Below are 144,179 nucleotides of genomic sequence, written 5' to 3'. Positions count from 1 at the left end.
ACTAGTGAATCTGGTAGTACAACGGTGCTGCTGCTGCTGCTGCTGGAGCTGAAGTGGTGTACAGTGACGCGAAACATAATAATGTTACGCTTTCTAGTTCAGCGCATTTCATAACTGTATGGGCTTTGTTTATACACTAGTGAATCTGGTAGTACAACGGTGCTGCTGCTGCTGGAGCTGAAGTGATGTACAGTGACGCGAAACATAATAATGTTACGCTTTCTAGTTCAGCGCATTTCATAACTGTATGGGCTTTGTTTATACACTAGTGAATCTGGTAGTACAACGGTGCTGCTGCTGCTGGAGCTGAAGTGATGTACAGTGACGCGAAACATAATAATGTTACGCTTTCTAGTTCAGCGCATTTCATAACTGTATGGGCTTTGTTTATACACTAGTGAATCTGGTAGTACAACGGTGCTGCTGCTGCTGCTGCTGCTGGAGCTGAAGTGATGTACAGTGACGCGAAACATAATAATGTTACGCTTTCTAGTTCAGCGCATTTCATAACTGTATGGGCTTTGTTTATACAATAGTGAATCTGGTAGTACAACGGTGCTGCTGTTGCTGCTGCTGGAGCTGAAGTGGGCTTTGTTTATACACTAGTGAATCTGGTGTACAGTGACGCGAAACATAATAACGTTACGCTTTCTAGTTCAGCGCATTTCATAGCGCTCCACTGCTACCGCAGCTGAACACAAGTTGGTTGACACAAGTTGGTTGCCCGCGCTGCCGCTCGCTTGCGCTCCTTGGATTTCATTTGGGACGTGGGACGACTGCGCGTGGGGGCGGGGGGGCGCGGCCAATCAGAGAAAAGCCGAACACAAGTTGGTTGCCTTTAATATTCACGCATCCTGGACAGCAATCCAACTAATGTGATCTGCATCAGAAGAACTTCTGACACTCATCTTCAAACACCAGTTTTGTGGTTTTAATAGAGCCTTGCTCTCTATTCCTCTCTTCCAACAATAGTCGTCTCTCCTCCAACATGGCTGCCTGTAACCAGACACACATAGGGCCCAAGGGGTGCTTGAGCATCTGCCCTTTTCCCTCAGAGTCAGAAAATTCCCCTTTCTGCCTGGTGGTAATTGTATTGTATTTTTAGTTTATTTTCTATTGCAATTCTATCAAATGTGCTAAATATAAATGTAACAATGTATTTTAAAGTTTTGAAAGATTGCGTCCCTCCCAACTATTCTTAGACATCTGTAAGCTTTTCAATAGGACTCACTAGGAAATACTGCATGTGGTTTACGAGGTGTGGCTCCTAGGTAGAGCAGAGCAGGACGCAGAAAGAGACGATATCTCCTGTGTATGAAGATCATCATTTAAATATTTATTTTAAATATTTCTTGTTATACCTGACATCGCTGCAGATGAGCGCAATCTGAACCTTTTTCTAGTTAAAATAAAGGTGAAAATGAATTAGGATCAATGGTATTCAATACGGTGTGAAATAACAGTGCAAAAAACTGGATTTTACACAGTGAAAGTGTATATAAATAGTTTACAATCAATCCAAAACGTTTGTATTACTCATGAACTGTTAATTTATGTAAACGTGTTTGTATGACAAGCGTTTCTCATCCTCAGTCAGACATCTGAGCAAACTGGTCAGCATATTATCTTGACTTGATATTTGAAACTCCTGTTCCAACGCATTATTGAGCAAAAGCTGAACTATTTCACAAATGATGACCACTCATTAATAGTTTCATACAGGCTAAAACACTGAGAAGCACACATTTAATATAAATGTACGACTTTGCTGCAGTTTCGTTCTCGGCGCTCGCCTCCACACCGTTTGGAACATATTGGGCGCATCTTGCAAACTCACTCAAATCTTGATGAGACTAAAGCCATAAACTTTCATTTAACTATCGGCAACATTGTTGTGTTTGAACATGGTTAGTTAATCAATACGTCCACTCGCTCGCTGTGTGAATTCTGCCAACAATGATCTGCTTGTGTTCCGACATGGGCTCAGTTTGGCATTACGTGGTTTTATTACTTGGGTGCTGGGAGGGTAAACTCTGCGTTCGCACATACAGCCCCTCCGATTAATGTGCAGATTGTCAGGAGTCCAGTGCCGGTGTGAACGGGGCTTCAGTGTATTTTGGGGGGACAGGCATGCTGTTGATTATTTTCCCAATTTGCTGTGATGACGTTGATATAAATATTTATTTAAAATATTTCTTATTATACTCAACATCGTGTGAATGAGGGCAACCTTAACGTTTTCTATTTCAAATAAAGGTTTGAAATTAAATTAATTAGGATCAGTGGTATTAAATACTGAGTGAAATAAGATTTTACATCCAGCATGTGTAAAAGGGTCTTTAGTATGTTTACATTGCATACTGTATTTTGTCATAGCCTGCACCCTCGTACATTATAAGACCAGTGTTTGTGAAGTGTTGGTGTTGTGCGTAATTGATTGTTTTAAGCGATCAGAGAGAGAGAGAAGGGAGGCTTTGATGTGCCCTTTATTTTTGGTTGAGCACCAAGGTTGAGATGTGAAAACATTGGAAAAGCATATTACTGTTCCACTGGCTTTCCTGTTGATATAATTCTCAAAAAACTACACAAACATTCAGTGCAAGGCCTCTATTAAAACACACATTTTCAAATCTTCTTATGGCCACAAGGGGGAGGTGTTTCTAATTATCTTGAAGAACGAAACCCAAGTTCTATCTTCTTGAGAAATACGGATAAAAATGAAATTATGGATACTGTGAACAATTTTAAGAATAAAACAACAGATTGGAACGGCATTGACATGACCTTAATTAAGCATGTAATAATAGCCATAGCAGACCCTTTAGTGCATATTTGTAACCTCTCATTCAAACTGGGTGCCTTCCCAACCAAAATGAAAACTGCAAAAGTGATACCGATCTTCAAAGCCGGTGAGAAAAATCTATTCACCAACTATAGGCCGGTTTCTCTCCTTTCCCAGTTCTCAAAGATAATGGAAAAGGTATTTGCTGCACGATTGGACAGTTTCATTGATAAACACGCATTACTTATAGACAGTCAATATGGATTTAGATCGAATCATTCAACGTCATTGGCACTAATGGACCTAGTAGAAGAACTGACAAGCATAATTGATAATAAGAAGTTTGCAATAGGGGTCTTCATATATCTGAAGAAGGCGTTTGACACTATAAATCATGATATTCTGCTACTAAAATTGGAAAGGTATGGGATCAGAGGAGTAGGGCTCAAATGGTTAAAGAGTTACATAGAACAAAGACAACAGTTTGTGCAGTTGGGGGAGTACAGGTCCACTCAGTCAAACATAATCTGTGGTGTGCCGCAAGGGTCAATTCTGGGCCCGAAACTATTCATACTGTACATAAATGATATAGGCAATGTGTCTAAAATATTGAAAAATTTTATTTTTGCTGACTATACAAATGTCTTCTGTGAGGGAGAGAACCTCCAAATGCTTTTAAAGGAGCTAACCAAGCTGAAAGTGTGGTTTGATGTAAATAAATTATCATTAAATATTAAAAAAAAAAAAATGCATGATATTTGGTAAATGTGATATACAAGTAAATACACCGGTGGAACTAATGATTGATAGTATTAAACTGGAGAGGGTATTTGAGAATACATTTCTGGGTGTGATAATAGACCACAAAATCAACTGGAAACCTCATATCAAATATCTCAGGACTAAATTGGCACGGAGTGTTGGTGTTTTATGCAAGATAAGACACATTCTAAACCAAAAAACACTATACACTGTACTGTACACTCTTCCTACCATATATGAGCTACTGTGCGGAGGTGTGGGGTAATACCTACAAAAGCACTCTACAGCCAATATGCATCATGCAAATAAAGGAAAAAGGATAATCAACAATGTAGGATATTATGAACACACCAATAACTTATTTATAAAGCTACAAGCATTGAAATGTATGGACCTAGTGGATTACAAAATTGCCCTCATTGTATACAAAGCCAGATACAAGCTAATCCCAGGCAACATTCAAAAATGGTTCAGAGACAGGGAAGGTGAATATAATTTAAGAGGGAGAGGGAATCTCAAACAACCAATGGTACACACCACGCTGAAAAGCATGTCCATATCGGTGTGTGGAGTGAAGTTGTGGAATAATTTACCAGATTACATCAAACTGAGTAAACATGTGGCACAATTTAAAAAGCAGTTAAAAAAATACACATTAGAAAAATACAGAAATGAGTAGTGAGGATAAACAAAATTATGTTATATTGTGTATGTAGTGATGTACTATATTCACTGCTGTCAAGTGAATCATGTTTTTTATTGTAAACTTTTAACCCTTTCTCTGCCACGCTTATGTACATCCTTATACCATCCTCTGCCAGCTCTATTTGTCTATGGAGAAGTTCCCCTTCTTTGCAGGGCTATAACTTTTTAAATTGTATTGCTAAATTGACATTACTATGGCCCATTCAACGTCAATTATCTATCGTTTAGGACAGGGGTAGGCAACCCTAGGCACGCGTGCCTGCATAGGCACGCGGGGGCATTTGCATAGGCACAGGGGGCAGCATAAAAAAGAGAAAAAAAAATGAAAATTATATATATTTTTTTTTTTTTTTTTTTTGCTTTGAAATATTATAGTGAAATATTTTGCACTGTTGTCGCATTTATCTTGTTGAAATCCTCCCACAGGTTCTTTTTACTACCACATATTTAATTGAGACCCTTTATTTGTTTATTATTTCAATGTAGCTGGAAATACATTGCTACATCATTCAGTAACATTTGCAGAGCCTTATAACAAAAACATTATTACGGTCACCATTGTGACCAGTGGGATTAATCAACAAATTGCATTATTTATTTTTCTATTTCATTGAACATTGCACATGTGTTCTTAAAACAATGACAATAAACATAGTTTTATTAGGTTGAAATAATGTGGTTGTGTACTTATTTTTCTGTTAACTTATTATGGATTGAAAACTGAAAACCTTAATGCACAGTAACTGAACTCAATATTTTTAAGTTCTGGTAACTTATTATTATATATTTTTTTAGTGTAGTCTTGCGATCAATCAAAACTTATTTACACGATATACCTCACATTCACCCTCCATTCACATCCTGGTGTTCTCCATTAGGCCTGTAGGTGGAGCTATGACAGCACACGTACAGTACACACACCAATGGTGTGTGATGTGTCCAAAAATGAATGGGCAAATGTGAGTGAAATGGTCGCACTGTATGCAGCTGTTTGTCTGCATTGCACCCCCCCCCCCCAACTCAGATTTAGGGTTGATACAACCATCATAATAATATTGTTAATAATAACAATAACAATAATGATGTAATAATGTAAAAATTATCATTAAAAATACCTGATTATGAGAAAAAAAATTACGATGCATGGAATATTGTTGAGGCACACTAGTTACAACTATATTTCAAACAGGCACTCCATGTCAAAAAGGTTGCTGACCCCTGGTTTAGGATGTAGCAACGTTCTACTTTTTCATTCACATATTCATACTAAAATACGGTCTAAAGCAGGGGTTCTCAACCTTTCTGCTGCCAAGGCACCCCTGTGTCCAATAAAATATTCCAGGGCACCCCTACATACGTCTTTTTGTTTTTAATACAAATAGACCTCCTGTTCACTATAAAGTGCCACGTTTTGATATATTGAGCTTTAAACTTTAAATAAATATTTTGGAACACGCAACCTAAAACACCTTCCTCTCCCAAACCGTTCCTGCAATTGTTTTATGTTGCATGATGATCATGGATACATTTATTATGTATTGTATTTTTTATGTTTAAATATCAACATCATCTGTCTGTCCACCCTCAGTACATTTACTATCAATATAATATAGTCGTCTGACTTCATCATATCTTTTCAAACGCACACACACAGAGGGAGAATGCCCCCCTCCTTCCCAGTCTCTGTCACTCTGAACAGGGCTTTAGCTTGATTGATTGAAAACTTTATTAACAGATTGCAGAATGGGTACAGTACAGCTCAATACATACAATTGTTAAGGGGATGCAGACCAGAGAAAGACTTTCGTCTTGTTTACATCAGGGTCCCCCATTTTCAATTCATCGTAACATATATGACATACAGATAGACAGTACTGCTACATCTATACATTTATGACATACCAGATTTGCAAATACAGTACTGTTTGTGATACGAAAAGAGTCCAGAAAAAAAGTATATACATTTGACGTAGAAACTGTACATTGGAGGTGGGGGGGGGGGGGGGGTACTGTACATTGGAGGTGGGTGGGGGGGAGGTTGGGTAGGAGGGGTGGGTGGGGACACTGTACAACTGTACAAGCAAAACTGTACATTGGAATATTGACAAGACCATACAGTACTTGTAAAGTTAAAACACTAATTTGGCTGTGGGGGGCCAGAGGAACAGGAGTCAAACAAGGTAATTATTGTAGAAGCTAAACTTTTCTCCACATAATTACTCTTTATGGGACATTCAGCAGGAGGTGATTTGACTGTCAAATACCATTAGTTAAGTCATGCTCCCAGGTAGAAAATAAAACCGAAATGGCAGTACATTTAACTAGTCATTATAGGCATGGTTAGATTTGCTCAATAGCTCAAATTCCTGGTCAAGAGTGAGCCCCAACACTTTAGTGTAGGAGTAGACATTGCAGCATAGGATGCAGCCAAGAGCTTGTTGTTAGCTTATGCTAACGGGACATTAATTCCGTTCTTAAACACGACGTGGTCATAAAGGAATGGCAAGGATTGCAAAGCATGTTATATGCATTTGACCCGTTACGGAATAAAACAGCAGGGATTTGTTTTGGGTCGCGAAAACACTATCCTTGCTCTGTTTCAATGTGCGTGTTCACTGTTTCAGACGCTACTGCTCAGGCTGCTGAGCTGAGAGACGCTACTGCTCAGCCTGCTCTGTGTGGAGATGCATCCTTATTGGCTGTGTGCTGTAGAGCGGATATGAGTCACGACACCACGGATTTTCAAAATAAGAGTATCATAATGACCTGAATGTTGCTAGCTGTCGGAGCCTAGTTATTATAGCTGGAGCTGCGCGTGGGCAGAAATGAGACCCGCTATAGGATTTAATTTTATGTTGTTATGTTTATGTGTATGTTTAAAAAATAATAAAAGAGAAATATATAAAAAAAAAATATATATATATATATATGTTTTTATCGTTTTCTGCAGAACGTGATTTATAGCCCTAAATGCATTATATTGATGATCAAATACAGTTTGATAGCGATCGGCGCCAGATAAAAAATGTCAAATGTACGTGCTTCTAGAAGTTACTACTTATCATCTGATGTTGACCGGATGGGGGGGGGTCGTTTATAATTCCGTGGCCAACGTTAGATGATTCATGTAGTGTGGGTGATATGATCATCAGAGCAGTTTGTATCGAACACGGTAAAAATAAACGCTGAAACTTACCCCAGTCTCCTCGGGCTGTTGGGCGATGAGCGTGGAGCAAAAAGATTGCTATTATGGGATGTTGAAATATGCGATCCATCTCCAGGTTGTATAATAGTATATACGTCCAAATCATGTTGTTTATTGAGTTAGGGTGAGCGATCGATTATCCAGTGTGTCAAGATGGAGTCCCGGGAGCTATAGCGAGTGGTCGGACCGAATTTGGATGAGCACCAGTTTCCGGTTTGCTGTTTGGGCGATCCGCCGATCGGCCACCAGATGGTGCTCTTGAACCGTTGGAGAGTTGAGAGGAGATCAACAGTAGATCTCAAGTCTCCGCGGGAGAAATATGATTGCCATCACAGATTTTTTAAATATTGATCTCAATGACATGTTACGGCGTCATTGGCAGATTAAGCATGGGGAGCAATACAAATGTAAGGGGGTAGGGATCAATAAGCTAAGCTTCCCTCTACTCCTTTTTTTGGACATGTCTGCCAACCAAACACATTTCTCTTTTGTTTATAATTCCTGTTTTTTCTTTCTTCTTTTTTTTAAATGTTTTTCTTTCTTTAAGGATTTTTTTAATTTGTTATGATTGTTTTGTCTGACGGATCAAGACACTGTGAGTTGTTTGAAGAAATAAGAAGAATAACATGTCCAAGAAATAAACTATTCATTCATTCATTCATTCATTCATTCACCTGCTATCAGAAGGCCTCGTTGAGTCATGGTGTCCTACACAATCAACCCTGCACCACCAGCGGCCAGTCTGTTGTTCCTTCATCAATTATTTCCTTTGTTGAACCAGACCAGGGCCCTATTCCCCGTACCTGGCTAACTGAGTATTTATTTAAATTTTTATGTACATTTTCTTTTCCTCTTTTCAATTATTTATATTTGCGTACAAGCTATTCTAATGGAGGTACCAATGAATGTACATATTATTTCTGTATGAGAACAGTAAAAACAAAACCAAAGATGCTAAGAGAGAGAAAAGGGGAGGGGGGTATGTGGGTATATGTATAATCTTGTGGAGAAAAGGAATTAAGAATAACTGACTACAATGAAAACCTGAAATGTGTACTGTAAAACCCAATACAAATATTGTACTAGAAGAAAAAGGAGGTTTAAAGGAAATAGAAGGATACGGGAGGAAGGAGGTTCAAGGAGGGTCCCTGGACCCATGACGCGCATATTTACCTGAGTCAGAATTACATTTTTTTAGAGCAAGTATTATAATTTGATATGATGGTTTAAGGACGACATACACTAAGTATTAGTACCAAGTATCTGGGAAACCAACTGATGTGGGATTAATAACCAAGGATGATGGGGTATATATGTATGTAAAACAAAATGCAAGGTAAACTGAGTTTAAAACGTTTCTATATATCCCTGTTCAAGGAAGATATACATATCGTCATTGGATTTTGTACAGGCCAACGAATGTGCGATTACTATTCAAAGAATGACTTAGTTAATAATTGTATATATTCTTCTTTCTGCAAGAACGGTATTTTTGTATTTTTTTTTATTTTCTCTTTATGGTTTAGGCCTGTATAAGGGCGATGTACACTGTCTGTGTAATCACCTGAAAAGCCAAACGGTGGAAGATTGACAATCAAAGATGTTACTATTTGTATGTTTGTGAATATAAATGCAAATAAAAATTGAGTTAAAAAAAAAAAAAAAAATTAGTTAGCCGGATAATTTTCAGCATAGCTTGACTTAAGCCAGATCTTTCCGTTCCCCGACGCTCGATTGTCTAAATCACTATGACAACAGATCGAAAAGTTTGAACCTGCTCCGGAGCAGGGTTTAGTTCAGTTAGCTGGATGAACCAACCATGGCCACACCCTCGCAAAGAAATGCCAGCTTCCTTCCTGAAATAATTATCACAGTGTAGATCTGCATTATACCATTCTGAATTATGTTTTTGTGCTTCGTTTTCCTAGTGGGGGCTTTTGAAATGTAAAATAATAGACCTAAAATGCTGATACTAAATTTACTTTGTCCTAAATAATGCACGTTATATACGGCGCTCGGAGTCGCGATACACACTGCATGTGGATGTGGTTATTTTAATAACGGCACATTGCAAATGTGAATTTTTAATGAATGAAACCTATCGGGCGTTTGGCTTTGATTAGTTATATACTCGTACTGGCAATCGCGTCTCGCTCTTTGCCATATCGAGATATACCTCATCTCCAGTACCTACTGTACTACATGAACGAAAACAAAGCACCCTTGCACTTGACCAGGCCCCGCCCCAGTTTGATTGATTGATTGAAAACTTTATTAACAGATTGCAGAATGGGTACAATACAGTACAGCTCAATACACACAATTGTTAAGGGGATGCAGACCAGAGAAAGACTTTCGTCTTGTTTACACCAGGGTCCCCCATTTTCAATTCATCAGGACATATATGACATACATGACATACAGATAGTCAGTACTGCTACATCTATACCTTTATGACATACCAGATTTGCAAATACAGTACTGTTTGTGATACAGAAGGAGTCAAGAAAAGGGAGTATATACATTTGACGTAGAAACTGTACATTGGAGGAGGTTGGGTGGGGGGGGTTGGGTACACTGGGATATTGACAACCATACTGGGTAATTTACATTGGAGGTGGGTGGGGGGGGGGGGGGCACATTGTATAAACAAGCAAAACTGTACATTGAGGGGGGGGGGGGGGGGACTCTGTACAAACAAACAAAATTGTACATTGGACTATTGACAAGACCATACTAGGTAAATGACTGTACATTGGAGGGGGTTGGGTTAGGATATTTACAGGGGCCAGTGTTGCATTGCAGTCTCCCGTAGGTGTCTCTTGAGAGAGGTTTTGAAAGTGGGTAGTGATCCACATTCCTTTACAGCTTTGGGTAGGGCGTTCCACATTGATGTGGCATAATTGCGAAACGTGTTTAGTCCCTTATTTGAGCCGAATCTGGGTTTAACATGATTTGTGGAGCTCCCTCTGGTGTTGTGATCGTGGTATTCACTGACCTTTGGGAAGTATTTTGCCATGTACATGGGTACCTTGGTCGTGTAGTGTATCTTGTAGACCAGGCCCATTGCAAGTTGCTGTACTCTGTCTTCTACTCTAAGCCATCCTAGGTTGTCAAAGTGGGCAGGGGTGAGGTGGGTTCTAGGAGTAAGGTCAAGCAGTAGTCTGACCAGTTTGTTTTGAGATGTTTGTAATTTTGTTTTTAGCGCCTTTGAGGTGCTTTGGTACCATGAGGTGCAAGCATAGTCGTAGTACCCCTGAATGAGTGCTCCTGCCAGAGTCTTCAGGGTATTCTTGTTTACCAGAGAGGAGATCCGGTACAAGAATCGAGTTCGTTGGTTGACTTTTTTTATTACATTGGATGCCATTTTGTCACAGGAGAGATTAGCCTCTAGGATGGAACCCAGGTAGGTAATTTCATCTTTCCTTGTGACAATATTGTCACCCACTGTAACTGAGAAGCCGTCGGTCTTGCTGAGTTTGTTATTTGAACCGAAGAGAATGGACTCTGTTTTGCCCATGTGTAATGATAGTTTGTTATCAGCGAGCCATATGCAGATTCTGCCTAGTTCAGAGCTGAGGGTTTTTTCAACCTGTAACTTGTTCTTGTCAGAGACCAGCAGGGCTGAGTCGTCCGCAAACAGGAACAAGTTGCAGTCACAAGCTGACGACATGTCATTTGCATAAATTAGGAACAGTAGCGGTCCTAGTATGCTTCCTTGTGGAACACCACAGCTCACTGTGAGAGGGGGGGATAGGGTACCGTTTACCTCCACCATCTGTTCCCTGCCCTCAAGGTAGGATTGCATCCAGCTCACTGATAGACTATCAAAACCAATTGCTTTTAGCTTGTCAATCAGAATGGAGTGATTGACCGTGTCAAAGGCCTTTTGTAGGTCCAGCATGACCATGCCGCAGTATTTGCCTGCGTCCACCTCTTGTTTGATGTGGTCATTCAAATAGAGAAGGCATGTGTCAGTGGAGTGGGATGTTCTGAAGCCAGATTGGAATTCGTAGATTAGATTTTTTTCCGCTAGGTACTTTTCGACCTGTTCGTAGACTATTTTTTCCATGACTTTCGAGATGGAGGTGAGAATAGAAACAGGGCGGTAGTTGCCTGGGTCTAATTTGCTGCCCTTTTTGTGCAGAGGGGTCACCCTCGCAATTTTGAAGTCCTTGGGGTGACCTCCTATAAGTCACCAGGTGTGGTCATACTCGCCCTTCCTCTTTTTCGTTTTCCATCATGGACGTGCTTTGCATCCCATGTAACTAGCTGTGATGAAATACAGAGGGAAATTGAACAATGTTGGTTTTCGCCGGAGATTTGCCAGCCCCTGGAATCTTCTCAGCATGTTCCAACCGCGCCTCGTATGGGTTCTGCGGTTCTGCAGCTGGATGCATCTCGATGCATCTCCGCGTCGGGCCTGTCCTGGAGTTTCCTCGTCTTTTGACAGCAGATCGAGGGACGTCACGCGATGTTTAGCTATCGGGCTAACTTGCGTCCAGGTATGATCTGCGCCACTAGGCATAATAATGCTGGCGTTGGTGATGCTGCTGGAGTTGTCCCGGGAGACAACCGAGTTGTGTATTGGCGCAAGGGGCAGGATATCTGGGTAAACGTTGTTGTTTTCCCGGTTATCCTAGAGCGCGCGGCTAACGCTATGCTATATGCTGGATTACTGTTTTTGTTTTGATTCCCCGCTGAGGGATGTCTTTCTAAAAGGTCTTCCCTCCTCTTAACCATTCATACTGATGGTCAATCTGTGTCTACTGTTGGGAGTATTGCGGGGGCTTGTTTACCTTTTTCATGGGTGAATGGGCTGAGGTCTAGGGCTGGTGTGCTTTTTGTGAATATTATGAATGGTATGCAGGACTGGTTTTCTCTGGTCCGCATCTCCTTAACGTTGTGTGTATGGGCTAGCCCATTCTACAGTGTATTGGTGGTGTTTCTAGTTCATTTATTCATTAACCCCTTCATGGGTGCACACCACAATGGAGGTTGCTGGTTGCTACCACCACTGGTGCTCCGTGTTTATGAAGCAGGTGGCATCAGTCCTTTGCCTCTGGCATGTTGGAACAGTGCCCCGCCCGGCCGACGCCATGAGGTGAGACGGCCCGGCGGGTGGCTGGTGGGCTGTTACGCCTATACCGCCACGGTATAGAATTAGCAGCGATTAGTAACTTTGTTCGCATTGCTGTTTTTTTCTGTCAAAAATGGTGTCTGGTGGCGGGGCCATGAGGGCCAGCCGACGTCGAAACATTGCGCAATGTTGTTGACGTTATTAGCTTTGACCTAGCCACAAGCTATAACCGCAGGGAGGGCTAGGATGCTGTCAACGCTTGTTTACAGACATCTTGGTTGGATTAATCAATCAATGCCGTTAGAAAATCAGGATTTCTGCTATCGACACCTGCTGTCTTTTCAGGCGAGGCGGCCTTGCGCACTTATCCTGAGTATCAAGTCTGGTTTGAATTAACGAGACTGAATCAGCGTTCGAGGAACAGGGAAAGCGCGGATTCAAACATCGGGTTAATTGAATCTGGATAATGGGACTTTTGATCGACTTAGTTGAACCAGGTACGGGGAGGGCCCAGGCTTTAGCTCCACTATTTTCACCTTGGTTAACAACCGGGAAAGAGAACGTATTGTATTGTGGTTGAAATCTAGTAATCCATGCATGATTTATCTTTTATTTTCAGAGAATCTCTTAGTTACATCAAGATTGTGCCATGAAGGCAGTGTTATATTTATATGTGATGTTTTTACAATGATGTCTGCATATATAGATTGATAGTGCTGAGTGGAATATATTGGAGCACATAATCCTCTCAAACTAACTCTGAAGTTGTCATGGTCCCGGCCAGGGATCATGCTTGAACAATATGAACAGTCGTTTTCTGCCGCCCTCTGGTGGCCAAACACAGCAGCTCCAGTTACTGAACCTCCTAGGTTTGCTGAATAATATTAATACTGTGATTAATGCTGTGTTCCCTCTGTTCATGTTATGTGGTGCGTTTTAGCTTGTGTTCCTTTAAAAGGTTCATTCCCTTTACATATGTTTTTTGTAAGTGTTTAACTTTACATGTGTTCCTTTAAGGTTCACCCCTTTTCACATGTCTTTTAGTGTTAAACATCTTTACATATGTTTCCTTAAGGGTTGTTCTTTTTATATATGTTCCTTTAAAAGGTTCATTCCCTTTACATATGTTTTTTGTAAGTGTTTAACCTTACATGTGTTCCTTTAAGGTTCACCCCTTTTCACATGTCTTTTAGTGTTAAACATCTTTACATATGTGTTATGGTTTGTAACCGACCCCAATCGCACAACACAAGACAGGTATGAGAGTAAGCCAAAACAGGGCAAATATTTATTATAGAACCAAAAGCGGCACAGTCCCTTTAAGGGAAAACACAAAAACACTAGAGTCAAGGAATTATGGAAAATGCGGCACTGTGCCTTTAAGAGGCGAACAGGCTAAGGGACTAAGGCTAAGGGCCGGGGCTAAGGACCAGGGCTAAGTGTCAGGACCAGGGGCACTGGAGAGGGGGACAGGGACAGAGGCCCGGAGAGGCGGGCTGGAGACAGGGACAGAGAACAGGGTTAAGGCCTTGGACAGGGCGAGGGCCAGAGCTGCTTACAGGGATGAGGACAGGGTTCCGACGGCGGAGGCCTGGCACGGGAACAGGGGCCCGACGGGGGAGGCCTGGCACGGGGACAGGGGCCCGACGGCGGTGGCCGGGCACGGAGACAGGGGCCCGACAGCGGGGGCCGGGCACGGAGATCCTCCTCGGATGCTGCAGACGGGCAGCGCAGAACAAAGGGGGTCCCAGGGGACCGGGATGGGAACACGCCGTCCTCCCATGGAATAATAGGGAGCGACGACGAGCCTCACCCCAGGAACGAGGATCACGAAGAGACGCCTTCCTCCCGTGGAATCGGGAGCGATGGCGTGCCGCCTTGACGTCTGGAGTGGGAACACTAGAAAACTATCCCGTAGAGAATTAGAGAGCGAAGACGGTGTCCCACTCCAGGCAAACGGCGACAGGTGGTGATGGCTGGGCCGTCGTCTCACGCCGGAGACGCGGCAGGTGATGGTGACGTACAGGATGGTAACGTACAGAACTCCATGAACACAGAACTCCATGAACACAGAACTCCATGAACACAGACACAGAACGACCTGACCAGGACTGGAGGGGAGCCTGCAACCTAAGTACTCTCCCCTGCAGATTGCAAACTCCCAACAGGTGCGTGAAGGTAGAGGAACAAGAAAGTCCAAGGGTGGGGGCTGGTGAAGAGAGTAGGACACAGGGAGAAGTTCTCACAGGGGTGGGGGCTGGTGAGGTGAGGAGACAGGGAAAAAAGGTCCAGGGAACAGGCGAATCCTCACAGTACCTCCCCCTCCACGGGAGCCACCGGGCGACCAAAAAATCAGACCGCGGGGCAGGGGACAAGACAAAGCAACAAACAAAAAAAAACTGGGCCATGCTAGCAGGGGAAGCTACACCTAAAGCGGGGCTAGCAGAGGGACTGGGTAGCTGCCAGAGCATTGCTAGCTACAGGGCCTATGCTAGCTGTACTGCTACATTAGCATAGAGGCTGCGCTAGCTGCCGGAGCTAGGCTAGCAGACAGGGCTGGACTAGCAAAGGAGAACAAGCTAGCTGGAAGGACAGTCCTAGCTGTGGGGAACAGGGTAGCTAACAGGGGAGCTAACGAGGCTAACAGGGGAGCTAACAGGGGAGTCAACAGGGGAACTAAAGGGAGCTAGAGGGAGCTAGAGTGGGTTAGAGGGAACTAGAGGGAACTAACAGGGGCTAACTCACATACACTGTCTGTGCTGGCTGGGGTCGTCGACTGGTCGGGTCGTACTGTTATGGTTTGTAACCGACCCCAATCGCACAACACAAGACAGGTATGAGAGTAAGCCAAAACAGGGCAAATATTTATTATAGAACAAAAAGCGGCACAGTCCCTTTAAGGGAAAACACAAAAACACTAGAGTCAAGGAATTATGGAAAATGCGGCACTGTGCCTTTAAGAGGCGAACAGGCTAAGGGACTAAGGCTAAGGGCCAGGGCTAAGGACCAGGGCTAAGTGTCAGGATCAGGGGCACTGGAGAGGGGGACAGGGACAGAGGCCCGGAGAGGCGGGCTGGAGACAGGGACAGAGAACAGGGTTAAGGCCTTGGACAGGGCGAGGGCCAGAGCTGCTTACAGGGATGAGGACAGGGTTCCGACGGCGGAGGCCTGGCACAGGAACAGGGGCCCGACGGCGGAGGCCTGGCACGGGGACAGGGGCCCGACGGCGGAGGCCTGGCACGGGGACAGGGGCCCGACGGCGGGGGCCTGGCACGGGGACAAGGGCCCGACGGCGGAGGCCGGGCACGGAGACAGGGGCCCGACAGCGGGGGCCGGGCACGGAGATCCTCCTCGGATGCTGCAGACGGGCAGCGCAGAACAAAGGGGGTCCCAGGGGACCGGGATGGGAACACGCCGTCCTCCCGTGGAATACTAGGGAGCGACGACGAGCCTCACCCCAGGAACGAGGATCACGAAGAGACGCCTTCCTCCCGTGGAATCGGGAGCGATGGCGTGCCGCCTTGACGTCTGGAGTGGGAACACTAGAAAACCTCCCATAGAGAATTAGAGAGCGAAGACGGTGTCCCACTCCAGGCAAACGGCGACAGGTGGTGATGGCTGGGCCGTCGTCTCACGCCGGAGACGCGGCAGGTGATGGTGACGTACAGGATGGTAACGTACAGAACTCCATGAACACAGAACTCCATGAACACAGAACTCCAGGCATGAACACAGACACAGAACGACCCGACCAGGACTGGAAGGGAGCCTGCAACCTAAGTACTCTCCCCAGCAGATTGCAAACTCCCAACAGGTGCGTGAAGGTAGAGGAACAAGAAAGTCCAAGGGTGGGGGCTGGTGAAGAGAGTAGGACACAGGAAGAAGTTCTCACAAGGGTGGGGGCTGGTGAGGTGAGGAGACAGGGAAAAAAGGTCCAGGGAACAGGCGAATCCTCACAATATGTTTCCTTAAGGGTTGTTCTTTTTATATATATGTGTTCCTTTAAAGATATTCCTGTACACATGCTTTTAACAATGTTGTGAGTTTTCTTTTACTAATTCTGTGTTCACCTGCCTGGCCTATGCCAGCTGGCACTTGTTAGTAATCACAGTAGTATATAGTAGTATATAGCTGCCCGTGCCTCTCACTCATTGTCGCACTGTTGTGAAGGGCCAGATTAAACTGAATAGATATATGTATCGTTTGATATACTTTGTATATTATTTATATATATACACGGAATATCCCTTTACCTGCGTACAGACCAGAGTAATATTCGCTCTCCTATTGGACAGCGCCCCCAGGCGCCAACGCGCAAGCCCCCAACGGCAAGTTCAAAGACAACTGCAGGCATGTCAGAACATGCCCAGAGTCAGCGTAGTAATACGAGACAAGGACTGAGGTTGGGACTAGATATTCACTTAAGTATAAATACGGCGCAGGTGTAAACAGCAGTACCTTACCTAAACCTTACCCACCTTCACCACGAGTCAACGTGCAGTGAAGTGAGCAACCTTGCGTCTAAATAGAGCATTGAGAACCGCGTGCGAATAGAATGTTAAAGTGTCAGAGTTTAATGAAGTAACGTTGAGTTCGACTTAATCTAATGTGAAGTCAATAGTCGATCATTTATTGTATATCGTGCGGCCACAGTTCTTCCATGTGTAGCATTACCCATCGGTTCGTCGTGTCTTTAGCTAGTGCACTTATCCAGGCTGTGTGGCCTAAATACGTCGCCCACACCCGAGGAGTCCTAGGCGAGAACCGTTGGACATGTACACAGGAGAATCGGCGCCGGCGATTGCAGAACCATTCCTGGTTGGATTATATTGATTTGGGACGTGACTACCGGAGAAGAGCACCGTTGATTTCCACTATCGTTTGGGATTTAACCTCGTGAGGATTACCACTCGGGCCTGCCTCGTGGACGGGGCTGGCTAGCTGTCGTCAATGCTGTCGAGCATCTTGGATTACAACTATTGCGTTTGTCTGCTGATCAAGGGAGTACAAGCACCGACTCCTGTACCTGGAGTCTCTTTATTCCTCGTTGACTCAGACGGAGTACCCGAACATTCCTCTACCCTCCAGGCCTTACACCCCGGAGGGAACCCCTTGTCTCCAGTTGGTACCGGTGTTGCCTATATAATTGCTACTATACAACAGGTGGCGTCAGCTTAGACCCATCGTAGGATTCCTGCTATTCTTAGTGACTTATGCTCTTGACTGACTTTACGTATATTCTTCGCCATACAAGCGCAACCCTAATTCTCATTCTGTAACCTAACGTTGCCTAATAATAATAAATTACCCTCCAATAGTATTTCTGTGTCAATGCCGTGTTCTTGTGGGTGTTCACCATCTATATTTGATGTACTGTCTGGCCAGTAATTAAAGTACATAACTAGCAGTGGTTTAATCTATCACAATCTTTAATACAGTCAGGGTTTGTAACCCCTCAGTTACACGCACCATTGCCTTGTTTCAGTGTATTGTATCACAGTTGGTTTCGGTCACTTACTCACCTCTTGTCTCTTATATTCCCCGTGAGTCCGTTCCTATTTAGTTCTTATTTTTCCAGCATGCTGAGTGTTGTTTTCGGGTTTGCAGTTCGCTTTTGTTTAGTAACCTTTGATACCGTTTGTATTCATTGTTGCTTGCTGACTGCTTAGTAAAAGCCTGTTCATTTCAGTACGTCGTCTCAGTCTCTTCTCTCTCTGCTCGTGTTAACTGCATTTGGGGTCTCCTCTTCCATACCACACCGAAACCATCACAGAAGTAACATGTTCATACATTCAAGATATACCCTTTTTAATTTTTCACATTCTGTTCATAGGGAATAGACATTAAACAATAAATATACATTTGTATTCATTTTATTCTCGTCATTGTGCATTCGTAGGTAGTCTTGTAGTTCCACTTAGATGGAAAGACATGCAGGACACAACTGCTATAGAAAAGATTGTATTATGTGATTGAATGGAATAAACTTCTTGATTTAAAACAGAAAATGTTCAATCTTTAGGAATCAAATGTATTGCAATTCACAACGAGTCACCATCAATATTGTCTGCTCTGGGAGTGGAGACCACTAGTCACCACCACTAACTTGTGTTTCAGAAACATTGTTTAAATATGCTGATACTAACGCATATCCATGTGAAAAAGTAGAGCCAGGTACTAAAATCTAATTGTGTGCTCAGGTAAACGAGAAGCCATTCTTCCTGTTTTCAATTATCAATATTGAGATCTAAGATGGCCCAATGCCAGTGTGTTAGAATGGGTTTTAAGCAGAGCCCAATCGCTGAACACAGGAGAAGAGAGAATGGAGCATTTCAGGATGTTTAGTATTCCCAAGTAGGCAAGAGTTATATCCAGGAATGTACAACAGATATGAATTGGGAATGTTCTTGGGGTAATGGGAGCAGGTGCACTCCAGTGCTACTGCGGACGGAAGACACAGGTCCATGTCGAGAGAGTGAGCAGGAACTCCTTGGTAAGCTCCAGGGGGTCCAGACAGGGGCATGCTGGCACGGAGGTCCTGGGCACAAGAGAAGGAAAGTTAGAACAGGGAATAATCACACGGGGGTGTCTAGCAGGTCTTCGGACTGAGGCGTCGTACCTAGGTAATGATACTAACACCACGACGACTTCTGGTCAGCGTCGTCCGGTAGAAGTAGGGTCTTCATCAACAGGGGATGGGATACAGCTGTGAGGAGTGAGGTGCCTGGCATCGTGCGAATCAGGGGATGAGGTGCAGCTGAGTTGAGTGACAGGGGGTGAAGGGGTGCTGACCATATATGGGCGTGAGGCTTCCGTGGTGGATGGAAGGGAGGATGAAGAGGAGTGAGGAGGGCGTGTGGTGAATGTGAGGGGGGAATGAGGAGGAGTGAAGAACGCTCTTGCTGTGATTATGACAGTGATGTAATGAGATATCCAGGAGAGGTCATATTCCAGGTGGAGTGAACTACTATCGAGCGGAGCAAGTAACGCCTTACTTTTATAAATAATAAAGTACATTGGACCTAATGAGGAACTAAATGTTAACAACGTACTGTATATAGAACAAATATTATTCATCTGATCGTTTTTTAATTAGAGGTAAGCAGATGGATAGGTCTTTACTGAATGTGTCATTAGGAAGTGAAGTAGAAGCCATTCTGGAAGGATTTCAGGTCTGAGACTTGAGTAACGATAATCAATAGTTTAACATCAAATTCCTCAATAGGTGCTTAATCATGATTATACAACGGCATGCAAATTTCTCGATTCTGATTGGCTGAAACAGTCCATTTACACGTCTTTATTGGCAACAATCCACGGTCCTGGGCTCAGGACCCGCCCACAACCGAATCACATATCACTCCGCCGGCTCACTCCGGGAGAAAACAAGATTGCGGACAACAAATGGATATGTTGATAGCGCCATAACGACTAAATATGAAGCGATTCTGTCACTGTGAATGTGTTAGTCCTTTAAACAATGTTGGATGATGTAATTGATGGGTCTTGAATCATTCTAGAACAAAAGAAAAATCGTGATTTGATTGATTGATTAATTTGCATTTTTTTTTCAATTTCTTTTTCTTTCTCTCTGACTGTCAGTGCTAGCTCTAGTCTCCACCCACCGCCACCCCACCCCCCCCCCCCCCCCCCCCCCCCCCCCCACACACACACACACACACACACACACTCCTGTCTGCTAAGCGGGTCAGACTGAGAGAGAGCTGGGTGCTGCGCTGTTCTAAGTGAGCATGGCCTATTGAGTTGATTGATTGATTGATTGATTGCTAATTTTATTACTGTACGCTTGGTTTCTAAGTTTAGGCCCTCTACAGTAGGTTTAAAAAAATAAATAAAAAAATAGGGCGAAGAAAACGTTTTTTTCCTATATGGCAAAGAAAACTTTTTAATTTGTTTTACCTACTTTCTATAGAAGCATCTAAGAATGAAGTTCTATGGAAAGTAGGTCTGCATTCCCTTAACAATTGTGTGTATTGAGCCGTACTGTATTGTACCCATTCTGCATCTGGTAATAACATTTTCAATCAATCATTCCAATAATACACAGTTGGATGTGTTAGTTGGTTGGATGCACTTCAAGCTGCTTCCACATGAGGCAACTTCTCTCAATCATTCCAATAATACACAGTTGGATGTGTTAGTTGGTTGGATGCACTTCCGATCTGCTTCCACATGGAGGCAAATTGTCTTTTTTGTAGTTGTGGGAACTACTTTTTCTGGCGGATGGTTTTTTCAATAAATCTTCGATTAATGTGTGTTTATTGTATAGAAATAAGGTTGGATGAATGTGGCAGTTGTATAAAAGCTTTATACCACTTGCAGTCGTGATTTGTGAACAATAAACCATGCCTAGGGGGGTCTAACGACCCTCGGCTGCGCCTCGGGCCTAACGACCACCCCTAGGCATGGTTTATTGTTCACAAACCACTCCTGCGCGTGATGTAATGCTTAATTATTATGCCCTCTAAAGTAAATGTTACTGTATTTATAAAGGACCTTTCAATACAGTTAAGTAACAAAGAAACCCATATCAAAACAAAAACTGGATTTTACACGTTAAGAAAATGCCTGCGGGTTGTTTTTCAAATTAAATCTAACTTTATTTATATATCGCCTTTTGTGCAAGATTGAAATTCAAAGTGCTTAACGTAGAAATCGTATAAAGTCAATAAAATAAATGCAACACAATAATTGAAATAGGAATAAAACAACAATAAATGACAATAGTGGTAATGAAGTAATTAATTGGATAAGAGCTAATGCAATAAAATTACGATGGTGAGACAGAGACTAATGCAGCACGGTAAAAAGAGTCAAATTAAAACAGAATGGGTTAAACAACCATGTAAAATGAGCAACTGGTTATAGACAATAGATCACAGAAGTGTCTGGTTATTCCCCTGATCAGTTATATTTATGGCCTATGTATTGACAGCTATAGACCCTTTCAGTTCTGTCCTGGGGGATCCCCTCCGGGTGCCTATGCTGGTTACTGCACTACATTAACCATGCGGTCACCGTGAGGACACTAGAGAGCAACCACCGGTCTCCGATTTTTATTTCTTTTATCAGTCTTGCATATGTCAAAGATTAGACACAATATTGACTTTGATGCATTGTTCGTTTTTGTGTAGCAGATTTAAAATTCACAAGTAATTTGAGGACAGAAATGTCCCATTAACTCCCATTAAAACCACATGTTTTAATCTCATAGCCATTACAAACAATAATCATGCATTCTGTAATGTTAGGGTTTCATCTTTGAGAAAAATAGTAAAGTTAGTCATTTTTACTGTTTACTACTGAAGTGGATTCCCAAGCTTTTACGGTTCTGCTCTGTTTCAGAACCGGGTGCTTAGTACTCTGCGTTGTTTCAATAACTCTAAAGCTCTGGGAATTACTTATATCTTCTCAGCGGTGCAGGCAGAAGGAATTAGGAGGAAAAGGTTATATAACAGCTGTTTAATCAAAGTTAAGAGTGTATACAAATTACAATAAAGAATGCTATAATTGTGATCAAAGACACTATGCCGTAAATGAACACAACCAGACTAATATTACAGTAAAGAGAATGATAGTTGATGATGGCTTTGTTCCCTTGGCTTAGGGATCAAAGTATAGTTCTGTTTTTCCCTCCAAAAGCGATGTCCTTTGTTCTTCTGCCGCCTTGACTGTGGATGAGATGGTTCGAGGTCTTGTCCTGTCGGTTGGGTTTTCAGAGTGTCCTCTCCCCCTCACCACATCCCATTTTATCTCAAGGCCCAGCGGCTCATAGTGATGACATCATAAGCTGTGGTTTGTCCAATCATGCATGTCTCCTCTCTGTGTGTGTGTGTGTGTGTGTGTGTGTGTGTGTGTGTGTGTGTGAATGTGTGTGTGTGTGTGTGAATGGGTAACTAAGGCTTATCTGAACTTCTTCCTGTCCCCCACCCTGACGAACCCAGGTGGCTCTTTTGTTCTAGAACCCCCGAAGAGCTTATTCAAACAGTTATTTACAGTTTACAGCCGGCTGTTGAGTGGCCCGACACCCAACCTTTTGTGAGGGGTCTTGCGTTAGTAAATAACCCTATCTATTTTAGTGAGACAGGCAAAAGGGCAGAGTAATCTAATCACCAGAAGCATGTATTTGGTTGACTTGACTATTGCAGCTGTTTTCTCTAAATATAACACATTAGTTTGATTTAATGATGATCTATGTCTAAAATCTACCACATTTCCACACTCGGATAGTTTATCTATCCTTAACATGTCAAACATAGATATCATATTAGGATAAAATACATATGGGTTGCCACACTCAGATCCTAAAATTCAACCTAACATTCGTTTTCTATATCTCTTTCTTATGTATAATTATAAATTCAATATAACACCGTTATTAGCAGTTTCAGTTTTTGTGATCCCGTGTATAGTCTTTAACAACCTGTTTTCGTACCAAGATCAATTTCCATTGGTTTCAACTGTGAGTTGTCAAATTCTGACTTGGAGCAGTGAGGAGGGGGGTCAATGTTCTCTAGATTGGCCCGGCCTCCTCTTTATCGCTCAGAGCTGGTGCAGTTCCCAACTGCTGAATGGTGCGACCCCCCATTCTGGGAGGTGGAATTTAGAAAGCAAATTGCCTTTCTTATCACACCCCATCTTCTGTCGAGAACATCTTGACTCGTGTTGACCTCTATTAGGGGGTAGAACCCCCTGCTGTATTTTTCTATTGCTGTCACAGCGGTGGGGAGGTCGTCGCTGGCTGCTCGACCCCCGTTGACCCTTGGATTAGTGGAAGAGGTTCGCTTCTCTCCCCCTCCGCCTGGTCGTTGATAGGGACGATAGCAGCTCCACCCTTTCGCTTGTTGACCCCCTGGTCAATGGTTGAGGCCTTGCGTCTGTTGACAGCCGGAGTTGTTGCTGAGGCCTAGCCGCCTGTCTCCTCGTTGGTTGCCTGTTGTTTCCTTCTGAAGCCTCAAGACCCGGTCACTGCGTTGGCCGGAACTCTCCCGGCCTGAGAGGTAGGATTCTCCTGGTTCTCTTGGTACCCGCAGTGTTGTGGTTCCCCATGGAACCGCTGGGTAGACACTAGCCAGTGTCCTGGATCAACAGTACCGATGGAGTCCTTGGTCTTCCTTGTACCACACTCTGATGACTGCTGACTCCTCAATCTCCCATCCGTATCCTGCAGTGAATATAGATTTCGCTTCGGGACAGTGCAGGTCACTTCTACCACAACAATTGATTGAGAATCCATACTTTTCCTCCCTCAGACTCTCTTTACTGGTCTGAGCTTTGACAACTTTCTTTTCCAAATCATTTATCTATATATTTCATGGCTTCTAGATCATTAATTTTCAAAATTCTGAAATTATAATTAAAATTCTCATTATATTATGCTGTCAAAACAGTATACTCCCACCACCCTTCGATGTGGAATACACATTCAAACATCGTTACCTTCGTCCTTTGGACAGCTGCACCCCGGACCGGACGGTCAGCACTGACACATCCACTCTCCCAGTAATCCTGTGTGTATGGCAATAAATCACAGTCCGCCTTAAACACACATCTTCCACACTCTCCGCCAGCCTTCATCAAGCCCACGGAGTCCCCCACAAGCCAATCATCAATTGCACATGTTCACACCCTATACAAAGACTAACTTGGCCAATAGCGACCAAACCTATTGAGCCTTATTAATGTACAGAGAATCATGCTTCCCAACACTTTCACCAATCACGACACACCCCCAGCCCCTAAAACCGGGTATTCAATGGGCGGAGAACAAAAATCCATGAACTAGCTCATGTCCCTTCACTTTGTTCCCAGTCCATTTTACAGACATATACTACCCAGTCCTGATGTGTCGAGATCACTCCCAGCTTGCCAGGTACCCTAAGAAAAAATATATAGAAAGAAAGGAAACAGAAAACAAAACATACAAAGAAAAACCCATGCCAAACCAAATAAATGAAAAAATAATCCAAACTTGTGAGCTTTTTCTTTTCAACTAATTTTTTACCTATCATCTAGAGGCTTATGCACCCCTGTATTAACTAAGAAACAAAAAGGGAAATCAAATGAATAAACAAAATGAACGCTCCCGGCCTAAGTCAGGAATTGCTCGTAACACACTAGAAAAGAGAAGTAAAAATAAAAGTAAATAAACACCTATATCTATTGCTCATAACTGTTAATAATCTATCAATACTATAAACCACTATGGGTCTTTTTAATCTCCTAATCATGCACTCCACCCTTTGACCAATCTGAATATTGACCAAGCATGGATAATTTCATAATTAGATTTTCTTGTTAGTCTGATTAGTTCATGCATTTGTCAGTCACTCATACATCCGTTTTTAGTAACTTCCATTCATAATCTAATCACCTAACCCCTCTATTTATTTTTTATTCTATTTTTATTCTAACCCGGAGCATATATTTTTTATTCAACCTATTCCATCTGTACCCTAATCAGTTGTATATATTTTTATTCTGCCGGTGGCCTCTGCAGACATGACCTTTGAAAATGACCTTTCACTCCACAGATCCAACAACACTGGCTGTCTCCCCCGGGTTGTGCGACCCGGTGGGTCAGCCGCCTGTGACCGGATGACCCTGGGGTCATCGGGCCCAGAACATGTCCTGGCGGTATGCCATCATTGCCATGGTTCCCTGGAGCCTGTTCGGAGGAGAAAGCCACGTACCTATTTGGTTCAGTCACAGTTCCTTGAGCCCGTTGTTGAGAGGGGCCAGCTACCAGTTTTTGTACAAACGCTCCCTGTTGTCTATAGGGCGCCGCCTCTTCCCCCATCTCAGTGCTGGCGGCTTGACTTCCCATTGCTGGGCCCCGCCTCTCATCTTGGCTTTGGTGCTGCGGGGGTCCTGGACAGGGGGAGCTTGCGGGCTGTGGACACTGTACTTGATACCGACCTTGGTTTTGCCCACGCCCACCTCCTCTGTTCCCCCATCGAGGGCCTCCTGTTGTGGATAGATAGTCCCACTCACAGTCCCGAGAAAGGTGTCCGAGAGTCCCGCACTTCCAACACTCCATCCGCCGCACCGCGTAGCCATTCGGATTCCTGCCTCTGCCTCCACCTCTTCCTCGTGGTTGCCACTATCTCCCTCTTGGGGTTTGTGGTTTTTCCGGCGCCTGACCCCCTTGTGGCCCCAACTGGGCCCGTCTCTGGCCATCTGGTTCTCCATTGGAACCTGTCTCCCCTCCGGGCTGTGTGGACTGGATTAGGCCTTGGAGGTATTCCACTACCTGTCTAGCCTCGGCTAGCTGTTGTTCTAGAGGGAGGCACGTCTTTAACTGGCAGTTAAACTGCAACGGACACTTCAGCGTGGATCGACTCGGGTAATACAGTTGTCTCTGGGTCGCTCGCTGCAACGACTCCCTGTGGCGGAGTAAAAGACATTATTTCCAGTCCCTCCGTCACACTGGACACTAGAGGGGAGTCGATCACATTCCAGTCAATCAAGTTAACGTCACTGTCCAATTCGGTCAATGTAATGTCTGCAGAGGTTATCGGCATTACCCCACTACCGGCATTGGTACGCATTCTATACCGGCCCCCTTTTAATATCTTTGGCCATTTTTTCGTCACTTTTATTGTGACATCTCCAGTCGTTGAAATAGACAGATTGTCTACCCTTTCTATGGTTAGTGCATCTAACCCTCCAGTTGCTCCTATCTGTGTATTTTCCATTCTCACCTTTCTTCAAACACTCGTAATGTCACCGTTTGGAAAGCAAGTTCCTCTTCCAAATCATTTATCTATATATTTCATGGCTTCTAGATCATTAATTTTCAAAATTCTGAAATTATAATTAAAATTCTCATTATATTATGCTGTCAAAAGTAACAGAAGGGAATTTGGGTTTATAGCCGGCTAAAGTGAAACATTTCAATAGAACAATAGGTTACAGGAGGTGACACCCGAATGTTGAGTAGAAAACCCCCCAAGCTATTTTGGGCGCGCAAACACCTGGTCAGACCTGATTCCTGACAACAGGAGGCCACCATTTGGCCTATCTCCTTATTAATCCTATAAGGAGAGTTAGTCTCAACTCTTATAACATAGTGTATTATTTAAGATAAGACCAAACTAGACTCTTATAACATAGTGTATTATTTAAGATAAGACCAAACTAGACTCTTATCCACCTCTGCAAAGTATAATTAAGCCAGAAAAATAGGTTAAAATAAGAAGAGATGGTGGCAAGATATGTGTAAATACACTTAGAAAAGTAATCTAACTTCAAAGATAATGTTAAATACAACAGGTTGTCTTAAAACCAAGTAGACTAAAATAAGTAATCATTTGAAGATTCTATAAATCAGCATTATAGGTTCCTTTGTTCTTGTTAAAAACAATAAATAGGGCTAAATATAGTTCCTAAGTACCAATTAAAACCAGGAAAGAACTTACACTCATTATTAAAGTATAGTCATAATTAATTTCTAATCTATTAGTTGGTAAAATTAGATGTTGTATACTTTGAATGCAAAAACTCCAAGAGTATTATTAAGTCCTTAAAAATAGAGGACTGCCTCTTTTTGGCCAGATGGCCGCTGACTCTAAAATCTAAAATGGCCGCTATAAGCTTTAGCCAATCAGGACGTAGAAGAACCACCCTCTGACGTACTAGTCCAACGTTTTCTAGAGGAGGAGTTTAACTTTTAAAACAGACTGCAAAATAGACAGAAAGGAGAAGCTTCTGGAAACATTCTATGCACAAAGCTGGACGGAGGGAGGACTGCCTGGAGACGCTGCACGAGAATACTATCTCTTTGTCTCCTGGCAACAAAGAAAATCAACAATCAACGAGGCTCCACCACCGAAGCTCCATTGAAGAAGATCATTCTTTTAACTGCTTTTGATTAGTCTGATATCAGTGGTCGTGGCATAGTACCGGAGTACACTTATATCATTGCACATTCTATAACTGAACCAGACGATTCTTGTTCACTTTTGGACCTTGAATAAACCAGATCTGGGAAATAACCAAACTCTCATTTTGATTTCTTTCCTCCGCTGTGTAACAACAACAGTGACAACCGTAACAGACTTAGGGCTATAGAACACAACGCAGAATAGATTATATGATCAGGAGAAAGCTCTATTTCATATTACGATACGTTCTTTAACGTCACTGTACACCGGCATCCCTTACTGTCTATAAGGCGTACCTGTGTGTCTCCTCTCCCTTGCGCCAACCCGTAGGTGCGCTTCCCGTCTGCCAGCTCCATGCTGTGTCCCTCCGGCTCGAAGGATTTATCGAAGTTCTTGAAACTGTTCCTGTCGTTGATGATGTGGGACGACGCACCTGTGTCCACGATCAGTCCCCTCCTCGGGAACTGCCGGTGCTGCGTTGGCCGGGTGACGCCCGTAGTCCGCGCCCCCGAAAACGAAGTCCTCTCGTCCTGCCGCTCTCCGGGCGTCATCTCGACTCGTCTCACGATCTCCGTCGCCGCCATCTTGTCTGTAGTCGCCATCTCGTCCACAGTCGCCATCTTGGCCGCGGCCGCGATCTCGTCCATCGCCACCATCTTGTCCGTAGCCTCGGCCTCGTTCGTCGCCGCCATCTTGTCCATGGGCGCCGCCTCGTCTATGGCCGACATCTTGCCCATGTGCGTATCGGGCGCTCTGGTCTCGTTTCTTTCGGCACTCTTTGACTGTGTGCCCCGATGATCTGCAGAAGTTGCACCAGACCGTCTTGTTGCAGTTATCCCTCCGATGCCCATTCTCTCTGCATCGCCAACATGTCAGCTCCGTCGTGGGCCTGGCCTTCTCCCTCGGTGTCGCTCAGGCTTTCAGTGCTATCCCCCCGCTTCCGCGGCGTCTGGGTGGATATCCTCTGAGGCCTCAAAGTTCCGCAGCTTGGCTTTGAACTGCTCCAATGTCATGTCCGTTGAACCGTGGGTAACCAGTAGCGCGAACGGCCTGTACAACTCCGGTACTCCTCTCATCACCATCGCCATCATTAGCCCCTCACCTGGTGCCTCTCCTGCACTCTTGAGCGCCGTCATGATCTGCTCAGCTCGGATGATGTATTCTGTCATCGTCTCTGTGTGCCCCTTCTTCAGAGCCGTTAACGTTACGTAGAGGGACACTACTCGGGGCCTTCCCCATCCGATGTAATGCTCCCTCAACACTCCCAGGCTTTCTCGGCCTTTGTCCTTCGTGTCGCGGAATATTATCGTATATATTATCGTATCGTCGAGCAGCGGCGCCAACTCACAGTATGCGTCCGCATTAAGCTTGTCGTCTTGGGCTTGGTCCTCCGCCGTCAGTGGCCCCGCGGGGGCCGCCAAGATCACCGCCTTGAGTCCCGCGCCGTGCATGCAACATAGCATGCGCTCTTCCCAGAGCTCAAATCCCTCCGCTTTTCCATTAAATGAGGGCCATTTGCTCCTTCCCTTGGTCGCCATCCTCCTTCTTGGTGGTAGGTGTAGCTTAAGCTCCGTTGGCCTAGTATCTAGCCACGCGGTACTCCCGGTGCTACTCTGGCCTACACTTCAGCTAAGCTAGCTACCCTTATTTTTCGCCCCTGCGAGATCTGGGCCCATAACCTGTTAACAGAATTGGCTATGGGGCGACAATAATATGTACAAGAGGCATGGTTTCTATCTTTGGCCTTGCTCTGCTGGCAGCGGTTTATTCATTCACATTGATTCATAATACAGCAGCTCATGTGATCTCCTCTCCGGGAGAGGCAGTTGTGGGAAGAAGAAAGAGAAGGAGGGAACCAAGGCTTATATACTCCCAACCTGGCGTAGACAGTAGAAGCTCCGCCTATAGCGCCCTCCAGTGGACACAGATATATATGCAGTCATGGGAGCAGTAGAGGACATTTACAGTTAGTTACAACCATACATACAACCTCTAGATTCAACAACTACCACTGCCAATACTACTGATACATCCCTATTGGGAAACTTTATATAAAAAAATTTTAAATAAAAATAAGTAAATTTTTTAAAATGTTTTATATAAATCAAAATATTATATAAATATATATATAAAATTGACGGAAATCCGTCTCAAGACGGAACGCTTTAATGCCTGTATATATAATATACGAAAAGAAAACGTTAAACTCTGGTTACCTGATCAGCTTGTGATTTGTGTCTATGTGCACAAGGTACTTTGGACAGGGCACAGAGTATGTACGCCTGATGACGCATCCCAACTGAGTCATTCTGGACAAAACCCCAAGACTGTCCACACAGTGCGTGGATGCTCTGACTCTGTCCCATTGCAGACGGTGTCCCTGTGCCTGCAGACTCCCTTTCACAAGTCGATAGCCGACATGGGGCATCCTCATCTTAATTTCTGTGACCATTGCATCCAGCTCTTCATCGGTACAGGTGGTGTACAATGCCCTGACTGATATGTTGTTGTCTTGCATCCTTCTGTAGAGGGTGGCATATGACATCCCCAACAAATTGGCGATGCAAGCCACAGGTAGCCCTATCTCAAGGAGATTAACCAAGCGATCCATGTCGACTACTACCCTTGGGCGTCCAGGTCCTCTTTCCAGGTGTATCTCTGGAGGTGGCAGTTGGTCTCTGAATCATGTTGTGCAGCTCTGTCAAACATTCCATAAACCCCTCAGACATTTGAATGTGCTGTGATATGGCATCAATAAAAACCATTTCCTGACTGCACACAAACTAGTAGTTATTAATAATAATATTAATATGGCTCTCCAACAATAATTTACAATCTGATTAAGATAAGATAATCCTTTATTGATTCCCTTGGGGGAAATTCGGGTGTCAAAGCAGCATGGGGGGGGGGCATCCGGGGATGCATAGCTTCACAATACAAATACAATATAGTAATATAAAAAGTACAAACACAAGATAGTCCAGTGGTGAGAGTCCAGTGATATGAGTCTCTAGTGCAAAGAAACAAGATAGTCGGTACGGTGATGTGAGTCTCTAGTTCTCATACATATAAATAAAGTCATCCACCCCAAATATTTCCGTAAACGTGTATAAATTATTAATCTGAATCCATTTAGCCTTGTCGTTTTCTAATCCCATAGTTTATTTGTTCTATTTGTGTTGATTAAACATAAGTCAGTTACTGTACATGACACTGTACAGTAGCCTACATGTCAAATATGCTAAGGTAATTAGCTTTAACGTATTGCATACAGTTATCGTGGGCTACACCTGCATGCTATTGATTGATTGATTGAAAACTTTATTAACAGATTGCAGAATGGGTATACAGTACAGCTCAATACATACAATTGTTCAGGGGAGGCAGACCAGAGAAAGAATTTCGTCTTGTTTACATCAGGGTCCCCCATTTTCAATTCATCATAACATGTGACCAGCTAGCTACACAATTAGCTAGCTGAAGCTACCAATGTAGGTATTCATATACCCTGTTAAATACTTAGAAATAATTTCAGTTACTTTGCCCATCATATATTTACTGTACTTAACCATCCAGCTTGGCACCGTGCTCCATTACAGCATGGATTATCCATTCAGATCCATTACAGATAATGTGAGATTTTGGCCACTGGTAGCGCTCATGAGCCGAACACAACTCGGGCCGTGTTCGGTAGCGCCGAAGAAGAAGAAGCTTCACACACGAATCCCCACGGGGAAAACAGTGGAATATTTGTCTCAAAATTCTGTCCGTAACTCCAAGTAGATCAAGCGTGTCCTTAGAATTCCGTACGTAAATCTAAGCAGATCAAACTGTTTTTAGAATTCCGTACGTAAATCTAAGCAAATCAAGCGTGTTTTTATGATTTATGAAACACAAATTGAGAGGTGTGTGTGTGTGGATCGTTTTTACGATTGTGGATTTTACTTTTGCGTTTGTTTATTTTTGATAAAAAATCTACCCCCATATCGGGATGGTGACCTTTTACTATCGCTTCCTCCGCCACATCGCTCACATCCTGCGGCCTCTGTACGACGCCCAAAAGGGCAGGACGCTGAAGCAGCCGGTGGACTGGACGGCGGAGCGGGTCAAGGCTTTTCAGGACACCAAGGAGGCCCTGGCCCGCACGGCCATGTTGGTCCACCCCTCGCCCTCGGCGCCCACTGCTCTCACCACGGACGCCTCTGACTTTGCTGTGGGAGCGGTGTACGAGCAGTGGGTTGGGGACGCCTGGCAGCCGCTTGCCTTCTTCAGCCGCCAGCTGTCGCCCAGGGAACAGAGGTACAGCACGTTCGACAGGGAGCTCCTCGGGGTGTGGCTTGCTGTCAGGCACTTCCGTTTCTTGCTGGAGGGACGGAGTTTATGGTCAGCTGGGCTTGGACTACGTCAGCATGACTGCGCCTGGAGGAGGTGGTGTTCGGTGACGCGGGGGCCACGCTCCTTTGTGACGTCTCCATGGGTCAGCCGCGGCCGGTAGTCCCCGCCAACTGGAGACGCCCTGCCTTCGAGGCCATACACGGCTTGTCTCACCCTGGCAGGAAGCCGACCTCGCGACTGGTGTCGGAGAAGTTTGTGTGGCAGGGGCTCAAGAGGGATGTGAGAAACTGGGGGCGGCGGTGGCGGAGAGTCTGGGGGTCAAGCTCCACCGCACGACCGCCTACCATCCACAGGCAAATGGGCTCTGCAAGCGTTTTCACGGACGGCGACTGGCTTGACAAGCTCCCGTGGGTCATGCTGGGGCTCAGGACGGCACCAAAGGAGGACCTCCAGTCGTCGTCGGCCGAGCTGGTTTTTGTAACAGCCGCTACGGGTCCCCGGTGACTTCATTCCCAGGTCGACAGAGCCCTGGTCTGCTGTTGCTCATAAACTTCATGGTCGACGTGGGGGGTAGGCCTGAGTGTGTGTCCGTGGATCGCCTCAAGCCGGCCCACTTGGACCTTGAACTGCCCCTGGACTTGGCCCTGCCGCCGCAGAGAGGCCGGCCCCCGGTCCTACCTCCCCTGCCACGCCGTGGTCATTCCCCCCTGCGACCCCTCAGACCCCCCGCAGCTCGCGAGCGTCTGGTCACTGCCCCCCATCCTGCTCAGCAGGAGGATGTGACGGACGTTGTCACACCCCCTCCCGCACCTCCTGACTTTACCTACAGTCGTAGGGGCCGGGCCATACTCCCTCCTCACCGTGAGGATTTTGTATATTGATGTGAACACTGGGGGGGCTGGTGTAGTGACTATACATTATTGGTTCGTGTTCTCCTCTGACGGTGTTGTGTAGTGGGAGGGAACTACTGATCGGGCACCGCAGCCAGAGGGGTCTTCTATTGCGGTTGCACTCGCTGTTGTTATTCATTACTGTGCTAGCGATTACATGTACTCTTGTTATGTGTTGACTGACGTTGCTTTGTACATTAAACAAGCATTACGTTGCCTACATTTATTCCTTTTTCCTCCGGCACTACAATAGCACCTTTCACAGACCAGGGTCACAAAGTGCTTCACATATAAAAACATCAATAAAGTGCAAGGATAGCAGCATGTTAAAAAGAAAGTAATTAAAAACGTGAAAGAAAGAAAAAAACAAGATAAAAAGACATAAAAGATTTACACAGACATAGTTAGCCAAAAGCCTGTTTGAACAACACAGTCTTTAGCTGCTTTTTAAGAGTGTTTACCGAGACCACACCGATGTATCCTAGTTACCACTTCAATGGAATGCATTTAGAGAGAAGAAAGAATATTCTCCAAAATGTATTTTCGTTAGTTATAAATAGTGATTTTGTGTAAACCTCCCATTTATTTAGTGTACCTCCCGCAATTACAATGACTGCGCTTGCGGGTTAAGTGATCATTATATGATTTTCTGTACCCGCAAAAAGCTAAAACAGAAGGCCGGCTGTCACAAAACAGTCACATCTAGAGACCTCAAAACTTACTCTAGAGAGGCCTTTAACCTAGAACTGGGGAGCTTGGACTGGTCAGATGAGCTCAGTGGTACACAGGTTGAAGAAACATGGCTTGGATTCAAAACCAAATTCACAGCAATACTCAACAACATGGCACCGATAAGAACCACCAGGGTTAAAAATCGCGCTGAGGCATGGATGCACACTGAAATACTGGCCGCTATGAAAACCAGAGACAAAAAATGCTCTGAACTTCATAAAAGTCAGACAAAGCTTTCCAAAAGCTCAAACAGTGAACTCCAAGCCCACGTGGTTGAACTAAAAATCCAAAGAAACAGACTAAGAAATGACGTAAACACCATGATCAGAACCGCAAAAAGAAATTTCATCAACGACAAAACTGAGGAAAACAAAAACAAACCCCGCGAACTTTGGAAATTACTCAATAATCAACTAGGCTGCAGTAAAAAACTTAAAACCAGATTCTCAAACATAAACATAAAGACGGACAACACGCTCATCACAGACAAGCTGGATGTAGCCAATTACTTAAACATCTTCTTCACAAACATAGCCACAACACTGGTAAACAAACTACCCTCCCACTCAGGGCATTATGGGGTAGAACACATAGTAGCATACTACAAAAACCTAGGGGTCCACAAAGACGACTTCAAACTTGAAATGGTAACAACCGATGAGGTACTCAAAAAATTGAGCGCCCTCCAACCTAACAAGGCCACTGGCCATGACAACATCCCCTCCAAATTCCTCAGAGACGCAGCAGCCGCCATCACCCCAGTCATCACACACATAATAAACCTCTCTATAAAACAGGGGCACGTCCCCAAGGACTTCAAAATTGCGAGAGTGACCCCTCTACACAAAAAGGGCAGCAAATTAGACCCAGGCAACTACCGCCCTGTTTCTATTCTTACCTCCATCTCGAAAGTCATGGAGAAAATAGTCTACGAACAGGTCGAAAAGTACCTGGCGGAAAAAAACCTAATCTACGAATTCCAATCTGGCTTCAGAACGTCCCACTCCACTGACACATGCCTCCTCTATTTGAACGACCACATCAAACAAGAGGTGGACGCTGGCAAATACTGCGGCATGGTCATGCTGGACCTACAAAAGGCCTTCGACACTGTCAATCACTCCATTCTAATGGACAAGCTAAAAGCAATTGGTTTTGATAGCCTATCAGTGAGCTGGATGCAATCCTACCTGGAGGGGAGAGAACAGATGGTAGAGGTAAACGGTACTCTATCCCCCCCCCTCACAGTGAGCTGTGGTGTTCCACAAGGAAGCATACTAGGACCGCTACTCTTCCTAATTTATGCAAATGACATGTCGTCAGCCTGTGACTGCAACTTGTTCCTGTTTGCGGACGACTCAGCCCTGCTGGTCTCTGACAAGAACAAATTGCAGGTTGAAAAAACCCTCAGCACGGAACTAGGCAAAATCTGCATATGGCTCGCTGATAACAAACTATCATTACACATGGGCAAAACAGAGTCCATTCTCTTCGGTTCAAATAACAAACTCAGCAAGACCGACGGCTTCTCAGTTACAGTGGGTGACAATATTGTCACAAGGAAAGACGAAATTACCTACCTGGGTTCCATCCTAGAGGCAAATCTTTCCTGTGACAAAATGGCATCCAATGTAATAAAAAAAGTCAACCAACGAACTAGATTCTTGTACCGGATCTCCTCTCTGGTAAACAAGAATACCCTGAGGACTCTGGCAGGAGCACTCATTCAAGGGTACTATGACTATGCGTGCACCTCATGGTACCAAAGCACCTCAAAGGCGCTTAAAACAAAATTACAAACATCACAAAACAAACTGGTCAGACTACTACTTGACCTGAACCCCAGAACCCACCTCACCCCTGCCCACTTTGCCAACCTAGGATGGCTTAGAGTAGACGACAGAGTACAGCAACTTGCAATGGGCCTGGTCTACAAGATACACTATACGACCGGGGTGCCCATGTACATGTCAAAATACTTCCCAAAGGTCAGTGAATACCACAACCACTACACCAGAGGAAGCTCAACAAATCATGTTAAACCCAGATTCGGCTCAAACAAGGGACTAAACACGTTTCGCAATTATGCCACAACAATGTGGAACGCCCTACCCAAAGCTGTAAAGGAATGTGAATCCCTGCCCACATTCAAAACCGCCCTTAAAGAGCACCTACGGGAGGCTGCAATTCGAAACTGGCCACCGTAAATGCCCAAAACCCCCACCACCTCCTAATAGACAGTCTCCTCCCCACCGCATGTATATATTCCCTCCCCGCCGTATGTATATTCCCCTCCCACCCACCCACCCCCTCCTAATGTACAGTCCCCTCCCCATCATATGTATATACTCTGTCAGGATCTAGGGGTAACAGTACTGTATATTTGAATACCGCCTATGTCACAAATGTATCAGTACTAAATACCTATATGTCCCTATGCCATAAATGTCATGTATGTTATGTATGTCATAAATGTCTATATGAATTGAAAATGGGGGACCCTGATGGAAACAAGACAAACGTCTTTCTCAGGTCTGCATCCCCTTAACAATTGTATGTATTGAGCCGTACTGTATTGTACCCATTCTGCAATCTGTTAAATAAAGTTTTCATTCATTCATTCATTCATTCGAGCGCCCTCTACTGGCAAGAGTTGGACCACTACACTTCCGCGTTACATTGAAATCAAGGAGGAGATTGCGGGGGGGGGGGGTCAAATGAATGGATGTGGACGAGAGCCGTGATGGAAGTGGTTGCCGATACGGCTGTGGGGGTGCTAGAGACATGATCGAATAGACGTTTATGCGCCTCGCTCTCCTGAACACGGCGTGACCCATAACTAATCGATCAGAACTAAATCGGCAGAGAAAAAGCCCATTTTAAAGCACCTATTCCGCTTGGACATGCGCAGAGTGCCCATGGAGTCTGGACGACGCGAGATGACGCTCGAATGAATGTCGACCGTTCTATCAGAGGGGGGAGCTTCGGTGGCCAATGTCCTTTCAGCCGAACAGGATAATGAAAAAATGATCCCACTGTTATAAGATTATGGTCTGTTCCTTTAAGAGGGAGGCACCCACGCATACAGGTCAGCTACGCAAGGAGCGAATATGTGATGAGACAGTGTGTACACAGGAAGAACAACAGAAGCAGGTAGCTTGTTGTGAGATATGTAACGTTAGTCAACAGCATGATATGAAGAATACAATGGAAATAAATGCACAGTCCTGAAGATAGCGGTTTCCAGTGGTTTATTGTCACCACCACACATCAAGAGGGAATTACCCCGGAGTCCGGACAGTACGTTAATAATTACGTGACTGTACATGACCACTTCGGCCCTAGAGTGAAGATAACACTCTCCTGTACTCTTACTAAGGTTCGAGTTAACACAGAAAAAGGTAACATTGGGGGCTCGTCCGGGATATGAAAAATCCTGATTTCATCAATGAGTTGTAATGTAAACTATGGACACGTATAGTTAGCTCATGCTAAAGGACGCACAAGGCAATTTCGTCAGTCAATGAACTGAGTTGAGATGATGACGGCCCATGGAAGTAACGTTGACGGGGAAATGACCAACTATGAAGAGCAAGTGATCAACTACTCTAACCCATTCATGTTAACCCCCACAACTACAACCATGTACTCTCAGTCTGATGTCGCTAACCTGAGACGTGAAATGAAGTACCAGCATGGACAAAGCCTCAACCCGTTCATAACAGAGGATCAGCTGCCCCCTACTGGTGCAATGTCAAACCCATTTACTGCACATAATAAGCCATTGATAATGGCCAGTGACAATTACCCACATGCTCATCTGTCGTTGTCAAGCACAAACCCCTTTGCTCATATGAATGATCAAAGTATGAGAGACAGTGGCATTGAAATGCAGCAAAGTCATTATGGAGCTGAGCCTCCCCATATGAATATGTTGTATGGACAAATGCATTCAATGACCATAGGAGATGCAGCTACCCATAACATTAACCCCTGCATTGCTGCTAAACCAGCAGCCTTTATGGAGAGCACACGCTGCACACCTATGAACAATGTGACAGTCTATTCCCCACATATTGAACCTGCAACCCTGCTTTCCACCCCTGTGACACCGGGTGTGTGTTCCCGTCAGGTGCAGCCAGAGGGCGCTGTACACCACAGGCAGAGTACACCGGTCCATGGAGGTAATGAAGCTGTGACTTATGGCTATGATCAGTCCCATCGCAGGCGAGCAGGCTTCCATCCAAGTGGCCGGCTGCCCCGGCGTGTGCAGTACAACCTGTCTTCAGACAGCGAGGACGACAGTGTTCAGCGAGAGAGGATTCCTACACTACGACCGGGTCAGTATGATGGCACCACACCATGGAAGGACTTCTTGCAGCGCTTTGAGAGCTGTGCTGAGGCTAATCGCTGGTCAGAGAACACTATGGCTGTCCAGTTGAGGTTCTGTCTCATAGGTGCAGCAGGAGCAGTGGTCCACCGCAACCCAAGGTCAGCACGCTGGGACTACAGAGACATTGTTGAGGAGGTGGAGGTTGCTTATGGCCCATCATCAGAGTATGCAGTGGCTGTTGCCATCGAGTTAAGGCAACGAATCCGCCTGCCAGGTGAGGCACTACACATCTTGAGGGACGACATATATGAGAAAGTGTCTATTGCATACGCTGACCGTTCTGAAAAGGAGCAGGATGCAATCAGTGTTGAGGTGTTCACTAATGCTATGGGGGACGCCAACATTATTCAGAAGCTCCTAGAAGACCGACCTCGCACATTAGCCCAAGCTTACGACATTGCTCGTCGTTATGAAACTACCAGGAGAGCAGCTACCAGCGTTGCACAGCTCATGCAGACTGGAGCACGGAATGTAGCTGAGCGGAGAACCAGAATGGCTATGGTGCGCGATTATGCCCACTCTGATGAAGCTGAGGGAAATAATGGTGCAGCACCAGCACCCACAAAGCAGAACCAGAACCACCCCGCGCAATACAAACAAAGGAGACAAAAAGATACAAATTGGGATAGCATCCGCTGTCACAACTGCTCGGGTATTGGACACATGTGGCGTAATTGCCACTCTCTAACAAACCCAACTAAGCTGCAGGCGGACACAGTTTTGAATGTCTCCAAAAACCAAAATGCACGCAGAGGGTCCAGTGGTAAAGGTGAGAGCCCAGAAATGTGTATCCACCTGCTGATGTATGACATGGAGATTTGTGCCATCTTAGACTCTGGGGCAGGGAGAAATGTGCTGCCTTTGCGATACTATAATTCTATCCACCCGGAGGTCAGACCACCTATCCAGCCATCAACTGTACAGTCCCTGCATGGCATTGGTCCTGGGAATGTCCCTGCTTTGGGTGAAGTTCACTTACCTGTTCAGATTGGCAGCCAGACTGTGGGTGTAGATTTCATACTTGCCGACCTGCCAGGCAGTGCTGAGGCCATCCTGGGCCATCCATTCTTAGAGCAGTCAAGAGCACATCTGGACTTTGGCAACCGAAAGATTGTGTTGTTCGGTGAACAAATACAATACTTCCATCCGGACAACAGGCCGAGAGCACATGCAGTAAGAGTAGCTCGCACCACAGTTCTAGCACCAGGACGTGAGTACATTATACCGGGAAATGCTCATTTCCGGACCCCTGTGAAAGGAGAGGTGATGCTATGCCCTACAAAAGGCTTTGTTGAGAAGCACCGATTGCTGGTGGCCCGGGTCTTAGTAGGAGCCCAGCCCAGTAAGAGTATACCAATCAGAGTATTTAACCCAGGAACCACTGATGTTACCATCAAGAAAGGAGCTGTAGCAGGGTTTCTCCAGTCTGTTGAGATAATGGAGCCCCCTACCATCATCACTGAATCCCAACAGTCCGACCGTGCCTTCCCCACCGTGCCAGAACATCTCACCACTCTGTACGCCCAGAGTTCCATTGAGCTAACTACCGGGGAAAAGTGCAGTCTAGCGAAGCTCCTGCAAGACTACGGCGACATCTTCTCTACAGGACCCACTGACCTAGGCCGTACTAACCTAGTGCAACATGACATTCAAACCCTGCCAGGTGTCCCAGTGAAACAACACCCCCGCCGCATGGCCCAGGAAAAACAACTGAATGCTGACCAGCAGATACAGCAGAGCCTCGAGACTGGACTCGCCCGTAACAGCCACAGCAGTTGGGCCGCGCCCATTGTCATGGTACGCAAAAAGGACGATACTTATCGTCTCTGTGTGGACTACAGGGCTTTGAATGACTGTACCATTAAAGATGCGTACCCATTACCTCGTATTCAAGATACTCTGGACACCTTATCCAGCGCCAAATGGTTCAGCACTCTGGACCTTGCATCTGGCTATTGGCAGGTGGAACTAACCCCCAGAGCACGCAAGGCCTCAGCATTCTGCAGCAGGAAGGGGCTCTTTGAGTGGAATGTCATGCCGTTTGGGCTATGTAACGCCCCAGCAACGTTTCAACGTCTAATGGACCGCGTCCTTGCTGGCATGCAATGGGAGACCTGCTTAGTATACTTAGATGACATCATTACACTGGGAAAAGATGTACCAGAAATGCTGCAGCGGCTATCCCAGGTGTTTGACCGACTGCGCCAAGCCAAGTTGAAATTGAAACCAGCAAAGTGTTGCCTGTTCCAACGGCAAGTAGCCTACCTCGGGCACATCGTCTCCGAGCAGGGGGTCGCTACCGACTCACAGAAAGTCCAGAAAGTCAGAGAGTGGCCTACACCATCCGACGTCAGTGAGGTCCGCCAGTTTGTAGGCCTCGCGTCATACTACAGACGTTTTGTAAAAGACTTTGCTGCTGTCGCTCAACCTCTACATGCCCTGACCAAAAAGTATGCCCGTTTCCACTGGACACAGGAATGCCAGGAGGCATTTGATAAACTAAAACAACTACTTACCACTGCACCTGTCCTTGGCTACCCCCTTGATACCGGGGACCTCATTCTAGACACAGATGCTTGTGACACTGGAATCGGAGCTGTCCTTTCTCAGATGCAGGACGGTGAGGAGCGTGTGCTGGCATATGGCAGTAGAAGACTCTCCCAGACTGAACAAAACTACTGTACCACACGGAGGGAGTTGCTAGCCGTGGTGGAATTCACATCACACTTCCGCCAGTACCTGCTGGGAAGATCTTTCACCGTCCGCACGGATCATAGTAGCCTCCGCTGGCTAATACGGATGAAGGAGCCTGAGGGACAGTTAGCCAGATGGCTTGAGAAGCTTGGTGAATACAACTTCAAGGTGATCCATCGCCCAGGACGGCAGCACTGCAATGCCGATGTTCTGTCTAGAAGGCCTTGTCGTCAGTTCTGCCCTTGCAAAGTGCCAGACCCGTTGTTGAACATGGAAAAGTCAAGACATCAGGCTGTGCAGTGTGACCTGGGCGGTAGTGTGACAGCAGGAACTACTGAAGCTCATCCCATAGAGTTGAGCTTAGTGGGGGTAGTGGACTCCCCATCCCCTGGAATGGGAAGCACATGTGTGGAGGACTTAAGGTCTGATGGAAATTCACAAACTGAAGAAAGGATTCTTCTCACAGAGACTACAGAGGCGCAATTATTCCACGGTTGGACCGTTGAGCAGCTGAGGGAGGCTCAGATAGCTGACCCTGATATCACTCCCATCAGGAAAGCGCTGGAACAGGGAACAGAACGTCCCTCATGGGCGGAGATCTCACCTCATAGCCCGGCCACCAAAACATATTGGAGTCAGTGGAAAAGACTGTATTTCAAAGAAGGTATTCTGGTGCGACGCTTCTATTGTGCAGAGGAAACCATATTCTACCCTCAGATAATACTACCTCGTATGTACCAGTCAGATGTCCTGAAACAAATGCATGATGGTCCTGTGGGGGGTCACTTTGGAGTGGATCGGACTCTCACCCGTCTGCAGACAAGATACTACTGGTATCGTATGAGAGAAGATGTCACGCTGTGGTGCCGCACATGCGCTAGCTGTGCTGCCAGAGCCAGGCCCTCTAAGACACCCCAGGCCCCCATGGGCACTGTCCGCGTTGGAGCACCTATGGAGCGAGTGGCTCTGGATATAATGGGCCCCCTCAACGAGACTGATCGTCATAGTCGCTATGTGTTAGTAGTTCAAGACTACTTCAGCAAATGGGTGGAAGCCTATCCCCTACCAGATGAGCAGGCTGTAACTGTCGCTGAAGTATTCACCTCTGAATGGGTATGTCGTTTTGGAGCACCTCAGACTTTGCACAGTGACAAGGGCACCAATTTTGAATCACAAGTGTTTCAGAAAATGTGTGAACTACTTGGAATAGAGAAGACGCGCACCACTTCTTTCAGGCCACAGTCTGATGGGCAGGTTGAACGTTTCAATGCCACTCTGCAAAATATCTTAGCCACAACAGCTGAACGCTGCCACTGGGATTGGGATATCATGATTCCCTATGCTGTAATGGCCTATAGGGCAACAAAGCACAGCTCCACTGGGTTTACCCCCAACATGATGTTGTTTGGGCGGGAAGTGACTGAGCCAATTGACCTGGTGGCTGGTCTGCCACCCGGCCATGAAAGTGCCCAGACTCCTCCACAGTATGTCACTCAGCTCCGTGAAAGGCTGGAGCTTGCTCACCAGATCGCCAGAGATGCCCTAGGTCAGTCTGTGGAACGGGCCAAAAAGCAATATGACAAGAACGTTTGCCGCACTCTGTACCACACAGGTGATGCTGTCTGGCACCTAGTAAAAGGCACCAAGAGAGTAAGAGATAAGGTGAGGAAATTCTTGCCATCATACGAGGGGCCATACTTTGTCCTAGGCCAACTGGACGACTTGGTGTACCGCATCAAAAAGGGGCCTAAGGCAAAAGTCAAAGTAGTGCACCATGACAAACTCAAACCATACCACTCCCGTACCCTGTTGGATAATGTCTGGGTCATCGAACAAGCACAAGTCTGGAACCCTGCTGAGGTTCTACCACCCATTCCAGATACCAGCCTCATCGACTCTGATCTGTTCCTGGCTAATCTGTTTCCGGATACGGCGGCGGGGAGTGATAGTGGACAGGAAGCAGAGTCATCTACAGACATTCCCTTGAGCCCTGTTGCTTTCCCCTCTTCGCCACACACAGCCCAAGTCTCCTCGAGTACAGAGGAGGTTCATGCTAGTGGGGGTAGTGCAGTGCAACGTACTCAAAAAGCAACGGTTATGGACTCCACTCAGTGCCAAACATCCAGGGGCAGGTCTAGCAGGACCAGGAGACCTCCAGATAAATATGGAGAGTGGGTGACTTACTAAAAAAAAAAAAGGGTTATATTACTCCTGTTTAAAGAAAAAATAGTTGAAAGGAGTTTGTTGTTTGAAAGACTTTGTATTGTTTTGGTTAAAGAAAAACACTTGAGGCACTGTGGCATCATGAGTAAGTTTACTTTGGTGGTGATCTTGTTTACGGTGAGAAAAGTGAGACCATACAATTATTTTGGGGTGAACAGGTGAAGCAGGTGTTTTACTCAGTTAGAAGCTAGAGAGGATACTGGGAGGTTGCCTTTAATATTGAGTTAGAGCTGTGGTTATATTGGGGCTGTATTCGTTGCGTTGTAGGTGTGTTTCATGCTTCTTTTTCAGAGTGTGTTGGAACCTCAGAAGCACTGAAAGGAGGTGGACTGTTTAAATTCCTAACACTGCACTACCTTCCACAATTTCACCCTGTTCTCAAGGGAAACAACTATCTTAAGGATTATAATGGACTGTTTCCTATGGACTGTTTCTTATGGACTGTTACTCCGTCAAGGGGAGATGTTCTTGGGCATTGTGACCCTAAAGGACTCCAGAGACTCAAGGGGTGTTCAAAAAGAAAAAAAGTCTATGTAATCTGTTTAGGATATTTTGTGTGTAGTCATAGGGGTGCTGGAATGTTATTATATTTAATTGTTAATTGCCATCCAGAGTGGGGGTAGTGTTATAAGATTATGGTCTGTTCCTTTAAGAGGGAGGCACCCACGCATACAGGTCAGCTACGCAAGGAGCGAATATGTGATGAGACAGTGTGTACACAGGAAGAACAACAGAAGCAGGTAGCTTGTTGTGAGATATGTAACGTTAGTCAACAGCATGATATGAAGAATACAATGGAAATAAATGCACAGTCCTGAAGATAGCGGTTTCCAGTGGTTTATTGTCACCACCACACATCAAGAGGGAATTACCCCGGAGTCCGGACAGTACGTTAATAATTACGTGACTGTACATGACCACTTCGGCCCTAGAGTGAAGATAACACTCTCCTGTACTCTTACTAAGGTTCGAGTTAACACAGAAAAAGGTAACACCACTAAATGGCCAGACGTGTCTTATGGCGACATCTACAATTACCTCATTGAGTCTCCAGGTAGACTAATGTTTATATTTAAGTGCAGCGGTCTGTAGCCACTTACATGACCATCGAAGCTCCCCCCTCTGATGGAACAGTCCACATTCATTCGAGCGTCATCTCGCGTCGTCCAGACTCCATGGGCACTCTGCGCATGTCCAAGCGGAATAGGTGCTTTAATTAAAATGGGCTTTTTCTCTGCCGATTTAGTTCTGATCGATTAGTTATGGGTCACGCCGTGTTCAGGAGAGCGAGGCGCATAAACGTCTATTCGATCATGTCTCTAGCACCCCCACAGCCGTATCGGCAACCACTTACATCACGGCTCTCGTCCACATTCATTCATATGCACCCCCCGCAATCTCCTCCCTGGTTTCAGAATCCCGGAAGTGTTACGGTGGTCTATAGAGCTTTGCAATAGGGTCCAGCTGCAGACTCGGAGCCTCGAGGTCCAGATTGGTACTTCCGACCGCCACAGGACTTCCGACCGCCACAGGACTAATGCGGAAGTATCTCGAAGTACGTCTGACGCAGAGCCCTTTAATAAAGGGCTCTGGTCTGACGTATCTCGAATTACGTCTGACGTTTCTCTTCATAAAATAATATAAAATCAGCAGCATGGGGAGGGGAGGTACAGGTAGTAGAAGACATAGAGGTACAGGTCACATAATTATAGTACAGTGGAGAAGTAAAAATGGAATAAAAAGGCAGTGTAAACAATATACAATATTATTAACTCTAATAATAACACGCCTCGCGGGCTCATTATAATACGAGTCACGTAGTAAAAATGGAATAAAAAGGCAGTGTAAACAATATACAATATTATTAACTCTAATAATAACACGCCTCGCGGGCTCATTATAATACGAGAGCCGTGGGTCTGCATTGTATAGAGCGGATCCCCCGGCCGTATTCAAGCGCTGGAGCGCTTTGCGATGGATCAAACTGTATTAATATAGTAGTAATAATAGTAGTTGGCTAGTTGCGCGCTTCTGGCCACCTCCCGCAGTGCGCGCATACACACATACTGTCTGTAGCTATACAGTACGTGCAAAATTAATTGTCAAGAGCCTCATCTCATCTGGCTCTGCAAATAGATCTAGAGTCTGAATATCATAATAGCCTGCTGATGATCTCTCTCTCTCTCTCTCTCTCTCTCTCTCTCTCTCTCTCTCTCTCTCTCTCTCTCTCTCTCTCTCTCTCTCTCTCTCTCGAGTCAAATCCATTCTGAGAACGGAATGCAGTGCCCGCGACGAGGGTCTTGATTGATTGATTGATTGATTGATTGATTGATTGATTGATTGATTGAAAATTGTATTAACAGATCATGCTGGACCTACAAAAGGCCTTTGACACTGTCAATCACTCCATTCTTGATTGAACATTTTATTAACAGATTGCAGAATGGGTTACAGTACAGTACAGCTCAATACACACAATTGTTAAGGAGTGCAGACCAGAGAAAGACTTTCGCCTTGGGGGGGGGGGGGGGGGGGGGTAGGAGGGGTGGGGGACACTGTACAACTGTACAAGCAAAACTGTACATTGGAATATTGACAAAACCATACTTGGTCATTTACTGTACATTGGAGGGGTTGGGTTACAACACAGGAGCAGAGTATAAACAACAGTACAGGAATGAGAAACAGTACTGTACTGTTGTTTATACTCTGCTCCTGTGTTGTAACCCAACCCCCCCAATGTACAGTAAATGACCAAGTATGGTTGTCAATATTCCAATGTACAGTTTTGCTTGTACAGTTGTACAGTGTCCCCCCCCCCCCCCCCCCCCCCCCCCCCCCCCCCCCCCCAACCACCTCCAATGTACAGTCCCCCCCCCCACCTACCCAACCTTTCTACGTCAAATGTATATACTCTCTTTTCTGGACTCTTTTTGTATCACAAACAATACTGTATTTGCAAATCTGGTATGTCATATATGTCCTGATGAATTGAAAATGGGGGACCCTGATGTAAACAAGACGAAAGTCTTTCTCTGGTCTGCATCCCTTAACAATTGTGTGTATTGAGCTGTACTGTACTGTACCCATTCTGCAATCTGTTAATAAAATGTTCAATCAAGAATGGACGTGATTGACAGTGTCAAAGGCCTTTTGTAGGTCCAGCATGATCTGTTAATACAATTTTCAATCAATCAATCAATCATCAATCAATCAATGAATCAATCAATCAAGACCCTCGTCGCGGGCACTGCATTCCGTTCTCAGAATGGATTTGAGAGAGAGATCATCAGCAGGCTATTATATGATATTCAGACTCTTGCAGAGCCAGATGAGATGAGGCCAGTGGCGGACTGGGACACAAATTCAGCCCGGGACATTCAGACGCACCAGCCCACACACCGGCCCACGCACCGGCCCGAAACCGGCCCACACAACGGGCGTTATGAAACACTTGTCCAGTATTAAACAACCCAAGGCTGTGGCTAAGGAGTCAACATCAGGGAGACCAAATCTACACACCGCCCCTAGATGTGCACTCATGCACAGTGCACACACACTATTCAGTCATCATCTCACACAATACAATATACCCCATCATTTAACAATATTTGATTTTACAGTGACTGAAAAGGTACAGACTGAAGCATAATGCTTATATATGCCTGTCCTATATTCTTAACAAAAAAAAAAAAAAAATGGCGGCTACGTGGCGTAGTGGGCAAGGCGCTCGCCACAAATACTGGAGACGCTGGGCTCGCCTGTTCGAGCCCAGCGCTCCACATTGCTTTCAGTTTAGCTGGTCGTTCATACTAATACACATTGGCCGTATTAGGGGGTGGGAAACTGATGGGTGGGGATTGGGCGTTGTGGACAGCGACTCCTACAGGTCGGTTGGTGTGCCTGCGCAGTAGAATCAGGAAGTGTCGGGGGCAGCGTGAGCCTCCCACGCGTTACTCCTCGCCACTGAGAGATCGAGCTGCGCAGGTGAAAAGATGCGACTGCTGTTACCTCAAGTACCGGAGGGGACTTGTGCTATGTATGACATTGCAGCCGGCTTGTGGGAGGCAAGAAACAGCGTTCGTGACAGGGGAGGGTTGAATTGGATGATACGAAATTGGGATGGGAGAAAATGTAGAAAATGGGAGAAAAAGTGGATAAAAAAAAAAACATTTAAAAAATTAAGACTCCAAAACAGTATTCTAAAAGAAAATAGCAAAAGAAAACAGTATTATTCACCCCTGTAGTTTTCAAAAATAGCTTTACAAATTTTTCTTAAAAACCAAAAGCGAATTACTCATTCTTAACTGTATATCAGCATTGTTCCACAAAGCGCTTCACAGAAACCATCAAGCATTCACACTCACACAGTCATACGCTACTGGTGGTTGTGAGCAGCATCAGCAAACACAGCTGCCCTGTGGCAGACTGACGGAATCATGTCTGCTAATCAGCGCCAACCACCATCAACAACCTTCATAAATACATTCAACATTAATGGAATAGGCTAACTACCAACTTAGCTGTAGCAGTTAGCTGTTATATGCAATCACATATGTTTAACTACGGGGTAGTAGTTGACCTAGTTGTTAGCTTAAGCTAGTTAGCTGTGGTTATTTACAAACATGTAGATGAGACTAATCATATACAGATCGAGAACATGGCTAACAGTTGGGAATTCTAAGGTACATCTTATTTAAGCATGTAAAATGGCAACTAATCAATTCAATCAATTAGATTACCAATATTATATCAACATGAAAATTTGGAAGGGAACATATTAGTATTTTATTTTAGTATTTACTATTATAATATTAGTAGCCGATTAATTTGCAGCCCGTCCTAGGTTCTGATTGGCTCTCTAGGTTAGCACTTTAGCTTCTGATGCTGTGGTGGGCACTAGTCCTAACATTGCTAACTAAACTTTTAGTCAGAGAAAAAACGTCACGAGTCACAACCTTTTTAAGTCCACGTGCTGTAAGGAATCAGGAATACGGAAAGCACATTGTCTTGTAATAGAATGACTGAAATCACTGCAAGAGCTAGTATAGGCTAGCTAGCCCTCATGAACCGGCAGACACCAACAGTAGAATATGCACTAGGCTACTGCATGCACCTGTCATGTTACTGTTGGTTCCTTCCACTTGAACTTCATCATCATTAGCAGCAGCAGCGGGTAAACATGTCTGTAATTTTAGAACATTGTTCTGCGTCTTTTACTAGCAAATTTTTGTTTTTTAATTCTAGCTTTTTCAGCTCCACCCTTTCTTTTTTTGCATTCTCCATTTCTGCGCTTCTAGGCCTACTCGCGGTTGGGAGGAAACGTGAATCTCATTCACTGATGTCTCATGTCTCATTCAAGACTGGCTAACAAAAGCATGTCTTTCACTTAACACCAAGAAAACAGTGTGTATGATGTTCACAAAGTCACCAGTAGAGGTCACTCACTCTAATGTGTTTCTGGGAGAGGCAGAGCTGGACATTGTACATTAATTCAAGTATCTTGGGGTCACATTGGACTCTACATTGACCTTCAAAAAGTCATGTGAAGAAAGTGACAAACAGTCAAGTTTAACATCGAAAACTTCAGGCAGATCAGGCCCTGCCTGCCAGTTAATGCTGCAAGGATGTTTCTGCATTCAATGATTTTATCACACATCGAGTAGGCCTACTGTTTTATCAACTGGTCTCTTTTATATGTCACTACTCTTACACCAATATAATTACTTAGCCATAAAAGTATTTGATAGGAAACAAATTACATTTCATCACTTCCTGATGGCTTGTCGTACAGAACTTGTAAGTCGCTTTGGATAAAAGCGTCAGCTAAATGACTAAATGTAAATGTAAATGTAAATGTAATGTTTTAGAAAAACATAACATGCTAAGTTTCGAGAATTTCCAAGTTTTCAAATATACTTGCTTCATGTACAAGGTTCTGCATGGACTTGCCCCTCCCCCATTGAATGAGTTCATCCAACAGAAAGCAGACACTGGCATTACCACCAGGGCCATCAGTAGAGGGGACTGTAAGGTGCCTTTTCGGTATACTACCATTGCAAAAACTGTGTTCTCTGTTAAAAGTGGTAACTACTGGAATAGCCTGCCAGTTGTGATTAGAGAGTGCCCTACATACTCCATGTTCAAGACCCATCTTAAACTGCATCTTAAGGCAAACCAGAACTGTGATCATTTTTAATCTGATTTAGTTTATGCAACTTGTTTATTGTTTTATTGCCGGCCCACACACTGGCCCACACACCGGCCCACATAATGGCCCACACACCGGCCCACATATGGCCCATACACTGGCCCACACACTACACCGGCCCACACACCGGCCCACATTAGTGGCCCACACACTGGCCCACACACCGGCCCACACACTGGCCCACATACTGGCCCACACACCGGCCCACATACTGGCCCACACACCGGCCCACACACTGGCCCACATTAGTGGCCCACACACCGACTCACACACTGGCCCACACACCGGCCCACAGACTGGCCCACATACTGGCCCACACACCGGCCCACACACTGGCCCACATACTGGCCCACACACCGGCCCACACACTGGCCCACACACTGGCCCACATTAGTGGCCCACACACCGACTCACACACTGGCCCACACACCGGCCCACACACTGGCCCACATTAGTGGCCCACACACCGACTCACACACTGGCCCACACACTGGCCCACACATCGGCCCACATTAGTGGCCCACACACTGGCCCACACACTGGCCCAAAAAAAAAAAGTAAAAAAAAAAAAAAAAAAAAAAAAAAAAAAAAAAATTTTTTTTTTTTTTTTTTGGCCCAGCCCACTTTGGTCCCGGCCCATCGGGATTCGTCCCGAACGTCCCGATGGCCAGTCCGCCACTGGATGAGGCTATTGACAATTAATTTTGCACGTACTGTATAGCTACAGACAGTATGTGTGTATGCGCGCACTGCGGGAGGTGGCCAGAAGCGCGCAACTAGCCAACTACTATTATTACTACTATATTAATACAGTTTGATCCATCGCAAAGCGCTCCAGCGCTTGAATACGGCCGGGGGATCCGCTCTATACAATGCAGACCCACGGCTCTCGTATTATAATGAGCCCGCGAGGCGTGTTATTATTAGAGTTAATAATATTGTATATTGTTTACACTGCCTTTTTATTCCATTTTTACTTCTCCACTGTACTATAATTATGTGACTCGTATTATAATGAGCCCGCGAGGCGTGTTATTATTAGAGTTAATAATATTGTATATTGTTTACACTGCCTTTTTATTCCATTTTTACTTCTCCACTGTACTATAATTATGTGACCTGTACCTCTATGTCTTCTACTACCTGTACCTCCCCTCCCCCCGGCCCTCCCCATGCTGCTGATTTTATATTATTTTATGAAGAGATACGTCAGACGTACTTCGAGATACTTCCGCATTAGTCCTGTGGCGGTCGGAAGTCCTGTGGCGGTCGGAAGCATAGATATCTATATATATCTATGGTCGGAAGTACCAATCTGGACCTCGAGGCTCCGAGTCTGCAGCTCGACCCTACTCGAGCTTTGAGGCAGTCCCCGCCCAGCGGAAATGACGTCAGCACGCGCTCTCCGTGTACTGTAGCTTCACCTCGTTGTCTATGGCTAATAAGCTAATGCTAATCTAATTCTCTGATAATATCTAGAACTATGGCTAATAAGCTAATGCTAATATAATTCTCTGATAATATCTAGAACTATAATGCAGAGATCGTGTAATGAATGGACTAACTGCAGCTGCAGAAGATATATTTGAAGTATTTGAACGGACTAAGGTGGAGCACCGTGGAGGAGGATGAACTAGAGGAGAGACTGATCGCCAGATTCTTCACCGTGAAACTACTGAATGTTTTGATGCTGAAACTGAGATGAAGAAACACAAAGCAGGTTTGTTAAATCAGAAGGTCCTTTGAACTTTAATGTCACCCTCTTGATCAATAGGCTCCCATTTGAGATTACGACATTGCACAATGTAATGTTTTATTCTGCATATTACCAGCCGCTTGCAGTGGTTTCATAACCAGGCTGGGCCTTGTGTGCTGCAGACGCCATCATTGTACCTAATGCTGCTGCACTGTTTCTGTCTTTATTACCTAACAGGCTGAACATAAATACACCACTAGTTTCAGTTAAAGATTAACCCGAATCTCTTTGTCTGGAAAAACACAACAAAACAGAGTCGTAGCAACAAGGGTCTGCTGAGGAGTAGAACTAGTCCGGCTCCACGAGCAGAACAAGATAGATGTGACGCGCATCGTATAATAATTCAGTTCCACGTCCAGAATATGCTTTTAAACTACATTCTTTCACTTAAGCTTAGGCACTCTTTCGAAGTTGGTTAAGGTTAGAGTTTGTCTTAGAGCAGGGCGATAGAACACCAGCCCTGATTCCAAACTCTAACCTTAACCAACTTCGAAAGAGTCGACTAAGCTTAACCAGTGATAGATAGTGGTAGTTTGCAGGCTGTTCGAAGCGGAAATAGGTGCAGAAACAGGCGTCACACGATTGGCGCACATGTCACATGACCAGAAACGTCAGTGGCCAATCAGATCGCAGAACGCGAACGCGGAACTGGAAAAAGTATAGACGCACCCCCTCTCCTGAGCTCACCCCTCTCTCCTGAGCTCACCCCCTCTCTCCTGAGCTCACCCCCTCTCCTGAACTCACCCCTCTCTCCTGAGCTCACCCCCTCTCCTGAACTCACCCCTCTCTCCTGAGCTCACCCCTCTCTCCTGAACTCACTCCCCCTCTCCTGAACTCACCCCCCTTCTCCTGAACTCACCCCTCCTCTCCTGAGCTCACCCCTCTCTCCTGAACTCTCTCCTGAGCTCACCCCTCTCTCCTGAGCTCACCCCCTCTCTCCTGAGCTCACCCCTCTCTCCTGAGCTCACCCCTCTCTCCTGAGCTCACCCCCCCTCTCCTGAACTCACCCCCCCTCTCCTGAACTCACCCCCTCTCTCCTGAGCTCACCCCTCTCTCCTGAACTCACCCCCTCCTGAACTCACCCCCTCTCTCCTGGACTCACCCCCTCTCTCCTGAGCTCACCCCCTCTCTCCTGAGCTCACCCCTCTCTCCTGAACTCACCCCCTCTCTCCTGAACTCACCCCCTCTCTCCTGAGCTCACCCCCTCTCTCCTGAGCTCACCCCTCTCTCCTGAGCTCACCCCTCTCTCCTGAACTCACCCCCTCTCTCCTGAACTCACCCCCTCTCTCCTGAGCTCACCCCTCTCTCCTGAGCTCACCCCCTCTCTCCTGAACTCACCCCCTCTCTCAGCTCACCCCTCTCTCCTGAACTCACCCCCTCTCTCCTGAGCTCACCCCTCTCTCCTGAGCTCACCCCTCTCTCCTGAGCTCACCCCCTCTCTCCTGAACTCACCCCCTCTCTCCTGAACTCACCCCCTCTCTCCTGACCTCACCCCTCTCTCCTGAACTCACCCCCTCTCTCCTGACCTCACCCCTCCTGAACTCACCCCCTCTCTCCTGAGCTCACCCCCTCTCTCCTGAGCTCACCCCCTCTCTCCTGAACACGTTTATGCTTTTACCAAACGGTTCGTGTTTCCGCATTCCCGTTTTGCGCTCTGATTGGTCATGCACGTTTCTGGTCATGTGACATGTGCGAGCAGTGTCTTAGCCCATTTCCGCATCGAACAGCCTGCAAACGACCTAACGCCTAGTTTATCACTGGTTAAGCTTCGGCAACTCTTTTGCAGTTGGATAAGGTTAGAGTTTGGAATCAGGGCTGGCGTTTCTATCGCCATGCTCTAAGACAAACTCTAACCAACTTCGAAAGAGCGCAGGTTGCCGTCACACGATTGGGCGCACATGTCAACGGACCAGAAACGTCAGTGGCCAATCAGATTAGCAAAACGCACAAACCGTTTGGTAAAAGTAATGAGGCCTCCTGAACTCACCCCCTCTCTCCGTAAAATGTCAACACCAGTTAAAAGGAGAATGAAATCCCATATGAATACTACTATTGCAGCCAAACCCCAGTGAACACGCCCACCACCTAAAGTGACAGTACGACTAACAATACAACACCATAAAGTTCAGCTCAACCCCATGTATAAATCAACCATTATCAAAACTCATTCTTAGTTAATAAATAACAAAATGGACATTATGCAACAGCATATTATTTATTCAAAATGTCTAATTAATTCTTTCACAATAACATATTTCTCTCTCTCTCTACACAGACAACCGTTATGAAGTGATGCAAAGTACACATAGATTACTACAAAGTGTCCAGAGAGATAGAAAGAGATGAAGAGGAGGGAGGAGGTAACAGGATCACAAGACAGGCAGGACTTACGACCTTCACCTACAGACCAGGCTCACAAGACTCCAGCTAGCAGCAGCTACTGGGTAAACAAAAAAAGAGCAAACAATACAGACTGAGGCCCCTCCAGCACCAGTCTCTCAGTTAGTTACAGACTGAGGCCCCTCCAGCACCAGTCTCTCAGTTAGTTGGTACAGACTAAGGCTGAGCCCGAACGTTCGTTCGTTCGTTCGTTCGTTATGTTAACATTCGAATTCTAAATCAAAATTTTAATTTTTAATTTTTAATAAATATATATATATATATATATATATATATATATATTTTTTTTTTTATGTTTCTTTTATGTGTCTATTCATTCTGTTTGAACCAATGTGGTTTTTCTTCACAGTTGCAGATAAAGATTAGGCTACACTAATATTATAGTATTAAAAAAAACGTTATTTTCATTAAAGAAAGTTGATTTAATAAAAATGAGACTCATTTAATCAGATGAATCACTTTATTCAAATTGAGGATTTAGTTTGAGGATCAAAAAAAAAAAATAATTAAACTTTTTATATATATATATTTTTTTAATTTTTATTAAAAACGAAGGTTCGAACGTTCGTTTGTAAAACCCTGACGAAGTTCGAATCCCAAAAACAGGCTTCGGGGACAGCCTTAGTACAGACTGAGGCCCCTCCAGCACCAGTCTCTCAGTTAGTTACAGAATGAGGCCCCTCCAGCACCAGTCTCTCAGTTAGTTATAGACTGAGGCCCCTCCAGTCAGGGTTCGAAATTAACGGGGGCTTGGGGCAAAAATGCCCTCGAAAATTGACCAAATGCCCTCGAAAATCAGTTAAGGGGGGCAAGAAAAGCCCCAGACAGTTTACTAATTATATATATAATTATATGCTCTACAGTGCGAGCATTTCCCTCGTATTTGCCCCTAATATGTGTGTGTGCGAACCGGAAAAATCATTTACTTGCAGTGTGCGAGACGAGTGAAGATTACAAAACAGCTCCGCTGTTAATAGTTCAGAAACTGGAGTGAAATTCAGTTTTTGGGTGGAATGTTTATTGCAAGGAGGGAGGGAGGCGGGGCCTGCTGCGTGTTACAGGTACTTGAGAGGTGCGAACGCAGACGGAGCGCTCTGCTTTCATCAAGCATGCATAGTGTAACATTAAGTTACACTGCTATCTTAACGTTAGCAAGCTAAGCATCTGCATAGCGCGACCTGTGTAACGTTAAGTAACTTGTGTTCGGGAAAGACCGTTCCATTTGTAACACAACTTCAAAGAATAACATCCAAATCCGATCCCGATGCGCATTTCCTTCATTCCACAGCGCTGAGCGCGCAACGTATTTCATTGATAGATCTGGTCAGAGCCTATACTCGCAAACATTCCAGTGCTGTCTTCGGGATGATTTTAATCCAAACGTCCATTCAAAACTTGTATTATGAAATAATTCTGGGATGTCTGACTATTTCCCTATGCATTGGTGCGAGTTCAGCTGACAGTCCATAGAGTCCATGACATAAGTTCATGAGATGCTCTGTTCTTTTGTTGTGTTTGAGGTGGATGTTGTTGCGTGTGTGGGGTTTTTCATGTATCAATTTGAAACAAGCCTCTTGACTGTTGGAATTAGGGATGTTAAAAATAAAATAGCTAATAATATTATTCAATATTAGACATTCATTGATCCAGAGGCAACCGGCTATTCGTCTGCTATTTGTAGATATATCAAGACAACAACACAACTTGCCCTCAGGGACAATCATATTTAATCTATTTAGATAGAGTATGTATGTATTATTTACAGATAATTGAAGGTACCTCAAAACATGAAACCAAGCCATGTCACACATTGTGTGTGTTACTTGAACAATTGTCACTGTGCTCTGTGCTCCTAAATTTCTTTGTGTGCTCCTAAATTTGTATTTAGATTTTATTTATTAACATTTTATTTAGGAGCACATGTGCTCCTTGGGAAAAAGGTTAGCGTAGAGCCCTATATATGGAGACATTAACATTACGTTATCAAACATAGGGACGAAGACTGTAAAAAAAAAAGTGTCAACAATGTTTTATAATCTTTGTTAATTTTCATTATAAAAATGTTGTGCCCCCGAAATAAAAAAAGCCCCCGAAAATCAATTAAGGGGGGCAAAAAAAGCGTTTGAATTTTTTTTTTAATTTCTAACCCTGCCTCCAGCACCAGTCTCTCAGTTAGTTGGTACAGACTGAGGCCCCTCCAGCACCAGTCTCTCAGTTAGTTACAGACTGAGCCACTGAGGCCCCTCCAGCACCAGTCTCTCAGTTAGTTATAGACTGAGGCCCCTCCAGCACCAGTCTCTCAGTTAGTTGGTACTACAGACTGAGGCCCCTCCAGCACCAGTCTCTCAGTTAGTTGGTACAGACTGAGGCCCCTCCAGCACCAGTCTCTCAGTTAGTTGGTACAGACTGAGGCCCCTCCAGCACCAGTCTCAGTTAGTTACAGACTGAGGCCCCTCCAGCACCAGTCTCTCAGTTAGTTGGTACATACTGAGGCCCCTCCAGCACCAGTCTCTCAGTTGGTTACAGACTGAGGCTCCTCCAGGACCAGTCTCAGTTAGTTGGTACAGACTGAGGCCCCTCCAGCACCAGTCTCACAGTTAGTTGGTACAGACTGAGGCCCCTCCAGCACCAGTCTCTCAGTTAGTTACAGACTGAGGCCCCTCCAGCACCAGTCTCTCAGTTAGTTGGTACAGACTGAGGCCCCTCCAGCACCAGTCTCTCAGTTAGTTGGTACAGACTGAGGCCCCTCCAGCACCAGTCTCACAGTTAGTTGCTGTGCCTCAAGCAACAAGCCACCACTACCAAGCCAGCAACCATCAGAATCAGAAAGGTGTTATTGCCAAGTTTATGTTTATTAGGATTAGGGCTGGGCGATAAAACGATAACGATAAATATCGCGATAAATTATTTCCTCGAAATAAACATGAAACGTGGTCGCAAAGTTTCGATATATCGATTTTCCAAGTTTGGCTCCGTTCAGCCTCGGCTCAGCACACTCACTAACAACAACCAACGTTACGTGATGACGTCCTTACGCACCACAGCTCAGGACTCAAGGCTGCTAGGATACTTAGCTTGCACGGCGCTATTTAATATATTTACGTGCCGAGTATGTGTGTGGCGTGAATTCTGATGCCACGGTTATAGTAGTGTGTGGTATACGGTGGACGTCGTTGCAATGTATTGTGGCGGAACAGAGTATTTTAGGGATATTTACTAGTACATTGTCATGGAATACATCGCTTGTAAACGAAGCTGGCTAGGATAACTAGCTTGCACGGCGCTGTTTTTATATATTTACGTGCCGAGTATGTGTGTGGCGTGAATTCTGATGCCACGGTTATAGTAGTGTGTGGTATACGGTGGACGTCGTTGCAATGTATTGTGGCGGAACAGAGTATTTTAGGGATATTTACTAGTACATTGTCATGGGATACACAGTACTGCTCGCTCTGGCTAACTGCTAACGTGCGCGGACTGATGACGACATCAACTCGAGACATTCACAGCAGAAAAACAAGTCTATTAATAGCCCGTCCATCGGCGCCGGGCATAAAAAGTTAATTAAACTTGACAGACATTATATCGACGATAATTATCGATATCGAGTTATATGAAAATAATTTTATAATTTTATCGCGATAACGTTTTTGGTCATATCGCCCAGCCCTAATTAGGATCCCCATTCGTCATCACCAATGTGTTGACTATTCTTCCTGGGGTCTGCACAGATATACACATACAAATATGAAACATTCAGTATAAATCATATAGTCATATATCACATACATAATCAATAAAAAATAAAACAAAAGAAGGTCATGGGTGATCAATTTCACCATACCTTTAAAACAAAAACAAAGTACACAGAAGAAATTTGGATAACATGGCATGCACTGTGTAAACAAGCACACGCAAACGCGGGCTCTCGGAGCGATCTCTCCTCTCTCTCTGTCTCTGTCTCTGTATCTCTCTCTCCCTCTCCCTCGCAGAGTGCAGTCGCGGTGTCGGAGTACCTGCCTCGCTGTTGGAGGAAGTGATTTCCACTCGCTCTGCTATCGCTGTGTGGGCTGCCTAGGTTGTGGGTAGAGTTGTTCCGATACCGATACCAGTATCGGAAATGCATGACATATATTGATTTCCTTCCGGATTATGGCTCCTTTAAAGGTGACATGCATTATAAATGTATTTTTTCAGTGTCTAGCATTGTATTATAGTAATAGGAGTTAGTATCAAGTATGGCTGGGCGATATGGCCTAAATATGATATGACGATATTTTCTGACCTTTCGGCGATACACGATACGCATCACGATGTTTTTCTTTTTTTCCCCAAACAATTCATTATGAGGCTTACCAAGACAGTATTTGAGTTTGCAAGCTAACATTAAAGACAAAATAAAATACCCATGCATTTAGCATTTTTATATTATATATTAGATTTAGATTATTAGATTATATATTGCATATATTTAGCAATGAGATATTATATGATTTAGATATGAAATATGATGAATTGAAAATGGGGGACCCTGATGTAAACAAGACGAAAGTCTTTCTCTGGTCTGCATCCTCCAGTCCACTGTTGACTGTTGTTGTATTGAGCTGTACTGTATTGTACACCCATGCTGAAATCTGTTAATAACGTTTTCATTCATTCAGACGGCAAACAGAATAATTTTGATTGACAGTCGCGTCTGCCAATTACGTCACACCGATTGCACCCGCCCTGCTGTTCTTAGCACCAATCGGCAAGTGCGTATTCATTTTTTACTTCCGCCATTGGAGAGCTCATTGACAACAACAATGGCAGCGGTCGCGGCCGACGTTTAGATTTTAGCTCCGCAGAATGACTAAACGACTGGAGGCATAATGATTTTACTGCAACGAATGTTATAATAAAAGCCTTTTCATACATCTGTCTGATTGAAAACTTTATTAACAGACCGCAGAATGGGCACAACTGAGTCAGCACGGGCTGAGATATGAACGACTAATGCTTGCTATATCTAGGTCGACCTCGATCGTTGCTATGTAAATACGCTGATGTTATTGAAAGCGTAACTATATAACGTTAATGCCACAAAACGAATGCCTTTGTTATCATAAGTAGTAACTTTGATGCAGTAGTGTGTGTGTGGGGCGGCGCTGTTCAAAAGTGTCAACGTGTGGACCAGATTGACGCGACACAATCCTCTTGGGCAAAACATCACGATATCCACGATACGTTTAAAAAGTGTATCGTTAATGAACTGTACCCGATATTTATATAATATCGTCATATCGCCCAGCCCTAGTATCAATGTGTTTGTGTCTCTAAATACCATATTGGCGGATTGCCGTCATTCATTTCCTGGTCCATTTTAATCGGGTCATTCTGATTTGACTCGCATGGTGACGTCACGTGGCGCTGGGGAAGAGGATAGTGATCCGATTGGCTCTGTGGTTGGAGCCAATGCCCGCCCACAACTAGAGATGTTCCGATACCATTTTTTCCTTCCCGATCCGATTCCGATACGTAAACTTTGGGTATCGGCCGATACCGATACTGATCCGATACCAGTGCATACATTAAAAAATGTATATATATTATATAAATTATAAAACTTAAAAAAAAATAATTATACAGCTACTGTTTTATATATACTGTTTTTTAGTAATAACTATAAAGTAATGGTATTTATTCAACAACAGGTGATTGTATAGATTAGTATTAGTATCAGTAATTGAAAACTATCTCAATGAGTTCACCCACGGAAAGGTTGTTGGCACATTAGTTCCATACGGACATTATTCGTTGCTGCACTTGCTTCCACAAGCCTCCGTTTAAGTAGCAGAGGCTCTGTTGGGATTTTTGCACAATAAATATTCAACATTCTCTTTTGAGACTCCGCCTCAGACTCTTATCATTTGGCACTAAAAGCTAAACATTGTCACCGATATGGCTGTCCACAACATGTCATTAATTGTGTACGCGAGGTGGTCGATCAGTGATGACGTTAACGTGAGCTAGGTTAGCTAGCATGAGCTACCGGTAGATGGAAAGACTAACGTTAGTGGTGAAAATGTGATTTACGTTGGAATACTCCTTTGCCAACTTGCTGTACTTTGCTTGCAGGTCTGCAGCCATTATTGCTGGATTATGAATAGCACCAACTTTAGCCAAGGTAACGTTAAAGCTAAAACTTTAACGTTAGTTAACTCTAGCTTTCGGTTAGCTGTTCAATGCTAATAACACCACCAAGCGAACCCATCAGAGTTCCCTGTCAACAGCGCCTTGTCGGGACGATGTGGCATTTAAGAAAGTATCTGCTGTTAAAATAAAAAATGGTATTGACACTTTAATTCACCGTCGGTTAAAAACACGTTTGTTTTATAATGCTCATTGCTCACTCAGCAGACCGCAGTGTTGTTGATGAATTACGTCATATGGTATCGGAGCGCAGAATTAGAGGGTACTCGCCGATACCAGCATTTTAGGCAGTATCGGCGGCATTTCCGATACTGGTATGTAGGGCTGGGCGATATAACGATAACGATAAATATCGTGATATATTTTAATCGATATCGATATTTTTTTATTTATTTTTGACCTGCAACAGGGCAGTTTTAAAACCAGAGACAGTGGACAGACTTGTCTTTCTTGCCTGCAACTTAACCCATTCTCCGCCAGTGACGTGTTACCACGTCATTCTCCGCCATGTGTTGTCTACCAATGACGCCGTAAGGCGTCTATGAGATCAATATTTCATATTTTCGTCATGGTATTCATATGTCACCCACGGAGTCTTGGCTGGTGCTGTAGGACTCCGCTCAACTCTGCAACGCTTCAATACTGCCACCTGGTGGCCGATCGACGAGTTGCCAAACCGGAAGTGGCCGGAAGTGCTTGGTCCGTCCCCTATTTTCGTCCGGCCACTCGCTTATCGTCCCGGGGCTCAATACAGACACCGTGGATATTGATCTTTGCCATAACTCAATAATCAACATGATTTGGACGTGTATTAGTAATATACAACCCGGAAATGGATCGCATCGATCAACATCCCATAATAGCGATCTTTTTGCTCCACTCTCATCACCCAACGCTACGAGGAGACTGGGGTGAGTTTCAGCGTTTTTCTTTACCATTTTTGATACAAACTGCTCTGATCAATATATCACCCATACTACATGAATCATTTAACGCCGGCCATTGAATTATAAATGACCCCCACCGTCTGTACACAGTAGGCTATGTGTGCTAGCAGAGCTAGACTCCAGTTATAATCACATTTTTATGAGCTAACGAATTCCGTTATATTGGACATTTGTATTAATTATATCAAGCGAAGAACTGAGAAATTTGGCAGAGAGAGACTGCAACATTATCGTGGGTTTGCGTGACGACTCTCTCTCTCCACCTCCCAATGACTTATTTGTGAGAGTATGTCGATGCAGAGCAGCAGATTCAGCTGTTATTGGCTCTTTTCTGGGGACCGCACAGCAGCGCCCCCCACCCAACATTGAATTGCCAATGGCTGAATTGGAGTACTGCTGGAGTACTGCACTGTGCTGCTGCTGCTCCGGCTCTGCAGCTTCACAGAAATTCGCACACCCATCACTAAGCTCTCGCTGACAACGTCGTTGTCATTATTAGAAGCAACGATGAAACAAATGTAATGATTGTTTCGTTCATCGCATAGGCTATTTAATTTTAGCCTATTTTAATACAATTCAAATAATCAAATTGTGCTTAGACTCAGGGAATTATTTTCACCGGACATTAAGACCGGAGAGATTAAATATGTCGGACTTCAACAGATTTTGCCAGTCAAATACCGGTAATTACCGGCTAACGGAAACACTGGCCTCGGTCTATCTCTCTCTGTCTACCAGTCGCAGACTGGTAAATCATGTTAAACCCAGATTTGGCTCAAATAAGGGACTAAACACGTTTCGCAATTATGCCACATCAATGTGGAACGCCCTACCCAAAGCTGTAAAGGAATGTGGATCACTACCCACTTTCAAAACCTCTCAAGGGACACCTACGGGAGACTGCAATTCAAAACTGGCCCCTGTAAATATCCTAACCCAACCCCCTCCATCATTTACCTAGTATGGTTTTGTCAATAGTCCAATGTACAATTTTGTTTGTTTGTACAGTGTCTCCTCCCCCCCCCCCCCCCCCTCAATGTACAGTTTTGCTTGTTTATACAGTGTGTCTCCCCCCCCCCAACCACCTCCAATGTAAATTACCCAGTATGGTTGTCAATATCCCAATGCACCCAACCCCCCCCACCCAACCTCCTCCAATGTACAGTTTCTACGTCAAATGTATATACTCCCTTTTCTTGACTCCTTCTGTATCACAAACAGTACTGTATTTGCAAATCTGGTATGTCATAAATGTATAGATGTAGCAGTACTGTCTATCTGTATGTCATGTATGTCATATATGTCCTGATGAATTGAAAATGGGGGACCCTGATGTAAACAAGATGAAAGTCTTTCTCTGGTCTGCATCCCCTTAACAATTGTGTGTATTGAGCTGTACTGTATTGTACCCATTCTGCAATCTGTTAATAAAGTTTTCAATCAATCAATCAATCAGACTGTGGATGACTGCCACTCAAAGTGCTTATGGGCGGAGCCAGGCCATCACAGCCTGAAATACTGATGCTGTGAAATGAGGCTTTTGAGTACTTGATAAGAAATATACAACAATGCATTTTTTTTTTTTAAAACCTTACAGATGTCTTCAATAGACTCACAGGAATTGTGTAAAGTTGCCCAAATAGTGCTAGGAATAGCAATGCAGGTCCCCTTTAAGTTTATTTTTGAAACTGTCCTTGTTTTCCGTCCGTATGATATGTAATGGGATCCTATTCCAATATGTTATGGCTCTATACATTGCAGTTTTCTGAGCTTGTCATGCCTCAGAAAGGCAATCTCACCCCTCTCCCGGGCTTCCCTCAATTTAGGGAGTAGCTCTTTCCTTTTCATTCTGACTGTCAGTGTAATATTCATTAATGTAGATGTTCGTCCCTCTTAGATTTTTGTCTCTCCAAAACCGCTGATCTGTCCTTGAACCTCAAGAACTTCACCACTATGGGTCTGGGTCTGGTGTTGTGAGCGGCTGGCTTCCCAGTGAGCTCGCTCAATCTCAATGCCTTGTTGAAGCTTGAGCTTGTCCACAAGAACATCCTTCACCTTTTCCTCGGTTTGCTCCCAGGTCTCCCCAGGCTCCTCACCGATGCCCTCAAGAACCAAGTTGCTCCTTCTCGATTGTCCTTCTGCATATTCCATTTTGTCAATGACGGCTGACAGGCCAGACAATATACAGACTGTTTCACATTTTGAGTTTCAGTTCAGTTCAGGTCAGTTATTTTTTATTTCAGGCTTTGGACACATAACAACGGTCATTCCATAAATCGTCAAAGTTTTACCAGCTGCTATTGCAGCATTGTCCGAAAAGGGCTAGTGAGAAGCACTAGGCTTGTCGGGCCCTACCCCTGAAGACTTATGTTTATTTTCTTTTTGTTTTTTCATTTACATACATACATAGTACATACATATAGTACACATTACAGTACACACAATAAGTGTTCAATAAGTTTAAGCCGCTAATTTTGCTCTGCAAGAACAATAGAGCGGATATCAGTCCATCTTATGACAACCACGTCCGATGTGGAGAGATGATAAGAGACCATAGCCGATGAAATTAAGTCTGATCTGGCAGTGATGATTGACGGGGACACACAGCCATGCATTAGGTGAGTCGCCCACTATTAGGACGTTTTTCAATAATACTGTCTACTTAAATTTCCCTCCGGGGATCAATAAAGTATCAACCTATCTATCTAATAATGAGACAATATGCAAATAAGATAATACTAATAATTGTCACGGTTCCCCATATGAAAGTGGCTTGCAACTTACTGCTGGTAAAAGTAAAATCACTGTTTATTTCTCGTTTTGCATAGTATTACATTCCTCTTCTATAAAGTCCCACCGTAAGAGCTATGGCCTCATACAGGTCCATTAAACCTTTTTGATTAGAGTCTTTCCTTCGAGCTAAGTTGAACGGAACATTTCACTGTCAAAAGCGCAAACTTGAACAAGGTTGCGTCGCAACACGGTTTTCAAAATAAAGGTCACATATACAAATACCGTTGTAGGCCTCTCAATTCTTATAAAAAAGTCCCGGATATACATACACATTAATTGGTACCTCATCCCATTTCTGCTTTGCACTATATAGTATTGTATATTAGTACACTGCATAGTATTGTATATTATATGGTAACTCAGTTACGTCCATTCTGCATCGAACATTGTACATATGTCTATACTGAACACTGTGACCTCATTTTCTACTTCTAATTTACATGCTATACTATGTTATTTGATACTTATCTTGTCTAGCACAGTCTCTGGAGCGTAACAGTAAGAAGCATTTTGTATAAAAGTATTCTGTACTTCTGTATGACAACTATTAAAGAAACTTGAAACTTGGCATAGATCTCTATAAACGGCCCAACACATTGATCACTTTACGCACACCCTGAAACCAGTAACATCACAAATATGAAGTGGGTAATTACCCATAAAAATAATAAACCTTTCATGGGGTTATTTACAATAATAATAATTCATTTGATTTATAAAGCACTTTTCTTTGCGAAACAAAGGTATGCATAGTTTCTTGTCCTCCTGATTAATGCAATGGTGTGTGTGTGTTGTGGTGATCTCATTCAAGGAGCACTACAAACGCGCACACACACACAGTTTGTTGTTTTTGTTCTATTAGTGATTTACACACTTTCTCAGTTGGTTCATTATAAAAGATACAAACCTGAAAACAAACGCACTTAAATGTTAAATAAAAGGACCACTGTAATGAGGCAGGAGGAACATATTTGTTTGCACTATAATGGTAAAAGTGTTATTAAAAAATGTGCCCCTAAAAAATATTCTGTGCCCCTAAATCTCTCATTTAGGGGCAAGTGTGCCCCTAGTGAAAAAGCTTAGCGTACAGCCCTGATAGTACACATTACAGTATAGTATACCTGCAGTATATAATAGTATACGTAATAGCATATAGTACATAATAGTGTATACAGCACATATATAATGTGATGTGAGATATATAATACATAATATATACTGCACCTTCTGACTACCAATATGCCTTTTCCAGCCAAATTACAGCGCTGTGATAGGATATTAATATAGGAAAAAAAAGAAAAACTAACCAAAAACAGTGAACAGGAGGTCTATTTGTATTAAAAACAATAGATTGTTTTTCATTTAAATGTCTGGAAGAGATCAAAAATAAAAATGTCAAATGATATTTCCATTGCCTTTTTTTTGTTGATTTTAAATGTTACTGATTGTGTTAAATGGGCATATAATATCGTCTCATATCGATCGCAGGCACCTGAATCGTATCGTATCGTATCTTGGCAGACTTTGTGATATCGGAAAATATCGTATCGTTGTCCAAAGAATCGATATCGTATCGTGATGAAACTGGTGATTCCCACCCCTAATAGCAAGTAGGCTTGGGGCGGTATAATTTTTTTCATACCGTCATACCTTGCTGACATAATACCCCGGTATACGGTATATGGCGTATGACTTTCATTTTCATCAGCGGGGGGGGGGGGGGGGGGCAACCCGTGTTACCAAGTAAACAAATCACGGAACGATGGCCAGTTAGCCCGCAGCATCCTAGTACTAGTAACGTTAGCTCTCAGAGGGGGTGAGTTCTCTCTCTCTCTCTCTCTCTCTCTCTCTCTCTCTCTCTCTCACACACAGCAAGCAATTGTCCTTCATTCTCTCTCTCTCTCACACACACACACACACACACACACACTGCATGTTGTTGTCCATTGACAACTCACATAAGCAGGGCCGGACTGGGGAAATAATTCAGGCTGGGAAATATAGTGTGAAATATAGCCCCAGTCAGGCCACTTTCTAAGTGAGGGTCGCCCACCAGGAATTATTTTGTTACAAAGACTTAATTTCCTGCATTCTGGTGCAGGAATTTTAGAAATCTTACCCTTTAAATGCCAGTTTGTGTGATGGCATCACAAATTATTGTAAAAAAAAAAAAAAACACAAAGTAAAATATTTTCAATATATCAAATGCAAAGTAAATTTTTACAGATTATTACAGGCTAGGCATGTGTCAATGATTAGCAACAACACAGATTTTGATGGATTTTTTCTTTCAGAAAAGTGGGAGTATTTCATTTTTTATCTGACATTACAAAAAATCTAAAAATATGTTATGATCAGGGCTGAAGTTGAATAAAAGATTTATCACTGTTTAGACTGCATTACTCTCCTGGTTGTTCCCCACTTAGGTTCTCTAACTATTGCGCCGCCGCAACTAGAAACACTGGCCTGGCCTGCTTCTAAGTTCAGTGGCCTGACTGCAAAAAAAAAGAAAAATTATAATAATACATTTCTTTTCTGTGTGGATTTTTCAAGTACCACCAGCAGTACCACCAAGTACCACTAGTGGTACGCATACCACAGTTTGAGAACCACTGCTCTAGCCCATTCCACAGGGTGGCTCCGTAAGAGGAGATACACATTATTTTCAGGTTGGTTTTCATCACAGGTTTTTTTAAGTTCAATGGTCCTCTGAGGTTGTACCCCCCCTCTTTATCCAGAAATTAGCTTTTTGAGTTTCCATATCATCTACATCCTTTTGAGTACATTTAATACTAGACCTGATTTCCTGAACCTTCCTTGTAATGGCATCCACTCAACTTTCACAGAGTGGATGATTATGATTAGCCCCATAGCCGTAATAGTTGGGAGATACTGAGAAAAGCTGACTCTGGAGTGAGCAGTAGATTATATGCTACTGTATTGTGCTTGAGGCAGAAGATGCTTGAGGCGTGGGTTAGGGTTAGAGCACTTGTTGTGATGCACCCGGTGGTAGTAACAGCCCACTGAAGAGCAGTGAAGTTAATTGCAAGTGTGTTAAAGCCAAAGTAAAAATTATTTTGTTGAAACCAGAATAACGAGATAGATTAGCTGAGAGCCCAGCGTGAAAAGGAGGTGCGTAATGAGCACATGTGTCGCGGAGAGCGCGGGCCGCTTGAATCTGCAACTGCATTATGATTTATGAACGCGTATTATTGTTTATGCTCCGTGAAGCACTGTTGTGATGCTGCTCTGCTGCTTATCGCTATCGGTGGATCCATAGTAGAATGCAGCACGTTGGAATAACAGCGCTTCTTCTCAGGCAAGTCTCTGTTCTAAAAGAGTGAGTGATGAGGAATGAGGGCATCTCATCTGTGTGGGGTAGTTAGGGTCTCTGTTCTAAAAGAGTGAGTGATGAGGAATGAGGGCATCTCATCTGTGTGGGGTAGTTAGGGTCTCTGTTCTAAAAGAGTGAGTGATGAGGAATGAGGGCATGATGGGCATCTCATCTGTGTGGGGTAGTTAGGGTCTCTGTTCTAAAAGAGTGAGTGATGAGGAATGAGGGCATCTCATCTGGGTGGGGTAGTTAGGGTACACTGTGTAGGAGGTCATAGTGCAGGGACTCTGGGGACCATGAGGTCATGTGTGTTATTCAGACTATGTCATGGGAGGAGAAGCTATGGGTGTAGCCTGGCCCTCTCTCTCTCCACTGTGTTTATCAGGACTCCTTCATTCATCAGAGCTGTTGTTTTTACGCTGTATTATTAATCTACTATGCTTCCATTTAGGGCTGGGCGATATAACGATAATGATAAATATTGCGATATATTTTAATAATCGATATCGAATATCGAAATACAAAAAAAATCGTTTTTTTTTTTTTTTTTTTTTTTTTTTAACCTGCAACAGGGCAGTTTTAAAACCAGAGACAGTGGACAGACTTGTCTTTCTTGCCTGCAACTTAAAGTAATGGCTTTGCTTGTCCAAATGACAATACTGACCAAATTCAGATTTCTTTTTCTCTTGTCCATTTATTTTGTTTGCTTTCTAATTTAAAATACATTTTGAAACCGTCTGTACACAGTAGGCTATGTGTGCTAGCAGAACTAGACTCCAGTCACGAGTCACAGTGCACATGTGCGGTGGTTTGTCCACCAAAAAAGCGCCAAAAGATCGAAAATAAACTAGCAGAGCCAGAACTGTTCAACTCCTCTGGAGCCACAGCCAGCAGAGAAGCCGGTTTACTTTAGCTTTTAAACCAGCTGCAGCCTGAGAACTGGAGTGTGAGGGGATGTAACACTAAAGATGGCGGCAATGACAAAGAATTGCTGCAAAATAAACATACATCTGTTGTTAAAAAAAAAAAAAAAAATTATACTTATAACAATTCGATAATTATCGATATCGAGAAATAAAATAAAATTATCATATCGTTATCGCGATATGATTTTTTTCCATATCGCCCAGCCCTACTTCCATTAGTCCCCCACTATCCATGACTCTTGTGAGTTCTGATCAGATCAGAGTCGGGCTACTCCTGTCTTGATTTTGTTGTCTTTTCAAGTCGATGATTTGATAAATGATATTTTCAGCCTACAGCATACTATGATGAGTGTCTGTGTGTCAGTCACAGTCAGTGGAAGGGTCTGTGGGTGACCAGAGGTCTAATGTTGACTGAGAGACCGCTATTGTGCTCTTGATGTAATCACTCATTACCTTTTTAATGTGTGATTAATGTTTTTATTATGTTTTAAATGCAGCTAAACAAAATTAGTTTTTCTCTCATCTTCTGTCTAGGTAGCCTCTGGTTCTGAAACTGGGATCCTGAGGAGCAGTAGACGTTCTGTTCTGCGTGTTGCTGTAGTAGTACGTAGCGAGCTAGCTGTAGCAGGGACCATGGCACTGTCCTACAAGAAGGACCTGGACAAGTACAAGGAGATCGACGAGGATGAGATCCTTAACCAGTTGTCTTCTGAGGAGCTCAAACAGCTGGAGCCGGCCCTGGAGGAGATGGACCCTGAGGTAAAGGCTCAGTACAGCTGCCTGGCACGGGTCTTTTTTGGGTCTTGTGATTAGGGATGCACGATATTGATTTTTTTACACCGATAACTTTATGCTCCTCAAGCCGATAACCGATAACCGATATTTATTGTATTATAATTTTTTTTAATGTATATATATATATATATATTTTTTTATCAAATTTCTTTTTTTCAACATGAAACAAAACATATCACAATACAATAATAATACATAAAAAGACTTCCCAGGACAATAACTTAACACCAACTTAAATGTGACCTAACCAGACAACAGAAACAAAAGCCAAGACAACAGTTTTGACTGATAAAGTGACCATATTTATTTTTCCAAATGAAAATTCACAATCCGTCAACAACTTGTAATACATCCAACCTAAGACGCTCAAAGCTTTTTGTTCTTCTTTTTTCAAAGCGGAGCCTTGAAAAAAAGGCTTTGAGTGGACACATCACCACCACAACAAGTCACCTGCAGCATCACCACCGCTATGATGGCGTTAAAAGCCTACGACGCTAGAAGCTAGAAGCTAGAAGCTGCTGTGAATCCAAAGCCAGCTATTGACGAGTCGTTTGCTAAATTAAAGAAGTTTGACAGAAATGACCCAAGGGCTCAAGCCGCTAGCTTTTAAGCAGTCCTTGGTTGTGCAAATTAACCTGGCTACTACGGAGCAATAAGTGACTGCGTTCAACCGAGGGTTGCATCACAGCCATGGAAGGGGCTAGCTTTGCTTAGCTCCTCGCGTCGTCGTAGGCTTCTAAGTTAACACAATAACACACCGTCGTAGCGGTGGTGATGCCGCAGGTGACCCGTCAGGCTGGATGTATTACAAGTTGTTGCCCTTTTCCCTCCTTGTGGAACTTCTGCATTGCATTTATTACAAATAGCAAGCAAACTTTTTCCTCTGAAATTCCGAGTACCGACGCAGCCATCTTTGTTTTAACGTCCGCTCTGATTCAGAAACTTACGTGGCTACATCACAGCCAAGAAAGGGAGCGCTGGATTTGTGTAAAACGCCCTGTTCCTAAACCACACGCTGTCAGTCGTACCACAGTACTGGCAAAATGGGATGAGCCTACAGTCAAAACAAACTTTTCATTCCAATTCACCCACATGGCATTTATTTTTACCAAAAAATATATTATATTATCGGAGCTATTAATAACATTATCGGGATGACGTCATAATTGCTGATATCGGCCCGATAATTATCGTGCATCCCTACTTGTGATATGATTTCAACTTTTCAACTCATGACCGCAGAACTATAAATCGAAGCTTGCTAAATCCAACAGCTTGTCCGAGCAGAAAGACTCGCACAATATGAAGACTTTGTAACCCTAAGGTTTATAGCAGGCAGCTATCAGTGTTTCCCTAGATTTGTTTTCAGACAACCATCAGTGTCGCCACAGACTAGGGATGTCATGATTTGAGATTTTGATGGTACGATTATTGTCTGAGGAAATATCAGTCTCAGTTTTCACAATTTATTTTTAAAATACTATTTAGAAGATATAGAGATATACAAATATAAATATGTATATATATATATATTGTATATAGCCCATGATATAAATACAAATCTATCTTCCTTTTGAACAAAATAGATGGATCTCTGTTTCTGCATCAGGATTGTTGAAGATAATGTCAAAAAGAGTAGCCTATAACAGATTTACACCCCCCCCCCCCCCCCAATGTTTCCCCTATCATAGCCATTAGTGGGCGTCATTAGCCAAGGTGAGCAGGAGGCAGAAGGAGTTAGAAAGAGGGTTGAAGGTGAGCGAGAGGCAGAAGGAGTTAGAAAGAGGGTTGAAGGTGAGCGAGAGGCAGAAGGAGTTGGAAAGAGGATTGAAGGTTTGATTTTCTATTTGAAATCTTTATTTCGAACATGCAATGAATACAAACAAACAATAACAAAAAAGCAAAACAACTCAATCTGCATGTTCGAAAAGGAGTAGGAAGAAGTATACACTTATTTAATCCTACCCCTTTTCCACTACTCAAATGAGTGTACTATTTTAAACATAAAAAAGAAAAGAAAGAAAAGAAAAAAGAATATATATATATATATATATATATATATATATATATATATATATATATATACCGGTATGCAAAACAAAAAACAAAAACTATATATGTATAAAAGAAATAAAATAGAAAACAAAATAAAAATGTAAACACCCGTGAATATCAAGTTCCTTCCTCATCCCTGTACCTTGTGAACATAATTTCCTTATACATCAGTTTGAATTGTCTCATGTTTGGACATTGCTTTAGCACCACATTTAGACTGTTCCACAGTTTCACTCCACATATCGAGATGCAGTGTTTTCTCATGGTAGTGTGTACGTTTAGCACATTTAAATTGTGTTCTCCCCTCAGATTATAACCCCCCTCCCTATCAAAGAACAATTCTTGAATGTTTCTTGGAAGTGCATGACTTTTTGCTTTATACATTAATTGTGCCGTTTTAAATTCCACAAGATCATTTAACTTCAATGTCTTTGACTCCAAAAACAATATGTTAGTGTGATCACGATAACCTGCAATGTGAACTATCCGTATGGCCCTTTTTTGGAGTATAAAAAGTTGTTGTAGTGTAGACTTATAATTGTTTCCCCAGACTTCAGCACAGTAATTTAAATATGGTAAAACTAGTGAACAGTAGAGAATGTAGAGTGATTTTCTATCCAGAATGTGCTTTACTTTACTCATGACTGAAATGCTTTGTGAGAGTTTAGATTGGACATGTTTTATGTGAGGTTTCCAACAGGTGAGAGAGAGGCAGAAGGAGTTAGAAAGAGGGTTGAAGGTGGTAGTTATTTGGTGGTCATGTGGAGAGATAAAAGGCAGACTAATAAGACAGAAGGTATCATACTTGAGGAAAAACAGACAACATATTGGGCCTCATTCAACAATACTCTCTTATTATTTGTCTTATATTCTTGCTTACCTGTCTGTTAAGATAACAATAAGAAAAGCCACCGCCATATTCATCAAGCCGTTCTTAACGTCGAAATCGGTTCTTACCCAGGTGATTTGCATGATGAATCCCACTCATTCTTAAACTGAAATGTGCGTTCGCGTTGAATTCATTTGCAAATTTCATTACAGACACGCCCGCCATCTCCTTATAAGGCGAATGAGGCTTGTGTAAAGCAGCTGTGGTTCGGCATCTGATCCCTGTCTGATATATTCAACAGGAAGCGATTTGCGACTGATCTCAAAATGACACACACACACGTCTCACGACTTGCGTGCATTTGTGTGTGTGGGTGTTCCTGTGGGTCGCTCATCGCATGTGTGTGTGTGTGTTAATCTGATGACAAATAAAGACTTATACTTGTACTTATACGTATACGTACTGTATAGTGTGAAATAAACCGTTCCAGCAAAGTAGGCTTTGTCAATACTGAACGACTGGCTGCGCGCTTGTCAAGAACCAATCGTGCAGTATACTGATATGTATATGCCGCTGATCCTATGCTCTCTCCTTTCAGAGTTTGGAGTAAAACATTGTTGTTATTGCCCGAGTTATATCCGACGGTAGTATCAGTTTGTAGGTTGTTGCGCTACGCGCAGTCTTGGTTCATAGGGGCACATATCGTGAGGCTGAGCGCACACTACTTCGTGGTGTCGCCGGCCACACCTCTCGCATGAAACCTGCGCCTTACAAGTTCTGGCCATATGTCTTGTCCCAGAACACACAAAACAACGTCCTTGTTTTTTAAGGAATTCTCTTCTCTGTTCGACTGTATTTTCCGTGCAGTGTTTGGAGATATGGTCGGCTTTCTTGCAAAATATGCAGTTCTGTGGCGCTCCTGTATACAATGCAGCGGTAGACGCTCTATAGGCTGCGGTAGGCCTATGTCTTTGCTCATATTTCGGGTTGTAAATTTGTGGGTTCAGATCAATCAAGTTTGCGCTCTTTCTCGGCTTTCAACTTCTCTTTTCAAGAATTTCATTAAGTCCTCTACTTCCAACATGTCGTCTTCCTCTCTTTGATGGCTGAACGCAAGCGTTATGCTCTCTGGCACCATTTTCATTAGGATAGGGCAAAGTAGGCTACCATACATTTCAGAGACGACTTTAAGCGCTGACAGACTTCTGACTTGTATTTCGATCTCATCATATAGTTTTCGTAGGGCGACGGTGTCATTTGCACGTTTAACCGGAGTCAAGTTTAATAACGTTAGGTTATGACTATAACCAAGTTCTGTTAACACTTAGTGAACGCTCAGCGTTCATTGCATATATCTCACTTCAGCATATATACACTGAATAATTTCACAATGTACCTTTAAATGCCAGCATTCATCTGGCCACACCCCCATCCGCTTACCTATATAAGCAGGGATGGTGCCACACACTCATCTCCTTCCCAACAAATTTCATCACAATGAAAGATCAAGGGCCTGCAGCGTCGTCTAAACGCTGAGCGTTCACTAAGTGTTAACAGAACTTGGTTATAGTCATAACCTAACGTTCTGTATCACACTTAGCTCACGCTCAGCGTTCATTGCATAATAGGAGCTGAGCGGGAGCTAGAAGCTCGACAAATGTACCCTGCTGAGGCCCCCCACAACCATCAGACCAGGGAGGGCCGAGCCCCCCCGACCCACCCTAATGGAGGGCACCCCCCCTATTGGTGGCTTCACGGGAGGGCGACGGACCCGACCGTGCGAAGAGGCACTCAAGCAACTCAACGCACAGGGTGAGCAGACCGTGGCTTGACCCCACGACTACACACACGCACAACCCGCATGCCACCCGGGAACGAACGGAGGGATAAACCTCGTTACTGCCCCCAGAATCACGGGGTCAAGGGTAAACCCAACCCCGTGGCAAGGCCGTAGCAGCGGAGCGCGAAGGAAGACCCAGACCCACCAAAGGGACTGAACCCCCTGGAACGGGGGCCCGGAGAAGTCCATGATGCCAGCATCAAGACCCCACCAGGTGGGCACTTAGTGACCCCGCCCCCCACATCGCCAGCGTATTCGGACAAAGGCCCCTCAGCCGAGCGGGCCCTGTCCCCCCAATTGTACACCGCCTGGCACACTGACCCTTCAGAACAGGCAGTCAGCATGGCCGTAAGCACACAAAAAAGGTTAACCAACGGAAGCAGGCAGCGCACCGGGGAAAAACCAGGCAACAGGCTATTAACCCTAGCCTGGAGACTGCGGACGAGACAGGCGCCAGAGGGGACAGCTGAACACAGCCGCCCCGGCGGAAGGAGCGGAAGCTGGCGGTGTTGCATGACCAAGCCTCCATTTAAAAACCCCCACCCAGAGGGGTTGAGGCAGAGAAGGCTGACACGATTGGCAGACGTCATGAACGTGCAGGGGCACCCTCAAACGGTGAACCCGGGAGTTGACACTGCTCCAACACACCAGGGAATCAACCACCTTGGTGTTACCCAATGCGGTGGTCGTTCCTATAACCCCTCAAGGAAAAACTCCAAAACACACCTGCGGGTATACACCGGCTATACCGCAGTACAAGTGTTTCAGTTTCCAAAAAAGGGTTAACCCAGGCCTACGGGTCGACGAAACATTACCTCGGACCGGGCCTGGCGATACGGGAAGCACAGGGTCACCAGAGGAGGTCAAAGACCACCCCAACAGGCCCCTCTTCGCCATGCGTGAGAGAGGAGCGAAAAAGAATGGAGAACCAGCCCCTAAGCACACCGTACTTGGTATTCCCAGGCGGTCTCCCAACCAAGTACTAACCAGGACCAACCTGTGTAGCGGCCGAGATCCGACGAGATAGAGCGTGTACAGGTTGGCATGGCCGTAAGCCATTACGACAGTGCTGAGTAAAACGTACCCAACCAGGGTCTCCATAGCGCTTAACCCTGTGACACCCGGACCGACCTGGCATTTTTCCCCCTGAAAAAAGCCCAAGTCCCTCAGGGTACCAGAACAGCAGATCTGCATCCCCGGCGGACAACTGGTTCAACTGATCTGGACCAGCGTGACCAGAACCAGTCCCGTGCCCTAACCACGCCGACATGCCTACTCCAGGAGAAAGGGCAGTTATGCGTGTCGATCTTAACATGAAAAGAAGGCGCCACCCAGACGTTCGGGCGAACCGCGCCTGGTGGCCCACCCCAAGGGCGTGAGACCCCTCTACATATGTTCAGATCCATTCCGTCATCATCCCCCAGACATGAACGAGAATCCGTCGATAACCAACCCAGGTCGTGGGATGTGGTCGTCGGAAGAGGAAAAACCCCCATCTCAGTTGCTTTATAAAAACGCCGTTTTAACCACAAGCAACCAAGGCGTGCCAGTCAGTCGCCTGTTTACAGCGAGCTAGCACTATACGTGCGTCGGGACACACCCACATCAATGAACAGGCTATTTAGACCTGTCATTGAATCCCCAAGGCGCCCAGGGGAACGACACGAGGGGTGTGACACTTCCTAACTCCAACACTTTTTGAATAGAAAAGAAGGAAGCACCAACAGTATGTATCCCAGTCTACACAGCCGGGGGTAAACATTTTTCACATTTTTACATCCCACCACCGTCCCATAGGAAGGAGACGGGGATCCCCAGAGAGACTTCCCACGCGAGCTGTACAGATTGAAAAGAATATATTGCACCTTGAGCCATGTAAAAAATTGGTTTTAGGGCTCTCCGGGGAAGAGGCACTGAACCCATACACACTCAATAATCGAATTGAATCGAATACATGCACAATAGAATAGGACACCTTCTAGAGGGTCCACTCACTTTGACAATCTGAGGAGGAAGGCTCTGTACTCTGATGGAGGCTCCCTCACATGGAAGGAGGAGTCCGAACTCACAGAAGGCCCGAATAGGCGCTTGGTGAGGAGGAGCCCTGACCACCCCCCCGAAACAGATCCATCACATGGACCTGAACAGCACACGGAAGTCCTACCAACAGAGACGCGCACGGTGACATACTCTATGGCGGGGGAATTTCTGCGGTGCACACGCCCAATATTCCAGGCCGTGGGACCAGGAAACTCAGGAAAAAACACAGAATAGAGAGGGCTCTCTAAGAGCCCCGGTCCAACATACACATGTGCTTCTGTGGCCAGTCCAACCCAGTTGTAGGTCACATGACACACACAACCCATCATCACCTACAAAAAATGGCAAAAACACTCTACAGAGGAACGCCGTTTTTCATAATGAGAGAATACATAATTCTCGATTAGTATCGGCCACAGGCCTTGCTAAGCACACACGACAGCGACCAAACAATCTTTTCTTTTAGGAAAATAAAGTTTCTCCAGCTGTTTTAGCACAACCTCAGCAATCAAGCTAAGGGTTACATCGCATCCCTACCACACAAAAGACACAATGTAGTGCAACAACATGTCTGATAGGAGGATGAAAAAGTCCCCAGGGAACCGGGGGGAAACACAATCCTCTTATTTTACCCTTAATACGGCCAGTTAAAACAGGAAAACCTGTTAATATGTGAACACACTGTTCATTGTCATCACAGGCTGAGAAAAGAACATTCTTTTACTCACTTGTCACTAAGCATAGCTTCATAGGTTAGTTACCTTAGTTGTGAGTACACGGTACATATAAACACACATGATGTTTCTCACACAACAACCAGATCATTTTCACATCTGTAACAATCCGATTTGCACGGAGAAGCTAACTGCCAGTGACAAAGACAGTTCACACATAACTCGCGTCGTATCCTAAATGCATTGCAGCAACACACGCTTTGGGAAAACATCGTTATTCACAAAACATTTAGAAAGGTAAAACCAGAAGACGTGTTATAAGGTCTGGTCAAACCTTGTCCTACCCGGAACGTAGATCAGCGAAGTGCAGTCTCAAGACACCGTAGAAACACAGCCATCCTGTGTTGTTCGATCCGGGCAGTGTCGTCACTCTACCCGTCGCAACGGTCCCTTTGTTGACGCAATCCTTGCCGTCCTGGCTCAGGGCAGGGTCGACGAACATCCCCTGTCAAAGATGACGTTGTAGTCAAGAGTGTAAAACATGTTATAATCAAAGCACGTTCAACAGAGTAGCATTAAGCTAACGGCCGCTCCAACCGTCGGTCGCTATTACCCCTGCTCGCGAGACGCCGAGCGAACGGCGCACGCGACCAGAGGGGAGCTCACGGCGGCGCGCGAGTAGCCAAAGCTACCTCGCGCTGGCCTTGTCCGATAGCAGCAAGCTAACGTTTCCTAGTGATCACAACAGCTAGCGCCGCAGCTAACAGCTGACTGGCTAACAGTAGGCCCAACCTCTGTAGGCCACGCAGTGATCCCAGCAGGCTAACGCCGCAGCTAACAGCTGACTGGCTAACCGTAAGCTAAGCAGCTATCACCTGAACTTGTACACAATGATATAACACTCACCCAGACAGGCCGTCGTTCTGAAACCCTCCTCACTTTTTAAGAGAAAAGAGAAACAAGATGTCAACACAGCTTTACAACGGTGATTTTACCAACACCCGACGGAATCAGCACAATACCAAACTGGCCTGTGTAGCTGACTTGAACATGGATCTTCCGCTATCGAACATCCCTGCACATATCTCCTTGTGAAGGAATACTCTCATTTGGATATGAAAGAAGGGGCTACACGGTGACAGGGAGATACCCACTCGTCCAGAAAACACAGGAATCACCAGTGTTAATGGTCGCGGCCCACTAGTTAAAACTACAATGGTCTTCAGACCAAGGTCTTCTGTCGCCTAGGTGGCTGAACAAAGGACCCTAGCCTGGGGCCGGTTTTCATAAACATTGTCAAGTAGCCCCCATAGCACTAACAGACAAGTGAAGCCTGCCAGCAACAGTACTCACCCAACCTGAAACCCACCGCTTCTCACAACAGCGGCGCGTCCGACAGTTCAGCTGTGGCCTGAAAGGTTTCACCCCAACCAAACACAGCAAGGAACTGCAGTTGAGAAGCATGCAGCGGCGTGCTCCCAATACGAAAACCGGTGGAGGGTTTTAGAATGATCACCATCTTCCAGACACTCCAGTGACGAAGACAACATCGCCGTATTTTCTCAAAAATAGTGAGCGAAAATAAAGATATGATGTCAACGTATCTCCTTGTTCTTCTTCTCCTCATAAACATTGCTTTCCCAGCAATATCTTTCTCCACGTCAAGTGGGCATATAGCAACACGTTGCTTGTGATGAAATTTGAGAAGGAGATGAGTGTGTGGCACCATCCCTGCTTATATAGGTAAGCGGATGGGGGTGTGGCCAGATGAATGCTGGCATTTAAAGGTACATTGTGAAATTATTCAGTGTATATATGCTGAAGTGAGATATATGCAATGAACGCTGAGCGTGAGCTAAGTGTGATACAGAACTTATTCATATGGGCATTGATTAAAAGATCCTTTCGGCCAAATCTGTTATCCAACATTTTAATCGCAGCATCATAGTTTTCATTGGTTAATGCGATACCTGTGATTACGTTTGCAGCCCTTCCCGTGAGGTAGGACTTCAGGTAATTAAACTTGTCAGCCTTGCTGAGGTCTGGGTTTCTATGAACTGCCATGTCGAACTGGCTCCACAATGTTTGCCATAGGCTAACTTCTCTGTTGAATTTGTCAATGAGGAGTTTGACTGCGAAACCATATCCCTTGTTGGAGCCCACTGATGGAATGTCATCTTCTTTTCTTCTCATAGCCTTTTTCAGTTTGGTTTTGCGCACACATATATCTTCATATCGTTGCACACCATTAAATTCATCTTCAAAATCCTCTTCCTCAATTCCGTCTTCAATTTCTATGTTCAAGGCTTTCAATGCAATTTCTTTTTCCACAAGCATGTCCAACATTTCTTCATAATCCGCGTCCACGTCTTCTAACGTCTTCTAATGTCTTCTCATCTATCACATTGATCAACTTTGTTATTGCAGTCCTTATTCTTTTCAGAAGTAGTTTCTTTAGTTGTGTCTTGGACATCGTTGCTGGAGGCTTGGACATGTTTGTACATTCCTTGATCCTTCTTTGTCCTTAAAGCACTTCTAAATCAAATCAAATCAAATCAAATTTATTTATAAGGCCCGACAACACACGTTAATGTCCCCATGGGCCGTACAGGTCTTCTTTAAACAAGTCAAGAAGAAAACATAACAATAAGTCAAGAACAGAACAAGAACACCATAAGGTCCAACAAATTTTAAATAAATGCAAATAAATGAAAGAATGCAAGCACTCCCAGACATACCCCACGCGAAGGTAAGGAAAAACTCACTAAAACCTAACTATAGGGAAAAATGCTCCACATGCAGTGTGGAGGAGAGAAACCTTAGAAGGGCCATTCAAGGAGGGATCTCCCTTCTTAGATGTCGGTGATAGTAGTGTTGCAGACTAACAGTTGGTAAGCATGCACTCAAGTGTGTAGTGAAACACAGATGAGTGCATGCAATAGCAACTGAACATTTTGAAAGATTGAAGATAGAGCTGATAGCAAATCTATTTGAGGCACAGGGGCGGCGCAAAGAGGGTCGCGTCCTCCCCGTCTTAATCACGGGACATTCAACACTCCGGTCATTGCTCAGGGACAGCCGGAGACAGGGAGATAGGGGCGCCGCAGAGAGGGTCGCAAACTTCCCGACATCATCGCGGGACGTCCGGCACTCCGGTCACCACTACGAGACCTCCGGAGACAGGAGGGCACGCAGAGGGGGTCGCATCCTCCCGGCCTTCATCACGGGATGTTCGACACTCCGGTCAGCACTCCAGAACAGCAACTCACAGGGGGACAGGGAGACGGGACAGGCGTTAGACAGCTCATGTGATTGTAGTGGGCGGACATAGCAATAGATACAAGTGGTAAGCATATATGTGAATGGAGTAGATATATGAAGTAAGCATATTATGTGAATAGAATATAAGTACTTAACCCAGCAATGAAACCGCGTTGACACATCAGTTGACAGGACCACGGACAGACGACGGTAAGTAACTGATCCAAGGCCTCAGTGGTGCATGTAGAGCAGTCACTGCAATCTTGGCCAAGACCCTGAGGCATCCATCACCTTAGTCAGCGCTAGGAGACGGGCACTCAGGCCATGGTTAGACTAGTGTTTTTGTGGTCGTTTTTTGAATACGTTTGAATACGTTTGCTGTCCCTTTTACACAGAAATGCGTTTTTTGGCGGATACGTTGTGGCCCTACTGAAAACGCGAAATTGTGTTTTCCGTTTTGGAGTAGCGCCAAAACTTGCCGACAACAGTCGTGTAATCTGGGCGGAGCCGTTGTTGCGAAAACGCCCATGCGCAGTAGATACCATCTGCGTGCCCTTCCGGTGACAGCAGAGCTGTCCCAAATAGCTGCAGCTACCATGTGTTGTCAAGTTATTGTTATAAGGACCCCAGTCCAAGCTACAACAGTCTGCATTCCCTTAACAATTGTTTGTATTGAGCCGTATTGTATTGTACCCATATGCAATATGTTAAATAAAGTTTACATCCATTCATTCTGCTAGCATTACCGATTGCATGAGCAGCTGGCTAACGTTAGCTATCAGACCCTGTTAGCTCAGAGCTCCTCTTTCAATCTTAACAAGCATTAAACAAATGGCCCAGTCATCTATTCACCTTTGTTTAATACACACAGTGTTGTCTCTAATGTTATCTAGCTACTGATGGCTCCTGATATCATCAGTTTGGTGCTGGCTAACTAGCGTGAGCTAACGTTAGGTTCTAGCCACAATGCTATACTGTTATAATGGCATCTTCCATTCACGTTAGCATGCAGCTAACAATGTAGCTAACAAAAGACACAGATCTTTTTGTTTCATCAACAAATGAGAGAGCAGAACACACAGTGAATGTATCCGTTTTGTTTATTGCACTTTTATTACACTTTGCTGAAAAAGAAGTGCTGCATTGGGTAAATAGGCAAAAGATGGCGGTGCCCGCTTGTTGACATTTTCTTTGCAGGAAGTGTATTGGCACATTAAAGTTCTGATTGGTTGAAAATTGCCTTCATGTTCGCCACCTACTGCCACCTACTGCTTTGGCAGTGTACTACATCACTGTGCTCATATGACAAAATGAAAGTGTGACGCGCTCCCTGCTACGTTGCGGCGAAACTCTTCTGAAAATGAAACGAAAGTCTAACCTCTGCCTCAGAGAGATGGGGGAGGGAAGGGGGGGGGGATTGTTCCTATCCCTGGTTTCGGCACCAGCTTCTGTTACAAAGATAAAACGGGGAATGTCCAGTCGTTGCTTTTCTTTTGAATCAAATCTTAATTTCTTTTATTTTTCTATTAGTTTACAATTTCTAGTTCAATTCAGTTCTTTTACCATCAAAATCGTTTCACATTCTGTCTGCTTGAAGAGCCGCACACAAACATATAACGGCTGTTTCTAATACAATCAAGTCGAGTCACATGCAGTTCACAGCAGCACGGTGGTGGCAGGAGCTGTGTAGTGGTGGCAAACGCGCAGTGCTATTTTCAACTTCATAAAGCAAATAAAAACAAATAAAACAAAACATTATCACCAACTAAACTATGTGTGTGTATTTTATATATTACTTTATGAGTCTGTAATGAAAGTGTATTTTATACATTTCAAGCAATACCAAACTCTCAAGCTCTTTTGCATACGCCTCACCCGCCTTATAAGGATATGGTGGGCGTGTCTGTATGCAAATGAATTTAGCGCGAACGTGGATTTCAGTTTAAGAATGAGTGGGATTCATCATGCAAATCCCCTGGGTAAGCACAGATTTTGACGTTAACGGCTTGATGAATGTGGCGGTGGCTTTTCTTATTATTCTCTTAACAACAAGCTTTCTGCATGGACTTAAAGCACTCCCAATTTGTGACACATTTTGTAAACGCCTCTTAAAAGTATCCATTTAACACAGTTAACCAGTTAGTATATACTCTGAATATTAGGGGTGGAACGGTTCACAAAATGGATGGTTCGGTTCGTATCACTGTTTTGGGGTCACGGTTTTCGGTTCGGTTCGATATACTTTTTTTTTTTTTATATTAAAAAAAAATTTTAACACACAAAAATCTAAACATGCTTCTCATTTATTAAAAAAAAAAGAAAAAAAAGGTTTACAATGTTTGGCACACAAAGACCGAACTGACTGAAAAATATAGGCTACATTTGTCAAAGTATTAACTTAGTGCAAACAAACAATATGCTCAGCCAGCACTAGACTTTCCTTTCTTTAATATAAACACAAAAAAACAATGTCAACAATGTTTAAATTCCCTGATTGTCAGTTCTTAATGGAAAGATTCGTTTTTTGCTTGAAATTAAAGTGCAGTATTTGAAATACAATGAAAGGAATATGGCTGGATTTCTTATCAAAGGGAAAAGTGTCACTTATTTAAAATAAATAAATAAACAAATTAGAAGGCCATCAATATAAATTGCAGCATACATCAAACGAACACACACACACTGTACTGTTTCAAAACAACACTGCTCTGTTCATTCTATTTTTAAAATACGTACATTATCTGTCTACATTTATTTAGACTAACATTATTTAAATATTGAGTGCAACTGTGGTGGAACTATCTATGGGTTGGCGGGTCCCCACGGACATTTTAGCGTCACGGACCTTCAGCTCAGCCAACGTTATCAGCTCCGGTAACATTAGGAGGTGATGGCATGCAGTGGAAAAGCGGCAATAGTCCCGGTTGGAGTTAGTAAAACACAGTTGTATGTTAGCCTTCTTGGATGTTGAATAAACGCATCTTTAAACACCCCGCCTCTCAGACTGAGACTCCCATTTTATCCTATGCTAGCTAGTAGCTACGATAACATTGCATTGACTGTATTAGCTGGCGGGCTACCATAGTTCAACATGCGTTGTGTTGTACAAACTGCTAACGCTATGGCAAGATGTGTGTAGGCCTATGTAATGTTAATGGCTATGTTTTTAAAGTCGCAATGAAGATTGATTTATATTGCAGGGCTCTACAGTGCGACCAAATTGCTCGCATATGCCTCTAAAAATATGTGTGCGAACCGTAAAACTCAATTACGCACACGGTGTGCGAGTACAGATTACAGCCTCTCGTCTTTTTTTTCTCCGCCGCGAGAAACGTTAAAAAACTACAAGTCCCACATTGCACTCAAGCCAACGGTCCAATCACAGTAGAGTGACTGGTTTCAAGAGAAAGAAAGCAAATTGCCAATCGGAAGCTCTCATTTGGCTTGTTTACTTCCTGAAACGCCACCATTGCGATATGCGAGAGTTTCCCGAGACATGTAACTTCTAGTCTTACCAATAGCAATATATTTTAGAACACCTAGATTTAGCGATAACAATAGTAATATAACGTTAATGCAACAAAACGAATGCCTTGCTTTGTTAATCATAACGTTGATGCAGTAGCGTATGCCGTTGTGTTGACTGTAACGGACATGATAACAACATAACACTGTGTACACATTCAAATTGCGATAATCGATTCTAACATTTTCAAATCGATGCAGTTGAATTTCCCCCTTAGGATTGATGCATTGTTACACCCCTACACCAAAGTCACTGGCCCACTGTGTATCTGTGTGTACAGCTAACTTGGCTAGCGTTATGAACAGCAGAGGTGGGCAATAGGGTCCAGCTGCAGCGCCGGACGGCCGGAGTGCAAGCGGTGTGACGTAATTGGCAGACTCGACTGTCAATCAATGGTCTACCTGACACGCAAACTCATAAACAATGTTTCTGTACTGGAGGTGTACAGTATTTCAATAGGCAACCCTGAAAGGATTATTTCTCTAGAAGAGCAACACAGCCAAAACATAGGCATTGTATGCATAAAAGGGGCTAAAGTTAAGTGACTGTTACTTTTGTAGCAGTAGTTTGATTTGATAGTTTATTTGATAGGGACAGCACATGTTAATGAACATCGAGTACAAAATAGAAAATGTAAACATGCAGGGTTGTAGCAAGAGCTAATTTACACACATGCACGCACAGTACAAATATACATGTATAAAAAAAAATCTTTTACTTGAAATATTTTCACTGTGCTCCTAAATATTTTTGGGTGCTCCTAAATTTCTTTGTGTGCTCCTAACTTTTTTCATTTAGGAGCACCTGTGCCCCTAGTGAAAAAGGTTAGCGTAGAGCCCTGTATTGTGCTTGCCATTTTTACACAAACTGACTAGCACCTGCTGCTGCTGCTGCCAGCGATCACCTCTCCCGGCTCCGCCAAATGAATTTTTAATTTTTTTATTTTACATCATCTGAACCGTACGATACACAGACGCCCCGAACCGTGGGGGTCGTACCGTACGGTACACGGTTCGAATGCGTATCGTTCCACCCCTACTGAATATACATCTCTTGACCAACTAACTGTCCTGCTGTTTAACTGTCTCCTCCAGAATGCACTACTCCCAGCAGGCATGTGTCAGAAGGACCAGACAGTAAAGAAAGACACAGGGACCTACGACAGGGAACGACTGCTCAGCTACCTGGAGAAGGAAGCTCTGGAACACGAGGACAGAGAGGATGTAGTGCCCTTCACTGGGGAGAGGAGAGGTGTGTGTGTGTGAGGAAGATTGAGACAGCTACATTCAGTCCCTTTTGAGATTGCAAAATGAAAACCTCTCGCACCCCTGTTGCTTTGAAGAAGGTCTCTGACTGAACGCTTGCAATTAAAAAAAAAGCGATTGTTTCATAGCATAGATGAGTGTGGATGCTTTCTTCATTCAGTCAGCAACGAATGGCCTAATAAAAGCTCTTGCCAACAAATAGATGGCATTTAAATGACTTGCATTTATAACCGTGCACTTTTATATTAAAAAACCCTGCAAAGCAAGCATTGTTTTAGCAGAGAATCTGCTAAATCCTGGACGACCTGTGCAGTTGGTCGGGTACCATATTAAGTCAAGTTTAACTTCATTAATCCTTGTAGGGAAATGATTCTCTACATCCTAACCACTTAGGAGTATTGACAGCCACAGACAGACACCCGTGGGACCAACTTCAATTGACCTATCTAAAGCCCCGTCCTCTTTTCTTGATTCTCCAATCGCAACCGTTGCTTCCAGTTGTCTGGGGGCGAGGGAAGCAACAGTTGTGATGGGAGGATCAAGAAAAGAGGGCATGGCTTGAGATGGGTCAGTTGTAATGTATCTACCATGGTCAAGGTCGTTGGCAAGAGAGCTTAGCATACATGTCTTATAATAAAGCATTACATCACGCGCAGGAGTGGGTTGTGAGAATTAGACCATAGCATACATGTCTTATAATAAAGCATTACATCACGTGCAGGAGTGGGTTGTGAGAATTAGACCATGCGCACAGGAAAATTCGCAGAGTAAAATTTACTCAAATTGAGTAAAATTTTACTCCCAAAAAGACAGTATTGGCTCCGAATCTAAATAGAGTCAAAATGACTCTTGTCACAGAGTTAAATCTTCAGAGTTATTTCTACTCCATTTAGTGTTAACATTTAACTCTACAAAATACCAATTTGCTCCATTTAGCATAAAGTAAAAACAACTCTAACATCATTTCACTCAACACAGAGTTGTATTTTACTCCGTAGAGTTGTGATCCCATCAATAGAGTTGTATTTGACTCTGTATAAGAGTAGTAATTGCCTCAATATAGAGTTATAATTCCCTCAATATGGAGTGTTATTTTAATCTATAGTTATTTTTCACTCAATATAGAGATATTTTAAGTTATATTTCACTCAATATAGAGTGGTATTTTAATCAATATAGAGTTATATTTCACTCAATATAGAGATATTTTAAGTTATATTTCACTCAATATAGAGATATTTAAAGTTATATTTCACTCAATATAGTGGTATTTTAATCAATATAGAGTTGTAATTCCCTCAATATGGAGTTGTAGTTCACTCAATATAGAATAGATTTCACTCAATATAGAATATCATATTTCACTCGATATAGAATTAAATAATAATTTACTCTGGAATAATACATTTAAAATAAACGGGGTCAAAGCAGAAATCAGTATTTAACAATGCACTTTTATTTGCAACAGGCATATCCTTTGGGATGCAAACAGTTTTACAACAGCGTGTGAACAAGAATCATGACTTCAAGGGGCGATCGATAGAAAAAAAGGTCATTAATAATATAAGATTTATCAATAAGCTTGTGCAATCTTTGTCTTCAGTTGCCAAGAAATTTGAAATTCCTAGTACCTTGGACTTAAAGGTCTATGATGACTTAAAACACTGAAGTCGACAAGGAGGCGTTTCAGTTAAAGAAACCAGACATGGGTGTGTTGGAGATTTGTTCACCCCAAGTTGCTTATTAACATGGAGCCTAGCCTCATCCAAAATGTCACACAGGTACTGTATATGTTTGTACTTTGAAATGATCTTTGTTTCTATACGCCCAATGTAATGTAACATAGTAAAAAAAAAAAAAAAAAAAAACGTGTCTGAGGAAGAACTTGCTTGGTGTGGATCCTTCCTAATCTAATGTTATCTTTTTACATTACACTTGTCACAAACATTCCTCTCTTGCTAATCACACTTGGTATATGTCTACGTGATTGTTAGATTCAGTGAGCCCCTCTGCAAACAACTCCATTATATACAAAAATCACCATGACTTCATGGGGAGAGTAATCGATAGAAAAAAGGTCATAAATAAAAGACAATTACATTTTGGCCTCTGTAAAGTGACAGCAGCATCTGCACCCTTTTAAAAAGGGATAGCTCACCCAAAAAAAGAAATCTATCAATTACACACCCCATGAATCCTTGAATTCATGGAGATTTGTTTGTTTGTCGCATTCCTGAGCCAATAATTCAAACCAGTCATCAAATTATTGGCTCAGGAATGCAACAAAAAGAAATCACCATGACTTCAATTAAGGCTTCATGGGGAGAGTAATCGATCAATTACATTTTGGCCTCTGTAAAGTGACAGCAGCATCTGTACACCCTTTTAAAAAGGGATAGCTCACCCAAAAAAAGAAATCTATCAATTACACACCCCATGAATCCTTGAATTCATGGAGATTTGTTTGTTTGTCGCATTCCTGAGCCAATAATTCAAGCCAGTCATCAAATTATTGGCTCAGGAATGCAACAAAAATAAATCACCATGACTTCAATTAAGGCTTCATGGGGAGAGTAATCGATAGAAAAAAGGTCATAAATAAAAGACAATTACATTTTGGCCTCTGTAAAGTGACAGCAGCATCTGCACCCTTTTAAAAAGTGATAGCTCACCCAAAAAAAGAAATCTATCAATTACACACCCCATGAATCCTTGAATTCATGGAGATTTGTTTGTTTGTCGCATTCCTGAGCCAATAATTCAAGCCAGTCATCAAATTATTGGCTCAGGAATGCAACAAAAAGAAATCACCATGACTTCAATTAAGGCTTCATGGGGAGAGTAATTTGAAATGTATTGGAAGGATAAACCCCTTGAGATATGCTATCTCGTTTTCGAGGGGGTCCTTAACACATTGGCGACCACGGTTTGCAGTGTAATATGGTCTGGACGACCAGGGTTTGTCAACAAACCGATGTACTTTCTAACAGTTATATATATAGTATTGCGATCTGTCCATTCTCATTGTCACTTGAGTGCATACACCGTGCCTTCATAATGGCTTAAAGAAAATAAAAATCCATCGGTTGGTTGTCATTTTATAGCGTCGTGAATATAAGCTTTATCGCAGTTTTCGTCTTTCTGTGCTTGCCATGAGACTCCGGTATCGCTTGCCTGACCGCAGCAGTTCAGAGGCAGTTGTTTGGGTGGCTGGAGTCCTTGATAATTCTCTTAGCCTTACCCCTGCACCGCTTGTTGTAAATGTTCTGGAGAGTGGGAAGCCCCCCTCCAATTGTGCGTTCGGCTGAACGTGCCACTCTCTGTAGTCTGCTACGGTCTTGTGCGGTGCTATTCCCAAACCAGGAGGTGATATTGCCAGTCAGGATGCTCTCTATTGTACATGAGTAGAAGTTCTTAAGGATCTTCTGACTGACTTGGAACTTCCTTAGGCGCCTGAGGAAGTAGAGGCGTTGTCGTGCCTTCTTCACAACACTGTCAATGTGTGTGGTCCATGTCAAGTCCTCGGATATGTGGGCTCCGAGGTACTTAAAGCTGTTCACTCTCTCAACCGGTGCCCCGTCGATGCTGAGGGGGCTGTAGTCCCTGACCCCCGACCTCCTAAAGTCCACAATCATCTCCTTTGTTTTGCTGACGTTCAGGGAGAGGCTGTTCTCCTGACACCATCCCGCCAGGACCTTGACCTCTTCCAGGTAGGCCCTCTCGTCGTTTGCAGAGATCAGGCCCACCACTACTGTGTCGTCAGCAAATTTGATGATTGTGTTGTTGTTCCGCTGAGCCACACAGTCATGTGTGTACAGGGAGTAGAGGAGGGGACTCAGAACACAGCCCTGGGGGGCCCTATGTTGAGGGTGATGGATGAGGAGGTGCGGTTGCCTGCTCTCACCACCTGGGGTCTGCCCGTCAGGAAGTCCAAGACCCACTGGCAGAGGTCATAGTTCAAGCCCAGGTCCCTGAGCTTGGCTATGAGTTTGGAGGGGACTATGGTATTGAATGCTGAGCTGTAGTCGATGAATAGCATTCTCACATAGTTCCCCTGCCTCTTGTCCAGGTGGCGTGAATATTTTAGGCAACCAACTTGTGTTTAGCGTTTCTCTGATTGGCCAATACGCCCATGTGAGCACGGCAGCGCGGAAATAGGCTGTCTATTGCCATTCTCTAAGTCAAACTCTAACCTTAACCAGCTCCTTAACAGCGCCTAAACTTAACCCTTCTAACCTTAAGCAACTCCGAAACAATGCCTAACCTTAACCAACTCCGAAACAATGCCTAAACTTAACCGGCGAAATGAATGCACGTTAAAAAATATTGCCATTCTCTAAGTCAAACTCTAACCTTAACCAGCTCCTTAACAGCGCCTAAACTTAACCCTTCTAACCTTAAGCAACTCCGAAACAATGCCTAACCTTAACCAACTCCGAAACAATGCTTAAAGTTATGCCTAAACTTAACGGCGAAAGAATGCGAATGCACGTTAAAAAAAAAAAAAAATTGAAGGGAATCGAACTAGCCAGCAACGAGCCGTAGGATCCACAGCCATGCAGCGTTGCCAATTGAGCTATTTCTGGATACTGAATAAGGGGCGGTTACTGGAATATAATGCTGCCGCAACGCTGCTGCCGCGGGGGCGTGGCTAGACGCAAGTTGGGCGTGGTTAGACACAAATTGGTTGCCTTTAATATTTAGGCGTCCAGGTGTGATGCTGCTGTGTGCAGCACATGGGCTATGGCGTCCTCCGTGGACCTGTTGGGGCGGTATGCAAATTGCAGGGGGTCCAGGTTGATGGGGAGGGAGGAGAATATGTAGCCCTTTACTAGCTTCTCAAAGCACTTCATGGCTATGGAGGTGAGAGCTACAGGGCGGTAGTCGTTGAGGCTATGTAGCGTTGCTACTTGTAGCTAGCTACTGCCCATCACTGTAGAAGGTATAGTATTGCCAAAGAATGTTTAGACGGACTAAAGTCATTATATAGACTATCTCTGGTATTATTTATTTTGATAGTCAGTGAATTTACTTTTAGTAAATGTCTCTCTATCTCTCTCTCTCTCTCTCTCCCCCCTTCACTCAGATGAGTCTGACGGTCTGTTCGGCGAGTATGACGACAACAACGGCAGCGGCAACGTGGAAGAAGAAGACGGCTCCATGTCGGACGGCGCGTGGCGGAGCCGCTACCTCATGGACCACGACCCGCTGAACCAGCTGCTGGTGTGCATGGTGTGTGGGGACCTCCAGTACTCACACAGCCTGGATTGCGTGCGCGCCCACATCGAGGAGGCCCACCCGGACACCCTGAACCTGGAGGCACCGGAGCGCAGGCGCATCCTGGAGGCCTGGGACGAGCAGGTGTCCCAGCGGGAGCGCTTCTTCAGCAGCCGGTTGCAGCAGCAGAGCGGGGACCTGCCAGGTGAGGCCCCCCCGGCAGCCACTGACCGTAGTCACCTGGCCATGCCATTTTGCTCTTATGGCGTGCTCGGGTTGGGATTTTATTTATTCTCAAAAGGACAATTGAGGTCACCCTCATTTTCAATGTCGTCGAGACTTTACAGACTTTTCAATGCATACATTTTTTACAATACAATAATAATAATAATAAATATGAATGACTCTATAGCACCTTTCACACATGGGCCGCAGCCCAGAGTACCCCACAGCAACTAGTATACAATTTACATAAAACTAGCACACAATTGACTGAATAAAAACAATGCATAAATTGCAGACATAAGAATAGGTATAAAAGACAATAAAAGTAGTGCAACGTAAACATGCAGACAAGTTTGAAGTTTGTTTATAATTTTTTTTTACTTTATTTATTTTTATTTATAGCATTTTCAGCTTTTTCTGGCCACGCAGGACCGATAGAGGGAGAGAGGGAGAACGGGAGGAGAGGTAGGGAAGACATGCGGCAAATGGTCGCCATGACTGGGAAATGAACCCGGGACGACCGCTTCGCGACTCAGCGCGCTATGTGGTGTGCTACCGGAGCGCCCCAAGTTTGTTTATTAATTATCACAATAAAATACACATACTTTACGGTGAAATGCTTGGTTCTGTATGAGCCCCTGAGAGTGTGCTTCATACAGTAAAAAAAAAAGTAAGTAAAGAGGAATATACAATATACACGTATTGCAATAAATGCACACAATATGCATTGATGAAAGCATCTGGTAAGATCATTAAGCATCTCTATGTGTGTGGCTCTAAAGCACATACAAGTGAAAAGAAGAACGTACTTCTTCAGCTCCTTTCTTTCACATAGAATGGTCCAAAACAATCTATGCCACAATATGTGAACGGAGGTGTCATTTCCACTCTGTAGTGGACTTGATTATTTGGATTCTGTTTGCCACAAAGTAACACATGAAACCGCCGGGCATCGTTGTTTATATATCCCAGGACGACCTTCGAGTCTGTCCAAAAATATTCTTGGAAATTGTCGATTTCAAGAAAAATGTTTAGCACAACGCTTGTTCTTGCTGCTACCACTTGAAGGAAATCACTGGTTTTCATTTGGTTATAACATGTAGGTTAAGTACATATCTATATAGATATTGTATGTTATTCAGATTCAGATTACTTTATTCACCATATTATACAGGTACAAATGGAACGTGATTTTGACATTTCAGTGCATGATTTTTTCACAAATAGGAATAAACATAATAATAATAATGATAAATAAATAAGTGCAAAACAGGACGGAACAGTGAGACAACAATAAGACAGTAAACTGCAGTGGTTGGGGACATGGATACAGTGCAGCACAGTACAAGTCCAGAGGTCAGGCCCTAGCAGCTCGCCATAGAGGGGGGGAGCAGGGGGACACCTCACTCATTTACCAGGCGAGCTGCTGAGGGGAAGAAGCTGAGTCTATGGCGGGATTTTAATGTCTTGGGCAGCCGTAGCCGCCTGCCGTGGGGGAGCATAATGAAGAGGCCGTGACCCGGGTGGGCGGGGTCTGCCATGATCTTCCTCGCCCTCCTCAAGGCCCTGGTGGAATGTAGGGACTCGAGGGAAGGAAGGGGGCAGCCGATATAGTGTGTATCAGACAAGTTAGAGACAAAGACAGGGCCTGTGGGAGTGATAAGAAGCTGGGGAGAGAGTCGAGGTCACTCATAGCCATGACGAACGTAAACATCTATTAGGAGATAGGGCGGTGTTGCTATGGGCTAGCAGCCGTTGCTAGGGAAATAGACTATAGCTGTGAGTTCTTCCGGTTTGAGTCAGACGAGGTTGCTATAGTGACACAAAGATAGTGGTCGCCATGACAATGCAGATAAGGAGCGGCTAGGGGGAAAGCCGTTGCTATAGTAACGAAGTGAGTTAGACATCGCGAGAGATAGAGACTTTAAGACATTAACCTCTTAAGCCCGGAGCCCTATTTTCTGAAAATCCGCCTAAAATACATACCTAAGTAGATGGAAGATTGCTCCACTTCTACAAGGTCCCTTTGCATGTTCTTGGTATCTAGGGACATCTATGGACCTCAGTGAATGTATTCCTAGTGTCAGAAATACTGTGTCTAAGGGGGCGGCTAAGTGGCACAGTGGGCAAGGCGCTCGCCACTAATGCAGGAGATGCTGGGTTCGAGCCCAGCTCTCGGCATTGCTACCAGCTTGGCTGGTCGTTCATACTAACGCAATTGGCAGTGTTAGAGGGTGGGAAGCTGGTGGGTGGGGATCGGACGTTGTGGACAGCGACTCTTACTGGTCGGTTGGTGCGCCTGCACAGTAGAATCAGGAAGCAACGGGGGCGGCGTGTCCCTCCCACGCAGACCCTCACCGCTGAGAGATCGCGCTGTGCAGGTGAAAAGATGCGACAGCTGCCTCCTCGTGTACCGGAGGGGACAAGTGATGCAAGGCTCGTTCAGTACCTTCTTGAAATTACCCCAAATTTAATTAAATTAATAAAGGAAAGATGATTAAACAGAAGGTTTTGTAGATACAGTACTATAGCCATCCGGACCCATGTAATTTTAAATATTATTATAGAATATAGAATATGAGGCCTATAAATGACCTTAAACGATTTGAAGAGCAGGCATTTCTGCATGATATGTACAATAGTGACAGATTGACTTGGCAGAGTCAGTTTAATCCATACTGTTGAGACTGCCTCTAGAGCTCTAAGAAATAAATGCACACAGTGCTCCAGAGTGTGACCATTTAGTAGCATTTTGTGAGCATTTAAGATATTTTATTGCTCCTAAAAATGATAACTTGTAGCACCAGTGCGACTTGCAAATATACCCCTGTTTTTTAATCATACCATTGTAGAACTGAACGAACATATGCGGTACCTACACCGTATGTCGCGTTCACTTCTCGTTCAATTTACTTCTCTGTAGAAATGCCAGCTCACTCTGTTGCTGTCTCCAGTGTGTGTCCTCGCTTGTAGTGCCATCGCAAGGATCACAAAAAGTATGATTCGGATTGGATGGTTTTTCAAGTATTAGCTGAAAGCATATTAATTCATTAACACACTTAGTCTATTATCAATTAGACCTGTTTATTAATTCTAAGTTGCTCCCATACGAGGTGTGTCTGTAACCTTCTCACTCCGGTGTTATGAAAGAGTTGTGTTCAGTCTTGCTCTGGAGGTCCATCCCTCTGTGTAGACCTAGTAGTGTAACCTATAGTGCAGCAGTTCTCAAACTACGGGTCACGACCCAAAGTGGGGTCGCGGGTAGGTGACAGTGGGCATTGGCAAAAAAGAAAAAAAACTCATATCGAGTTTTCCACCCGGCAGCTGTGTGTATTTGCCATGTCTCGCCCCTTCATCAACGGAGGCCGACACACAGTATTCCAATACACATCTCACTACATCCTGCGCATGTATAATCGCGGGAGGGGGCCGGGGGTGTGGTCTTTTGTGTGTAACCTGGACTCGCAATGGATAGGTTTGTTGTCAGAAGCGGTGACTCACGGTCACGATGAAATGGGCTCTGCACATAGCCAGCTGCTATACCACACTGAAGCGAGGTGGCTATCTCGAGGCAGAGTATTAAATCGCCTTTTTTAACTCCGAGAAGAAGCGCAGATTTTCCTTGCAGACAAAAACAACTGATTGGAGAAATGTGCTGATAATGAGCTGGATTACGAAACTCCGTTAGTGACACTCCAGGTTAATCAGCAGAGATTTTGGGGTAATTCGTTTTTTGTGTGACGAGCTACTGAAAGTCAAGTTCACTGGACAACAGGCCCTCGCAAAATTCTGGATATCAGTCCGGAACGAGTACCCAGTGTTGTGTAATGCTGCGCTGAGAAAGCTTGTCCCCTTCTCAGCAACATACCTCTGTGAGGCCGGATTTTCAGAGTAGCAGTGGATCTCCGCCAAAGCGCACGTGAGCGCATTTTCTTTTCATGTTCTGGCAACATATTTTGGCTAAATATGCCTCGTTTTATAAATGTGTATACAGAAACAATTCCGTCGCTTTTGTTGATTATGAATTAATTTCATTGATAACATAGTGCTGTAATTTCATTTTCTAATAAATATGCATGATCAAGTTCAACAATGTGTGCTTTTATTTTGATATTCCTTATTTCCACGTTGAAATTACGCGATACATTAAGTGTGGGGTCGCCAAAAAAAATCCTAAATCAAATTGGGTTGTGGTATAAAAAAGTTTGAGAACCCCTGCTATAGTGTATACCTAGTAGTGTAACCTATAGTGTAGCCTATAGTCAGGGTTCCCACGGTACCTGGAAAACATTGAAAACATGGAATTCATTTTTTTATTTTCCAGGTATGGAAAGGCATGGAAACTGAGCAAAAGTGACCAATTACATGGAAATAGAAACAGTTGTCCTGGAAAATTGTATTGGATGATGTGTAATAAAATGTAACTATTGAGCACAGAATTAACATGAGTTTATAAAAACCCTTTACATGTGAACAGCTTTTATTGTAGATAGAAATGGACGATCCCATGTTGTAGAGCATGCTCTTGGCATCCTATATGGTATGTTGGAATTTGATGCAGGCAACTTGGTGAGCCAAGGGAGCCTTGGCATCTACAGTGAAACTTGAGTGAAACTTCTTATGCAAGTTTATCCTCAAATGTAAGTAGCTGTGTTTTAACTGTGGTAAACCTGGGTTTATCAACGTTAGTTAGTAAGCAGTGCAATCTTGCTAACTAGCTAGCCAACGTTAGCTCTCATAACGAGCCAGTTAGCCAGCGCCAGGTACAGTAGCTAGCCAACGTTAGCTCTCATAATGAGCTAGTTAGCCAGCGCCAGGTACAGTAGCTAGGCAACGTTAGCTCTCATAACGAGCCAGTTAGCCAGCGCCAGGTACAGTAGCTAGCCAACGTTAGCTCTCATAACGAGCCAGTTAGCCAGCGCCAGGTACAGTAGCTAGCCAACGTTAGCTCTCATAACGAGCCAGTTAGCCAGCGCCAGGTACAGTAGCTAGCCAACGTTAGCTCTCACAACGAGCCAGTTAGCCAGCGCCAGGTACAGTAGCTACCAACGTTAGCTCTCATAACGAGGCAGTTAGCCAGCGCCAGGTACAGTAGCTACCAACGTTAGCTCTCATAACGAGCCAGTTAGCCAGCGCCAGGTACAGTAGTAGCTAGCCAACGTTAGCTCTCATAACGAGCCAGTTAGCCACCGCCAGGTACAGTAGCTAGCCAACGTTAGCTCTCATAACGAGCCAGTTAGCCAGCGCCAGGTACAGTAGCTAGCCAACGTTAGCTCTCATAACGAGCCAGTTAGCCAGCGCCAGGTACAGTAGCTAGCCAACGTTAGCTCTCATAACGAGCCAGTTAGCCAGCGCCAGGTACAGTAGCTAGCCAACGTTAGCTCTCATAACGAGCCAGTTAGCCAGCACCAGGTACAGTAGCTACCAACATTAGCTCTCATAACGATAGCCAGTTAGCCAGTGCCAGGTACAGTAGCTACCAACGTTAGCTCTCATAACAAGGCAGTTAGCCAGCGCCAGGTACAGTAGCTACCAACTTTAGCTCTCATAACGAGCCAGTTAGCCAGCGCCAGGTACAGTAGCTACCAACGTTAGCTCTCATAACGAGGCAGTTAGCCAGCGCCAGGTACAGTAGCTACCAACGTTAGCTCTCATAACGAGGCAGTTAGCCAGTGCCAGGTACAGTAGCTACCAACGTTAGCTCTCATAACAAGCCAGTTAGCCAGTGCCAGGTACAGTAGCTAGCAAACATTAGCTCTCATAACGAGCCAGTTAGCCACCGCCAGGTACAGTAGCTAGCCAACGTTAGCTCTCATAACGAGCCAGTTAGCCAGCGCCAGGTACAGTAGCTAGCCAACGTTAGCTCTCATAACTATAACCAGTTTGATTTACAAAAGCTTTTACAGAGTAAGAGTAGTAGGGGTGAAACGATGCAACCTCACAGATTAATTTCGATTACGGTTACGAGAGGAGTTGAGAAGAGTAGGAAGAGAAGACAGGAGCGTACACGAGGGGAGGTGTGGAGAGAAGAGGACGGGATGAGATAGGAGAGGAGTGGAAGAGAGAACATATATCAATCCCAGTGCTCATGTGTTCCAGTTCAATAAATTGTTGTTCATCTACAGCTTGTTGCATTATTTCATGCATTGATATTATCAATAATACATAATCTCTAAGCATTTACAATGTAGGCTTGACTGGCACATCTTTTAAATCAAGTAAGTAGTCAGGTGTCCTAGGGGGTTGTGTGTGTGAGGGGAGGGGGGGCGAGGATGGGGGCGGAAAACTTCAGCGGCCTATAGATCATCACTTATGGTACCTGGAAAATCAGGAGGTAGTATGGAAAGAAATGTCAAGGCAAGCGTGGGAACCCTGATAGTGTATACCTAGTAGTGTAGCCTATAGTGTATACAGTGTGTACAGAACTCAGCTGCCAGTGTTCTCACTCACACCAAGCCCTGGCAGCACATCACCCCCAACCTCATCCACCTCCACTGGCTCCCAGTCAAGTTCCGTATCTGTTTTAAACTCCTGCTCCTCACCTACAAGTCCCTCCATGCCCTCACCCCCCAATACCTGTCTGATCTCCTCCACCAGCACACTCCATCCTGGAACCTACGATCCTCTGATCTGGGTCGTCTCTACATCCCTCGCACCAGGTTACAGACTTTTGGTGACAGAGCCTTCAGTGTGGCGTCCCCTACCCTCTGGAACTCTCTCCCCCCTGAAATCCGCAACGCCCAACCCTGGACACTTTCAAAACTGCTCTCAAAACACCTCTTCACCAAGGCTTTTCCCCATTAGTTAGTTTAGATTAGGTTCATTATCCCTTACCTGCCCTCATCCTCCCCTTTTTTCCCGTTTCCCCTACTGCCCCATTTCCCATAGCCCTCTTGATTGTAAAGCAACCTTGGGTTTCATGAAAGGCGCTATAGATTTATTATTATTATTATACCTAGTAGTGTAGCCTATAGTGTAGACCTAGTAGTGTAGCCTATAGTGTATACCTACAGTAGTAGTGTAGCCTATAGTGTATACCTACAGTAGTAGTGTAGCCTATAGTGTATACCTAGTAGGGGTGGGCATGAGTGATCGATTACTCACGGCTATGATAAAACTTGATCTTAAATTATTTACTAGGATGCACTTTTTTACAATGCCAGCTTGTGAGAATTCGTTGTAGCCAGCTAGCGTTGATGCTATTCAATGCTATCAACATTAGCTAAATAGCTAACCAACGAAATACAATGACAGTACCCAACTAACATTAATGCCATTCAGAATGTATAACATAGCTACAACACACAATACCGTTAATACAATTACATGCATCATTGTTTACAATGAATGGGTGGGGCTAGTTGAAATGACAAGTTAAACATCAATTAATTTAATACAACAGGTAGTTTCGAGTTGCGCTGTCGTGCCTACGCACCACAGGGCTATTCTATTATATATGGCTTTGACGTGCTGCCGATTAAAATCAGCAGCTCTTCCTCCTCATCGTCGATTGCCTGTAGCTGCATTCAACGTTAGCTAACGTTAAAACTAACCTAAAGTTAGTTGTTCACCAACAATCTCAACATTTGTTTTAGCGTTAGCTCAAAAACACAGAACCGGACGACACAAGTTGTCCGCTCATAGATAGGTTCCGCTAGCGATAACAACAATACTTCCAGTCTGGGGGTTTCGAAATAAAAGAGCAAAGTCTAAAACACCGGAAAAGATGTTTATTTTGTACAGCGTTTTCCTCCACGAGTAATCGATCACTACTTGAGTACATCATGCGATCAATCTATCTGGATTTTTTGTAAAATGCCCATCCCTAATACCTAGTAGTTTAGACCTAGTAGTGTAGCCTATAGTGCCTAATTATTATAAAAAAAAAAATATTATCATTCTTTCCAAAAGCAAAGAGGCCTAGAAGCGTGGCTAACGCTAATGACGCGTATACCAGAGAGGCTAACTGCCTAAGAAAACGAGCACAGAGGCACTGAAAGAGGATTTCACCCATCTAATGAACACACTAGACTAGACTAGTGTCTAACTTCACACCCTCAAGACCCCTATGCTCTGCATCTTCTGGCCATCTCAGACCCACTCCTATCCGAGCTCCGGGAGGTTCATCAAGCTGCCAAATGGCAGGGTGACTAAAAAGATTTTTAATTGGGACAGAGCACACGGTCATCCCTGGTCAAGAGAGATGTCTATGATTTTTTCTTCTACTGACTTGAGTATGATTTTTATGAACAATTTGCAGTGTAAGGTTCACATAATTAAAACAAAATTATCAACAATCCATCAGGATAAGTGGAAGGTGGAGATTTTGAAAAAACCTAAACTTAGAAAATATATTGCAATTAAAAATGAGTATTTTACTGAACCTTATGTAATGTTAAACTTAAAGAGAAGACGGAGGTCTCTGTGTGCCCAGTTGAGGTCTGGCACCCTGCCATTGGCTGTGGAAGTGGGTAGATTCCAGGGTAAACCTGAGGAGGAGCGGCTGTGTGTTCTGTGTGATCTGGGAGTGGTGGAGGATGAATATCATTTTGTTTTTTATTGCCCTTTGTACACCACTTTGAGGAGGACTTTATTTGAAAAAAATCAAATTGCAAACCCAGATTTGTTTTGGCAGTCTGAGAGCTGTATGTTGAGTTTTTTTTTTGTGGAAGACATCTTCGGTTTTGCAGGATTTTTGGAGAAGGCATGGCACCTGAGACAAAACACACTGTATCCTATATAATTGTATTTGAATTCACCTTGTTTTTCTGTTTTTCTGTTTATTTACATTGAGTACAGCTTGTGTTATATTACGTTTTATTGTATTTTCTTGTATTTTTCTTTTTTTATGGCCATCTTGGTCTATGTCATTTGTTAAGTAATTGGTAAAGTATATTATTATATACTTATTGTTATGTGTCTTGTAAGCCCATATGGGCTGGGCATACATCTGTATGTAAGACACGAAAATAAAAAATATCAAATCAAATCAAATCAAACCTGCCTTTTCTCAGTCCTTGCCCCACAATGTCAAAAGATTCAAAAGAATTGAAGGACTTTAGACCAGTGGCGCTTACTTCATTAGGAATGAAGGTTTTTGAGACGTTTTTAAAAAACACTACTATGTCTTTTATTGAGGGTAAATTAGATCCTTCGATTCGCATATCAGCCAGGTAAAGGGGTGGAGGATGCTATGCTCTTCATCTTGGACATTGTGTACAAACACCTGGAAACACCTGGAGCTCATGCTAGACTTTTATTTGCAGATTTCGCCTCTGCTTTTAATAAAATGCAGCCCCACATTTTAATTGAGAGGCTTGACTCTTATTTTAGTCTCCCACACCAGCTTCTCATGCTGATTTTAAATGTCCTCACTGAGAGGGTCCAGCAGGTCTTTGTCAATGGGCAGATGTCCAACATGTCGATTTCCAACACTGGCTCCCCCCAAGGTTGCGTTTTGTCTCCCCTTTTATTTATTATGCACACGGACAGCTGCAGGTTGCTTCATGACCAAAGGCATCTGGCAAAAAATATTTAAATAGATATCACTATGAAACTTTCCCAGTTTGTTATGTACATATAAACTAAGAAAAAATATATTGCAAGTTTTCTGAAATTTATGTTTATATATGCAAATGAGGCACTTCCCCATTAACACTTTAACTGTCGAAAAACGCCGGAACTCGTCATTCCCCGCCATGCTCAAGTTGCCGAGGACGCCGGAACTCGTCTTTGATATCAATATTTCAAAAATCTGTGATCGGAATCATATTTCCCCTCTGCAGCCTTCACACACAGTTCTGATCTCCTCTCAATCCTCTAGCGGTTCAAGAGCGCCATCTGGTGGCCGATCGGCAGATCGAAAAACCGGATGTCAACCTTTAACCCGGCAGGACTCACTCCATATGTGGTCCGGGCACTCGCTAATGTTAGAGAGACTCAGTCTTCACACAGTGAACATCGATCGGTGGAAATAACTTGAAAAAACAACATGATTTGGACGTATATACTATTATACAACCTGGAAATAGATCCGGTATTTCGACATCCCATAATTGAAAACTGTCTACTCCACGCTGATCGCCCAACGGCCCGAGGAGACTGGGGTGAGTTTTAGCGTTATATTCTAACGTGTTCTTTACTAACTGCTATGATGAACATATCACCCACATTAGATGAATGGTATAACGTTGCCCACGGAATTATAAACGCCCCCTCGCCCATCCGGTCAACATCAGATGACGTGTAGTAAATTCTAGAAGTACGTCCAATTGAAATTTTTGATCTCGCACAGATTCCTACCAAACTGTATTTCATCATCAATATAATGCATTTGGGGCTATAAATCACATTCTGGAGAAAGCTGCAGAAAGAGATGAAAACATACTTATACTTTAGACCATATTTTAGTATGAATATGTGAATGAAAAAGTTTAACGTTGCTACACCATGAACAATACATATAGGACCTTGAATGGGCCCTAATAATGGCAATCTAGCAATAGAATTAAAAAAGTTATAGCCCTGCAAAGAAGGGGAACTTCTCCATGTTAAATAGAGCTGGCAACGGATGGTATATCATGAATTTAACCTTAGGCAATCAAAGTGTTAAATATGTGCACATTTATGGATGCAATAAGGCAAAATGAAGTAAGATAAACAACTAAATGTGTGTTATTGACGTTTTATTGTCACTAGTTTCATAGAAGACATGTTTAGGAAGCAAAATATAACAAAATCTCAAAATCAACAAAAAAAGTATATTTGCCTATTCACCTGCAGTGTCTCGCCTTAACCTCTTAAGCCCGGAGCCCTATTTTCTGAAAATCCGCCTAAAATACATACCTAAGTAGATGGAAGATTGCTCCACTTCTACAAGGTCCCTTTGCATGTTCTTGGTATCTAGGGACATCTATGGACCTCAGTGAATGTATTCCTAGTGTCAGAAATACTGTGTCTAAGGGGGCGGCTAAGTGGTGCAGTGGGCAAGGCGCTCGCCACTAATGCAGGAGATGCTGGGTTCGAGCCCAGCTCTCGGCATTGCTACCAGCTTGGCTGGTCGTTCATACTAACGCAATTGGCAGTGTTAGAGGGTGGGAAGCTGGTGGGTGGGGATCGGACGTTGTGGACAGCGACTCTTACAGGTCGGTTGGTGCGCCTGCGCAGTAGAATCAGGAAGCAACGGGGGCGGCGTGTCCCTCCCACGCAGACCCTCGCTGCTGAGAGATCGCGCTGTGCAGGTGAAAAGATGCGACAGCTGCCTCCTCGTGTACCGGAGGGGACAAGTGATGCAAGGCTCGTTCAGTACCTTCTTGAAATTACCCCAAATTTAATTAAATTAATAAAGGAAAGATGATTAAACAGAAGGTTTTGTAGATACAGTACTATAGCCATCCGGACCCATGTCATTTTAAATATTATTATAGAATATAGAATATGAGGCCTATAAATGACCTTAAACGATTTGAAGAGCAGGCATTTCTGCATGATATGTACAATAGTGACAGATTGACTTGGCAGAGTCAGTTTAATCCATACTGTTGAGACTGCCTCTAGAGCTCTAAGAAATAAATGCACACAGTGCTCCAGAGTGTGACCATTTAGTAGCATTTTGTGAGCATTTAAGATATTTTATTGCTCCTAAAAATGATAACTTGTAGCACCAGTGCGACTTGCAAATATACCCCTGTTTTTTTATCATACCATTGTAGAACTGAACGAACATATGCGGTACCTACACCGTATGTCGCGTTCACTTCTCGTTCAATTTACTTCTCTGTAGAAATGCCAGCTCACTCTGTTGCTGTCTCCAGTGTGTGTCCTCGCTTGTAGTGCCATCGCAAGGATCACAAAAAGTATGATTCGGATTGGATGGTTTTTCAAGTATTAGCTGAAAGCATATTAATTCATTAACACACTTAGTCTATTATCAATTAGACCTGTTTGTTAATTCTAAGTTGCTCCCATACGAGGTGTGTCTGTAACCTTCTCACTCCGGTGTTATGAAAGAGTTGTGTTCAGTCTGGTAACTTTGCTCTGGAGGTCCATCCCTCTTTGTAGACCTAGTAGTGTAACCTATAGTGCAGCGGTTCTCAAACTACGGGTCACGACCCAAAGTGGGGTCGCGGGTAGGTGACAGTGGGCATTGGCAAAAAAGAAAAAAAACTCATATTGAGTTTTCCACCCGGCAGCTGTGTGTATTTGCCATGTCTCGCCCCTTCTTCAACGGAGGCCGACACACAGTATTCCAATACACATCTCACTACATCCTGCGCATGTATAATCGCGGGAGGGGGCCGGGGGTGTGGTCTTTTGTGTGTAACCTGGACTCGCAATGGATAGGTTTGTTGTCAGAAGCGGTGCCGGTTGGTCACGATGAAATGGGCTCTGCACATAGCCAGCTGCTATACCACACTGAAGCGAGGTGGCTATCTCGAGGCAGAGTATTAAATCGCCTTTTTTAACTCCGAGAAGAAGCGCAGATTTTCCTTGCAGACAAAAACAACTGATTGGAGAAATGTGCTGATAATGAGCTGGATTACGAAAACTCCGTTAGTGACACTCCAGGTTAATCAGCAGAGATTTTGGGGTAATTCGTTTTTCGTGTGATGAGCTACTGAAAGTCAAGTTCACTGGACAACAGGCCCTCGCAAAATTCTGGATATCAGTCCGGAACGAGTACCCAGTGTTGTGTAATGCTGCGCTGAGAAAGCTTGTCCCCTTCTCAGCAACATACCTCTGTGAGGCCGGATTTTCAGAGTAGCAGTGGATCTCCGCCAAAGCGCACGTGAGCGCATTTTCTTTTCATGCAACATATTTTGGCTAAATATGCCTCGTTTTATAAATGTGTATACAGAAACAATTCCGTCGCTTTTGTTGATTATGAATTAATTTCATTGATAACATAGTGCTGTAATTTCATTTTCTAATAAATATGCATGATCAAGTTCAACAACGTGTGCTTTTATTTTGATATTCCTTATTTCCACGTTGAAATTACGCGATACATTAAGTGTGGGGTCGCCAAAAAAATTCCTAAATCAAATTGGTTTGTGGTATAAAAAAGTTTGAGAACCCCTGCTATAGTGTATACCTAGTAGTGTAACCTATAGTGTAGCCTATAGTGTATACCTAGTAGTGTAGCCTATAGTGTATACAGTGTGTACAGAACTCAGCTGCCAGGGTTCTCACTCACACCAAGCCCTGGCAGCACATCACCCCCAACCTCATCCACCTCCACTGGCTCCCAGTCAAGTTCTGTATCTGTTTTAAACTCCTGCTCCTCACCTACAAGTCCCTCCATGCCCTCACCCCCCAATACCTGTCTGATCTCCTCCACCAGCACACTCCATCCTGGAACCTACGATCCTCTGATCTGGGTCGCCTCTACATCCCTCGCACCAGGTTACAGACTTTTGGTGACGGAGCCTTCAGTGTGGCGTCCCCTACCCTCTTTAACTCTCTCCCCCCTGAAATCCGCAACGCCCAACCCTGGACACTTTCAAGACTGCTCTCAAAACACCTCTTCACCAAGGCTTTTCCCCATTAGTTAGTTTAGATTAGGTTCATTATCCCTTACCTGCCCTCATCCTCCCCTTTTTTCCCTTTTCCCCTACTGCCCCATTTCCCATAGCCCTCTTGATTGTAAAGCAACCTTGGGTTTCATGAAAGGTGCTATAGATTTATTATTATTATTATTATTATTATACCTAGTAGTGTAGCCTATAGTGTATACCTAGTAGTGTAGCCTATAGTGTAGACCTAGTAGTGTAGCCTATAGTGTAGACCTAGTAGTGTAGCCTATAGTGTATACCTACAGTAGTAGTGTAGCCTATAGTGTATACCTACAGTAGTAGTGTAGCCTATAGTGACAGTGTATACCTAGTAGGGGGGGCATGAGTAATCGATTGATCGATTACTCACGGCTATGAGAAAACTTGATCTTAAATTATTTACTAGGATGCACTTTTTTACAATGCCAGCTTGTGAGAATTCGTTGTAGCCAGCTAGCGTTGATGCTATTCAATGCTATCAACATTAGCTAAATAGCTAACCAACGAAATACAATGACAGTACCCAACTAACATTAATGCCATTCAGAATGTATAACATAGCTACAACACACAATACCGTTAATACAATTACATGCATCATTGTTTACAATGAATGGGTGGGGCTAGTTGAAATGACAAGTTAAACATCAATTAATTTAATACAACAGGTAGTTTCGAGTTGCGCTGTCGTGCCTACGCACCACAGGGCTATTCTATTATATACGGCTTTGACGTGCTGCCGATTAAAATCAGCAGCTCTTCCTCCTCATCGTCGATTGCCTGTAGCTGCATTCAACGTTAGCTAACGTTAAAACTAACCTAAAGTTAGTTGTTCACCAACAATCTCAACATTTGTTTTAGCGTTAGCTCAAAAACACAGAACCGGACGACACAAGTTGTCCGCTCATAGATAGGTTCCGCTAGCGATAACAACAATACTTCCAGTCGGGGGGTTTCGAAATAAAAGAGCAAAGTCTAAAACACCGGAAAAGACGTTTATTTTGTACAGCGTTTTCCTCCACGAGTAATCGATCACTACTTGAGTACATCATGCGATCAATCTATCTGGATTTTTTGTAAAATGCCCATCCCTAATACCTAGTAGTTTAGACCTAGTAGTGTAGCCTATAGTGCCTAATTATTATAATAAAAAAAATATATTATTATCATTCTTTCCAAAAGCAAAGAGGCCTAGAAGCGTGGCTAACGCTAATGGCGCGTATACCAGAGAGGCTAACTGCCTAAGAAAACGAGCACAGAGGCACTGAAAGAGGATTTCACCCATCTAATGAACACACTAGACTAGACTAGTGTCTAACTTCACACCCTCAAGACCCCTATGCTCTGCATCTTCTGGCCGTCTCAGACCCACTTCTATCCGAGCTCCGGGAGGTTCATCAAGGAGTACCTGCCTTTTCTCAGTCCTTGCCCCACAATGTCAAAAGATTCAAAAGAATTGAAGGACTTTAGACCAGTGGCGCTTACCTCATTAGCAATGAAGGTTTTTGAGACGTTTTTAAAAAACACTACTATGTCTTTTATTGAGGGTAAATTAGATCCCCTTCAATTCGCATATCAGCCAGGTAAAGGGGTGGAGGACATCGGCGTATTTAGACCACTATCAGTAGGGCACGTGCCCTACTGATGATCATCTGTGCCCCAGTGATAATTTTTTTTTATTTTTTATTTTTTTAACAAATGTTTTTTATTTTCCCTTTTTTAACATGATCAAATGATCATTTAACATGATCAAATAATTATTATAATATTTTTTACTTCGCTTTGAAATATTATAGTGAAATATTTTACACTGCATTTATCTTGTTGAAATCCTCCAACAGGCTCTTTTTTGTAAGTTGACTGGTTTGCACACCAATAATACAGTGCAATAATATAATAGTAGAATAGATAGTAAAATTATGCAATAGAATGGCCAGAGTAAAATAGTGCTACAGTACAATCAACAGCGGGGTGTATTAGAAGGCTATGGTGAAGAGGTACGTTTTTAGCTTATTTCTGAAAATATTAAGAGATTTAGCTTCCCTAATGTCCATAGGTAGTGTGTTCCATAACTTTGGTGCATAGTTAGCAAAGGCTGCATCCCTGATTTTCTTTAGACTGTGGCTTGGAACCTTCAATAGACCAGTAGTAGATGATCGCAATGTTTATACTTTGTATATAAGGAGGAGGACCTTGAAATCAATTCTAAATGTTACCAGAAGCCAGTGTAGGTTACTTACTTGTAACTTCGGGTTTGATCCAAGGAGTAAGTTGCCCCATATTGCTCTGTAACATTTCTCTTTTTGTTATAGGACCGACTAGTAGGATTTCAGTTTTGCCCTCATTTAATTTTAGGAAGTTGTTCGTCATCCATTTGTTTATTGCTAAGAGACAGGCGGAAATGGAGTTTATAGCTGTGTGATCATTTGGTTCAGCGGAGATGTACAATTGTGTGTCATCTGCGTAACTATGGAAACATACATTGTGCTTTCTAATGATGTCTCCTCAATGTTCAATGTTCAATGCAATGTTCAATGCAAGTAAAGCACTTTAAACTTTAAGTATGACTAAATGCTTTCTTGACTATATATATAGTAACTGTTCCAAAATGCATAGATTTCTATAACATAACCCTAACCTAACCCTAAAACCGAAATAAAGTTAAAAAAAAAATAGTTACAAAATCCACCCATTTTCGCCCACAAACCGGCCAAAACCGGCAACATTTTCATAGTTTTTGGTGCCCTTCTGTGCCCTACTGAAGTGTTGGGTCTAGATACGCCCCTGGTGGAGGATGCTATGCTCTTCATCTTGGACATTGTGTACAAACACCTGGAAACACCTGGAGCTCATGCTAGACTTTTATTTGCAGATTTCGCCTCTGCTTTTAATAAAATGCAGCCCCACATTTTAATTGAGAGGCTTGACTCTTATTTTAGTCTCCCACACCAGCTTCTCATGCTGATTTTAAATGTCCTTACTGAGAGGCTCCAGCAGGTCTTTGTCAATGGGCAGATGTCCAACATGTCGATTTCCAACACTGGCTCCCCCCAAGGTTGCGTTTTGTCTCCCCTTTCATTTATTATGCACACGGACAGCTGCAGGTCGCTTCATGACCAAAGGCATCTGGTTAAGTTTTCAGATGACACTGTCCTGGTATCCCTACTGCAGCGCTCCGAAACTGATCATGGACCTGTACTTCACGACTTTGTGGATTGGTGTGATGAGAATTACTTGGACCTCAATGTCTCTAAGACTAAGGACATGATAATTTACTTCAGACACAACCCCGATCCACGACGAGGACGTCCAGATTGTTGAATCGTACAAATACCTGGGAACTGTTTGACTGTAAACTGAAGTTCAACTTAAATACAGAGTCCATTGTTAAAAAAGGTCAGCAGAGGATCTACCTGCTGAGAAAGCTGAACTATTTTAATGTTAGTGCGAAGATCCTGAGCACTTTTTATAGTTCTTTTATTGAAAGCCTCCTAACTTTTTCTTTTATCTGCTGGTTCAGTGGCCTGTCTATTAAAGATAAGAACAGCCTACAGTACATAGTGAAAGTGTGCTCCAAAATAATTGGAGTAAAACAGAGAGACCTATGTTCTCTCTGGACGGACCAGGTGGTCAAGAAGGGGACGAGCATCACTAATCAACCCCTCCACGCTCTGTCTCAGCGGTTTTCACTGTTGCCTTCTGGCCGCCGTTTTGACGTCCCACCAAGTAGGACCAACCGCTACGCCAAATCTTTTGTCCCCTCGGCTATCAGACTTTTAAACACAGACAGTTGTCATTTTAAGTAGCTTTTTGCACTTGGTTGTCTGTTTTTACTTTTACTTTGCTGGATTGTGTATCACATGGAGTGTTTTTTTTGTTGTTGCCATGCTGTCGTTGAGATGTTTTGTTGTTTGTTTGTCTTTGTTGCTTGTTGCGTATGAAGCTGCAAATATGAATTGCCCCACGCGGGATCAGTAAAGTTGTCTGAATCTGAATCTGAAAACAATGGTGGAATGAACTACCCACCCCAGTTAGGACAGCCGAAACCCATCCAATCTTTCGCCATCGACTAAAGATGCAGTTCTTCAACCATTATCTAAAATAATAATAATAATTAAAAAAATCGAACCCTAACTAACCTTACTGTCATGCACTTGTCCTAATAAACGAACCTACACTGTAGCACTCAACACTTTGAAGAACATTGTTACTCAGCTGATAGAGTTGTGCCCTTCCTGATGACTTGTCGTACAGAACTTGTAAGTCACTTTGGATAAAAGCGTCAGCTAAATGACTAAATGTAAATGTAGACAAATATCAAGATGTATCCATCAGTGGACCAATTGCATGCTTTCGCAGAGGACAAGAAGCCTTCAGTCGACTCCTTCAGACATTAACTCATTCGGGGCCAGACCCGAGATATCTCGGGTTAACTCGCCAACGCTTGAGCGCCAAACCCGAGAAAAGTCGGGTTTTCATCGTTATTTTTTTTATTCGATATTTCTATTCATTATCCATCCAGGGAGCCTGGTGTTATCATAGGGAATGAGTCATGAGATCCCAAAAGTGCAATACCGGCTGCATCCTACCAGGTGGCATATCGAGCACCCTTTGAAACTCTGTCTTGGGCTGTGAGTCGATTATATAGGTCCGGGTGGACTTTTCCATGTCGGGCAAGGGGAGCGGTTGTCCCGATCAGCTTGAGGAGCGGAAAATGCTCCAGATGGATGATGTTTGGCGGATTATGTTGGCGACACGATCGACACCAATACTGGGACTCGCGATCAGATAATTGGAATATTCTTTTTGGGGCACATCCTAGTCAAGGTAAGGGCTATATGATATCAATCTTGCGTTGATCAAAGCATGCCTTCATTGCGATCCGAGCCTGTGTGTAACGCTAGTCCATAACGTATTCCGTTGGTGACGATCAAAGCATAAAAAAATTACCCCCCCCCACCCTTTCATGCATTGATGATGGAACATAATACCTATCATATGCATTTGATTTTTTAATTGTAGCGTGTGTAGGGACGGAATGCCAATGCATTTAGTATAATACATGTTGGGGGCTATTACCAGCCTCCCATGAATTACCCTAAAACCATACTTATATTCACCACGGTATAAAACTGTAATGTATGGATGAATTTATAATTTTTTTTCACATATTGAACGATAGATACTCGATGTCAAATGGGCAATAGTATTGTATCCATAGCTATAATATATAATATAGTTATAGCCCTGCAAACACTGCCACGAATTCCTATACTTTAGAATGCTGGCCTTTTAACCACACATTACACAGCGCCCTCTGGCGCTGATTGAGTTAAGCACCCCCACAGCCCAAATGGAATGATAAAAAAATATATATATATAAAAGAAAAAAGAAATTGCATTGTAGTCTATCGACAAATTTTGGCCAATCAAAGTTCACTATACAAATCCTTAGTCGAGGTCAGCCCTAGTGTAGACCTAGTAGTGTAGCCTATAGTGTATACCTAGTAGTGTAGCCTATAGTGTAGACCTAGTAGTGTAGCCTATAGTGTAGACCTAGTAGTGTAGCCTATAGTGTAGACCTAGTAGGGCTGTCCCCGACTAATGATTTGGATAGTCGACTTTGATTGACCGAAATTTGCCGATAGTCTACTGTTAGTATATATAAAATTATATAATATATATTTTTTTATTATTATTCCATTTGTGCTGTGGGGGGTGCTTAATGTTAATTTATTTTTGCATTCGACTAAGAGGTTGGCAGTTGACTACGGCTCCTTTCGATCGATTAGTCGACTTCGACTAATCGGGGTCAGCCCTAATACCTGTAGCCTATAATGTAGACCTAGTAGTGTAGCCTATAGTGTACACCTAGTAGCATGGGCGCCTGAGCAATGGAGCAAGTGGAGCAGGTGCATCCCCACAATTGAACTTGGGGGAGCAAACGTGTGCTTTTGCACCCCCACTTTTCATATGAAATATATGATATGTCCCCCCCAATATATCACTGTAAACATAACTATGTAATTTCAATCAAATTAATAATACGCAACGAAAGAACTTGTGCTGATTATAGACACTTAATAGCGAGTTCTTAAGTTTCCAAAGATTGTGACCCTCCTCGCATTTCCCTCACAATGGTTTGATCAACTGCCTCCCACCCCAGCACGCAGTCAGTGGCGCATGATGCAGGTAGGCTACAGTGAGTGTGTGGGAATCACCGTGACCGAGTATGTCATTGGTGGCAGACCTTTCCAGTAAGTTGTTCAAACAAAGGATATTCTACCACTCAATACAATAAAATACATTTATAATCATCACCTTCTCTTCTCTCAGGTCACTCTTTATGTTAGCTAGCGGTTAGCTCACGTTTGCTAGCTAGCTAGTAACAACCAGTGTTTGTGTGTTTGACTAGTTAGCTACCTGGTAGATCAAAGCCTGTTTGAGTTTATTAGGATCCCCTCCCCATTAGCTGTTGCATGACAACAACTAGTCTTCCTGGGGTCCACACAAAACATTACATTCAAGCATTGACTTTCATATTTTCCATTATATACCACTTATTTTCTGATTTTCATTTAATTGGAAAGAAAATAATGATAATAATAATAATAATAATAATAATAATAATAATAATAATAATAATAATAATAATAATAATAATAATAATAATAATAATAATAATAATAATAATAATAATAAAATAAGAATAGCCTTCAATTCAACTACCTACCTGAAATGAAAATAAAAGAAGAATGAATTATAGAATGATGGAAGATAATATGATAGAAGCCCATCTCCTACTGTAAATAACCTGCACTGTGTGTGTGTGTGTGTGTGTGTGTGTGTGTGTGTGTGTGTGTGTGTGTGTGTGTGTGTGTGTGTGTGTGTGTGTGTGTGTGTGTGTGTGTGTGTGTGTGTGTGTGTGTGTGTGTGTGTGTGTGTGTGTGTGTGTGTGTGTGTGTGTGTGTGTGTGTGTGTGTGTGTGTGTGTGTGTGTGTGTGTGTGTGTGTGTGTGTGTGTGTGTGTGTGTGTGGCAGAAAAACGAAAAAATACAGACATCAGAGCATTTTTCAGTACACCAAAACGCAAAGTAATAACCCTAGTAGCCTAATATCTCAAAGACTTAGACTAGTTGAAATATGTTCATAAGAAAGAGGTGAAATGCTAATGGTAATGTTTCATAATGATGTCATTAGGCAGAGCAGGCAAGAGATGGTAAACAGACAGCAGAGCTGGGGACAGATAGGCAGGAACAGACTGCCAGTGTATTCATAAGTGTATTGCTCTCCTTAACACTTTCAGTGCCCAGCAGGGGGCGCACGATTTAGTGCTTTAATGCCCACCATCCACTTCAATGTTAGCGTTAATATCGCCTAATCTATGTTTTAAATTATGGCTATGTGTCTAATCTGCCCGTCGCTTATCAATGACTCATTTTCCAGTCAACATTGTCGAAGCGGATTGTTTTTTTATCGGTTCATTTCCGTTTTATAGCATTTTGAAAAGCCCTCGTTTTCAAGATTCCGTGATAAACGCCCTGTACTGGAATATTCTAGAACGTTGTAATTTTTCTGCCTATTTATGAATAGTTTTCAAATAAACGCTAGATTATCGATTGTATATGTGTACGTATGCACGCTGGTGCCGCAAGCTGAAAATCGGTTATCTTAGTTCCTGGTCGCTCGCACAGCCAAACAGCCATATCACACATAGGGGAAAAGCTTATATCTCCGTGAAAACAGGTCTGATTATCCTAAGACTGGTAAAATAGATTCCTTACCTGAGATCAGATGGTATCCAAAAAGATTATTCCAATTCCTGATCGCCATTCCAAAAATCGATCCTTTTATTGATCCAATGCTACGTACTGTAAAGACATATTACACGCTGTTCTGAGGTTCCACAATGACTGGGATCATCTCCGGTTACATGCGTGAGAAGTAAAATGTGGATTCCGGAGTTTTTTTTCTTATCCATTTTCATTGAGTCCATTCCAAAAGGGTGCATTACCATCTGGGAGACGATAGGGGGCGCTTTTTCACATCTGAGCTCCTGATGGGGCTGGTTTCCCAACGGTAGGTTGATGAAATATGAATTCAGATCGCTAATAAAAATAATTTCATGCTAATTGTCGTGCTGGGCATTCAGGGGGCGGGCTGCTAACACGTGTTATGTCGTGGCTGGCATTCAAAGTGTTAATGTAGAATGATGTGGTGACTGCAGACTCAGGGAGGAGGCAGAGGAAGTGAGAAAGAGACCCAAGAGTTACATGTAATGGAAATATCAGACAGCTTAAAGTGTAGGATAACCAGTGTTGGGCAAGTTACTTTTAAAAAGTAACTAGTTACAGTTACTAGTTACTTCTTCCAAAAGTAACTAAATTACTTACTCAGTTACAAATTATATAAGTAACTAGTTACTTCAGAAAGTAACTATTGCGTTACTTTCAAGTAATTTCTTTTTACATAAACAACATACACAAATCTAAACTATTTTAATGTTGCTGTGGGACAAAGTGAGACTAGCCTCCAATCAAATGCCATGTATGTAGATATTATTATAATTACTATGTTTATATAGTGGATCATACAAATACAATAGATGTTTTGGAACTTTTGATATCATGTATTGCCCCTCAACAGGCCACAACTGGGCAACATTAAATTATGCTTGTTAAGCACTATACCAAAAAGAAATAACAAATATATACTGATTGATTGAACATTTTAATTAACAGATTGCAGAATGGGTACAGGACAGCTCAATACACACAATTGTTAAGGGGATGCAGATCAGAGAAAGACTTTCGTCTTGTTTACATCAGGGTCCCCCATTTTTTATTCATGACATTTATGACATACACAACATACAGATATAATAATCTAATCTAATCATCTAAACAAATCTAATCATGACATTTAAGACATGCATGACATACAGATATATATAGCTCTGAGCACCTGAAGACTGTGCTATTAAACCAGGAAGTGCAACACTGTCAGCAGAGTAGAGCCTCCACTACTGCAGTGCCCCGCGCTGCAACACGAGTGAACAAAAAACGCTCATGGACCCGCGGTCTGTCATTGACTGCTCGCTTGTGTTGACTTGTTCGTTGGATTCGTTTTGGATTATTTGGCCGCCAAACAAACTATCAAAATGTACACGGACCGTGGTCTCACGCTGACTGAGTCGCTTGTGTTGTGTCGCTGTGTGTCAGACTCTGGAGGCACCCGCCCACCTCTACCTTTGATTGGCTTACCATGACATTTTACTCAACATCAGCCAATCGCGCGCTGAGGTTGGCTGAGAAGGACAGTATGCCTCTCTGCGCAGAGATCTTTCTGATAAAAAAATAAAAAGCTTCAATCATAGACGGTAACGCGCCGCATTTTTTGGCAGTAACGGTAACAGCGTTATTAAGATTGAAAGAGTAATCCGTTAGATTACTTGTTACTGAAAAAACTAACGCCGTTAGTAACACCGTTCTTTATAACGCCGTTACTCCCATCACTGAGGATAACATCCCTAGTCAAAAAAATGCTATAGGAATCTATACGTTTTTGGAACCCTATAGGAATCCTTTAGGATCCCATAGGATTTTGAGACAGTTATATCCTATAGGATTCTTATGGGTTTGGTTCCAAAAATGTATACAGATTATTATAGGATTCCCATAGCATTTTCTGACTAGGGATAACAAATTAAGCCACAAATACTTGGATCATATGTTCTTTTAACAAGTGTTTTAGTGCGCAGGTGCTTCCAGTGAGTTCAAACCTCAGTCGGAAAAGCAGAACATTTTATGATATTTTTTTCTAGTTATTCTTAAAGAGAATCACACATTCCATTATTCTATGGATAGTAAAAAACTCACTGCAGAAAGTACAGAAAACAATGAAAAACGAATTTAATATATAGTGCAACATTAACTGAGCTTTAAAGTGAAAAGAGCAGCTTTATTGGTCAAGATTGCAGAAAGTATTACTAAGCACCCATAAAAAGCATGCTTAAATCAATATACAGTATATATATAGATTCATATATATATTGCAAGGTTCAAACGCATGGGGTATAACTTTGGACAATATTCCCTTAATTGTAGGACCAGGGTTCCATTGAGTGTTGTGGTCTAGAGAGAAGCTACAAAAGCTTGGGCTTTTTTGGTTGTCCTAGAGATGACATGGGGGGATATTGGGGAGGGGGGGTCAATGTTTTGTTATCTATGTTATGGTTTGTTTTTTTTGTCTCCGTTTCACATCTTCTCTTGCTCTGAGGTCACACAACTGTTCTTTTTTCATACAGTCTACCTGTGCAAACGTGTATACAGGGTTTTTCATATTTTCCCCAGTGATTCAGGATGGTGACACCCTCCACTACAACCTCGAAAGTTAAGGGTTACCAAGTCAACCTTATCAGTTGGAATGTCAAAGGACTGAACCATCCACTCAAGTGTACTAAGGTATTGTCTCATCTTCTGCACATTAAGGTGAATATAGCTTTTCTTCAAGAAACGCATTTGAGAAATGCATCCCACTTGAGAATTAAGAGAAACTGGGTTGGTCAATTGTTCCATTCAACATTTAACAATACAGCACGGGGTGCTGCGATTCTCATTCATAGATCTACCCCATTTATTGTCTCAAGTGTAAACACTGATCCACAGGGTCGCTATGTGGTAGTGGTGGGCTCATTATATAATACCCCTATAATTTTGGCAAATGTATACGCCCCTAATTGGGATGATAGTACATTCTTCAAAAAATTCCTTTACTCTTTGCCCAATGTAGATACGCATCAGCTGATCCTTGGGGGAGATATGAATACCACAATGGACCCGGTGTTAGATAGATCCTCGATAAGATCCTGTGTTATATCAAAATCCTCTGTGGTCCTAAAGTCCTACTTGGAGTCATATGGTGCTGTTGATGCTTGGCGATCTCTCTACCCATTAGCTAGACAATATTCTTTCTTATCTCCTGTTCACCAAACGCATTCACGGATTGATTATTTTTTTGTTGATCAAAAACTGTTTCCTAATGTTAAGACCTGCACATAGTCAAGTCAAGTCAAGTCAAGAGTTTTAATTGTCACGGCATACAGGTATACAATGAAATGCGGCTGGTCTTGCCCGCGACGATGTGCAATACAGTGGTACAACATATAATAGAATCCAATAAAATACAGTGGTACAACATATTAATAGAATCCAGTAAAAACAACAGTGCAATAAACAGGTACATGGTGTGCCATCTCGGTATCTGTACATAGTATTTACAGAGCATATAGGACATGCTAGGTAGCTTTAGTAGTGCAATACACTGTTCCTGATGTTATACTAATTTAAAGTGGCCTTTCCTCTGGCCATAAGTGTGCGTATGTGCGGCATGAGTGTTAAAGTGGCTGCTAGTGTGTGAGCGTGCTCAGCGTGCGTGTCGTGTATGTGCTTGTGTGTGCTTGTGTGTGGATAGTTCAGTTTCTGTGTCTCTCAATGTTCATTGTTCAAGGCTCTGATGGCCTGGGGGAAGAAGCTTAGCCTAAGCCTCTCCATCCTAGTAGCTGGGGTACGCAGGCGTCTGCCTGACCTCAGCAGCTGGAACAGGCTGTTATTGGGGTGGTGGGGGTATTTCATTATCCTGCAGGCTCTGGATTTGCACCTGTTGTTGTATAGAGCCTGCAGGGGAGGTAGCGCAATACCCGTGGTACGCTCGGCTGAGCGCACCACTCTCTGTAGGGCCTTCTTGTCCTGTGCCGTGCTGTTCCCATACCAGGCAGTGATGTTTCCGGTCAAGATGCTCTCTACAGATCCTGAGTAGAAGGACTGGAGTATCTTCCCCGATACTCTGAACTTCCTTAACTGTCTCAGGTGGTAGAGGCGCTGCTTCGCTTTCTTTACTACTGTGTCTGTGTGTTGACCATGTCAGATCCTCTGAGATGTGGACCCCCAGGTACTTGAAGCTGCTCACCCTGTCCACGGTAGCCCCGTTAATCATCAGTGGTGTGTGTGTCTCCTGCTGTCCTCTCCTATAATCCACGATCAGCTCCTTGGTTTTACCAATGTTCAGGAGCAGGCTGTTGTCCTGGCACCAACGTTCCAGTACCTCAACCTCCTCTCGGTAGGCCTTCTCGTCGTTGTCCGAGATCAGCCCCACCACCACCGTGTCGTCGGCGAACTTCACTATGGAGTTGGAGCTGAACTTGGCCACACAATCGTGTGTGTAGAGTGAGTACAGCAGGGGGCTTAGAACACAGCCCTGGGGGGACCCGATGCTCAGGGTGATGGTGTTGGAGGTCTGACCCCCCACCCTGACCGCCTGGGGTCTTTCACTCAGAAAGTCCAGTACCCAGGCGCTCAGGGCGGAGCTCAGACCTAGCTCGATCAGCTTGTCCACCAGTCTGGTGGGGACTATGGTGTTGAACGCTGAGCTGTAGTCAATGAACAACAGTCTCACATAGCCCCCCTTCTGACGGTCAAGGTGGGAGAGAGTGCTGTGCAGTACCTGGGAGACCGCGTCGTCAGTGGACATATAATGGCATAGTAATTTCGGATCACAGTCCCCTTACTTTAGAGCTCAACTTTCCAAACCAGCACTCGGCCTTAGTCCTCTACTACTGTCAGATAACGGTTTTGTCCAACATATCTCGGAGAAAATTGACATTTTCCTTGAAACAAATATGACTGCTGATGTAACATTCGGCACTATTTGGGAGAGCTTAAAGGCATTTCTACGGGGCCATATAATTTCGTATTGTTCGTTTATCAGAAAGCAGAAAGAAAAGCACTTAACTGAACTAGCAGATCTCATTAAGAAGCTGGATCAGCAGCACTCAATGGCACCGTCGCTAGACCTTTATAAACAAAGACTAAACTTACAAACGGAATTCAATCTACTCTCCACTAAGCAGACGGAACAGCTGATGCACAGATCCAGACAGTCATGGTATGAGCATGGGGACAAACCATCCAAGATTTTAGCTCACCAAATTCGTAAATCGGAAGCTTTGCACATGATCCCTGAAATTGAAACCCAATCTGGACACCCCTCTAAGGACCCTAAAATAATAAATGAGAGTTTCCAACATTTCTATTCGAAACTTTATAATTCGGACTCGTTAAAAAACCCTGAAGTGTTTGATGCATTTTGTGGGGACCTGGTGTTTCCAACTTTGGGGGACGATGACAGAAGTGAACTTGATCAGCATATCACCTTAGAAGAAATTAAATTGGCGATCAAATCAATGCAGTCTGGTAAATCACCCGGCCCAGATGGCTTTCCGGTGGAATTTTTTAAGGTAAACAAATTGTCTCCGCTCTTGCTGGACATGTACTCGGAATCCTTCGACTCCGGGTGCCTGCCTCTTACTCTCCAGCAAGCGACAATTTCACTTCTGTTAAAATCAAACAAGTACCCATTGCAATGTTCATCGTATCGCCTAATATCACTTTTGAATGTCGACTGTAAAACACTATCTAAAACTCTAGCTCTCAGATTAGAACATGTGTTACCTTCTATGATATCCCCGGATCAGACAGGATTTGTAAAGGGCAGACAGGGCTTCTTTAATTTGCGTAGGCTATTTAATATTTTATACACCCCTTCATCCTCAACACCTGAGATTGCTCTGTCACTAGACGCCGAAAAGGCGTTCGATAGGGTGGAGTGGGACTATTTGCTTTTTACTCTTGGAGAATTCGGTCTAGGTGAAAGGTACATTTCGTGGGTAAGGCTCTTGTATAACTCGCCCGTGTCAAGACAAACTATGTATGCTCCCCCTAATCGTGGAACCAGACAAGGATGCCCATTATCCCCTCTCCTGTTTGCAATTTCTATAGAACCTTTAGCTATGAAGTTGCGAGCGGAAGACAGGATCAGGGGAATCCATAGGGCTGGCCTAGAACACAAATTATCCCTCTATGCTGACTACCTGTTACTTTATGTGTCTGACCCCTTGGAATCGCTTCCCCATGCTCTTACCATTTTCAGAGATTTCGACTCTATCTCTGGATATAAATTGAACATGCATAAAAGCAGGTTGTTTGCCGTTAACAGTGAAGCTGGGGAGATCTCATTTGAGGCATTTCAATTTAAGGTAGCGGATCATCTGACTTATCTAGGCATCAAGGTCACTCGCTTACATAGAAATCTATACGAGAAAAATTTCGCACCACTCCTGGAGCGTACTAAATCAGATCTTCAAAGATGGGATAGGCTTCCTTTGTCACTAATTGGTTGTGTTAACGTTGTTAAAATGAATGTCCTGCCCGAATCTTTATATATCTTTCAGTGCGTCCCAGTTTATTTACAGAGACAATTCTTTGACACACTAGATAAACAGATCTCGGCATTCATTTGGAATGGCAAACTTCCAAGGATTAGGAAGCCATTTTTACAAGAGGCGAAACGGTCAGGGGGGCTGGCCTTGCCAAATTTTCAATTTTATTATTGGGCAGCAAACACACGCAATATTCTTTACTGGATGGGGGATCGGTCGACTAAGACTCCAGCGTGATTGCATATTGAGTCCTCCCACTGCGGAAAAACCTCATTGCAAGCTTTGATTAGTTCAGCCCTTCCGTTAAAATTGGATGCATACCGATATAACCCAGTGCATCACTCTCTTAGAATCTGGATACAATGTAGGAAAAGGTTCGGTCTACAATCAATGTCGTCTCTGGCACCAATCCCTTGCAATCATATGTTCCCACCATCCCTATTGGACTCTGCCTTTAAGATCTGGAGCGATAAGGGTATATCTAGTTTTAAAGATCTGTATATTGACAATGTTTTTGCCTCATTTACTCAGCTGACTCAAAAGCATGACATCCCTCGGACTCATTTCTTCCGTTATATGCAAATTCGTGACTTTGTACGGAACAGATGTCCTCAATTTCCCAACATGCCTGAAAAAACAACTTTAGATGAATTTCTAGATGTTAATGTATACAGAAGGGGAGCGATTGGAATATTGTATGATATATTGTTGACCTTACATTCCCCCTCTCTCACTATTATCAAATCACATTGGGAGGATCTGTCTGTCGAATTTTCGGATGAACAATGGCAATCTATTCTCCGGAATGTTCACTCTTCCTCAATATGTGCCAGACATGGGCTCCTACAGTTTAAGGTGCTACACCGTCTGCATTTCTCAAAGGAGAAGTTGGCTACGTTTTATCCAGGGACAGATCCTTTGTGCAATAGGTGCAAGACGATGACGGGTTCTCTCGTTCATACATTCTGGACGTGTCCAAATTTATATAACTATTGGACATCTATATTTGATACTTTTTCTGTAATATTTGGAACCAAAATTGACCCTTCCCCTATAATCGCAATCTTTGGAATGGCACCAGAGGATATGCCTATTCACATAAAACACTTGAAAATCATTGCTTTTTCTACCCTAATTGCTAGGCGTTTAATACTTATGATGTGGAAGCAGGAGGCCTCTCCCACACATGTCCAATGGACCAGAGATGTAATGGGGTTCCTGCACTTGGAAAAGATTAGATGCACCTTAGGAGGCTCTACGGATAGATTCTATAAGACATGGCAACCCTTTTTGACGTATATGGAGAATGAAAGGTTGGGTACACTTCCATAGTTGACTTTGAGACTATGTTGAGACCTCGGGGCAAGTTGAAGATGTGAATGTTCTGTTACGTTTGCATTTTACTTATTTCTGTTAGTTTAGTGTTTGTCTAATGTGAGTCTGAGTTGAACCTGGGAGGGGGGGGGTGGGAGGGAGTGGGGGTGGGGGGGGGAATAACCAAAGTGGATGTCTCTCTGTTTGACACTGACCATGTATGTATCCATGCTGGTTGAAAATGAAAATAAAAATATAAAAAAAAAAAAAAAATTGCAGAAATTATTACTAATTACACCCATAAAAAGCATGCTTAAATCAATATACAGTATATACAGTATATATATAGATTCATATATTATTATTATTATAGTAATTGGCTATCATACTGCAATATAAACTGAGCGTAATAGTAGGGCTGGGTGATATATCGAGTATACTCGAGTATACTATATATGTATCGCGGCTTGTTCTACATGAGATGTAGTAAATTACTATATTGTGAACATCGAGTATAATGTTGTCACGTTGCGGCTGAGATGAGACTTGCTTTAGCGCAGAGCTTTCCTCATTTCATTATAGACGCAGACCAGCACGGACCTTTAATGACATGCAATTTAATTGACGCGAGCAATGGGCTAACGTTAGCTGCTAACTAAGTTATCCCACACAACTAGGCTAAGCTAACTAGCGTTAGCTGCTAACCCTGGAAACGCTCAAAGCGGACTCCACAACACTAGTTCCATTCGTGAGGAAAAGGGGTGGGGTAATATTGATGAGGCTTGACAACAGAAGTTCAAACATAACTTCATATTTATTGGTTATTTGTTTCTTTATATCAGGCATCCAGTTCGCATCACCGTGTGTTCAACTTCCTGTGTTGACATTCGAGTGTGACATCATCACCTACGGCAGCTTAGACGCTCAAAATGCAAACCTACAAAACCCGGGGGGGGGGGGCTGGCTCTCTCACGCGTTCTCGCTCTAAAGTAGCCAAACGTTACAGTATAAATACTAACTGGATAGTTGATGATATAAACATTTAATTTCATTATCTGAAATATTCTAAAATCATTAAGTCTGCTATAAGCCATTATCCCTTTGTGTGTGATTATTATTTTCTCACAGTGTGTATATATATATATATACATATATATATATATGTGTGTGTGTGTTTGGCTAAAGTGGATAGAAAACACAGTACTGTGCAAAAGTCTTAGGCACCCAAGAGTTTTTATATAAATAGTCTTAGATGTAAATACATAGTCAGTAGACTACTCTTAGTACATTTTCATTAAATAATTTTTTAAAGCATCTTCATGGTTTAATAATGCAAACATATGTTGCAGGGACTTATTATAATAATCATATTGGTGTGACTGTATGCATCAAAGGGTTAAATCAAGCATTTTTAAGTACTTTAGAGGAAATGATAAAAAAAAATTAAAAAACTTTTTTTTAATGCAGTCTGGCCACTGAACATAGAAGCAGGCCAGGCCAGTGTTTCTGGTTGCAGCGGCGCAATAGTTAGATAACCTAGGTGGGGAACAACCAGGAGATCACTGCAACTCACACAAGTTGGTGAACCATCTCTCTCTCTCTCTCTTTCTTGCTCACACACACACACACACAAAGGGAACCGCAGAATGCAGGAAATTAAAGGAAAACTCCCAACATTTTGGGAAATTAGCTTATTTGGCATCTACCCTGGAGTTAGACAAGAAGATACATACCCTTTTTCTTCTCTGTGCATGCAGTAGGAGTAGGAAGACACGCACAGTTAGCCTAGCTTAGCGTCAGTCACTGGAAGTAGGTTCCTCCATTAGCCTAGTTCCAAACGTCTTCCTACTCCTACTGCATGCACAGAGAAGAAAAAGGTATGTATCTTCTTGTCTAACTCCAGGGTAGATGGGAAATAAGCAAATTTCCCAAAATGTTGGAGTTTTCCTTTAAGTCTTTGTAACAAAAAATGTCCTGGTGGGGGACTCCCCGCTTAAAAAGTGGCCTGGCTGGGGCTATATTTCGCACTATATTTCCTGGCCTGAATGATTTCTCCAGTCCGGCCCTGGTTAAAAGCCTCCAATGCTTATTAGTGTGTGTGCGTTTGAACGTTTGCATGTTTCAACCATACATTTCCAATTATAATTTTAATTTTTTTTAGTAATTATATATATATATATCTTTTTTTTTAGCTCCTATAATAGTGGAAGTCGCGGCTCTCTGACACAGTTATTTCGGGGGTCGCGGCCTGAAAACTTTGGGAACCCCTGGTGTAGCCTATAGTGTATACTAGTAGTGTAGCCTATAGTGTAGACCTGATACTGATACTAATACTAATAAAAAGAGTATTGAACCGTTTTTAACAGCTGGGTATCGAGATACCTTTCTAGTATTTGTATCATGCAACACTAGTAAAGACATTTATTTTGACATTCTGATTTAAGAACTTTCGAAATAAAAGTTAATTGATCTGACTGCTTGTATTAATTGATGAAAAAGTCGCCATGTGCAGTAATATAGATTATAAAATTGAGGATGTAATCAATGTTCCCCCTAAGGTGCGCCCGTGCGCGCGCGCACATGGCAAAACGCTCCCGCGCACATCTGAAATCTGTCGCGCACAGAAGCGTTTGTGTAAAATATGCATGTAGTTAAATTGACTGGCGCGTTGCACCGAATACTATGGTAACCTGTTGCATGTGACGTTACCAAGAGAAGCCTCGCTTTCAGTGCCTTGTTGTGGGCGTCGCTACTGCGCGCTCTCACAGACACACACAGAGGAGGAAGCGGACAGATCCGACCAGCATCGCTGGCTCCTCAATGCAAACGCGAAAATGTACATTACAGATTAACTGCAGAGAAAATTCCCAATTTATCGTCCCGGTCGAGACTAATTGGAAGCGGAGTGCAACGTGTGCAAAGCTTGACCATATGTTTCTGTGTCTAATAAAAGTGGTGGCGATCTCAAAGCTCACATGGACACAGAAAAACATTACAAACAAAGCAGTGCAAGGCGAGAGTTTGATGGCAAAGTTGACCGAATTGATTGAAGTATGCAGCTATACAGAGAGAAAGAAAATAATTGAAAACTATTTTGATGCCTCAAAATTATGTTTTGGTTTGATAAGATGCTTGTTATGATACAATCATTCTAAGGATTATGTGTGTAATAAATTAGTTTAGTACACTAATTGCAACAAATCTGAAACTGCATAGTGCACTTTTAAATTAGTATCTTTGTGAGGTTACTGTTTTATAATTTACATTATATTGAAAAGATACAAAGATATATTTTTTAAGCTGGATTTTCTAATACAGAAGAGGTATTATTTAGAACATTACTTCATATTTTTCTTGTTGTTTATTTTGTCCAGTAAGACTTGAAAATATATATCATTTTGTCATAGGTTGATTTAGTTATGTTCTTGAGATTTGTCAGATTACTTTAGGCATAATACAGCATGTTGAGTAACTTTGGTTATAGAGAGATATTATTTTGTTATATAAAATAATATAAACAATAATTTTATATCCATACAGAGAAGGCATACTTTAAATATATTATAATGATAAGGCATCTTTGAGTAAACTTTGAGTATCATTAAGTATCTTGAGGCTGAAGGCAGTGTCCTCTTTAAAAAGAAATCACAATATGGTCACCCTTGAAGTCTCATTATAATTCACTTAATAAAATAATGACGAGTCAGCCTCCTAAAAAGACCAAAAGTTAGTGACGAGACTCACACCGCTGCCGCCAAAGTAAGGACTTTGCTCTGTATCGTCAATCAATGGTCAAATAAATATTTGATTAAGGAATGATTTTTTGTATTATTTCTCGGTGTATCAGCAAAATGTATATATTTTTATGTTAGACATTGAGGGAAATTAAGATTCTCATATTTTTTACAAACCGCCGCTTATCAACTAACCGGTTAATCGGCAGGTGACGTATGTTGCTCAGTAGTTGCTGATGTCTGCTCAGGAGGTTGGAGTGTTTGCTCAGACCGAAAAAAAATTAGAGGGAACATTGGATGTAATATATTATTGAGCTGCATCGAGATACATCATAGAATCGTGGACAGCTGAATCGTAATCGAATCGTGAGGCCAGTGAAAATTCACAGCTCTAATTCCAAATAAGGCTATGCGGTACTGAATCAAACGCATTTGCCAGGTCTAAAAATACCACCTGTAAATCTGTTTTCTCTATCTTGGCTGATTGAATCTGGTGCCATATCATGCTTGTGTGTTCTATACATCCGGCAAACCCTGGGATTCCTGCTTTCTGCACTGCTGTGTCTATTTAACAATTCATTTCTAGGTCATTTGCTAGCCTCTGTGCCAGTACAGTAAAGAAAATCTCACCTTCTACATTCAGGAGAGATATAGTAGTCCAAAGCTGGTTTAACAGTGAGGACTCTTTCTCCTTGGGAATTAGGATTCCTCCTGCTCTACGCCAAGCTTTTGGTATAACCTGTTTATCCCATACTACTCTCAATAACCTCCACAAGAATCCGAGTACATCAGGCGCACTTTTATAAACCCGGTAGTGGACTCTATTCGCCCCTGAGACTTATATTCAGACTTTATACAGTAAGGTCCATAAATATTTGGACATTGACACAATTTTTCACAATTCTGGCTCTCTACACTCTACAGCACCACAATGGACTTGAAATTAAATCAAGGTGTGCTTCAAGTGCAGACTTTCAGCTTTCTTTTGAGGGTATTCACCAAATCAGGTGAACTGTGTAGGAGTGTCTACATGTGCCCCAACTCAAGTAAAAAAGGTAATTGGTCAAGCTAACAATCCATAAGTATTTCAGATATCCATAGTTCCCTTGTTTAGTTTGGAGAACCTCAAGTCTCACTTTGTTTGTTTACATTTCCACCTCCTGACAACATCTGATCAACCTCTGAGGCCATGTCCAGACTAAACCGATTTCGGTCATATCAGGCAAAGTATTTGATCGTTTGCACCTTTCATCCACACGGAACTGCGTTCTGGCAGCCTGAAGACGCTACTTTCTGAGACCGGCTTCCAGAGTGCACAATTCTGAAGACGCTCCCCTTTTGTCACCATCTTTACAAGCGATACGCGTCTTCTCCTGAACCGATGACGCAATAGCCCACCTCTCCCTTAACCCGCATGTGCAGCCAAACATCACCAACCACCGTCGACAACAGATTGACATCTCCCTTACAGTGTTACAGAAGCTATTGAGCTTGATCGGGCTTTTACAGCTAAATGTACTTTTTCTGAAAACCCAAGTAGTAGCCAAGCACATACTGTTCCATAGCATACCCCTTCAGTTGATCATGACAAATCCTCTCTTACCTTGACGATTAAAAAGCCTCCATCATTTGGTAAATAGTATCCCCATGGCATGGTGTTGAGCTGTAGCCAGCAAGCTATGCTATCAACTTTAGCTAAATAGCTAACCAACTAAATACAATAGACCTGAGGCCTGAGACCTGTATCCTGAGGTAACGTTAAATACAGACAATGTTTGCTAGTCGAAAGGACTGGACACAGGTACAAGTTAAACAACAATCAATTACTTTAATACAACACAGGTAGTTTGAGCTGCGGTCTCTCTCTCTCTCTCTCTCTCCACTCCCGAATGTACGTTGCGCCGCGGTGTGTGTCTCTGGAAAACTAGGTCGGCAAGCACAAAACCGGACGGCACAACAACACTTCCGGTCTGGGGTTTTCAAAATAAAAGAGCGACGTCTAAAACAGGAAAGACATTTATTTTGTAAATTTGTGGCATGCACTTATTATCTTGAGACATTTTCGTTTTTACGGAAACCTTTTTTTAAATGAAAACTAAACAAAAACGAAAAAGATCAAAATTGTGTTAGTCTGGACGAGGCCTACGTTGTGATTGACAGCGTGATGAGGACATGTCCTCACTATTAAATAGGCTCATTTTGTAGCCAAGCAGTAATTGATTGAAAGCACTTGTGTTTTTACTCTCAGTTGCAGAGTTTCACTTAATGCTGAAAGGTTATCTACTGTATCTTTATGTTTGTTACTCATATTATTATTATTCCTCCCTCCAGACCCCCGACAGCTCTCTGTGTGTAAAGAGGAGGTTCCCCCTGAGCAGCAGGAGAGGAGCCCCAGTCTGGGCCAAGAGGAGTCAGAGCCCCTGCAGATTAAAGAGGAACAGGAGGAACTCTGGATCAGTCAGGATGGAGAGCAGCTTCAAGGTCTGGATGAGGCTGATATCATAAAGTCCACATTCAATCCTGTCTCTGTGAAATGTGAGCATGATGATGATAATCCTCAGTCCTCATGGTTTAACCAAACCCAGGACCCAGAGTCCCTACAGATTAAAGATGAACTACATCAAGGGCTGGAAGAAGCTGGTGGCTCAGGGATCACAAGACACCCAGTGAAATGTGAAGATGGTCAAGAGAACGCTCAGCCCTTCCAGCCTCTTCAAACCCAGAGGGAGAGAAACAGAGAAGCTTACTCTTTACCCAGCACCTCAACTAAACAGATGAAAACAGAACCTGATGGAGAGGACTGTAGAGTATCAGAACCAGACAGTAACTTAGATCCAGCTGGTGACTTAGAACCAACTAGAGATAGCCAGCCCCTCTCTTCAGACTGTTCTCTAATTGAGACTGAAGACAGTGATGATAAACGTTCTGAAAATGAGACTGACGACAGTGATGGAACTGAGACTGTTGACAGTGATGATGAGAGTTCTGGAACTGAGACTGATGACGGTGATGAATGGAAGGAGAGTGGAGGACCAGGTTTGATGACTTTGAAACCAAAGAAGACACAGAAAATACTAAGTAGTCCTGGCTTCAGCAAGAAGGGACATCTGAAGAGACGCATAAGTCATACTGGAGAGAATAAACTACAGACAAGTCTCTTGGAAATCCCGCTCAAGAGATTGTCAGCGGTAAGATGGGGAAGAAAATATTACAATTGGGAGTTGTTTTGCAAAATCCATTTGCAGATTTTATATAAACTTTTACATGATCAAAATATAGATATACTGTATATTCTTGGCTGGGTCTTTCTTAACTAAGCTTGCCTAGTCTTGTTCTTGGCTGTGTCTTGCTTAATTAGACTTGCAGAGTCTCGTTCTTGGCTGGGTCTTGCTTAACTAGGCTTGCCTAATCTTGTTCTTGGCTGGGTTTTGCTTAACTAGACTTGCCTAGTCTCGTTCTTGGCTGGGTCTTGCTTAACTTGAATTTCCTAGTCTTGTTCCTGGCTGAGTTGGGCTTGACTGGGTGTCTGTCTGTAGCCTACTGTCTCATAGCGAGAGAGAGAGAGAGAGGTGTGGAGAGAGAGACACTCTAACCAAACACACTCAGTTTAGTTTGCGCTGCAGATTAAAGTAGACACTTTGATAGTGGGATGTACAATGTGCCCCTGTTGTGTACCTTTTCTGTACCAAATCTCAGACCAAAACCCTGCTCAGACTAGTGTGAGTAAAACCCTGCTCAGAGAGATTCATGTTGGATTATTCCTGATTCTTGGACAATTAGTCAGTTAGCTAAGATACATCCAAATAAATCAAGCAAATCAATAAAAAAATTAGATTGTGGTTGAGGCATCATCTAGGCATAATATCTGTTCTAGTGAGTGTAAACACTTCTACTTTTAACAATACAAGTCAGGGTTCTGAAGTGGTGTTTTGACTTTTGTGTCAAGAGAGAATTAGAAAATTAGATTAGATTAGATTCACTTTATTGTCATTACACAGTACAAGACAGTGCAACGAGATTTTGTATGTCTAATCAGGATGTGACAGTCAGTCAGTTGCATATAAAACACATATAAATAAAACTGTACAGTAAAGTGCAATGGTTAGCACAATGTGAAATGGTGAGAATACAAAATATAATAAAAAATAATCATTAAAATAAAGTCTACATAAGCTATGGCTATATATACAGTGAGGTGCAGTGGGCTATGTAGAGTTTTGATTCACAAGTCTGACAGCTGAGGGGAAGAAACTATTCGTGGTCCTGTTGGTTCTGCCTGGGAGGCTGCGATAGCGTGCCCCAGAGCGAGTACCCCGCAGGCGGGTGAACAGTCCATGGTTGGGGTGAGAAGCGTCTTTGATGATGTTCTGTGCTCTCCGTGAGCACCGCTTCTCATAGATTGATGGGAGGGGGGTGGGGTCTTGGTGATGCGTTGGCCTATTTTCGCTACCCTCTGTAGTGATTTCCGGTCCTTAATGGTGCAGTTGCCGTACCAGACTGAGATGCCGGTCGTGAGGATGCTCTCAATCGTACAGCGATAAAAGTTCACTAGCACAGGAGGGGATAGGTGGAGTTTGGCCAACTTCCTCAGGAAAAAGAGGTGCTTGTGGGCCTTCTTGACCAGGGTCGAGGTGTTGGTGGTCCAGGACAGGTCCTCAGAGATGTGAACTCCCAGGAATTTGAAACTACAGACACGCTCAACCTCCTCTCCATTGATGTGGATGGGGCTGTGCGTGCCTGTTTTATTTTTCCTGAAGTCCACCACTATCTTCTTATTTTTTTTGGTGTTGAGGGCCAGGTTGTTATCAGCACACCACAGAGCTAGGTACTGCACCTCTTCTCTGTACGCCGACTCGTCATTGTTGCTGACTAGTCCCACCATGGTGGTGTCGTCTGCAAACTTGACAATGGTGTTTGAGCCATGCACCGGTTTGCAGTCATGGGTGAAGAGGGAGTAGAGAAGAGGGCTCAGCACGCAGCCCTGTGGTAATAATAATAATGGATTGGATTTATATAGCGCTCTTCATGACACCCCAGTGACCCCAGAGTGCTTACAGAGTCCATTATTCGTTCATACACAGTCATACCGGTGGTGCTAAGCTACAATTGCAGCCAGAGCTGCCCTGAGGCAGACTCACGGAAGCGTGGCGAATAATCATGGCCTACAACCCCTCCGACCATCACCAACATTCATTCACATGCATACACATTCATACGAGGCAAGTAGGTTAAGTGTCTTGCCCAAGGACACAACGGCAGTGGGATGGACATGGGCTTGAGCGGGATTCGAACCACCAACCCTTCGATCATTGGACGACCCGCTCTACCCCTGAGCCACGCCGCCCCACGCCGCCGGTACACCAGTGCTCAGGATGAGAGTGGAGGACTTGAGGCTGTCCAGTCTGACATGCTGAGGTCTGTCGGTCAGGAAGTCCAGTATCCAGTTGTAGAGTGACGGGTCGATGCCAAGGTCATGGAGCTTGGTGATCAGCTTGGAGGTTATGATGGTGTTAAACGCAGAGCTGAAATCAATGAACAGAAGTCGCACGTACGTGCCCTTCTGGTCCAGATGGAGGAGGGCAGGGTGTAGTGCTGCTGAGATGGCGTCGTCCGTACTCCTGTTCTGGCGGTAGGCAAACTGGTAGGGGTCAAGTGAGGGCGGTAGGCAGGATTTAAGGTGAGCCAGGACTAGCCTCTCGAAGCACTTCATGATGATGGAGGTGAGTGCTACGCGTCGGTAGTCATTGAGGCTCTCTGGGGAGGCGTGTTTAGGGACAGGAATGATGGAGGTGACTTTGAAGCATGTGGGAATCTGCCAGGGACAGATTGAAAATCTCAGTCAGGACTAGGGCTGCAACGATTAGTCGACATAATCGACGACGTCGATCATAAAAAAATCATCAACGAGGAATTGTTGCGTCGATGCGTCGCATAAAAACAATCAGACACGCAAAATGTTAATTTGTAACTGCAATGCACTACAGGAACTGCTGGGGGCAGTATCGTTTCCATTGTCTGACTGCATTCTGTAGTAACGGCGCGGGTAAGAACTTCAGAAGAAAGAATGAACGATGGCGGAAGGGAGAGAGAAAGACTGAGACGGAGATGCATTAAAAAAAGCGAGACCGAGGGTATCAAAGGTGTGTGAGTATTTTACAGATGACAAACCGAAGAAAACTGTTAAATGCTGATTATGCAAAGTGGAATTGGCATTCCACAGCAGCACCACGGCGATGCACGAGCATCTAAAACGAAAGCACCCCGGAGCCATGGTGACGTCGGAACATGGGTAAGTTTTAGATAGTTAGCCATAGTATTGCATTTTTTACGTTCGCTTACATGTTGGAAAACAGAACGTCTCATGGATATGGATAATGCTTGCTACGCGAACTCTATTGCTGAGGCTTATAGAGGCTGCGGTATTATGTTGTATGTAATGTTAAACAGCGCCATGCTTACACTTTCAGTTTCATTTCAGTTATGCCGACTAATACGGAAACGGATACGGAAATACCTCATATATATATCTGTAGTCACTCTGTAGTCCACAAAATAATATCCCTTAAGCGATAACTCCCTCTAGTGGGAAAACATAGATATTGCATCTCAATATTAATCCTAGGTACCGTATATATAAGGCTGACATTATAACAACCATCTAAAATAAACTGATACTATAGCCTATTTTATACTTATTATACTTATTTATACTATCTTATCTAGTACACTCTCAGGAGCAATCGGAAAGAAGCATTTCATGCAAAGTATTCTGTATTCTGTATGACAAATAATAAAGAAACTTGAAACTTGAACTTGAAATTCTGATGATAATTAATACAGCTTTCTGTTTTGTTCTCTTTCTATTGTAGTACAAAGCAAACGCGTGTGGATGAGTTTGTCCTGAAGAGAGGCTCATGCACCCCTCAAATGGCTGGAGTCTTCACAGAGAGCATCCTCAACATGCTTGTTAAATATCGATGGTTGAAGATGAGCGCTTTAGGCAGATGGTCACCACATTCCATTCAGGTCACTTTATAAGTGATGACTGGAAGCTCAATAGCTTCTGCCTCACAACCATGCCACTCGAAGAACGGCACACTGGAACCAACATTGCTGCATGGATTGAGCAGGCTGTGGAAAGGTTTGAGATCCCTCCAAACAAGGTTGTGGCGGTTGTTCATGACAATGGCGCCAAAGTCGTGCTGGCTGCGCAGGCCACACATTACAGTTGGTGATCAATCGTACACTGAAACACCCTCTGATTAGTAAAGCACTAGGAGCAGCGAGGTGTCTCGTCGAGCACTTTAAAAGGAGTGAACTGGCTTCAAGCTGAAAACAAAGCAGAAACAGATGGGCACTCCGGAACACAAACTTGTCCAAGATGTCTCTACCAGGTGGAACAGCACCTATTACATGGTGACTCGCCTGCTGGAACAGAGATGGCCACTGACTGCGACTCTGTCTGACCCGGCAGTAACACAGAGAGGGACCTCAAGCCTGAGCAGTGGACCCTGCTAGATGAACTGGCCAACGCTCTCCAAGCTTTTGAATGTGCCACTGTCTACTTGAGTGGTGAAAACTATGTGACCGTCTCCGCCCTGCCTCCTCTAGTCAGAGGGCTTTTGAAGTCCACCCACACTGCCTATGATACAGCTCCTGTGCAGGCCTTCCAGGTGGCTTCTTCAGAGGAGACCACTGCGCGCTGGTCAAGAGAGCTTGCCATCACAGATGATGACCCAAGCAAACCGATCATTGCATCTGCACTAGACCCACGATTCCGGAAAAAAAAATCCTGACACCAGAGGAGAGGTTCAGTGTTCAGAATAAATTGCAAGCTCTGGTCCTACAGTCCAGTAGGAATGAAGAAGCTACAGCAGTTGACAATGATGCCACAACCTCAGCTGAGACAACTAGGTCTGTTTCAGCTCTCTATTCACTGCTTGGAGGTGACTCAACAGACAGTGACACTGAGACCAATGATCAGGATGCACGCACACAAGTGATCATTGACGAAGTGCTGATGTACATCAGAGAGCAGCCCATCTCAAAGACAGAAAATCCCCTGTCTTGGTGGAAGTTGAATGAGGCAAAGTACCCAACCCTTGCATCACAAGCCAAGTCATTCTTGTGCATTCCAGTTACTTCCACTCCCTCTGAGCGTTAGGGAAGATTGTGATCAGCTTGGTGGTGGTGACCTCGTTGGTGCTGATGGAGTCCAGGGTGGAGGAGGTGAAGGTATCAATGTTTGTGTGAAAGTCCACTGTGACCTCCGCAGCAAAGTTACTCCAGTTGGTGTTTTGAAGCCGATGCTGAAGTGCCAGGTCTGCTCCCTCGGGCCAGACTTTCACAGATTTAACTATGGGCTTTATTCGCTTGATGAGTGGTTGGTATTTGGGTAGGAGGAACAGTGAGATGTGGTCCGACTGGCCCAGGTGTGCGAGAGGGAGGGCCTTGTAAGCGTCTTTGGTAGGGATGTCCGATATTATCGGCCTACCGATATTATCGGCCGATATCGGCATTAAAACGTGATATCGGAAAATATCTATTTCTTTTTTTTTTTACATTTCTATAACCTTTATTTACCCAGGCAAGCAAGTAAGAACAAATTCTGATTTTATTTATTGTCAAAAGTATGCATAATGTTGTGTTAATTCCACAACAAGAGATATGTAATGTTAATTACCTGAAATTATTCAATTTTTTTGGAGGGGAAACCCTGCATATATCGGTATCTGTTGATATCGGTATCGGAAATTAAGAGTTGGACAATATCGGTGTATCGGTAAAAAAGCCAATATCGAGCATCCCTAGTCTTTGGTGTTAGTATAGACGTGATCTAATGTGTTGTCTCCTTGTTGGACAAGAAACGTGTTGGAAAAATGTAGGTAGTACAGACTTTAAATTGGAGTGGTTGAAATCTCCTGCAATAATGAAGGCAGCCTCCGGGTGGCGTGTCTGGTTTGCTAATGGCTACATGCAGTTCTTTCATGGCTAGCTTTGCAATAGCATCTGGTGGTGTGTATACTGCAACTGTAATGATGCATGTAGTTTCTCTGGGCTGATGGAATGGCCTATTTTTAATCATGACAAACTCAAGCTGAGCAGAACAGTGCTTAACGATGGTGACGTTATCTGTACACCACAAGTTGTTTACATACACGCACACTCCTCCCCCACGCTTCTTACCGCAGTCAGCTGTTCTGTCTGAGCGGATGCAATGACATCCTTGTAGTTCAATCGTGCTATCTGGTACACCATCGTGTAGCCAGGATTCAGTGAAGATTAGTATGTTTGCATCCGAAATCCTTTTGTTATTTGTAATCCATAAACGTAGCTCGTCCATTTTGTGTGCCAGTGACCGTACATTGGCAAGAAGGAGGCTGGGAAGAGCAGCGCTATGAGGAGCCTGAGCTAGCCTCACTTGCGCACCAGCTCTGCAGCCCCGCTTCTGCTTGCGATCCCTACGCCGTCTATGAGGCCTCTTTGTCCGGGGAGGCAATGTAAACAGACCCGGTGTGCCCGGAGGTCTGATGATGTTGTTCGGTCCATCGAAAAAGATGGGAATATCCAGTAATCCGACCAATGTCCAGTAGCTCTTGTCTTGTGTACAAAGGGTCAGCGTGAATATATTGGGCTAATACACTAAACATGAGTATGCAAATAAAGAAATAATAGTTGATTTTTTTTTATTCCTGGTGAGACAGAACAACCTAACCCTAAATCTTTAACTTTAAAGCCCAACGGTCAAATCTGGGTCGGATAAGAGTGTTACTTTATCTCTTTGTCTCTTTCTTGTGTGTGTTAAATGGTGCATTTATATAGCGCTTTTATCCAAAGCTTGAGTTGGAATTCAGAATCAATACTATTGCATGTAATTCACGGTCATGACATGATTATCATTGGATTTATATAGTTATTTTCTTGACACTCCTGACACTTTACAGTGTAGGATGTAAATGGCCTCCTTCACCACTGGGTAGCACCCAACCTTGGGCTACAGGCTCAATGGCTGCGAGACACTGGCACCAGGTACGCATCACACTACACAATGGCTGAAAGGCTCAGGACACGGGGATTGATACCAGCCAATTAAGGGGAAGTGATGATAGGGTGGCTTTGATGTCAGAGAGCTGGTGGCACCAGGTGGGTTTGCAGGACTGGAGTTTTGAGAGAAACTTTGGTCTTGGTTGACCAGGTGGAGAATGTCAGTCTGTTTGACACTGTTGTCTTGGTTGATCAGGGGGAGAGCATTCGAGAGTCTGTTTGAAACTCGAATGTGCTTCACAACAGAAAAAAGACGGGGACACAAAATGAGCACATAAAGTGCAGACATATAAAATCACAGTTTTTCACATTAGGATCTAACATCCCAATAGGCCACCTTGTTTATTGTTTACTCATCCATCTTATTTGCCAAAGACCTCACGTTACCCATGACGACGGAAGGGAGATATGGTTTGTATCGACTTCTCTCTCTCCGTGCTTCAGCCCTCTTCTGTCTTACACGTCACCCACGTCCTCGACATCCACAAAAGCCACCATTAGTCCTTTTCAGCTCCTCCGGGACTGTGTTAGTTAAGTCCGGGTTGGTTAGCTGGCTCTGGAAAGCCGGCTGGTTGTGTAGCGACAACAGCTAACCTCATGTAAACAAAGAACCCGGACACTCCGATCAGCTGTTGTCCACTCGTAAACTTGAAATTCCACCATCAGCCAGACGGACAAAAACTCTTCTTGCGTGTTTAGAAGGGCATAACTTAAATAAAAAGGACTTGTGTCCAGGTAAAAAAATACAATAGAAATGTAGAATTAGATGAAAAGTACAGAAACGGGTAGAGCGATCTGCAGCAGTGGCCGTCACAGGCGACGCATGCGCACAAATGTCATTGTCCACAATCTGGAAATATGTCTTTTGTCTCACCTTTGAACGAACAAACAACAACAATGACAGCAGACATTATACATACATAAATCAGTAATGGAGAAGTGCAGAGAACGTAGGAATCGGTGTTAATTTTGTCAACAAAAATTATGACGAAAGATGTTCGTCAACTAAGGTTTTTTTCATGACAACGTGACGTCACGTTATTGAAGACCATGTGACGCTAACGTGACTAAATAGTTAGTTAAATATCGTTGACCACAACTGAGGACACAAAAATGTAATTTACAAAAACCAGGACGAAATTTCTCTTCATGTATGTTGATATTGTTGACTAAAACAAGACGAGACAAATTAATTATAACTTTTAATGCCATCGTCCCGACAGCAGTGTGACGGGGAGCTCTGTTATTAGCATTAGCTGAAGAGCTATTTGAAAAGCTAGTTTTAGCTTAACGTTACCTTGGCTAAAGTTGGGACTATTCATAATCCAGCTGCAGACCTGCAAGCAAAGTACAGCAAGTTGGCAAAGGAGTATTCCAAGGTAAATCACCTTTTCACCAGTAACATTACATTGTTTGTCTTTCCATCTAGCTCGCGTTAACTAGTGGCTAACCTAGCTCACGCTAACGTGGTCACTGATCGACCTCTCGCACACAATTAATGACATGTTGCGGACAGCCATACCGCTGACGATGTTTAGCTTTTAGTGCCAAATGATAAGAGTCTGAGTCTCAAAAGAGAATGTTGAATATTTATTTTGCATAAAAAATCACAACAGAGCCTCTGCTACTACAGTAGCTAACCTAAACTGAGCCGACTGGATAGGAAGTGCAACAACGTGTAACCTCCGTGCGGAACCAAAGTGCCAACAACCTTTCCGTGGGTGAACTCATTGAGCATAGTTGTCAATTAATGATACTAATACTAATCTATACAATCACCTATTGTTGAATAAATACCATTACTTTCTAGTTATTGCTAAAAAAAAAAAACAGTATATATATAAAACAGTAGCTGTAAAAAACAAAAGAAAAAAAAAGTTTTATAATTATATTATTATTTTTAAATGTATGCACTGGTATCGGATCAGTATAACCAGACCTAGACCACCTCTAACTCTAACCCCTAACCAGACCTAGACCACCTCTAACTCTAACTGAAGTCGTCTTCCACACGGAAACGTGGGATCTGCACCGACACCGTGGTCTCCGTCATGGTGTCCAGCCAGCCGGTCAGCTTCCTCTGATCCATGCCCACCGCGATCTGAGCATCACAGAGACAGACATACCCGGCACGGATGGGCACGAGTAATGTTTTCCCAGATTGAGTACTTGCATGAATTATGAATAGGGGGTGAAGGGTCAACAGTCTGTAGTGTGGTAGTGAAAGCAAGGCAAGAAGAGATCATGTGTCTTAAGTTATTTCCCCATTCACAGATCGACAGCGCACCCTTCCTGTGTATCACTTGTGCCGCCAACTCGGATTCCCCTAGGTTAAAAAATAAATACGCAATTTTAATCAGAATATGTTCCATGTTGACTATTTCTGACTTCTGACAAGTTTTTTTCCATTAACTAAAAATAGACAAAAATGTCATCCGTTTTCGTCTACTAAATCTAGACTAAAACAAAAAAGACAAAATTGAGACTAAAACTGACTAAACGAAAAATAAATGAAGATGACTAAATATGATAAACGAAAAAGGAGCACTTGACACATGACTAAGACTAAAATGAAAATAGCTGCCAAAATGAACACTGATAGGAATACATCAACAAGGACCGGGTCTAACGAGTGCAAGATTCATTTAATGCTTTTTAAAATGTTTCGGTTTGCCCTAGGTAGTCTGTAACGACCAGAGGGCAACAGCTCGAACTCCCCATAGAGTGGGTGAAAGGGGTCACCCACAATCTTCCTAGCTTTGTTCCTAAGCACTTCGTTGTAGATGTAGCTCGGCTGTTTATGCAGCTTCCCTATGGTTTTAGAGGCCAAATTCACTATCCTCTGCAACTTATTCCTTCCTTATGTTCAGATTTCCTTAAAGGTTAAAGGTTAAGATTCCCTCCACTAGGTTCTTATAAACTGTTTCTATCATTTATGGCTGCATGACAAAAATGTGTAGTTGCCTACAGAGGGCGGGTCAACTTATCCACTGGCCCAGTCTCCCTAAGTTAAGACGGTGAAGGCTTTTACAATTTGGTATTTGTTTGGGCAAGTTGTCCAAGTTTAAAATGTCTGGGGTTTTGCATGTAGGTTTAGGAAATTAACTTGAACATGTTCTTGAAACACAAAATGTACTTATTAATGATTATTGAATTAAATAATTGTATACCATGCCTTAGTTAATCTTCCTATGTGGCTTAGTTCCATAGTTATAATCAGTTCTTGCTAAACATTACCTTGAAAATGACATTTTACCTTTACAATGACCTTGAGACATAATAATTACTTCATAAATTGATCCCTTGCATCAACAAACATAGAAAAGGTGATATAATACAAGGATCTAGTTCTAATAGGAGACTTAGATATGGCCGACGGCGCCATATTGGATTTTATGCATACAGGCCACCAGGCGAATACCCCAAGTTGTATGCGGTGATTTTTTAAAACCTTGTGCCCATACCTAACACCATACCTAACTTTTGCAATACCTTTAACCAAATTGCAAAACATATTCCCTCTCAGCTAAATGTTTTACATTTGTAATCCTTTTTTTTTTTTTTTTATAAGTGAATGACAATTGACAATACGGATGTATAGTTTAGCCCAAGAGTAGCCTATTGATCATTTGTTTGTAATATGTTTATCAGATCAACATAAGCATAATAGATATAAGGAACTTAGTTAGTGCACACCTTATTTCACATCTATGGGCACAGATGTAACTACTATGACAGACAGATATGACCAAATCAACATAAGAAGGTCTTTCCTCCTTTGCCTTTCAGCTATAGGCCACAACAGGATTAACAACCAGCATCAAGGCTGCAACAGTTGTCTTGGTGCTGGGCCGACTGAAAGGTTATAGGGTGGCAATATGCTGGATACTATAAGACTGTTGAAAGAAACAGGCAAAATGTGATCTTAATTTTTGATCTGATTAACATATTACAAACGAATGATCAATAGGTTACTCTTTGGCTAAACAATATGGATAAATTTACATGTAATTTATATTGCTAATATAATGTCCATTCCATTGAATGTATCATTTTAGACTGAATTATCTGTACTAGTGGTCTGTGTACTCTTAATTGCTCCCCAGAACAACACAAACTAGGAACAACATTGATATTGTTACAAGGACAGATACAACCACAATGCAATATTGCAGGTAACTGCCTCTTGGGTTTTATCTCAGTAGGGCAGTTTTCAATAACCGCCCTTGGAGCAGATTCACTTTTAAATCACATCAACTAACTTTGGAGTATAAACACACACAGGATCTGAACTCTGAACTCTTCATTGGTGTACTTCTCTCTTCTCCAGGTACAATTGCTGCATTGCTCCCCAACAACAAGCAGAGATATGAACGAGTCAAGGCCTCACTGCTGTGACCAGTGTGGAAAGAGCTTCATCAAAAAGGCCCCTTTTCTAAAACACCAGCGCATTCATACAGGAGGGAAGCCATATAACTGTGACCAGTGTGAGAAGAGCTTCCGTACCTCTGGACACTTAAAGACACACCAGCGCATTCATACAGGAGAGAAGCCTTACCACTGTGACCAGTGTGAGAAGAGCTGCAGTACCTCTGGAGACCTAAAGAAACACCAGCGCATGCATACAGGAGAGAAGCCTTACCACTGTGACCAGTGTGAGAAGAGCTTCAGTAATTTTGGACACCTAAAGAAACACCAGCGCATTCATACAGGAGAGACGCCTTACCACTGTGACCAGTGTGAGAAGAGCTTCAGTGAATCTGGAAACCTAAAGAAACACCAGCGCATGCATACAGGAGAGAAGCCTTACCACTGTGACCAGTGTGAGAAGAGCTTCAGTAACTCTGGAGACCTAAAGAAACACCAGCGCATGCATACAGGAGAGAAGCCTTACCACTGTGACCAGTGTGAGAAGAGCTTCAGTTACTCTGGAGACCTAAAGAAACACCAGCGCATTCATACAGGAGAGAAGCCTTACCACTGTGACCAGTGTGAAAAGAGCTTCAATACCTCTGGAAGCTTAAAGAGACACCAGCGCATTCATACAGGAGAGAAGCCTGAGAAGCCTTACCACTGTGACCAGTGTGAGAAGAGCTTCAGTTACTCTGAAGGCTTAAAGATTCACCAGCACATTCATACAGGAGAGAAGCCCTATAACTGTGACCAGTGTGAGAAGAGCTTCAGTAACTCTGAAGGCTTAAAGAGACACCAGCGCATTCATACAGGAGAGAAGCCCTATAACTGTGACCAGTGTGAGAAGAGCTTCAATCAGTCTGCCAACTTAAAGACACACCAGCGCATTCATACAGGAGAGAAGCCCTATAACTGTGACCAGTGTGAGAAGAGCTTCAGTACCTCTGGAGGCTTAAAGATTCACCAGCACATTCATACAGGAGAGAAGCCCTATAACTGTGACCAGTGTGAGAAGAGCTTCAGTACCTCTGGACACTTAAAGAAACACCAGCGCAGCATTCATACAGAATAGCCTTAACACTCTGACCAGTTTGAGAAGAGCTTCAGTCAAACTGGAGACTTAAAGAGACCCAGTGCATTCATACAGGAGAGATATACCATTATATTCCAGTATATTCATTCAGGTTTTCAAACCCTAAAATTGTGTAGAAATCTGCCTAGAAACTCAACATACTTGACAACACATTCATCCTGGACAGCAATCCAACTAATGTGATCTGCATCAGAAGAACTTCTGACACTCATCTTCAAACACCAGTTTTGTGGTTTTAATAGAGCCTTGCTCTCTATTCCTCTCTTCCAACAATAGTCGTCTCTCTTCCAACATGGCTGCCTGTAACCAGACACACATAGGGCCCAAGGGGTGCTTGAGCATCTGCCCTTTTCCCTCAGAGTCAGAAAATGCCACGTTCTGCCTGGTGGTAATTGTATTGTATTTTTAGTTTATATGTATTTTTAAGTTTTGAAAGATTGCGTCCCTCCCAACTATTCTTTGACATCTGTAAGCTTTTCAACAGGACTCACTAGGAAATACTGCATGTGGTTTAGGAGGGGTGGCTCCTAGGTAGAGCAGAGCAGGACGCAGAAAGAGACAATATCTCCTCCTGTGTATGAAGATCATCATTTAAATATTTATTTTAAATATTTCTTGTTATACCTGACATCGCTGCAGATGAGGGCAATCTGAACTTTTTTCTAGTTAAAATAAAGGTGAAAATGAATTAGGATCAATGGTATTCAATACGGTGTGAAATAACAGTGCAAAAAACAGGATTTTACACAGTGAAAGTGTATATAAATAGTTTACAATCAATCCAAAACGTTTGTATTACTCGTGAACTGTTAATTTATGTAAACGTGTTTGTATGACAAGCGTTTCTTTCTCATCCTCAGTCAGACATCTGAGCAAACTGGTCAGCATATTATCTTGACTTGATATTTGAAAAATCTCCTGTTCCAAAGCATTATTGAGCAAAAGCTGAACTATTTCACAAATGATGACCACTCATTAATAGTTTCATACAGGCTAAAACACTGAGAAGCGCACATTTAATATAAATGTACGACTTTGCTGCAGTCTCGTTCTCGGCGCTCGCCTCCACACCGTTTGGAACATATTGGGCACATTTTGCAAACTCACTCAAATCTTGATGTGGTTTTATTACTTGGGTGCTGGGAGGGTAAACTCTGCGTTCGCACATACAGCCCCTCCGATTAATGTGCAGATTGTGAGGAGTCCAGTGCAGGTGTGAACGGGGCTTCAGTGTGTTTTGGGGGGACAGGCATGCTGTTGATTATTTTCCCAATTTGCTGTGATGACGTTGATATAAATATTTATTTAAAATATTTCTTATTATACTCAACATCTATTTCAAATAAAGGTTTGAAATTAAATGAATTAGGATCAGTGGTATTCAATACTGAGTGAAATAAGCAAAAACATCCAGCATGTGTAAAAGGGTCTTTAGTTTACATTGCATACTGTATTTTGACATAGCCTGCACCCTCGTACATTATAAGACCAGTGTTTGTGAAGTGTTGGTGTTGTGCGTTATTGATTGTTTTAAGCGATTAGTATGTTTACATTGCATACTGTATTTTGTCATAGCCTGCACCCTCGTACATTATAAGACCAGTGTTTGTGAAGTGTTGGTGTTGTGCGTTATTGATTGTTTTAAGCGATCAGAGAGAGAGAGGGAGGCTTTTATGTGCCCTTTATTTTTGGTTGAGCACCAAGGTTGAGATGTGAAAACATTGGAAAAGCATATTACTGTTCCACTGGCTTTCCTGTTGATATAATTCTCAAATATCTATATTGTCATGTTCAAAACAATGGCTGCTATGTTACAGGCAGCCATGTTGGAAGACAAAACTACACAAACATTCAGTGCAAGGCCTCTATTAAAACACACATTTTCAAATCTTATGACCACCTGCTATCAGAAGGCCTCGTTGAGTCATGGTGTCCTACTCAATCAACCCTGCACCACCAGTGGCCAGTCTGTTGTTCTTTCATCAATTATTTCCTTTGTTGAACCAGACCAGGGCCCTATTTCCCGTACCTGGCTAACTGAGTTAGCCGGATAATTTTCAGCATAGCTTGACTTAAGCCAGACCTTTCCGTTCCCCGACGCTCGATTGTCTAAATCACTGACAACAGATCGAAAAGTTTGAACCTGCTCCGGAGCAGGGTTTAGTTCAGTTAGCTGGATGAACCATGGCCACACCCTCGCAAAGAAATGCCAGCTCCCTTCCTGAAATAATGATCACAGTGTAGATCTGCATTATACCATTCTGAATTATGTTTTTGTGCTTCGTTTTCCTAGGGGGGGCTTTTGAAATGTAAAATAATAGACCTAAAATGCTGATACTAAATTTACTTTGTCCTAAATAATGCACGTTATATACGGCGCTCGGAGTCGCGATACACACTGCATGTGGATGTGGTTATTTTAATAACGGCACATTGCAAATGTGAATCCCACGGGGATATGTTTAATGAATGAAACCTATCGGGCGTTTGGCTCTGATTAGTTTCATATTCTCTGCTGTGGATGTATTTGCTTAACACTTTGATTGCCATGGGTTAAATTCATGATATACCATAGATTGCCAGCTCTATTTGTCTATGGAGAAGTACCCCTTCTTTGCATGGCTATAACTTTTTAAATTCTATTGCTACATTGCCATTATTAGGGCCCATTCAAAGTCCTATATGTATTGTTCATTGTGTAGCAACGTTAAACTTTTTCATTCACATATTCATAGTAAAGTATGGTCTAATGTATAAGTATGTTTTCATCTCTTTCTGCAGCTTTCTCCAGAACGTGATCTATAGCCCCAAATGCATTATATTGATTATGAAATACAGTTTGATGGCAATCGGGGCGATATAAAAAATTTCAATTGGACGTACTTCTAGAATGATCTACGTATGATCTGATGATGGGCGGGGGATCGTTTATAATTCCGTGGGCAGCGTTATATCATTCATCTAGTGTGGGTCATATGTTCATCATAACAGTTTATATGGAACACGTTCAAAAATAACGCTGAATCTTACCGGATCTTCCTCGCGCCGTTGGACGATCAGCGTGGTGTAGACCGTTTTCGATTATGGGATGTTTATCCTGATGAACCATTTCCAGCTTGTATAATACTATATACGTCCAAATAACGTTGTTTATTGAGTTAGGGCGAGCGATTGATCATCCAGTGTGTTGAGATGAAGTCCGGCTACCGGACGCGAGTGCCCGGAGCTCATATGGATGAGCACTTCCTGTTTGGGGCGCCCCTCCCTCTTGGCCCTGCCGATCGGCCACCAGATGGCGCTCTCGAACCGTTAGACAGTTGGTGGGAGCCCACCAGCACATCTCAGGGCTCCGGAAAGAAAATATGATTTCGATCACAGATTTTTTAAATATTGATATCAAAGACGAGTTACGGCGTCCTCGGCACCTTTAGCATGGCTCTGAATGACGTGAAAAAGCGTTTTCCGGCAATCAAAGTGTTAACGGAGCACCCGGATTGTGTTTCACGGATACACTGTACAGATATCCTCATAAGTATCTATTCATTTGTAACAATTAGATACTCTTTGGGCTTGTTTGTATCTACTTATTCTGAAAGAGTTGAACTAATTATTTTCGCTAGCAATAGATCTCATTTGATTATTCATTCCAGGCACATTTAAAGACAAGGAGGCAGGCACATTTAAATAAATATAATCTGATTGATTGGGGTAATGAGGGACTTAACATTAGCCTATAGATATGCATTTAACTTGTCGGCGAGGCTATTGAGCCGTACTGTATTGTACCCATTCTGCAATCTGTTAATAAAGTTTTAAATCAATCAATGCCGTTAGAAAATCAGGATTTCTGCTATCGACACCTGCTGTCTTTTCAGGCGAGGCGGCCGTGCGCACTTATCCTGAGTATCAAGTCTGGTTCGAATTAACGAGACTGAATCAGCGTTCGAGGAACAGGGAAAGCGCGGATTCAAACATCGGGGTAATTGAATCTGGATAATGGGACTTTTGATCGACTTAGTTGAACCAGGTACGGGGAATAGGGCCCAGGCTTTAGCTCCACTATTTTCACCTTGGTTAACAACCGGGAAAGAGAACGTATTGTATTGTGGTTGAAATCTAGTAATCCATGCATGATTTATCTTTTATTTTCAGAGAATCTCTTAGTTACATCAAGATTGTGCCATGAAGGCAGTGTTATATTTATATGTGATGTTTTTACAATGATGTCTGCATATATATTGATAGTGCTGAGTGGAATATATTGGAGCACATAATCCTCTCAAACTAACTCTGAAGTAACATGTTCATGCATTCAAGATATACCTCTTTTAATTTTTCACATTCTGTTCATAGTGAAGAGACATTAAACAATAAATATACATTTGTATTCATTTTATTCTCGTCATTGTGCATTCGTAGGTAGTCTTGTAGTTCCACTTAGATGGAAACACACAACTGCTATAGAAAAGATTGTATTATGTGATTGAATGGAATAAACTTCTTGATTTAAAACAATACAGCACTTTGGCAGAAAATGTTCAATCTTTAGCAATCAAATGTATTGCAATTCACAACGAGTCACCATCAATATTGTCTGCTCTGGGAGTCGAGGCCACTAGTCACCACCACTAACTTGTGTTTCAGAAACCTTGTTTAAATATGCTGATACTAACGCATATCCATGTGAAAAAGTAGAGCCAGGTACTAAAATCTAATTGTGTGCTCAGGTAAACGAGAAGCCATTCTTCCTGTTTTCAATTATCAATATTGAGATCTAAGATCTGGCCCAATGCCAGTGTGTTAGAATGGGTTTTAAGCAGAGCCCAATTGCTGAACACAGGAGAAGAGAGAATGGAGCGTTTCAGGATGTTTAATAGTATTCCCAAGTAGGCAAGAGTTACATCAAGGAATGTACAACAGATATGAATTGGGAATGTTCTTGGGGTAATGGGAGCAGGTGCACTGGACAGAAGACATGGGTCCGTGTTGAGAGAGTGAGCAGGAACTCCTTGGTAAGCTCCAGGGGGTCCAGACAGGGGCACGCTGGCACGGAGGTCCTGGGCACAAGAGAAGGAAAGTTAGAACAGGGAATAATCACATGGGGGTGTCTAGCAGGTCTTCGGACTGAGGCGTCGTACCTAGGTAATGATACTAACACCACGACGACTTCTGGTCAGCTTCGTCCAGTAGAAGTAGGGTCTTCATCAACAGGGGATGGGATACAGCTGTGAGGAGTGAGGTGCCTGGCAGCGTGCGAATGAGGGGATGAGGTGCAGCTGAGTTGAGTGACAGGGGGTGAAGGGGTGATGACCATATATGGGCGTGAGGCTTCTGTGGTGGATGGAAGGGAGGATGAAGAGGAGTGAGGAGGGCGTGGTGAATGTGAGGGGGGAATGAGGAGGAGGGAAGAACGCTCTTGCTGTGATTATGACAGTGATGTAATGAGATATCCAGGAGAGGTCATATTCCAGGTGGAGTGAACTACTATCGAGCGGAGCAAGTAACGCCTTACTTTTATAAATAATAAAGTACATTGGACCTAATGAGGAACTAAATGTTAACAACGTACTGTATATAGAACAAATATTATTCATCTGATAGTTTTTGAATTAGAGGTAAGCAGATGGATAGGTCTTTACTGAATGTGTCATTAGGAAGTGAAGTAGAAGCCATTCTGGAAGGATTTCAGGTCTGAGACTTGAGTAACGATAATCAATAGTTTAACATCAAATTCCTTAATAGGTGCTTAATCTTGATTATTATGCCCTCTAAAGTAAATGTTACTGTATTTATAAAGGACCTTTCAATACAGTTAAGTAACAAAGAAACCCATATCAAAACAAAAACTGGATTTTACACGTTAAGAAAATGCCTGCGGGTTGTTTTTCAAATTAAATCAAACTTTATTTATATATCGCCTTTTGTGCAAGATTGAAATTCAAAGTGCTTAACATAGAAATCGTATAAAGTCAATAAAATAAATGCAACACAATAATTGAAATAGGAATAAAACGACAATAAGTGACAATAGTGGTAATGAAGTAATTAATTGGATAAGAGCTAATGCAATACAATTACGATGGTGAGACAGAGACTAATGCAGCACAGTAAAAAGAGTCAAATTAAAACAGAATGGGTTAAACAACCATGAAAAATGACCGACTGGTCGGGCTGATCTAATCCCAGCAACTGGTAGGTGTAGTGGGAATTGGAGATTAAAATAACTCGAACAGCCAGAGAGTGCGTTTCTCTGGTACTTTATTCAATCACATCATGTGTTCTCTTCCTTACACTCCCACAGAGTCATGGTTGTGGAAAAGAGCCCTGACCACATGTCTGCTGACCCCTTATATAGACAATAGATCACAGAAGTGTCTGGTTATTTCCCTGATCAGTTATATTTATGGCCTATGTATTGACAGCTATAGACCCTTTCAGTTCTGTCCTGGGGGATCCCCTCCGGGTGCCTATGCTGGTTACTGCACTACATTAACCATGCGCTCACCGTGAGGACACTAGAGAGCAACCACCGGTCTCCGATTTTTATTTCTTTATCAGTCTTGCACATATAAGATTAGACACAATATTGACTTTGATGCTTTGTTCGTTTTTGTGTAGCAGATTTAAAATTCACAAGTAATTTGAGGACAGAAATGTCCCATTAAAACCACATGTTTTAATCTCATAGCCATTACAAACATTAATCATTCATTCTGTAATGTTAGGGTTTCATCTTTGAGAAAAATAGTAAAGTTAGTCAT

At 43.3% G+C, this 144,179-nt stretch overlaps 1 protein-coding gene across 1 annotated transcript; it reads left to right on the top strand.

The window, feature by feature from the left end:
* Positions 1–50,541: 50,541 nt before the first annotated feature.
* Positions 50,542–126,369, top strand: LOC311233352 (uncharacterized protein; the record flags this gene model as incomplete). Its single annotated transcript, XM_084320327.1, has 6 exons — positions 50,542–50,638; positions 67,801–68,025; positions 83,381–83,537; positions 88,638–88,973; positions 124,200–124,349; positions 126,353–126,369. The coding sequence occupies exons 2-6, from the start codon at positions 67,900–67,902 to the stop codon at positions 126,367–126,369; spliced, it is 786 nt and encodes a 261-aa protein (XP_084176453.1). The 5' UTR covers positions 50,542–50,638; positions 67,801–67,899.
* Positions 126,370–144,179: the final 17,810 nt, after the last annotated feature.

This window comes from Notolepis coatsorum (genome assembly GCF_963971535.1).
Source record: "Notolepis coatsorum genome assembly, chromosome: 8".
Classification (NCBI taxonomy): Eukaryota; Metazoa; Chordata; class Actinopteri; order Aulopiformes; family Paralepididae; genus Notolepis; species Notolepis coatsorum.
Note: the sequence above shows the minus strand (reverse complement) of the source record. Positions and strands in the feature narration are given on the sequence as shown.